The sequence below is a fragment of the Trachinotus anak genome, unplaced genomic scaffold (genome assembly GCF_046630095.1).
Source record: "Trachinotus anak isolate AG129_WGS33_773 ecotype Australia unplaced genomic scaffold, CSIRO_AGI_Tana_v1 ptg000024l, whole genome shotgun sequence".
NCBI classification, from domain to species: Eukaryota; Metazoa; Chordata; class Actinopteri; order Carangiformes; family Carangidae; genus Trachinotus; species Trachinotus anak.
The window spans coordinates 5,370,294-5,508,951 of NW_027273875.1; the positions used below are offsets into that span (position 1 = coordinate 5,370,294).

The 138,658-nt window shown below is 41.2% G+C and overlaps 11 protein-coding genes across 18 annotated transcripts; 5 read left to right on the forward strand and 6 right to left on the reverse strand.

The window, feature by feature from the left end:
• Positions 1 to 3,746: 3,746 nt before the first annotated feature.
• On the reverse strand, positions 3,747 to 16,540 carry ltn1 (listerin E3 ubiquitin protein ligase 1). Its single transcript, XM_071460852.1, has 32 exons — positions 16,390 to 16,540; positions 15,956 to 16,162; positions 15,620 to 15,718; positions 15,140 to 15,370; positions 14,986 to 15,038; positions 14,693 to 14,873; positions 13,924 to 14,097; positions 13,511 to 13,701; positions 12,910 to 13,057; positions 12,557 to 12,814; positions 12,059 to 12,370; positions 11,536 to 11,748; positions 11,395 to 11,436; positions 11,100 to 11,289; positions 10,733 to 10,972; positions 10,491 to 10,644; positions 10,185 to 10,335; positions 9,841 to 10,051; positions 9,552 to 9,708; positions 8,751 to 8,864; positions 8,519 to 8,646; positions 8,289 to 8,424; positions 8,032 to 8,176; positions 7,600 to 7,813; positions 7,094 to 7,331; positions 6,785 to 6,862; positions 6,511 to 6,697; positions 6,162 to 6,327; positions 5,855 to 6,066; positions 5,197 to 5,391; positions 4,861 to 5,028; positions 3,747 to 4,584 (listed from the first exon to the last, which is right to left on the reverse strand). The coding sequence occupies exons 1-32, from the start codon at positions 16,429 to 16,431 to the stop codon at positions 4,522 to 4,524; spliced, it is 5,298 nt and encodes a 1,765-aa protein (XP_071316953.1). The 5' UTR covers positions 16,432 to 16,540; the 3' UTR covers positions 3,747 to 4,521.
• Positions 16,541 to 19,669: 3,129 nt separating this feature from the next.
• Positions 19,670 to 25,183, reverse strand: tmem135 (transmembrane protein 135). The gene is made up of 15 exons (XM_071460209.1): positions 24,944 to 25,183; positions 24,352 to 24,479; positions 23,621 to 23,713; positions 23,357 to 23,390; positions 23,189 to 23,254; positions 22,653 to 22,699; positions 22,496 to 22,537; positions 22,226 to 22,402; positions 22,056 to 22,125; positions 21,743 to 21,910; positions 21,524 to 21,587; positions 21,336 to 21,412; positions 20,666 to 20,764; positions 20,484 to 20,551; positions 19,670 to 20,293 (listed from the first exon to the last, which is right to left on the reverse strand). The coding sequence occupies exons 1-15, from the start codon at positions 25,079 to 25,081 to the stop codon at positions 20,158 to 20,160; spliced, it is 1,407 nt and encodes a 468-aa protein (XP_071316310.1). The 5' UTR covers positions 25,082 to 25,183; the 3' UTR covers positions 19,670 to 20,157.
• A 3,330-nt stretch (positions 25,184 to 28,513) lies between these two features.
• Positions 28,514 to 43,229, forward strand: hephl1b (hephaestin-like 1b). The gene is made up of 20 exons (XM_071460207.1): positions 28,514 to 28,889; positions 30,060 to 30,304; positions 31,884 to 32,096; positions 32,344 to 32,550; positions 32,822 to 33,076; positions 33,550 to 33,718; positions 34,584 to 34,717; positions 34,874 to 35,005; positions 35,546 to 35,751; positions 36,095 to 36,239; positions 36,408 to 36,620; positions 38,624 to 38,840; positions 38,958 to 39,097; positions 39,174 to 39,299; positions 39,401 to 39,507; positions 39,655 to 39,889; positions 40,695 to 40,834; positions 41,095 to 41,248; positions 41,348 to 41,362; positions 42,822 to 43,229. Exons 1-20 carry the CDS (start codon positions 28,714 to 28,716, stop codon positions 42,899 to 42,901), a joined length of 3,309 nt encoding a protein of 1,102 aa, XP_071316308.1. The 5' UTR covers positions 28,514 to 28,713; the 3' UTR covers positions 42,902 to 43,229.
• A 2,613-nt stretch (positions 43,230 to 45,842) lies between these two features.
• On the forward strand, positions 45,843 to 59,416 carry slc43a2b (solute carrier family 43 member 2b). The gene is made up of 14 exons (XM_071460208.1): positions 45,843 to 45,930; positions 46,896 to 47,231; positions 50,046 to 50,337; positions 50,452 to 50,507; positions 50,607 to 50,683; positions 53,384 to 53,476; positions 54,322 to 54,455; positions 55,012 to 55,208; positions 55,326 to 55,469; positions 56,252 to 56,372; positions 56,561 to 56,693; positions 57,295 to 57,368; positions 57,482 to 57,605; positions 57,686 to 59,416. Exons 2-14 carry the CDS (start codon positions 47,072 to 47,074, stop codon positions 57,845 to 57,847), a joined length of 1,767 nt encoding a protein of 588 aa, XP_071316309.1. The 5' UTR covers positions 45,843 to 45,930; positions 46,896 to 47,071; the 3' UTR covers positions 57,848 to 59,416.
• Positions 59,417 to 61,949: 2,533 nt separating this feature from the next.
• On the forward strand, positions 61,950 to 79,997 carry pitpnab (phosphatidylinositol transfer protein, alpha b). Of its 2 annotated transcripts, XM_071461225.1 has the most exons (12): positions 61,953 to 62,220; positions 67,061 to 67,091; positions 70,417 to 70,562; positions 71,290 to 71,381; positions 72,485 to 72,492; positions 72,761 to 72,835; positions 73,412 to 73,495; positions 73,609 to 73,686; positions 74,224 to 74,334; positions 74,729 to 74,851; positions 75,029 to 75,111; positions 75,881 to 79,997. In XM_071461225.1, exons 1-11 carry the CDS (start codon positions 62,204 to 62,206, stop codon positions 75,074 to 75,076), a joined length of 813 nt encoding a protein of 270 aa, XP_071317326.1. In that variant the 5' UTR covers positions 61,953 to 62,203; the 3' UTR covers positions 75,077 to 75,111; positions 75,881 to 79,997. The 2 variants fall into 2 exon arrangements, with proteins under 2 accessions (XP_071317325.1, XP_071317326.1); XM_071461224.1 differs by lacking the exon at positions 72,485 to 72,492 and having other exon boundaries at positions 61,950 to 62,220.
• Positions 79,998 to 82,384: 2,387 nt separating this feature from the next.
• Positions 82,385 to 93,905, forward strand: inpp5kb (inositol polyphosphate-5-phosphatase Kb). 3 transcript variants are annotated; one of them, XM_071461423.1, is made up of 13 exons: positions 82,385 to 82,523; positions 85,860 to 85,911; positions 88,338 to 88,442; positions 88,552 to 88,660; positions 89,074 to 89,190; positions 89,711 to 89,886; positions 90,009 to 90,120; positions 90,210 to 90,319; positions 91,365 to 91,578; positions 91,683 to 91,820; positions 91,914 to 91,997; positions 92,103 to 92,207; positions 92,825 to 93,905. In XM_071461423.1, exons 2-13 carry the CDS (start codon positions 85,868 to 85,870, stop codon positions 92,891 to 92,893), a joined length of 1,383 nt encoding a protein of 460 aa, XP_071317524.1. In that variant the 5' UTR covers positions 82,385 to 82,523; positions 85,860 to 85,867; the 3' UTR covers positions 92,894 to 93,905. The 3 variants fall into 3 exon arrangements, with proteins under 3 accessions (XP_071317524.1, XP_071317523.1, XP_071317521.1); XM_071461420.1 differs by lacking the exons at positions 82,385 to 82,523; positions 85,860 to 85,911 and adding exons at positions 87,569 to 87,920; positions 90,412 to 90,438 and having other exon boundaries at positions 92,825 to 93,025; XM_071461422.1 differs by lacking the exons at positions 82,385 to 82,523; positions 85,860 to 85,911 and adding an exon at positions 87,343 to 87,920.
• A 1,423-nt stretch (positions 93,906 to 95,328) lies between these two features.
• On the forward strand, positions 95,329 to 101,572 carry nle1 (notchless homolog 1 (Drosophila)). 3 transcript variants are annotated; one of them, XM_071460923.1, is made up of 13 exons: positions 95,329 to 95,456; positions 96,146 to 96,307; positions 96,772 to 96,992; positions 97,172 to 97,251; positions 97,357 to 97,433; positions 97,535 to 97,632; positions 98,668 to 98,860; positions 99,030 to 99,165; positions 99,297 to 99,343; positions 99,429 to 99,631; positions 99,776 to 99,935; positions 100,026 to 100,096; positions 100,189 to 101,572. In XM_071460923.1, the coding sequence occupies exons 2-13, from the start codon at positions 96,167 to 96,169 to the stop codon at positions 100,199 to 100,201; spliced, it is 1,440 nt and encodes a 479-aa protein (XP_071317024.1). In that variant the 5' UTR covers positions 95,329 to 95,456; positions 96,146 to 96,166; the 3' UTR covers positions 100,202 to 101,572. The 3 variants fall into 3 exon arrangements, with proteins under 3 accessions (XP_071317024.1, XP_071317025.1, XP_071317026.1); XM_071460924.1 differs by having other exon boundaries at positions 95,356 to 95,456; positions 96,131 to 96,307; XM_071460925.1 differs by having other exon boundaries at positions 95,443 to 95,562.
• Positions 101,573 to 102,694: 1,122 nt separating this feature from the next.
• Positions 102,695 to 106,723, reverse strand: slc25a1a (solute carrier family 25 member 1a). The gene is made up of 9 exons (XM_071460926.1): positions 106,349 to 106,723; positions 105,628 to 105,735; positions 105,406 to 105,505; positions 104,255 to 104,393; positions 104,049 to 104,133; positions 103,813 to 103,917; positions 103,534 to 103,649; positions 103,385 to 103,458; positions 102,695 to 103,293 (listed from the first exon to the last, which is right to left on the reverse strand). The coding sequence occupies exons 1-9, from the start codon at positions 106,584 to 106,586 to the stop codon at positions 103,179 to 103,181; spliced, it is 1,080 nt and encodes a 359-aa protein (XP_071317027.1). The 5' UTR covers positions 106,587 to 106,723; the 3' UTR covers positions 102,695 to 103,178.
• A 988-nt stretch (positions 106,724 to 107,711) lies between these two features.
• On the reverse strand, positions 107,712 to 111,302 carry LOC139607854 (F-box only protein 39-like). Of its 2 annotated transcripts, none has more exons than XM_071461114.1 (7): positions 111,191 to 111,302; positions 110,526 to 110,988; positions 110,226 to 110,397; positions 109,582 to 109,890; positions 108,949 to 109,173; positions 107,992 to 108,168; positions 107,712 to 107,902 (listed from the first exon to the last, which is right to left on the reverse strand). In XM_071461114.1, the coding sequence occupies exons 1-7, from the start codon at positions 111,285 to 111,287 to the stop codon at positions 107,777 to 107,779; spliced, it is 1,569 nt and encodes a 522-aa protein (XP_071317215.1). In that variant the 5' UTR covers positions 111,288 to 111,302; the 3' UTR covers positions 107,712 to 107,776. The 2 variants fall into 2 exon arrangements, with proteins under 2 accessions (XP_071317215.1, XP_071317216.1); XM_071461115.1 differs by having other exon boundaries at positions 110,526 to 110,942; positions 111,191 to 111,238.
• Positions 111,303 to 111,909: 607 nt separating this feature from the next.
• On the reverse strand, positions 111,910 to 114,509 carry LOC139608081 (uncharacterized). Its single transcript, XM_071461548.1, has 6 exons — positions 114,364 to 114,509; positions 114,055 to 114,193; positions 113,787 to 113,904; positions 113,577 to 113,650; positions 112,435 to 112,665; positions 111,910 to 112,312 (listed from the first exon to the last, which is right to left on the reverse strand). The coding sequence occupies exons 1-6, from the start codon at positions 114,402 to 114,404 to the stop codon at positions 112,268 to 112,270; spliced, it is 648 nt and encodes a 215-aa protein (XP_071317649.1). The 5' UTR covers positions 114,405 to 114,509; the 3' UTR covers positions 111,910 to 112,267.
• A 9,656-nt stretch (positions 114,510 to 124,165) lies between these two features.
• On the reverse strand, positions 124,166 to 130,814 carry LOC139608019 (uncharacterized). Of its 2 annotated transcripts, none has more exons than XM_071461436.1 (2): positions 130,536 to 130,814; positions 124,166 to 128,335 (listed from the first exon to the last, which is right to left on the reverse strand). In XM_071461436.1, the coding sequence occupies exon 2, from the start codon at positions 128,304 to 128,306 to the stop codon at positions 126,288 to 126,290; it is 2,019 nt and encodes a 672-aa protein (XP_071317537.1). In that variant the 5' UTR covers positions 128,307 to 128,335; positions 130,536 to 130,814; the 3' UTR covers positions 124,166 to 126,287. The 2 variants fall into 2 exon arrangements, with proteins under 2 accessions (XP_071317537.1, XP_071317538.1); XM_071461437.1 differs by lacking the exon at positions 130,536 to 130,814 and adding an exon at positions 129,236 to 129,818.
• Between the last annotated feature and the right edge of the window lie 7,844 nt (positions 130,815 to 138,658).

The following is a 138,658-nucleotide window of genomic DNA, read 5'->3' on the forward strand; positions in this document are numbered from 1 at the left end:
CAGTGTGAAGCCTTACTGTCCCTATTCCCTGCCTCTATTGAGCTCACGTGCAGGAGTCAACACACAGAACCTAAAATATTCAGGCAGTAACACTTGTGTGTTTGTCCTAGCTGCATCTAAAAGGATTCGGTCATGCTCAGATTCCTTTTACAGTCCTTATGTTCTGTTATTTCCATGTTGACTCGGAGGGGGTTGGGGGGTAGGGGGGCACTTTGGTTGACTGAGGCTACATGCAGAGGGCTTTCTGGTAGAACAGAAAAGTGCACAGCCTGTGTTATTTGTAGGCAGACCTTGGCTGCTGGTGCATGACTGTGAACTTAAGCAGTGCTTCAGAATTCTTAAATAGTCCTCTGTCATGCATTGCCCTTGGACTGATAAGTTTCATCATGGGAAGGAGTTAGGTCAATTGGGCTCAAAATGCACTTTGAGAAAGTCTTTGACAGTGGTCGTATGATACTAGATTGGAAAATTCTTTGCTATGTTATTCTGATAAAATGTTATTCTTTCATAAATGTATATTTAATGTATAATAGTCACACAAATACAATGTGCTCACATTTGCAGCTAATAATGCCTATTGAAACCATTTTTTAAACAAATTCTTTCTTTTACAGTTACCACACATACTGTGACAAAATAATATTAGAAGCATGTTCTAATGTTTATTGACTTTCTCCTTTTGATTTCTTCAAATGTAGAATTTTCTCTTTAAATCCTCTTACCGAAGTTTTGAATCACAGCCAGAGTCATTTGAAAACAGCACACTCAGCCACCTGGTCTTTGGTGTCCTCCATTGCTGCTATAACATGGCAGCAGTAATAGAAAACCATAAAAGGCCTCTATGTGATGACAGAGTAATAACAGTAGATTTAGACTGTGGCAGAGCAGGCAGCCCTTCCCAGCCATAATGACTAATACAAATGCATGTCTAGGAGCCAATAGATTGAGGTCAATAATCATTGTTTATTACCCTTCATTATATGAATACAGCAAATGTTAATAAAATTTATCATTTTGCTTTTTGAGTTGAGTGCAGTTGCGGAAATAGCTTTAACAGAATTGAATTGTAAAGTTCCCTGCTTTGCATCAGGACAAATGAACCCGATAAATTCCCAGGATTACATTCAAATTCAGGTATTGATTGTATGCTGTGTGTAATTTTATACAGCGTTCTATATGATGGGAAACATGGGAGAGAGATGGAGGAGGTGAGGGAGACTGGTTACACAGAGGAAAATAAAATGACTGCAGGACTCATTTCAATAGAGCTAATATCAGCAGAGTCATACTGACAGGCATATGTACACACACACACACACACACACACACACACACACACGAATTTAAAGCCATTTCCAGAGCTGAGCAGTTGCCTGCAGTGTTGAGGAGTGGTGCAACTGGGATGGGACCAGACGCCTACAAATGGCTCAGAATGCTAATAGGCTCACAAATGGGTCAGGGAGAGCTAAATGAGAACTAACTAGGCTTGGCTAATTATGAAGTAACCAAGCCTCCACCAATCAGGTTGGAAGGCCAGAAAGGCCAGTCGACTGAGTGGCTGTAGACAGGTTGGCTTCTAATTAGCTCGTGCTAGTACAGCAGTTTCATGCAAGTGGGTCAGTGTTAAGAGGATGGCTAGTGGATGGATGGCATCGCAAGCACTTTGGAGTATAAAGTGTGTGATCTGGTCTGTGATCTTTGTGTTTTGTTTTTTTTTTAACTAAAATAAATCAAATCTTCATCTTCACCACCTGATCAACACCAATTCTGCAACACACATAAATCACTATTTGATGTCTGATCCTTTGGTTATAAAATAAATTGTTTAAAAAAATTGAATTTCTGTAGTAGCAAAGTAGGCAAGACTTTTTAAGAACTCTCAAAATCAGAGTATAACTTGACATTGGTAATATTAATGTCTGTTTCCAGCTATTTTCAGAATGGTTGAAGTTAGTGATTTCCATCTTGACTGGCACCCCTGCCCTGAAAACCATTTAACATCCTCCCAGTCAAGTCTGTTGGCAACATTTAACCTGGGTCTCCAACTGTCGTATCAGATAGGTTCCAGCATTGTGGCTGAATTTATTCATCAAATTCATCTGAGTAATTAAAGATGGCACATTAATAATCCCTGTGGGATCCCTTATTAATTCCTGTTAAAACTGCATATTAATTATTTGGATGAAATGAAAAACTATTTGTCTGAAAAGCCACGAGACAGCAAATTTTACAACAAAATTTTGATCTTTGGAGGTAATTTAGTCCCTCTAGAGAGTCGGAAACACTAATCCTTCTCTCCTTGCTGGTTAATATGTATATTTCCCCAAACAGTGGTTTTATTTCTCCAAGCGATGTCTTGTGATAATGCTGCCATCTTCTGGTGAGGATTGACCCAGATTAGTAAAAGAATAGGCTGCACACAACTGTACTGTAGTTCACAACATTTGCACCACTGCTTAATCAAGCAGATAATGAGCAGTACGATTTGAGGCCGTTGGCGGGAGTGTGTGAGTGCGTGTGTCTAAACTCGTGACAGACGGGAGTTTCAGTATAAATATTTATGCCTGGCAAACAGATCAATGGTTATTAAAAAGGTCAAGGGCAGATGATGATGGATGCTGGCTGTATGTATTGATAAATTATGACCACATTAATGAATTACAAATGCACACATGCTCGCACACACACACATAGAAGGTGGACAAAATGATGGGGATTAATTCATTGATCATGCTTAATCTGTCATAATTAATTCCATAGGAACAACAGTGATGAGAGCAAGCCTCCATTAAAGCAGATAAATTATTCAACAGGAGGAGGAGGTGGATCCAAGATAAATGAGCGTAGGAGACTGGTGCCAGCAGTCACAGGCGGAGGTTAATTACAGTCTTTTCTTGGAAACTAACACAGGTTAACTTACAGTAACAGTTATATGGAAATACCATATGACTCTAATTGGAGGCTCAGGTTAACATAACACTTCGTGGAAGCACTTGGGTTTCATTATAGTTGACTTCAAATAAAGTTATCTAAGATTCAGTGGCAGCATAACATAACATATCCACCTTTTTGTTGTTGGCAGAGGGGGGGCAGGTCCCAGTTCAATCAAATCTTTAACCATGTGTTAAGTCCCCAAGGGTTTATCCATTAAATTATGCATATATTTCTTTGGATTGTTTCTTTTGTGATCATGAAGATATTATACTAACAGAATTTAAAACCTGGAAACTGCAATAGCTTAGAGAATGATTGTCATTAACATATTAAAGAGGCTAGCTTTGGCAAAGGTATTACTTATTAAAGGTATTAGGTGTATAACAATACACCCAGGGCAAAATGTATAAAACTTTGTGGATCCAAGGGTAAAGGTCTGTGTATGCAAGTAAAAATATGCCTGAGCAGCCTGTGCTAGATTTATATGTCCCTGCATATGCATTGTTCTGTATTACACAACTCAGTCATTAGAAAGATGTGCGCACTGTACTTTGTTCTGTAACATCCTGCAAAGCTGCTAAGACATCACGGACTATTGGTGGGAATACACAACCCTATAAAGCTTTGACATTACTGTAGTCTATCACATTCAGATCAGCCCTCAAAAATATTTGTATTTGTTCGCAAGGCATGCATGAAGGTAAACGTTCAAGTACACATTCCAATTATTATTAGATAAATATCAGTTTCTGTGTGGAACGTGGCTTTCATTTTTTTCTGCATGTTCTTTGTTTGACCCGTGTTGCAAGTGCTGAATCCAAAGCAAACTGCATCCATTTATTATATCCATCCAGTTGTGTTTTATTTCCAGCATCATTTACAGCTATTTGTAGGCACAGGAGAAGACACATTTCTTTAGGTTTTTGATGTCTCTGAGCAATGTCACATTTTGAAATTAAAGAACCGACCTAAAGAAGTTCTCCTTCCTGCTTTTCATAGGTGATCTCATCATGTCATAACAGTATAAGGCATGTCACTGATCAGACATAATCTTTTTACACTCCTAAATATTAGGAAATATTTGTGAAGCCTGTCTTGGGCATTGCATTACTAAGACCATGCTCTTTTTTTTAGTTTGTAAAATGACTTTTTTCAACCAGGGTTAAAGCACCCAGCTAGCTTTGGTTTTCCTAACTTTGTGATTCTGCCTCTTTACACACCTGCACATTTCAAAAGATAAAAAATTAAGTCCACAAAAAAAGAACTCATTAATAACAGAAAAACATCAGCAGGGAGCTACTGATGCTGCGTATATACAGTACAGCAAAGCACTGGTAGCTGTTGACAGCTTTTTAACCCACAATACTGAATATGGACGTAGCTAGATTTTACTGTAGTTTGCATTCCACTGAGGACAAGAACCAAACAATGCCTGTCGTTTCAGACAGAGAAAGCCTCAGAGAGAGGACGTCAACCCATACTGTGATGTAATAAATTTCTTAACAACCTCCTGCATGTAATCACAATCGATCCAGTCCTGGTTGATAGAAGAAATGTCAACAGAATGAATGGTCAACAGACTGTGTGTTAGAAGAAGGTCTCTCTGCACAGTGGACAGGTGGACTTGTTGCTGGAAGTGAACCATTTGTACTGTGGGAAGATGAGAAAAACAACAATGACAGTGTCAAAAAAAAAAAAAAAAAGCAATGCTCACTTAAAATTACATGTTGTCATGTATATATATATATACATATATATATATATATATACACACATATATATATATACACATACATACATACACACATTTTTTTCCCTCCAAGTAAATAGTTCCTCTAACATCTCCACAAAAGGTACTGGAGATGTGGCAGATGTGGACAGCCCACCACTGGATGTAACATGCTGAAATATACATATATATCTCACCAAACACGCTGAGTGGAATTTCTTTTTGCAGGTGCGACAAGCTTTCTTGGGCAGGGAGTAGTTGGAGCCGTGGATAACAGAGAAGCAGATCATACAGTCCTCTATTCCCTCAAAACGTTTATCCACGTTGTTCTTCCACAGAGCCAGGCCCTCCATTATACTGCCGTTCTACAAACACAAACACACAATTACACTTTTTTGGAATGGTTTCATCCTCTTTTGTCTTTTTTGATTCCTCCCCCCTCCCCCCCCCCCCCTCACAGCTGCCTTGGCTGTGCTCATGATGAACCACACCAACTTCTTTCATTTATACCCATTGTGTGTTTGTGCGTCAACCTGATGTGTGAGGTAGGTACTCAGTTGCAGCATCCAGTTCCTCCACTGCTGCACGGCAACACCGACGCGCCTCCCACTCTCTACAGTGATAGAGCCTAGAGGGTAGTTCGGTGGCAGCTGAATCACCAACTCGATGAAGATGTCATCCACAGAATAGGTAGCAATCACCTCCCGTGCTGCTGAGCGGGCCTTCACCTGGGGCAGTAAGATAAATAAATAAATATACTTTATGCATCTGCCACAGGGAGCCTTTCACCATCACACACCTGCTTCGCAATCCAATGCCAGAATCACACTGGAGGATTACAAATTAACAGGATCTATTGCTGCTACATCACTATGCCGCAAATGTGATGCAGGTATTGCACCAAGGGATTTGTTCAATTTGAATGATTATCACGCCCATCAACTTCTGTGTCATTTCCTGGAGATCAGACATGCTGCGGTTTGGGCGAGTCAAACAATTTTAAGCCATTCACTGCAGATGAGATGAGAAACGGGAACAATTAAAAAACAAAAAGAACAGACCCACCGTCCTCTATTGCTGCATGCATAGTTTCTCTGCTTTCATTAAATCTGACATTTTAAGAAACCCACGACTGGAACAAGCTGCAGTTGCAGACACAGAGAGAGACAAGCGAGGCACGTGCTCACTTACGGTCATGCTGTCAAACATCTGAGTGCTGGAGTGGACAGACGAGATCTCCTGAGCCGAGAGAACAGGACTGACGTATTTGATAGTGAACTTCTCCACAGCTGCGCTCACTCTCTTCTCCTGGCTGTTCCACCACAGGCGCACCATGGCGGGCAGGTCCTGCACTGTGCTGTAGTATACGCTGCACGCCAGGTGAGGGAGCTCCCACTCGCTTTCTGCAGACAAGAGACACAGCAGGGGGAAATCTAAGACTGTTTGCTTTTCACAGTCACGTGCGGAGAGACTGTGTAGGTGCGTGTGATGTACTTACTGTCTACAGCCAGAGAGAGGCTCTCTGTGAAGAAGGTTTTGGTCTCCTTTGTCTCTGCCCCCTGGCCTGGGTAGATGGGGTTCTCAGGCATCAGTTTAAAGAGGTGAAGGAGGAGCTTGTTAAGGGAGCAGCTTCTCTTCAGATACTGGGCATAATGAGCACGCAGCTAGAGATACATCAGAAGAGCAGTCAATACTGTGACAATACTTTGATATAAACACAGCAGACATCAAAGCACCTATACTCAAGTAAAAATCAGTAGAAAAAAAAATAATAAATAAATAAATATATATATATATATATATATATCTGTGAGCATAGACTGAAGTTGCTCTGAAACAAGACTCACATGAGAGGGTGAGGATTTAAAAAAGGTGAGGAGCAGCTTCCAGGCCAGCAGGTACCCCAGGATGCAGGAGTACTCCACACTGAAAGGCTGGACCACTGCAAACTCTCCTACTTGAACCCCGGCCAGGATATTATCGCACAGCTCCTCGCAGGTTGACAGGATGGCCATCAGAGAAGCTGGAGGAGAACTGAACATAAAACCCAACTGTGAGAAAGAATCATTTCAAAATATAATCTGCACTAATAAATAAAGCGGTCTCCCCCTTTTGACTCACAGACATGGCTCATCTCCATCGTCATCGGATTTGCTGTTGTCTCCCTCTCCATCACACTCAGGCAGCTGAGGCATGACCCTGTGTTGACAATAAGCAAGTATGCTCATTTTCTCAGTTTTAAATATTGTGCTAAGCACAAAGTGATCATTCCCAACCTCCTGCAGGGCCTTACAGATCTCTGGATAGGTGTGACTTTAATTTCAACACAGTACTACGTTAGTCTGTAGCAGATTTTGGAGATTTCTTTCTGTTTATATAAGGAAAACCCACATTTGTGCACTGACACACACTCTTAAGCAAAATCCTTACTTTTCCAGAAGGTGGTAGACAGTGATCTGCAGAGGTCTGGCCTTAAATAGCAGCAGAGGGCAGAAAGTGTTGAGGAGCGTCTGGAGGGGCTCTGGCAGGTTCGTCTTCTGGTCTGCTATGAACTGTGGTGGCAGCTTGTTCTGATTTAGCTGCTGCACAGGCACATATGTCAGAGCCACGCCGGCTGACTCCAGTACCGCCAACGGGAACGTAGGATCATCCGGTTCAGTGAAGGTATCTACATTTAGACAGCAAACACACAAAGGGACTATGACCCATGAAATCAGGACTGTTGGAGACTGTACTTAAACAGACTCACTTACTCCATTTGCTTGCATACTACACTGTACAGGTTTGGAACCCGGTCAAATACATGTAAACACTGATCATTTAGCCTTATTACCAATGAAAAGCACATATTAGGCAAGTTTTGGTGCTTCCCTTCCAGAGCACACTTGTTTCCCAGAGACTGAGTCAAAGCCTCCTAAAATAAAATCCACACTCACCTGTTATATTGACGGGAAGAGGCAACAGCAGGTTGTAGATTCCCTCTACAAAGAACTCCGTCCATTCACCAGCCAGTTCTGACGGCAGCGCCTGCAGAACGTCGGGCGAGGACGATCCAAAGAACTGGTTCAGCTTCACAATCAGTGCAGCATTCTCACACACAAATAGCTGCACCCATGGGTTCCACAGACTGCTCACGTTCTCGCTGGCAGTCTGAGACAAGAAGCAAGCAAAGTCACACATAATGAGTGACTGCAAATAACACATTATTATCATTATTATCTGCTTCTAAGTTCAAGAAAAAAGGAGCACCCTGTGAAACTCCTGGAAACTCAATCTTTACCAGCTCTTGGAGGGAGTACCCTGTGGCTGACCCTGACCTCTGACCTCAAAGTCACAAAACAACACAATATGTGTGATCTCTGTCTCACCTCCAACCAGGCCAGCATCGAGCAGAGCACGAAGTCCCACTGGCTGCTGCCAAGGACCGTCGGACAATGAGCCACCAGCCAGGACAGGAAACGCATCATTTCCACAGTGAGGTTCAACTGATCTGCAGTCGCTTTAGACAGGTCACTGAAAGACAGAGGCAAACGTAGGTAAATCAGTGCCACAGTGTTTTAAGGGATGTGATGACAATAAAAACAGCAGTGTGTAAGTGTCTGCATGGTTTGTGTGATTACACTACCTGTTAAAGAGGAACCAGTCCTCCTTGCTGTTCCTCCACTCCATCACCGTGGCGAGGATAGCCTGCACAACCTCCTCCTCTATTTCTGTGTTGGCTTCTAGACAGCACAGCAGCACCACCAGACACCCATACACATCTGTGACACACACAGCCCAGAATTACTACTGGCTTGGCTCAAGTTCAAAAATGTCCAAGTATACATTTGTGTGTGTATGTGTATCTATTCTCACTGTCATCTTCTTGCCAGTTGATTATTCCAGCAGTAGCGAGGGCCACAAGAGTCTCTCTGTCTTTTACGGAGATGGTGGGACAGATCACCTGGAGCGTGCTCAGTTTGCTTTGAGTCACTGGGAACAAACTGATCAAACACAGACAATACAAACATATGACACAGTGGTGAGAGTGGCCACATAGCGGTTCTGAATGTGAGATCCAAGCTCTTCAGAATCAAAAATGACGGACCTGTCTACGCTGCCATAAAGCTTCCTCACGGTTGCATTGCCAGTGGCTGCCAAGTTGTTGGTGTGGATGTAGTTTTCCAGAGTCAGAGACCATAGACCTCCATCCTCCACTGACCTACAGGGTAACAGGACGATACACAGTATATTCAGTGCATTACGTTTCATATTAGTACCTGGGGAGCAAAAACGTACATAAAAATCAGTGCTGACGACTTCTTCCTTTACAAGTTAATACATTTATTAAATTTCTCTGAAGTTGTTTTTTTGTAGTCTGCATTCTTTATTGATTACCAGATAATGTATTTTCCACAGTGTTTCCCCAAGGATGGAGCTGTAGTTTGCTTTGTTGTTGCCATCTACTTGGTGTGTGTTGTTATAATCACTTTGCTGTCAGGCAAGTGCAAAGTTTCTTGTTTATGTGCTTTACTCACAGGTGTGTGAATTCACCTCGATATGAAGGGTCCATAGTGCAAAATGATATAACTGTATTATAACTATGATATAAGACGAAGCCCTCTCCTATCTTCCTCTCCTCTTATAAGAAAAAATTCTGCAGCGGTCACGTTGTAGCAGCCGTGTAACGCTCGGTGAATACAGGGGCTACCCTGGTCCAATAAAGTCATCATGTCCATGTCATCTGAAGAGGCTCCATGGATCCAGGTGACTGAAAGCTCTGTTTATGTAGCAAATCGTACCATATGTTGATGTAGTGTGGGTTTGTTTTTCGCTTATTCTGCCGGATCTCTCTCAATTTCAAATCTTCCAATCTACTCTTTGTCAAAACTCAACCGGTGAAGCCCACCTCGAGTACAGAGTCTCCAACAGGCTCTTCACTGGAACCTGGCTGTGGAGTCCTTCTGACAGCCCCCAGTCAGTCAGCAGGCTGTGGTAGGCAGACACTACAGCGGGGCTGTACTCCACCTCCTTACACCACTGCAGTGCATACAACAGTTCTGACCCTGTCAAACATAAACACAGACATACGAACACATTAAACAGCATCATAAATTAACATACACATAAAAAAGTTTAAAAAAAACAACGCTACAGAAATGTCCTGTGTATGTGTATGTGTGTGTGTGTATGTGTACCTGTGCACTTAAGGTCTGGCAGGTGTGAAGGACATTGGTCCTCCTTTTGGTCACGATGTATGGCTGCAACAGTCCTGGCCACCCTCCCTAACAGGGCACAGGCACATAGGTGGGCCGGCAGCCCGTTTGGCACCTTAAACTTCCAGATGTTCATGGAGGCTTTTTCACAAACTCCTCTGTGACGGCTGGACAATAAGGGCTTTTTGATCCACTGCACAAGACAGAAAAGAAAAAGGGGAAGAAGACCACATGAATGTCAAGTGTTTTGTGTGCAGGGTTTAGTAAACCCAGAATCTTCATAACCAGTGCAGGGTATTAGTTATTTTCCATGAGGAAGGACTCACCTGAGGAGGCAAGGCCTGTCTGATTCTTGTCCATTCTGTCTGGCTGGGTGTCAACAGGGTGAAGACCTGGACGGGCAGTGAGGAGCCTTGATCACAGACAGAGATGATTGTCTCCACCAGGCTCTGTACAGCCAGAGCTAGAACCTGTAAACTACAACATAACACCAAGAAGAGTTGGCACACATTCTTATGATATGATTGCACCAATTCACACACACAACGAGGAGGCCCAGATTCAGGGAAGGATAGCAGGAAAAACCAGCAGCAGTTTTTAAAAACTACACCAGAGGACGGTTTTGTTTTTACCTTTTAATGTCCAGGGAGACGGTGAGTAGTTGGTTTCTCACCCAAACGGCAGCGCTGTGCAGGAAACCACCTTCCTTGACTTCACATTCAGAGTGTTGGACCAATGACTGGACCCCAGCAACACACACTTTCCTCAGCTTCCCTAAAAGTGAGTCTTTGAAAGCAATACCAACACAAATTAGTTACTCAGCTTACCCGCACAAATACAGTAAATATGTTCTGAGCACAGTGCGAGTATCTACCAGACAGGCGACTGTGTGTTTGATCTTGGGCAGTGAGTTGGAAGACACTGAGCAAGAGCTCCTCGGCAGAGAGCAGCAGAAGACAGTCTTGCACAGAGGAGAAGAACGTGGAGGCTACGTCACAGATGAAGGAGATGAGCGGCTCCATGTTGCCTGCGTCCGACAGACTCTTGGTCTCGGACAGAGTGGCGTGGAGCTTCTCTAAGATCTTGTCCATGTACACCTCCCCTATCAGAGGCTCTGTGCAGGTACAAACAGATCAAAATGGTTATTATATAGTTTGATGACTGATATAAAAAAAATTCAGTTCAGCCAAAACTTTTCAAGACAAAAAAAATAATATTTGCTGGTGTGTGTTTCTGTTCACCATTGCCGTGGTGCTGAGAGAGGACCAGGCCGATGAGTGTCCAGCTGTGGCTGCTTGTAGACGAGGCAGGACTGGCAGAGCAGCGCTCCACCTTGCACAGCTCCTCAGTCAAACCCAGGAGCTGCTCGCCCAGAACGGAACCTTTCAGCCAATCACTGCAGCTCTTAAGAGTCTGAGGATCTGCACATGCCTGACAGGACAGACGGAAGAGAAGCACAGACATTTAAAACAGTGTAAATCTGATGTACAGGCAGGCAGTACAATCTGATTGAAGTCTAAACAGAATGACACGTACCCTCTGTATAATTTGCAGGATAACTCCCCACTGTAGATCCATCTAAACAGCAGAGTGGAGAGACAACAGCAAAATTAAAGTTGAGTCTACGACACAAGAGGCATCATCACAGCGCACATAAGAGATGTAATTTTGCGTTACCGTGGTGATGTGGTTGAGTATGCGGGTGGTCTCCTGCCAGCTGCAGCAGTAAAGTGAGCTAAAGACCATCTCCACCAGGTGCTCAGTGTCTCTGCGGCCCTTCTCAGACAGCCACACCACCACCCGCTCCAGCAGGAACTGCATAACTGGATTCTTCAGTTCATCTCTCTGCTCACTGTCCTTTGTTGTTTTATCATCCAGTTCAACCAATGTCTAAGACAAACACAGATCAGACAAGTTGCATCAAGGAAGTGCAAAAGCTGTTAAAACGGACTTTGAAAGGACTATACCAGTGTGTTTGCATATTTTTGTTGCATATTTGTTGCATTAACTGCAATTACTTTAAATTACTGCCAACTACTTTTCAAAGCATACAAGCTTTTATACTGAATTCATCCATTTCTATATATATATATATTTATTTCACAGATTTGGCCATTGCAAAGACAAATTAATGGGGTGTAACAATCCCTTAGATAACACTGAAATACACATATATCTGTGGTTGTCAAATATGACTTACACTGAAGACCCTCTGTGTGTGGAAGGACCGCAGGAGAAGGGAGAGGAAAACCAGATGTCTCTCTGCGTTTTTCTCATTCACATGCACCAGGCACAGTTGTGCCAACTGACACACTACATCCTCAAATCGCTGGGTCTTTACAGATCCAAGTGCCTTCTCGTTCACAGGCTCTGACGGCGTCTGCACAGGCTTCTCAACATCGTCCCCCTCAACTCCAGTTTTCTCATTGTCCTCTGGCTTAGAGAAACGGATCTTGACGGATTTCTTCTTCTGGATGTGCTTTGTGTTTACTCTCTCAGGGTAACGCATCACCTGGAGACATGAGGGAAAGTGAGAATATAGATTTATTTAGGGATTGTGTTTTTTGTTTCACTTTGGCCACTTTTTAAGACGTGAATGGTTCTGACAGCCATATTGATTTGCTGTATCCTTACTGTCAACGTGGAGATTTCAGTGGGGAACAGATCTGACACAGAAATCCTCCAAAACTAAACTCACCTGCAGCAAGGTGGCTACTCCTTCCAAAGCCTGCGGGTCTGCTTCCTCGACGTCAACATAACGCACAAAGAGAAGACCAAGCTCCTCCCAGAAGTCTGCCAGAAGCCCTTGAAAGACATCCATGGTCTCCTTTGTTTCACCTTCACCTTGCAAACCCGCCCTCTTCTCCCAGGAAATGAGCATTTCAGTGACCAAAAAGAAGAGAGGCCCATTCTGAAGGGAGGGATTCCCGAGAGCCTTTTCTAGTAGCGGCAAGAGCTACATAGAGACAAACAACAGAACAATGTGAGAAAGGTCGAGACTACAGCAGATCTGACAGGATGGGAAAAGTATGTGCAACTGTGTGATCCCACCTGCTGTGAAATGAGCATGGTCCTTATTTTTCTCTGATCCTCCACTTTTTCTGTGTTGCGCAGTATGCAGAACCTCAAGCACTCAACAACAGATGTCACTATAACTCCGCTCTCCGATGGACTTATTGCTGCACGCTCACTAGAGAGGCTACGACAGGCAGACAGACAGACAGTGTGATGCAGGAATTCTGATATGGTTGAAACCAATATCACAATATTAATGAAAGTATTAAGTTATAGGTATATATTTTTACATGTAAAATCATGTAATGCTCAATCTGCAAGGGAATTGACAGGAAATAGTGTCTTATATTTTATGACAATATGTCAAATAAATGCAAAATCAACTACAAAAAAAGAATAAATCGTTCCTTAATGCAATGAGATGTGGACCAATGTTCTGCATTAGATGAGGAAAAACTCATTTTCACGATGCAGTTCCCTTGAAAATTTGACAAAAAAGAATATTGAATTTTCTCTCAGCCCAAGTACACATGCATGCGCACACACACACACACACACGCACGCACACACACGCACGCACACACACGCACGCACGCACACACACACACACACACACACACGCACACACACAAATTACCCTTGTGTGAGGGAAGTGAAGAAGGTGGTGTAGAAGTCCAAGGTTGGATCAATGACCTGTTGGGGCAGTTTGCTGAGGAGCAGCATCAGATTGGGGTGGAGTGCTTTAGCCATGCCTTTGCCACCCTCTCTTAGTAGAGCCCAAAGTTTAGGTAGGAAGCCCTTCTTGGCATTCACATGTGTCCAGCAATCCTGGAACAGCAACGAAAATATCAAAGACATAACTTAACTATGAATTGGCTCAACAAAAAAATTGCACACATCTACTTTGGTATCTACACATTTATGACGCATTAGTGCTGGTTACGACAAATCCTTCTTCTTAATACCATAGACAACACCACAAAACACCTGATAATATAACAGCATGAGCATTACTGTATGTGTGAGGTCATCCTTTGAACACAAGCTTACAGGGATCGTAGACACAACATGAAGAACAGCTTCCCACACAGGAGGCAGCACTACGGGATCTGTGTCATCAATACTAAGGAGAACAGCCGGGCAGAGTCGCGCTGCTTCAGCCTGCGCCAGGGCTGGAGTGAACTCACACAGAGCGCACACCATCTCGAAAAACGCCCCACGCACCTGTGGAGCAACATATAGCAGTAATTAGGGAAACGTCCTCGTCACAACAGTTTATTGCATGTATATTAGGTGGCATGTGGCAGAACAGACAGACAGAATTTAACTCCTTACATAGTTTTATTATTGTGTGTTAGAGTCAACTCGAGTGTAGGTGTGGGATAGGGAGGGTAACAAAATAAACTACAAGGAATTTTTAACCAGAATAAAACATTTCTACATAATCTGGTTGTGCAAGAAGGTTTTCTCTTTTACATTTTGCCTTCATGTGTAAACACAGCCACAGTAACAACAGTACCAAAGATAAATTCAGACGCTTTAGAAAACCGCGCACAAAAAGTTGCTGAGGGTGTTTGGAATTACAGGAGAACCCGATGGCTTCTTCACAGTGAGGTTGTCACATATTATCCCTCACAATCTCTGCTAACTACAACCTTTCATTAAAATGAATGGTGAGTATATGAAGAATTTACATTGAGTGTTTGATTTTATTTGAGTAAAACTTCATTACGTGCACGCCAAGCGAACAAGTTCATGACTTAGGTATACGCATTCTACTGTCTGTTAGAAGCAGAGCAGTGCTGTTCAGTGCCAGTACCTGTGGTGTCTTGTGCTTGCTGTACTTCCAGAACTTTGCAGAGTTTACAAGATGTGCTAGTCTTTGCTCCAGAGCCTCCCTGTCATTCTGTAAGAGCAGGGAGAGCAGTCTCTTCACCCCCAGCAGAGAACTGGTCAGCATGCGCACATATTTGGTTTCTCTCTCCTGCTCTGTCACACTTCTGGAGAACAGGGAAAACAGTGCCTCAGCAAAGGCGCTGATCGAATACATTTCCGTTGTGCGTGCACAATGAGAGGACGCTGACGTTAAAATGAGCTGAACTGATAACTTACTGTGGATCGCTCAGTGTGTCCGCCGTCTCTTTTAACAAAATATCTTGAAGTACCTGCAGAATAAAGACAACAACCATTTAATTCAGTTAAATTTAGCTTGTGAGATTAAAGTGCAAATCCCCTCGTGTGCACTAAAGCCACCACTGCTACTCACACTAAGAATCTCATCCTTGCAGAAGCTGAGAGCCTCGGGCTGTTTAGTGGGGGAGAAGGCAGCCTGGAAGGCCTGGCATGCAGCAGAGGCTGCAGGTGTGTAGGTGTCACACTGGGACAGAATCCAGTGGCCCATCAAGCTCTTCAGAAAGGGGGCCAAGCTGCGACGCACTTTCAGCACCAGCTGCTCAAAAGCCTGCTGGGTGGCCTCCCTGATGCGGCGATCATGATCCTGACAGAAGACAATGATGAAGACAAAACTGTCCTAATGTACACCCAACAAACCTCATGCCCAGTTATGAATTTAATGCATGTTCTGTAAAACTGGGATACTTTCCTTTTATTTGATGGGATATTCAAGATCTACGATGGTGCTTATTTAACCATTAAAGCTGCACTATTTCCAGAACGTTAAGAGTAATGTGACGCTAATACAAAAGAGGAATTTCATGAATGTGTGGTGAATGTATTGTCAGCTCACCACTGATATCTTGCAGTAAATCCTTGGCCAGTATGGCAAGACCCCTTTAACCTCTTCAGCGTCCCGTTCCTGACACATGGACCCAAAGTCCTGCACAGCCTGAGAAGAGCACACATTATCAATACACACACCTGAACTGATGAGGTCAGCAAAAGAGACTGCTTTTCAGGTTTCATGTACACTGGCTGTGGCACACATGTTTTAAATAATTAAAATGTAATTGTGTATTAAAAGTGTCCGTATAGAGTTTATATACATTATGTTGATCTTTGTGTGCCTGGTGGCAAGTAGAACGTCCTTTAAAATACAGATAAGTCATTTAAAGTTTAATTTTACTTTCAGCCTGGTGACAACATCCCTCTTCGAGAGTTTCCTGAGCACCAGGCGGAAATCAGCATCCACCAGGTTGTCTATCTCCTCCGCGCCGTGGACAGCGGGGACATAACTCAGCTCCGAAGTGACCGACGAATCGAAGCCCACGAACCCCGGGATGACACCACCCTCTCGGGTCAGTACCTCCGCAGCTCGGCCGCTACTCGACGGCTAGCAGCAGGAGAGGAAAGTGTGGTTATAGAAAAGATCCAACGAAAGTATTAACGCCACAGAGACGGAAACGTTGTGGTTATGAAACAGCTGGGCAGCACTGCCACATGTAGTTAGCTATTAACGTGAAGTTTACATTAGCTTGCGCTAGGGGTTGGTTGCTAGGGGTTGGTTGCTAGCTATCCTACTTTACGATTGTACATTAACTTACAGAAACCTGCACTTACCCGAACATTTCCTTTAGTCCGCTGCTTATTCTTACCCCCCATGGGTGCGTCTTACTCTTAAAGGAGTCCGTTTCTTAGAGTAACTTAGGTGTTATTCGTGATGGCAGTGCTCAGTGACCGGACCACTCAGAGCGAAAGCCGTTGATCATGCGGAACTGACAACTTCCTGTCTATACCTTTCAAAATAAGTCAGCCATGGTGTGCAAAGGTGGTGGCATTTTTGTGACAAACCTTTTCAACATGTTGCACTGTTTTTTACCTTTCAGTTACCGATGGAAACTGTACACACACGTCTGTGGATTACTCAGAATTAACAGGATGAGACATGCACGACCAAAATGACCCCCCATTTAAATTCAATAAGTTTACAGACCCCAATTTTAAAAAAAAAACATAAATGAATAAACTTGATATATTATTTACCAAGTGTGTCCAGGGCCAGGTGTATGGATGAGTGGTCTTAACCTGAAACAAACTTAGGTAGGATGACAGGTGATTTGTCTCAGTCTATTAACAGCCAATAGGAAACTGATGGCAGCTTTCAAGAGTAGGCTATGCAGGACTTTAAGATTTTGTGGTGCACTATAAAACAACAGTCAATCACTAACAATATGCGTAAGCCAAATTGTTTGGAATTAGGTAATTTCTTCCAGTATAGTTTCTCCAACACAGTCTTCACAGACTTTTATTTTGAATGGGAAATCACAAAACAGAAGTGCTTACATGTTTGTATTTTACACATATCATACTTACTTCCGTTATGTAGCTCTTCTTCTTTTGCGTTTGGAGTAAACTCAAAGCGTTGCGTGCTCATCACTGCCCTCCATAAATATATTACATATTGCCTATTAGACTGCGTGTGTATAACTGGAAATGGCCTGATGGTGCCACTATAGGAAAGGAGTCTTTAAAAGAGCAGGATTGTAGCACACAGTTCAGTCTCTGTCATGTCTCTAGCCTCTGTCCCTGCATCTGTATTAAATCAATGAACTAAAAGATAAACTTCAAATTCAGTGACACAAATTGTGAAGTTTTTCCATTGTCAAATTTCATAATCAGGTTAAGCGCTAAAACTTTTGACATCTCACAAGCAAAGACAGAGAGACTGTTATCAGAATTTTTACTCCCTTTGCTGATTAATCATCAATCAGCCCTATAGGTTGATGACCTCATAAATAAACTTGCCCTTTGGTAATGATCTTCCCGGAAGAATTTTAATATTAAAATACATGAGATCAAGCTCATAAAAAACAAGTCAAGCACATGGAATCAAAAAAATATTTTAATATACTCTCCTTTTACATAGATCAAATACATGTACAGAGAGTTGTATTATAATTCTATACAATGGATTTAGTTAATATATCACTTCTTAAACATGTCTAAACATGAATTTTGCACTGTATGTTGTACAATCATGGCTTCTGGTATGGAGGTCAGATGTGTCTAAAGCTGGGTTGAACAACTTGGAAGTAAACAAACTGTCAGTTCACATAACTGCCAGAATATGCGATTTGTACAAGACGATGTAACATTTCACACTATATTTATATGTAGCTACTTAACGTCTGGAATGAATTTGTCATGAATGGTCCACTTGAAAAACTGAAAATGCCATGGTGAATTTTGCATTGAGTACTGAAATATTACATGAACCTCAGGCATACCTACTGTGACCATCTGTCTTTTCGTAAAAGGTGTAATTCGCAAAATGCAGAGAACATGAAAGGTTCAAAACTCAAATCCTCTTTTTGCCAGACATCATCAGAAAAATCAAAAACAAAAGCAGACTGAGCTGTGCGCTTTTTATTCACGTTAATATTTTTCTTATAACCTTCAGGCAAACGCTTCAATGTGGCATCAAATTCCAATCAAGTTTCAGTCTATGTAGACTTCAAGCAATATGGTTCACCGTGGAATTTCTGAAAGCATTAATTAAATTGCAAACAGCCAATATCATTTTCTTTGTTTTTAATGAGCTCATGTGAAACAACAATTCAACCAGTGTTTGGATTTGGCCTGTATTAGTGAATATTAAATATTACGGTAATTTCTAACCCATACAGCTCCAAAGACATAAAATGACAATTATGGCTGAGGCTGAATGAAGCTCTGACTTTTTATATATTTTGTATATATTTAATATATTTTGTGGTTCAGACCTTTGGTTGCAAATTTGCAAATGATATCGACTATGAATCATATGGCTCTACAAATTTTGTCTCCATTGCATTGTCATTTGACCTTTTTTTTTTTTTTTAATGTAATGTGTAATGTAATGTATTTGTAAACTTAGGGGCCTCTCTCTTATCAAATTCTTTCTTATGACATTCATTAGCGATGAAAGCGACATCAAGTATCCGATTTTAGCCTTGTGCCAAACTTTGACTAATGTAGTATCACTATTAACAGCAGAGCTGTGTGGGAGTAATAATTATTACTAGTGGCTGTGCGTCCTTGTAACCAAAATAATTCAGTCTCGGTCAAATTAAATCTGAAATGAAAATAAATTAGTCTCTCTCCAGGCTATATCCTAACATCTGACTATGTTTCTTATATAACATATTTATATGACATTTTTAAAATACATTTAAAATAAACCAGTGTCTTTTTGGAAATATGGTGTAGGAGAAATGTGATTACTGCAAACCTACAAACTGTAAATGCAGGTTCTGAAGAAATCAAATTAGTGCTATGTATGAACTGTAAATGCATTCTCTGATTTCCCACCTCAACATGATTTCATCCAATAACCTGGTCTCTAATATACAAGTTTACTACATGTTTTCTTTGCTGTGTTTACTGTCAAATTATGTGTCTTCAAGGTGAAATCATCAAATTAACTTCTAAATTTGGCACAGGCCCCTCATGCTTTCTTTAAGTATCTTTAAAGGTGACTCACTCAACTGAAATCACTACTGTTGAGTGCAGTTAAAAATCTCCAATGAATTAACTGGTTAAACATTGTGACTTTCCATCTGTGTCTAACATCATAGAACAATCTAAATTCATCTCCCATTGTCCATTACAGAGTAAAATATGTGATAAGGCTATATAATTAAATATCTCATCAGTTGCACCCATTGCCTTGAAAAAGTACACATTCAGAGATTCATCAAAATCAGGCCTCACTGTGCCTGTTCCAAAAAGATGATTGAGTTTCATCCCCTGATGTTGAGAGTAACCATCCAAATAACCAAACTGAGTTCAGTCAGATCTGTTACCAAATAACAGATAACTTGCAAAATGGAGAAATATTACAATTAAAGGGTAAAAGGAATGCTGTTGCATCCTAAGTGGAGTCATTTTTATTTTCCAATAAACCAATTTTTTGGGTTCACACCTTGTAGAGGGTTAATGTGATTGTGCCAAATGCAAACTGACAACTTGACAAAATATGAATGAAACATTTAGTTGTCTTTCTTATACTTGTTATTGTTTGTCTTGGCAATTAGGACTATTAATATGCTTCCCAATTTTAATTTCAATCTCAATTTCACAAAATTATGCATTTCATTTACTTCACCAGTTACCTGTATACATCCAGTCCCAGTCAGTAAATGCGCTCATGAAACACCACACTTCATTCTCATGAGACCCCTGCTTTAGACAGATGTTGGGCTTTTACATCCTTCAAAGCACATCCCATCTTTTAAAACAACTGTTTAAACAACTTTGAAAAATCCTGTGGTTACTCGGAAAGAACAGGCAAACTGTCCATTTCCTGTTCAGGTAACCCTAAGGCCCCTCCTACAGCCTGGTCCCAAGTCATCCGAGTTGGATGTCGGCGCCTGGTGGAAGCACTGTGGTGAAACGAGGGTCCAGTTTGGGCACAAAGCCTTTAAAGTCCCTGGAGGCCTGAGTCCCAAACACATCTAGCAACTGTCGGTTCATCAGGGCAAACCTGGGAGACAGGACAGAAAATGCAAAATGCAAAGAGGAAAGCAAAATGTGTTATCTCTACTAAATAAAGCAGCAATTTCCCTCTAAAGTACATATGCAAACTAAAAATAAAACTCTTAAGTAAGGTGCATTTGATGTTGCATTCTCAAACAAAACATGGTTTGACAACTGTCCACATCACACATTCATACCTGCCCTTGGTTAAACGCAGCAGGAATTTCCAGTATGTAGGCCTGAGGTTCTGCACTTCCATCACAGCCTGTGTAACAGTAATGACTCAGACATTATATCCTTACTCAGCAAAAAAAATAAAAAACGTTTGTGAAGCATACTGATGTGAGTAGGTATGCATGTTTTTGTACGTGTTACTTACAGCTTGGAAACAGATAGCAGTGGAGATGGCATATAGGACTGTGTCTGCATGAGGAAAGTAGGGGAACCTGCCAGCCTCAATCCCCTTGAAGTACATGGTCTAAAGACAGAGATTATTACACGTCCTGTTAATGATAAACAAACCAGTCGAGATAAGCAGACACGAGTAGCGACATGATCTGTCATTTGAGTCAATCCTCTGTTATAGCTCCCGAGGCAATTTGCTGACTTGGGAACTACCAGCATTTATGATAACACTTCTGCAAGGCTCCAGTGTGAATAAAAGCGGCCATGTTGCCAGATGAGTCATTCTCATTACAGACCTCCTGTGTGTATACACAGGTTTGCACATTAACACCTTTTTCAGATTTCTTGAGTAACCTGAATTAATGTGAGTACTAGTGCATGTAAACATACTAGTACATACCAGATGTTTCTAGATTATTATGAAAAGGCTGTATTTACCAGTATTAATAATTTGTATTTTAGATATTTATGTTAAGTTTATCTATTATTTAAGCAGATGAATTGTATTTTGTATATGTTAAGTAAATACTGGTTCTCTATGCTTGAGCTGAGAGATTCATTTTAATGTGTATATTTTCTTGACAATGTAATTTTCTTTCTCCTGTAATTATTATTGTTTCATGTGCAAAGAGATTTTCTTTTACCTCCACCAGCTTAGAGAAGAGATACATGGATATTGTTGTGCTTTTGTAGAAGAACATGGAGATTCCAGCCAGGAAGCCTTGAAAGAGAAAGGGAAAGTGAAAAGTGTCAAACAGAGTAAACCAGCTGAGACATGAGGAGGGTGACTCTACTGCGATTTTATTGGACAGATTACACATTCCTGTCTTACCAGCTATCAGTGCATGCAGCTCATCATCAATGTTACGCAACCAGCGCAGTAAGCAGCTTGTTCCCTGAGTGAAACAGACATGCATTTAAACAAATTGACACAATCATTTGTAAATAGTTTTGCAAACCTAAAAGCAGGACAGGAAACAAAAAAGAAAAAAATAAAGTAGTACGGCAACAAATGCAGACATGTCCTAAAAACAGCAAGTGTGATATGTACCTTGTAGATACTGACGAAGGATCCTAGAAAAGCCCCTAGCTGGAAGTTCTCTTTGTTGTAGAAGAGGGAGGGGAGCCGTGAGGGTTTGGAGAACATCTGCCTGAACGCTGAGGGCACTTTAAGACAACACTGAATCAGGTAGCCAACGCTGAACATCCTGACAAAACCCTGCACATTGGGAAAAAAAAAAGAAATGCAGTATTGGTATTTAGTACTAGCAATATTATCATTTAATAATATAGTGAGTTTGAATATTATAAATCCATCATCACACAAATGAGAACAATCACACCAAAGGTAGTTTGTATCTTACTTTAACACAGTAGGAAATGCAGTTGTCTTGGTGATGTTTACAACATCTGTGTCTTGGACCCCGTTTGCATCTGGATAATTTAAGAAAAAAAAAAAAAAAAAAGCAGTCAGCACTGGCCACCACTCTAAACAAAGCATTAAGTGTCTGTGTAAAGGTGTGTGTTCTCTCACATTGATTCTAGCAGTTCCCTGGTGTAGGCTACCAGAGTTTTCCTCCTGGAGCTGGGCCTTTCTGCTGATACCTGTGAAACCTCAGTCTCTATAGCAGCTGTTCTCTCAAGGGGCCTTGTGCAGACGTGCTCTGCCGTACCAGTGTGAGTTGGAATCTCTTCTTTCCCAATGATGAACCTGGGACAGAAATTCATGCCAGCTCTGTAAACATTACCCATAACCTGTCAGTGAAAGTAAATCAAGGCATCAGTGGGAACAGGGACAACTTACTTCAATGCAGAGAATGCAAAGCCTTTGAGACCATCTTTACTCCTGCAGTACAAAAGCACACTATTTCACTCAAACTTCAAACATTTGCCTTTTTTAATATTTATAATAAAGCAATGTTCCATATTTCACGGTAATGTGTCCACTGTGCTGCTCTGACCTGAAGAAGAACATGTAGAGTGATGCAGTTATGCAGAACAAGAGCACCTAATGGGAAACAGAGGCAGGAAGAGGAGGTCAGGACAACAAGGGAAACTTAAGCATCTCGCCAATGTGAAACTATCATGATACAATCTGGGGAAACTGGTGATTAAAGTGGTTACTTGATTTTTAAAAAAATATCAACTCTTAATAAAGACGGGAGCCCTGTTGAATGGGCAGTCAAAGCATATGTGAAAAAGATAACAATTAAGTTATTAGCTTGATGCTGAAGCTGTATATGATTATAAACAGAAGACTGAAGTTAGTTTGATAATCACCTGCTGGTCACATGTTTTATACAATAGAGTTCTTCTCATTTACATCAATGATTGTGAAGAGACAGATACAGATAACGCTCATACAGTATCAGAAGCACGGCTTCCTGGTAATAGCAGACAAGGGCCTCCTGTATTATGTGTTATATTGTTTAGCCCCCAGGCCCCATTATTTAGCTCCCTTCACTTTTAGCTCACCCAAACCTCCCTCTCATCTTACCTCGCCATGTCTGATGGGTTTGACGTAGCCCCGTGTCACAGCCATGCGGAACAACGTCTCAGTGGCCTGGCAACAAGAGTACACCATTACAAATACACTATATGGTGAAAGCAGATGTATCTCTGTATGTATAACAAATAATGTTTAAATGAACAGAGAGGCTCTTACAAGATTTGTCATGTATATTGTCAGCAGTCCTCTCCTGGGAGGGGGGGGGGGGGGGGCATAAAGTTTGTCAGTAAACACAGAATCAATATTTACAGAGCCATCTCTGATACTTCAGGTGTATCCAACAACAACTACCAGAAAGGAAGTGTCTCTTTTGTTCAGCATTGCAACTGGTAAATATGTTTTAGTTCAAAACACTAAAATACTTTCAGAGCAAAAGAGAAGCAAGCAAATATAGTGAAAATAAATAGGCAGAAATCTCACCGGCTCTTGCGCTCCAAGAGGATGGCAATATAAGAGGCAGGCAGTGCCGAGCCAAACCCGGCCGACCAGGAGTAGAACCCTCCAAACAGTTTCCTAAAGTTGGATATATATATATGTTATTTCACTTTTTTTCCACTTTTTTTCAACTGAAAAACGAGTTTTAGTCAAATCTCAGACCTTTCTTTTCCTTTTATAATCCAAATTGAGATATTATCTAAAATGAATGTTTAAAATATGTGTCATACATTTTTTGCGCGGGTCCCCTTCTTATCTCAAGAACATATTTGCAAATGCATTCACACACAGGTAGTGCGGGTGCTGTGTACATATTATATGCCAATGCATTCATGCTATTCCACTGAGGTATGCAATGTGCCAACAAGGGCGATGCAGGAGAAGACTGCTAGCTAGTGAACGCTGGTGTAAATAAGCATAGGTTAAATTTTTTTTTAATCAGCTTTGCAAATGTGGAACGAAATATATATTAGATCTTAAAGAGACACACAAGGCATTTCAGTAGGTAACACTGAAAACACTAAACAACTTTTGTTAGTTTAGAAAGATGTCTTTGTTGTTGTTTTGCAAAACATGACATCTTTAATTTCAGTGATAAACATTTACGCTGATCCACAGATGCACCACTTTAGCTTCTGAAACCTTGGCATCTTAATTTCAGCTGAGCTGTGTGACTGACAGTGTGTGTCTGTGTGACATTTGTTGGCTCTACTGACCTGAGGATGCAGAAGAAAACAATGTAGAGACCTCCATTGGCAGTGAGGAAAGAGCTAGACCACAGGATCTCAGGGAGAAGCCTTTTTAAATAGTAGTCCTTCTTCTTTCTCCTTAAAACTGCTGCTATCTGCAATGCATGAAGTTGTAGCTGGTGTTTATACTTTGTTGGCAAACAGTTGTTGAAATGCATTAAACTTTAAACTGATGACGGAGTGACAGTTTTAAAATACCATTACAGTGCATCGGCTGCAAAGTAAACATGACAAACTGGTGAGACGGGTTAACGCTAACTCATCGGTCTGTCTAACTTGTCAAGTGATGTTTTCAGCTGGCGACCGGCCACTGTTAATTACTAGTAAATCCTGAGTGTGCTATAGGCTGTGTTTTCCAGGGGCAAAGCTCCGTCTGCGATGTCTGTGCTGTGCTTGAACTTGAACTTGAACTTAGCCCCCGATTGACAGCTAGCGACATGTCAGCTAATCTTTACGCCGATTTCTCAGAACTGCTTTGGCTCTAGCGGCTAGCTAGCTAACTTTAGCTTCCGAGTCTACAAGTCCCGACACCGCAGGCAGGTCTAACGGCAAAACGTACCAGGTAAAGAGGGGCATATATTTTGAAGGACACTTCCAGAGCACTCCTGGTTACATCCACAGCAGCCTGCGCACACGACGGGCTCCAGGTATGACCGATCTCGTAGCAGTTGTGCGGTATTTTGCTCAGTGCAGCCATGTCTGTGCGGTGACCACCAACAGCGGCGACGCGCGCTCGCGTTCACTGCGAGAGAACCGCGGCCACGCCACGGAGCTGTGGACGCGCACGGCGCTGTGACCCGGGTCATCCCACTTCACTTCAGTAGCAGCGACCCCACCACGGCGAAGATGCGCGGCTGCAAAACAACGCTTCAGTACAGGTGCATGCCAGCAGGAGCTGGGTAGGGAGGGTAAAAGAGAGTTTGTTTTTATCTGCATTTTTTTTTTTTCTATGCGACTGGCATTGTAAGTAAAGGGAAGTTTGACAGACCCTTGTAATGTTCTATATTGTACTGAAACCAAGTATCCTACAGTTACATGTATGAAAAAAGGGAAGTGAATAATAGACATAATAATAGTAATAGTCAATAATAGTCTAATAACCACCACATATAAATGTGTTTATTTGTTGACTCAGATGTTTGTACAGGTGTGACAATGGATCTATTAAAAGGGGAGGGGTTCCCTGAGGCTACACATGTGCAGGACCCAGACCTTTGTGCTACACCACTGTATACCAGCAAAATGAACGTATAGTATCCAAAGTAAAAGCAGTCATTATGCAAAATGGCTTTTTCAGAGTTTTAAATAATGCCCCTCCCCCACATGATTTCTTTCAACCATGTGCACACATGAGATGAGCCTAGCTTGTGCCTGACTTGCAGAACTTGCTCTCTTGAATAACAAAATAAAAAAATGAGGACTTCAGGAGCTTCTGTTAGTTTTGTTGCAATAAAAGTTACAATTGTAACTCACTCACTCTTATGGGTGACCTCGTGTAAATGTGTGATTTTAACCTAATCGGCCAAACATCTGTGTGTAGAGCTTTAACCCCTAATAATGCATCATGTTTTGTAAGATGATCATGTGTTTTGAATGTAAGATCAAAGTAACTAGTGACTATAACTGTTTGATAAATGTAGAGAAATAAGCAGAATAATAGCAGAAAATGACTCAGGACTGTACTTAAGTACCGTACTTGAGTAATGGTACTTAGTTGTTTTCCACCACTGTCAATAAATGAATTATATGATGAGTTATTTGGTGTTAATCAACACTGATTTAAATACTAACTTACCTAATCATCTCATCATTATCACCAATATCACAAGTGTCAAAAAAAATAGGGAAAACTGAAATCTACAACTGGCACGGCTACAGTTTAAATGGATTTTACAAATGATGTGGATCATTTTGAAAACAGAATAATCAATAAACGTAGAATGCAGTATATGTATCCATGAATTCAATTACCACATAGCTTAAAATCTGCCTTTGATATTAGGTTTCAATGTAATCCTTAAACTTTTACTTGGAAACTAGATTCAGCCTTCATAATGCTGTTGCTCTGCCAGTATCAGCTCTTGAAATTTAAGATTAAGAGACAAGTGCTTAGGCAAAAAGCCAATTATTCATTAAAACCAGAATTAGCAAGATTAGTATGAAAGAGGTGGGTCACTGTGACAAGATGTAAGAGGTTTGTTCTTAATTCCATAATGCTACAAACATCTGTGGACAGAACTAAAGCTATTTTCATTAATCTGCCTGAATAATCAACCAAATGCCTAAATCTGAAATCAGATTAGTCTTAATCTGACACAAGATGTTAGCCATCACGGTAAAAATCCGTGCTAGGTCCTGTTGCTGCTCATGTGGAGGCAGGTGGATTGTGTGAATGTATTTTGCCAGTGTTTCTTTTACATTTTTGCACACTAAATTTTGCATATTTTGTCTGTAAGATAAAGGAAGCGCACAAACATTGCAGAGCCATATAACCACTTGAGAATGGCACGGGAATCTGACAGTTTAGATTCATCTGAGATGAGTATCATTAGTCTAATGTTCAATACTATAGAAAATCATCTAGCTGACATCAAGTTGAATTTCCAAAGGTTTCCATTCAGAGTCTAGTGCTGGACTGGTGCCTGACTGAGAATAAATGAGAGAACAGGTGCTCTTGTGGAACAGTGTGTTCTTTCTATGGGCCTGGACTTCAGGGGGCATGATGGTGCCACAAGACAAAAGAGAGCACAATCAACTCCCGAGCTGGGGGACTTGACCCAGTTGAGAACATAACAGAGTGAAACAATGCGAGACCACAGGACTGTATTTTCAGCCCAGATGTTGTAAGGCCTCATTTCTGGTAAAACCACTACCCAGTGCATTTGTGTTGGCACCATATTACTGCTGACCTTGGGGTGCAGATTGCACTGAGAGATTTGTGGGGATTATGAGAAATAGGAAGCTCAAGGATCACACTCACTGAACTGAATGAGGGGGACAACACCAGAGTGACTAAAACATGTGTGGTGTGTGTTACCGTGGTGTCCTGCGATTGCTCTGTTAAGGCAGAGCCATTAGTTCACTCGGCTTGGACTCTACAGTTGTGCTGCTCAGAGTTGGTCAGCAGGTGTCAGCTTCACTCCTTTGTTGTAGTGCATGAGGCGCCGCGTTGAGGAGAATGTCCACTTTCAGGATGAGTTGTTTTTGAATATTTCAGTGGCTGTACAGTATCTCTGCAACTAACAAAATACTCACATCACAACATAATTAAACGTGCTGCAAATATTACATAGGAATTTGCAAGGTGAATGTTTTTAATTTTGGCTCAAAGGGATGATTTCTCTAGTTCCCACTGCGATGTTTTTACAAGGAGATCCAGAAACTGATCAGACAAAAGTAGCATAGAGAAAAGACAGAGCCAAAATTTCATATTCGTCCAAATGATCAAAACTTCTGCTTGCTTTCTGTCTATATTTCTAATTTCTATATCATTGAGCAATACAATTCATTCAGTTTCAGTTTGATTTATAAACCGTGACTGATGATTTTATTCGTGATTAAATAAATCCAATAATAATGCCCACTTTTGGGTTGCCAGACTGTGTAAAATTCCTCTGGCAGCAGCTTTATCATTCAACAGGACACTTTCTGCCAACAGCTTTGAAAAACTGGCACAAAGTCCATTTGACTTATTAGAAACCTACAAATATTCAATTATCAATGGATTACCAACATTTACAACCCGCCAGACTGATGTTTCACAACCTGAAAAATGAGGCTATTAATGGCTTATAACTGATCTAACCCATTAGTATGTCACTTATTAACCACTATTAAAGCCACTAGTTATTTAGGGTGACTTATCAGAAAGTGATACCAAAGTCTCGAAAGCTCCAGAGCAAAGTAACTCTCACGATTCCCAAACCTGCACACGGCTCACAAACATGCTTTTTCATTACCTGTGGAAAACTGACAGCCATTAGAGACGACCCACGGAACTTGAGTCTGCATTTCAGAATAAGTACACCAATTACTTTAATTTCCCAGAAGGCGATTTCGGTAACAACCTATAACAATTACCGCGAGAGTAGTTGTGTCCCCCGTTCTGCGCCTGACACCGCAGGAGGCGGTCACTCCGCCGCCGCTCCCCGGCGGAACAGGGCAGCTGTTTGTGCTCTGCAGAGTTTCATAAGTACTTCTGCACCGGCGCAGAGTGTGTATACGTGCTCACACGCCAGAGCCGCTTTCCACTTGTTCTTCTTGAACCAAAAAAAAAAAAACCGCTAAAACTTTCTGCCCCTTGCGTCTGACGGAGCGATCCCCCTGAACATGGCCCGGACTCTGAGACTGTTTGCGGGGAGCTGTTTGCTGCTTCTCCTCCCCTCCCTTGCGGAGCAGAGGCGCAGCAAGGAGAGAGTTTACTATGTGGGGATCATTGAGGAAACGTGGGACTATGCGCCAAGTGGGAAAAATCTGATCAACGGCGAGAACGTCAAAGATGATGAGTGAGTTGTGATACAGTCGAGATATATGAAGACAGTGAAATCGGTGTTATCACTTATTGATTTGATTTCTCAGGTCGTATCAAATTCACACCTGGGGTGTGGACGTGACTCACAACTAAAGTGATTACAGGAAGTGTAATATGACTGGTCAGTGTTATCATTTTGAGTCCGTGTTGAGATAGCTGATGAGGGTGCCTGCCAGCTTTTGTTTGACTGTCATTGTGCTCATGGTGATATTTCAGCAGTTGATTCTCAAAACGTTATAGAAAACGGGCATCATATACCTCTTTAACCTACCTGTCATTAAAAGTACTAAACAGAGTCATTGTCATTTTTAAAGAACAGATGAAGCCTTGTGTTTTCTCACTCCTGATGTTTTGTGGAATATCAGGATAAACTAGTTATTAAAGGAAAGCCTAAGCCGAAATAAAAGCCCGCCATCATATGAAGGCATAGTGATGGATGTAATTATGATTTTCCAAAGCGGGCACAGTTTAGAGCTTCTTGCAAGATAACTTTGAAGTAACATCAACCATTGCATCCTTGCATAATGCTGGACTTTCCTGACTTGCTCTCTCAGGCAGCCAGATTACGTAATCACTTAAAAAAAAAGCTTGTGTAGAATCCAAGGTGTCATACATGGCAGCTCACGAGCAATAAATTACACAAATAACTTACTTTATTACTGTTATTTTATTAGACTGTCAGCAAAGTTGTCAGTACAACCCAAGTAATGCTTTTCATCCTCATTGTTGCTTGGTGTGAGTGGGATATACAGTAGCAAAACTGCATTTCTCACAGCTCCACTAAGTGGTTATTAGCCCACAGAAACATGTAATCACAGTAATGACAAGTCTAATTGTTACAGAGATGCAGCCAGATACAGTTTGCTCTGCAGCTTTACATCCAGAGTTACGGGCTTTACGACGAGCTCACGTACAGCTTGAAATGAAATTTAGTCAGTCATTGACAATGAGATTAAATCAGTGCAAAGACAAAACTGAGCATTTTGTGAAATCTACTTTGACGCTGACTTTAAAAAATGATAACAGGATTAGCAGCTGTCTCTTCCTTTTCTACCTCCTACATACCCTCCTCATTCTGTGCAGCCACTGCTCTGCTCTGTCTGTATCTCTCAATCTTTCTGTCTTCTTTCCACTTTTATCTCAGGCATGCTTCTATATTTCTGGAAAAAGGACCCCACCGTATTGGCAGTATGTACAAGAAAGCCATGTTCCGACAGTACACAGATGCTACATATAAGGTAAAGGCTCCCCGACCTGATTGGTTGGGATTCCTGGGACCTATACTGCGAGCTGAGGTTGATGAGGTTATCGTGGTCCACCTGAAGAACTTTGCGAGCAGGACCTATTCGATGCATCCCCATGGAGTTTTCTATGAGAAGGATGCAGAGGGTACAGTATTACATAATACACATATGTGCACATAGGAACACACATGTATTTACAGGCAGGAAGGTTTGAGAAATCCATATGATATCCCTCGGACAAAGGAACACAATATAATAATGAATACCATAATTCCTCAGATGGAAATGTGCTAAGTGGAAATATTGAAAGTAATTAATGCTGCATGATATACTTAATAGATTTTCTTCCAAAACAAATTTCAGTTTTGGCACTAATGTGTTATAGAAGCAACAAGATATGTAGAAAACTTATATTTAATTATTAATATTTCAGATTAGGTCTCACAAGTGATATCAAAGGTGATATCATTACCATTACCTGTAGCAATGAGTTTTCACAGAGATTGAGATTCATTCAACAAGTGACACTTTACTGTTAAAACAGATTATTTTCAGTGAGCATCTTATTCCGGCCATGGCTTATTTCTTCTGGAGAATTATATGGTTTTTAATATGATGCAGAACATGAACCATTACTGAGCAATTTGCCTCGATAGTCTTCAAAGTTTTGGCAATACTTCAGAACACTTACACTCCACAGGCTCAGTGATATGATATTGACATGGGATGCATATTCAGATACATTATTCAATCAAATAGATACACTGTCTTCCATCTGATTTTTCATACCAATGCTGTGACGTGTTTTTCTCCTCTGCTTAAGTGCTGGAACTGTCTCTGATAACAAGATACTGACAGGCTGAACAGAAAGTGGGCTACTGTTATATGAGCTGAAAACCCATTTAGGCGTGTTTACGAGTGCAAAAAGTGACTCAGCACAATTTCAGTAAGTGGGTGGCTTTTTTGGAAGATGTGGCCTTCTGTCAAACATGTCTCCTAAGTATTCTGAACTTTGCAGCCCTTTGTTGCAACAGGCCCCCATCCCCCACTCATCTGGGAAGACGTGTCCTGCCTCGGGAATTTTCAGAGCCTTACGGGAACTGAAAATGAAACCAAACCTTCGTTTTCCCTTTTCAAGCTGCAAATAACTGTCCTGCTTTATTATGGGATTTACAGTCCATCAATCTGTCTATAAGACAGATAACTAGTTACTAGCAGCTATTAACTCAACTTGTTTTTATAAACAGCACCTTTGGCAAGAAAGGAGAGAGATGTGAAAATGGAGGATTAGTAATAGAAAGGGGGAAGTGGTGTCAACACATCAAGACATAAAACTGATAAAATCAGCTCGTTATGTCCTAAACCATGTCTTGTGACAAGTACAAACTGGTCCAGAGGTCAGTGTACATCTGTGACTAAGACTGTGGTGATTAATGTGGTTAAAGAGCACACACCCCTACATGTGTGGAGGTTAAAGCTGAACCGAGACAACCAGGGAGTGTGACTGTGATTGAACAATATGATTGATGAACATATTTTTTTCATGAATAATATTTTTTTTTTTCATCATTCTACAGCACTCAGTTTACAGTTTTAAACAGTTCAGATCATATAGTTAAGACCATATTGTTGTTCTCCACATGACATAAAGTGAAATCACGCTCTCTAAACTTCAGCAGAAACAGAACGATCTCAGTATAAACATCTTGTATTTTGCCTACCAGGGGCACTCTATCCAGATGGGACGTCAGGCAGGTTTAAGATGGATGACTCTGTTCCCCCGGGAGGCAGCTACACCTACCGCTGGGAGGTCAGGCCAGAATTTGCCCCCACAGATGATGATGCGAACTGCCTGACCTGGGTCTATCACTCTCACTTGGATGCTCCCAAGGACATCGCCTCAGGACTTATTGGGGCTCTGCTCACCTGCAAGAAAGGTATGAGGATATGTCGTTTAACCTTTCTCATAATGTGGGTGTTATTTGTATGTCAAATCCAATTTAGTTGTGCACTCCTCAATGATAGTTACAGTCACTAAGGGCTTCTTCAAACTTTTTTTAAACAAAGATGATGGGAAGCCAGAGATCGGCAGAAATTAAACATGCCCCTACCTGTGTTTGATTGCATTTATCTGCATTTATTTATTATGCATTTATCTACATCTATATTTCTGTATGTACGCAGGAATCTTGAAGGAGACTAATGAAGCAGGTCAGACAAAGCCAGTCACAGACTCAGCCCGCAATGATGTGGACCAGGACGTCTTCTTGATGTTCAACGTGGTGGATGAGAACCTGAGTTGGTACCTGGAGGAGAACATTGAGAGCCTCTCTGACGCAGCCGGACTCAACTCAGAAGACCCAGACTTTGAAGAGTCAAACTTGATGCATGGTGCGAGATGAGTGTTTTTAAGTCTTTCGAGGACACTAAAATGACTGCACATGCATGAAGTAGGCTAACAAGAAGAATATAATTTAAAATAAAATGTTTGTTTTTCACAAAATATAAAAATAGTTGTTGCCCTTACTGTAATGTCTATGAAACTGAGCATATTAAAAATGTTTTCAAATGTTTTTGCAATGAAATCAAAAGATATAAAGGTTATATTTGCTCACTCTGTCCTTTCCTCTAATCTCTGCCTGTGTTTTCCTCTGTGTGACAGCTATTAATGGGTACATGTTTGGTAACCTGCCCGGGATCGAGTTGTGCCAGAACCGTGCAGTAGCCTGGCATTTGTTTGGCATGGGCAACGAGGTGGACATTCACTCTGCCTTTTTCCATGGGAATACACTGCTGGACCGTGGCCACCGCACCGACGTCCTCAGCCTGTTCCCAGCCACGTTTGCTACCGCTAAGATGGTCCCAAAAACAAGCGGGAAGTGGCTGCTGTCCTGCCAGGTTAATGACCACTTGCAGGGTAGGGCACCTGACCTTTAACCTATGTGTCACCTTTTTCCTCTTTGCTCTGAGACTTTCCTGGTTGTGCAGACTTGCCGACAGGGGAGAAAACATTTTTGTGAGCTACACCAGAGCTTGTATTTCTGTTCTAAACATGCCAGGTGCTGTATTTTAAGACTGTCTAAAGTCCATTGTTTATTGACCTGAATGAGTCATACTTGCTCAACATATTATGAATAATGCTGGCACACGTGAAATACCATTCTTTTGTATCATAATAAGCTTTCCATAATTCTTATTTCCGTGTCTTTCATGAGAAATGACATTAAGTTGTTTACCCTACCAATAACACCTTTGATCGTTTTACATTAACTGCCAGGTTGGTTTTCAGCTCTGGCTCTGAAGGTCCACTCTCACCACAAACTTTTACTTTGTGCATGGGAATTATGGTCTGTGTAATGTTTTTGTGCATGTCTTTTCACCTTATTCCAGCTGGGATGCAGGCCTTTTATGAAGTGAAGTCATGTGGCAGTGTGGGCAACACCACAGCGAAGGGTGGCGTTGAGAGGAACTACTACCTGGCAGCAGAGAAAGTCCTGTGGGACTATGCTCCCTCAGGAAAGGATCTGATTAACAATGTATCCCTCACTGAGGCTGAAAGGTAGGCAGACATGAGCAACCTATTGTAATCAATGGTAACAGAGAGGGTGACTGCAAAACAAAGGGGTTCATCATTATTTAGCCCATAGTGTGATCCATGAATTCTGCACCAAACACACAGTGAGCATCACATCATGGCTTAATGGCAGCTTTCTGGCAACTGTTTAGGTTATTGGGGGGCATTTATATTTATCTTGTATGTTGCCTCATCTGGTCAGTTCATCACAGTCAGTCTACCAAATACAAAACAAGTTATATGATGGAACTGGAACAGCTCTCTACAGCTGTAATAAAACTATAACAATATATCAGTCAAGTGTCTCCAAGTACCTAATACAGAATAATCCCTGTGCTTTATGTCCAGGCAGCTGCACAGTGAGACCAAAAGTCTAAAATCAATGAGATGGGCATTTTAGTGTTTAGAAAGTACAGCCTCAGCAGCTCTAGAGAAGGAAGTACAGGGGCGAACACACTCTGTAGATCATCACTATTTCTTTTAGTGGTGAACTATTGCTTTAAGGCTCGCAAAACCTCTGAACAAAGTTGCTGTTTGTCTGTGTGCACGGCCTCGGGACAGGGCTGATTATACGTGAGCTAGTCATTCCTGTGGCAAGGCAGTTTTGTGGTGTCTAGAGTAAACAGTGTAGATAGTGACACAGTTGTTATTGTGTCTTTGTTATTGTTCCCTGACCTGACACAGTGAAACCCCCGTGACAGGCCAGCTGTTTATTCTGTTCAGTTTCTCTGTAGTAAGAAATACCACGCCACTGCTTCATCCAGGCCACAAAGGAAATGCCATGCTACTTCCTCTCTGTCCCCCTCACAGTATCTTGTCTGCCCCATTCCCCACCCCTTTACTGTTATAGTGCATCAGAGGTGTTTTTTGGCAGAGGTGGTGGAAGGATCGGAGGCCAGTACATGAAAGCGATATACAAAGAGTACACAGACAATACCTTCAGCGTCACAAAATCACCAACACCCGGACATTTAGGAATCTTAGGTAAGGTGTCTCTTTTTCACCTGGTTCCAGATTTGGCAAAAATCACACTCTCTCTTTTGTATTTTATTCACTGCTTTCTTGTTGTCCTTTCTTTGACCTGAGTTGTCACTCTCAGGTCCTTATGTCTGGATACAATGATCTTGTGTATTTGTGCAGGTCCCGTTCTGAGGGCGGAGGAAGGAGACACTCTCAGAGTGACATTCATGAACAAGGCTGATAGAAATTACAGTATCCAGCCTCATGGCCTGCACTACGACAAACACTCCCAGGGAAGCAGCTATGAGGACGGTGAGGAAGCAGCCAGTTGCACACAGCCAAGGAAAAACTTCATGATATATTTTAATTGTTACACTTCAGTGATAACAAGGGGAGAGGATTGATTGACTATAAACAGAATGAGTAGCCAGTGGTTAACAATTCAGACTGATAGACATAAATTTGCATGGATATTGCTTCAAGACTGAAGAAAATATCACCATCTATGCCTCTAGTGTGGAGTAGACTAATTAGCTTTTTAAAATTTTGATTACCCAATAAGTAAAAAGTAATGCATGAGCTGCGTTGCAATATAATATTTTTTAATTTCAGAATACCTCAAATTTGAAAAGAAAACAAGTTATGTAAACACATACTTTGATTGCAGATCCCTATTTCGGAACACCAGTTGACTCATTAATTTAAACTTGTCAGAATAAAACCACTGCTGTAGTTTTTAGGCAAACAGAATACAGGCTTCATATCAGTTAATTACAAAGCAGTAGAACAAAGAAGAGTACACACAGGAAATATCAAATCTGATAAATGGACTTTGTGTGTGCAATACTCTAGGTGTTGACAAGCCCGGCTCCCACGTTGGTCCAGGTGAGCGCTTCGTCTACACCTGGCAGGTCCTGGAAGGTCCGTCTTCAACTGATCCGCCCTGTATCCCCTACCTATACTACTCTGCCACTGATCCTGCCTTAGACACCAACTCTGGTTTAGTGGGACCTCTGCTCGTGTGCAAGAAAGGAACGCTGGGAGAGGATGGTACCCAGGTGCTGTTTCATTATCCATGAACAAACACTTTCACTTAGGGAAATGCAAAAATCCTCTAGCAAACTAGTTCTCGTTCTTCAAATTATGATTTTCTTTTGTTTCAGCACTACTGATATTAAATAATATTCATTTGGAACTTTAATCTTCCTTGTCGGGAAATTGGGCAAGACAGATAAGTTAGCAGGGATAAGAACAAAATGCAAGAAGCTGATATAGCAAGTTGACTGCAAATGTCTCCATGTTGAAAGCGTACAACAATGTGATACATTTTTAGTTTTTATGACATTTGCAACCCCTGTGTGTCCTTACTATTACCTGGACTGTGTGTGCCTTGTTTAACAGAAAGGTGTGGATAAGGAGCTCTTCCTTCTTTTTTCTGTCATGGATGAAAACATGAGCTGGTATTTGGAGGAAAACATCGACAGATTTGGCGGCAAAGAGACAAATCCATTGAACGAGGACTTTCAGGAGAGCAATAACATGCATGGTAATCAGTGTGTTTGGTAAAGAGTGTGTACTTTTACTTCACTGTAATATTTGATGGTACTGACTGTAGCTTGCATACTATTAGTATGATATTTTGGGTACCATTTCTGATGTTAGTATTTTCTTCTTGCACTTTATTTTCCTGTTTAAATCTTCCCTTTCATTTCAGCTGTGAATGGACTTATGTATGGGAACCTTGGTGGACTGGAGATGTGTGCTGGGGACAAAGTGTGGTGGTACACCTTTGGGCTAGGTACAGAGGTGGACATCCATGGTGTTTATTTTGAAGGGAACACCTTCAAGAAGCAGAGCACAACACGCGACACAGTCAGCCTCTTCCCTCACACCACAGCTACTGTCGTCATGCAGCCAAACGCTCCCGGTTAGTCATTTAGTTCATTAGGTCATTTTACTGTTTAGGTTAAAACAAACTGTGCTGCCCCTTAAAAACATCCTGTTCACTGAGTTCATCTGCTGTATGTTAGAGGTTTTCTTTGACAGACAACTATATTCTCCATTTAAACATGCTTAGATAACCTTTGTGAATGTTTTCCTGTGACGTGCAGACTACTCCCAACTCTTAGCAACAGGAAACATCCATAACTACTAGACAAACAGGAAATGTCAAAATTATCTGCAGTGTTCATCTTATTCACAGTATCCTGAAATCAATACTGATGTTGACGTTGTTAACATTTAAATTTAGACTACTTTATGAGGTAGCACATTTCTGTCATCTTGTGAATGTGATATCTCAGTAACGCTTTGACAGAATCTTGTCAAATTTGGCCTCTTGGACCTAAGGATGAACTGATTTGATTTTGGTGGTTAAAAGTCAAAGGTTGAAGTCACTGTGACCTCACAAAAGTTTTTGGCCTCTTGAACGTGATATCTCAAGACCACCTTGAGAGAATTTCTTCAGATTTTGCACAAACATTCAATTGGACTCAGAGATGAACTGATGAGATTTTTGTGGGGCAAAGTTCAAAGTTCTTGGTCACAGTGACCCCATGCTTTTCTGAATGCGATATGTCAGGAATGCAGAGAGGGAATTTCATTACATCTGATACAAACATTCACTTGGGCTCAAGGATGAACTGATTAGAGTTTGGTGGTCAAAGGTCAAAGGTCAAAGGTCACTGTGACTTCACAAAACACATTTTTGGCCATAAATTACAAATTCATACACTAATTATGACACAGTTTAAGACAAATAGCTGACATGATCAAATGATGAAGTCACCTTTTGCCATTATTGAATGCTGTAACTCAGGAAGGGGAGACTCTGACCCTACTTCCTGCAACTTGCCTGGTTGTTGGAGGCTTACAACCAGTAATTCTAGTTGTTTGGTTGTTTGTTTTTATGTACTCAGGTATGGAGTCTTTAAATTTAAGGAAAATACTGTTACATAAAATCACTGAGACCAGATTTTACAGGCAGTCATGTTAGGCCTCAAGAGGAAACACTGTAAACGCAGTTCAGTATAACAGTGGATGTGGATACAGGATACAGCTGGCCTCAGGTTGAATTACTGGAAATTTGAATGACTTAAATGAATGATATCACAGCCTCAAATACAATTACAGGTAGCAAGTGATTCCCTCAGGACCATGGTAAGCCACGTTGAATGTTAAAGTAGTCCACTACGGACATGTATTATGTATTAGAATATATTTTGCTTTGAAAAATAGTTTGTGTATGATATGTTTTTCTGACAAAAATCAAGAGGTTAACATTTTTTTAAATTACATATACTTCTCCCGCAGTGACATCTCCAATGTTAAACTCACATGCACATACTATGCAGTACATCATTCTGCACACTTCAACTCCAAGTGACATAACAATAAGGAAAACACATTTTTGAGTAGAGGGGGACTTTGAAATTGCTCAGATAGCCCAGATCCAAATGCATAGAATAAGCTAGTCCAAGCTAACCCAACATGCAGGCATTTGGAACACACTGCAAACCACAAATCAACAAGATTTTTGTCTAACTCCCAGCAGCAATGCAGGCGAAAGCAACTGAGGTTTGCAAGAAAAAGGTGCAAAGGTTTTTTGTAAAAAAAAAAGTGTGTTTTTTGTTTAAAAAAAAAAACACTCCTGGGAGCTCACATTACATTCATTTGGCAGAAACTTTTGGCAAATGCAACTTACAGTCAAACTCAACAAGAAGAAGATTTAGATGTTATCAGGAACTGGAAGTGCACCCACCCCAAACCACTAATGGTCATTCATACTGGTACATTACTGGTGCTTGGGTTCTTTTGTGTTTTGTTTTACTGCTGTGTGTTTTAGCCGCAAATGTCTGTATGTAAGGTAGAGCCACAGACACATCCATGTGTGTGCCCAAATTCTTAACCCTCTTTTCATTCTCCTGACAGGTGTGTATGAGGTGAGCTGCAGAGTAACAGACCACTACTCAGCTGGCATGAGGCAGCAGTACAGAGTGAACCACTGCCCACAACGCAAAGTGAAGCCCAAACGCACACAGCCAACCAAGACTGTGCAGTATTATATCAGTGCTGAAGAAATAGAGTGGGACTACTCACCTGACAGAGCCTGGGAGCTGGAGAAACACCACAGCACATCAGAGGACAGGTGTGTGAGTAAGATAATTGTAGGATGATGTACTTCAGTGTTGAAGCCGGGGCCTGTGATTAGTGGCAAAACTTATTACTGTTTGTTAATGGAAGCAAATTGGTACATGTCTCCCAGTCCAGGCAGCATGTTTGTGGAGAGCGGGAATAACAGAATTGGCTCGCGCTATAAGAAGGCGGTGTACAGAGAATACACTGATGAGACGTTCACAGTTCAGAAAAAACGGCCGCCCAGCCAACAACACCTGGGAATTATGGGTAAGTTTAGCTGCTTTTAATGTTGTTTTTACCAAGAAACCACTGAAGACAACATGAGTTTTCTTGTCCCCTGTAGGCCCAATTATCAAAGCAGAGGTAGGGGAGCAGATTGAGATCACCTTCAAGAACAAAGCCAACCGCACATACTCGATCAGCGCACATGGAGTCAGGGCCAGTGGTTCGCATGTTCATGTCAAACCCGGTGAGAATCAAATTTGAAGAAATAAATGAAATACATGCCGTTGCTGGTGATTTCTAACAAAAGGACTGACTTGTGTTTGTCCTGTGTTCTCTTGCCTTCAGGTCACATACTCGAGTTGACGTGGGATGTTCTTGAAAGCTCTGGTCCAGGGGTCTCAGATCCTAACTGCATCTCTTACGCGTACTACTCCAAAGTTAATTTCATAAAGGTACATAATCTCTGTATACAGTAATAGTCACATAGAAGCATGTAATTCATAGTGCGCTGTTAAAAGGACGTGATTTTATTTTAACTTGCCTGTTTATTTAGTTGAGGTATTAGGTATTTGTGACAGGGTGGATCCGTTTCTGTTCAGGATCTGTACAGTGGCCTTCTGGGGCCTCTGGTGATATGCAGGCCCGGGACTCTGCAGCGCGGTGAGGGGCCCGACAGACAGAGGAGTGACGTGGAGAAAGAGTTCGCTCTGCTCTTTATGGTGCATGATGAAAACGAGTCCTGGTATTTGGATGACAACATCAGAACATACCTCGGTGTCGACCCTGATGCTTTCAAACGAGACGAGGACTTTGAAGAGAGTAACAAGATGCACGGTGAGAGATAAGAAGAGGAGGAGGGGGAGGAGCAAACAGTGAAGCTGTCTATCTAGGAAAGAATTTATGTCAAGATTTATTAAACCTTGTGAGAAAATTGGGGTCATCTCAGCAGGAAAAGTGTTAGGATGTCAGTGAACATATAAAAGGAAGATACAATAAAACTACTGATACAATTATTCTTAAACTTTACTTTCCAAGGGGGAAATTTCTCTTTGAGCCAGATAAAGTATAGAGCACACACAGACCCAAACAGAAGATATATAAAACATAAAACATATGATAAAAATATGTACACATACCGAGCACTTCATTAGGAACACCTGTGCACCTGCTTATTCATTCAGTTTTCCAGTCAGCCAATCATGTGGCAGCATGAAATCATGCAGACACAGATCAGGAGCTACAGCCTATCTGAGAGTTGTGGTTGACCACGTGCATCCCTTCATGGCCACAATTTTCCATCTTCTAATGGCTACTTCCAGCTTGTTAATAAATCATGTCACAAAGCAGAAGTGGTCAGTGAGTATGAAACAAATGGTTAAAACCACCACATAAGAAAACCTAACATCTAAATATGCAAACCAGGGCAGAACATACTACTCCTCCGTAGCACACTGAAAACAAACTAATTAGAATCCAATATTAGTCATTCATTGCTTTTGATAAGTGTTTCACAGATCCTTTTTTTAATGTGTCATAAGAGGAAGCCTAAATAGTAGTTTTCCAGTTAAGCTTGTGTGTGATTCTATGTGTGATGGTGTGAATGTGTGGTGAGCTCTGTATGTGATTGTGTATGTTGAAGGGATCAACGGAAAGGTGTACGGTAACCTCCATGGACTAGTGATGACACAGGGCCAGAAAGTTGACTGGTATCTACTGGGCATGGGCAATGAGGTGGACATGCACACCGTTCACTTCCACGCTGAGACGTTTACCTACAAGGTGACTGCCATCAACACAAATAAAGATTTTTTTTTTTTTTTTTTTTAAATGGAACAGCTTCCGGCAAAATGTTCATAAACAAATGCTACAAGTTTCATAGGGAATTGGAAGAAGAACCAGTGGGTGTTTCTAAGCTCAAAGTGTTTACTTCCTCTTCTTTGTTCCTCTCTGTTGCCGTACGTGCACTGTGTGTGTGTGTGTGTGTGTGTGTGTGTGTGTGTGTGTGTGTGTGTGTGTGTGTGTTTGTGTGTGTGTGTCAGACGGACCGTGTGCACCGCGCAGATGTTTTTGACCTCTTCCCGGGGACTTTCCAGACTGTAGAGATGGTAGCTGGGAACCCAGGTACTTGGTTGCTTCACTGTCATGTGACTGACCACATCCACGCCGGCATGGAGACCACTTTCACCATCAAAGGTTTGTATGCGTATTTACATATTTAGTATGCACATGGGTATGAAAAGCTATTGAACGGGATTCGTCTAACATGTCACCTTTTGTCTTTTTCACTTCCAGAAACTTCTTCACATGGTAAGTACCTAAACATTACATAATAATTAATTTACATTTATTAATTATTCATTTCAGAATAAATTTGATGTAACACTATACTCAACCCCCGACCAATCTGACACTTAAATCACCAGAGTGATTTTGAAACATGCATTATTACATAAAATTACGCTTTCATTCTTGATATAATTTACAATGATTTTCTTTTTAATTTTGATGCTGTTGGTTTCTGAAAGAAATCAATAGAAACCAATGGATGTCAGGAACTATGCACAAAATACAGCGTATATTAAGATTTTGATAAATGGTAAGTTGTAATGTAAAACTTGAGGGATTTGAAGTAAATAGGGTAAAACATACATAGCTGCTGGAGTGGTCCTTTAAGACCAGTGATAGCTTATCTTGGCCTGGCATTTCTCTTGCCTAGTTCAACACAGGTCAAAAGTAGGACAGCATTGGAATTTCTCTGTCTGTGGAATTTTTTGTTCAATGTTATCTGTCTTTGTTTAGTTAGTATTGGGTAAACAGCACATTTGGGTCAGGTGAAAGATGTAGTGCAGAAGATAAATTCTTAATGACATGAACTTCTCTAGAATGATGATAATATATTCATATCATGTGTTACAGAGATATACTGTAATAGTTCTGTTATATGACAGACAGCTGAATCCTGTCTTGAAAATATGTGCTACCCAGTTTGACGTAAGGCAGCTGATCAGATCAATAAATGTTTTTGATAAGGTGTAGGAAACAAAACACTGCACTAGAATAATCGTATTTGATGTGTGTGTTTTGTAATGAGCCTGTGAAGAACTGTTAGATAGACACATCCACTTGTAGCATCACCAACAATGTGAGATCACTTGATCATTCAGCGTCTGATTGGCTAAACTAGGACTGATAGATCAAATGCTCCATCAACATAAATGGTTTTATAGTAACCCAGATCAGAAGCTGAATTTCACACTTGGCTGTTTTTACCTTTAATCTAAGAAGCTGATCACAGTAACAGCACAAATTACCATATCAGTGTTTGTTTAGATAGGTTCACTGTTCACTCAGCGATTGATTTGCATATTGATTACAGTTTCTGTATAATGCACTGCAAATGCACAATCAGTAGTCTCTCAACTTAGAAAACAGGTTTTTCACTATAAAGCCCTAATTAGAAAAGGTGTGTGTGTGTGTGTGTGTAATTTACATATGATGATGCATTCAGTGTTACAGGTTTATAAACCCATAACACTGAATGCATCATCATAAGTAAAATCAAAGATGTAGCAAAGACACATAAGTTGGGTTTGGTTTTGACTCGGTTTAGGAAGTGTATTTAAAAACTAACAGATTTTGTTGTGAAAGAATAAATGTCACAGCAGGTCATGGTTGTGAAACATTTCACCATTTACTTTAACGTCTCTCCCCTCCCTTCTCTGACTTCCTTCTCCTCTCTCTTATCTTGTCATCTTTCCTGCCGCAGCACCAGGAAGTGAAGGCTCCATAAAGATGCTGCTACTCTCGCTGGCACTTGGTCTTATGGCTGTAGGTGGACTGCACTAATGAGAGGACTCTGACACTGGATTGTATGTGTGAAACCACAATAATGCACCTAAAAATTCTAGGGACAAAATCACTGTTGCATATTTGTTTTCTTGAGATTATGTATATAAACATCGACCAGTGATCCGATCAGACAACATGTATCAGCAACTGTATAATCGTGTAAAAAGATTTTATTTCTTAGGCATTCTATATTTGTGGATTGTTTTTACATTGTTCTGTTTTTTATAATGTTGCACTGTGTTTGATGTTAGTTTTGCGGGTCTTGCAAAGTACTGTTTTACCACATATTCGATGAATGTGCAATAAAATCATTGTGATATTTGTGTATCAGTGGTCAGTTTCGCTTTAATGCCATTTTTCTCTCATGTGTTAGCCTCATCTAACACCACAAGGTGGCGTTAATTCAATTTCAATGCAAGGCCAGTAACTAGAGGTGCACTCAGAGAGCACAAACACCGGACTTCTGAGAAGGATAATTCAAATCCACAGAAAGAGGAAAATTTTATGGATTCCTTTCTGGTCCACACACCATTGTTCAACCAAATTTGGTGCAAATCGCTTTCGTACTTTTTGCGTAATCCTGCTGAAAAATAAACAGACACTGCACTAGAATAATAATCATACTTGAAGGGTTTTGTAACGTAAACTGTAATGTACCCTAACCCTAATGTAATGTAAATAGCTGTAAATAACTTAGATGCATCCACTTGTAGCATCACCAACAATGTGAGATCACTTGATCATTCAGCGTCTGATTGGCTAAACTAGGACTGATAGATCAAATGCTCCATCAACATAAATGGTTTTATAGGAATCCAGATCAGAGGCAAAACTGAATTTCACACTTGGCTGTTTTTACCTTTAATCTGAGAATCTGATCACAGTAACAGCACAAATTACCATATCAGTGTTTGTTTAGATAGGTTCACTGTTCACTCAGCGATTGATTTGCATATTGATTACAGTTTCTGTATAATGCACTGCAAATGCACAATCAGTGGTCTCCAGTGTGGGAAACAGGTTTTCACTGTCAATATGCTGACAATATAACCTTAACTTTCAACAATAATAATAATAATAATAATGTAAACTTATTCTCAGACAGAAATAAAATGCTGGGGCACCACTCATAAAGGGTTGATAAGTGGTTATTTATAATTTTATTAATGGTTAATAATCATTTACCAATGCTTTAGAGATGGGTTATAAGCCATTAATAAGAACAACTTTTAGGTTGCCAGGTTGTGGAAAATCATCTTCCAGCACAACACTTTGCTAGTTAAATTCATCAGGGAGACACAGTGCTGCAGAACATCTGAATCAAAATCCACTCACAAACTTCTTATTAACATTTACAAGAAGCCTAACCATTTATTAGCCTTTACATAGCGTTTGTCTAAGTGTGTGCAAAACTTAAACAGTGACTGTTAAATGTTTTTGGTAAGAAAATTAAGGTAAGACTGGATGTTAGAGGAAGCAGCCTCTAACCTGAATCCTGACCAGTAGGAAGCTGCTTGCACTCCCTGTTTTCACATCTCTGTGTTTATGGCAACAATACAGTGTGCAGGTGGTGAAGACACAAATAATGGCCAAACACATTTAAAATTCACAACTTTTGGACCAGCCGGACTTCTTGTCAGCTTTCACAGCTACAGTAGAGACAGTAAAGAAGCACAACTAAACTTAAGCTCCATCTGCCAACTGCTTTAGTCCATGCAGGAGGTTTTATTTACAGAAACTGACTGTAAAAACAGACAGCAGTCGAAGAATAACTGTTGATCAGGCTTCTCCTGTATAATCTCAGAAGCGTGGAGAACACAAGATGTGTCTGAATTCACTCATCTGTTCACTCATTCTCTTCTCCCTATATAAAAGACAGCAAGTAGTGAACAGTAAATTATGATTTTGGAAACGTATCTTCAATTTGCACAATCGCAGACAGGTATAACATAGTATATAGTATAGGATAACATGATAGTTGGCATTGTGGGACACAGTGCACAATTCAACTTGCCGTTACTGATAACTTTAAGGATGGCTCTACATGTCAGAATGCAGAGTGTGGGGGGGGGGGGTCAGATCATACAGATTATTATATTTTGTTTTATATTGTCAAAATACATTCCCGTCTAAAGCTCCGTAGCTTTGTTGACGACACTTTGGTTCAGATGCTTAATTATAAACGGAAATGCCAATTGAAACCAGGTAAAGAGTAACCTATCCGATGCATGAATTTCCCCCTAAACCAAATGGGGCAGATTATTGATCATGCAAATTTGGCCTGACGTGAACGCAGCATTTGGGGATTAAACCCATTCATTAGGATTTATGAGCGACCAGAAATCCCCCGATTCAAGCATCTGGTTGAGTGAACTCTGCGGAGGCTCAGATCAGCCAACTGCTGCCCTCAGCCTGCGTGTAGCTCCAGCCTCAGCAGATCGCACTCCGGTAAACATTAAACGCAGCACAGTAAACATCAGTAAACATCTTACGCAACAGCTGAAACAGAGGAGTCACCAGTCGCTCCAGCCTGCCTCCTGCTCTCTATCAGCGCCTCTTATTGATCCCGACGGCTGTTGATAGCAACCTTATCTGCAAAAGTCCATTATGTTTTCAGCCAGACTTTGTTTGGCTTGATTAATCCTTTCCACTCACCCAGTTAAAGCGCTTCCCATTCCTATTCCCCACAGTGACCCTGACTGCATCACACTGTCATTCCTATTCACACAGATAAAGAAAAGTGTACAGTTGCTCTATGCAATTAAAGTACATCTTACAAAAAAATGTCGTCTATAGTCCTTTAAACTGACTGTGCCTGCATCATTATTGAAGTATCAAAGTGCTGGGCCTGCCTGTTGTTCAGTGTCGGTTGGCTGAGGTGCAGACAACAGACAGCCCTTGGTCAATAGGGGGCGCCATGTGAAGGCAGCCAAAGTATATAAACCTGGTTTTTCCACAGATAACTGGTCATTTGAAGCTGACTGGAGTACATCTGGAAGTGTGAAGCTGGATGGTGCTGCCTAAAGGTAAAGAAGTTTGGAATTCGCCTGTGCAGGTTGTGTATCTGTAATTTGTTTTACATGGTGGAAAACTGAGTGAATACTGGGAATAGGTTTGTTTTGTTTTATTTTTATTAAATGAAACAGCACATACACAGAAACGGGCTTGCCTTGATTTTAATATGTTCACTTGCTTGTTTATTTTCTGTGAGATCTGCAGCTAACTCGGCAACCACTTTCATCAAACTGGTTGAACAGATTGTGTGTGGGTGCATGTGCAGTACTGTGTGTGTGTGTGTGTGTGTGTGTGTGTGTGTGTGAGCTCTGATTTGTTAATTGTTTGCCTGGCAGCTCCTTTATGTTTTGGATGGACCACAGTAATTGCAGAGGAAAGTTGCGGTTGGATGAGCCTGAGAGGACATTTTAGGGGGTTCGTAGGAAAGAAGAGGGGAGTCCGTGGGGGGAGACAAGGGGCAACGGGGTGAGGGGGCAGTGAGAGAGCCCCACTTTTCTCTCTGAGTCCAGTTTGGACCAGTTTGCCTTTTTCCACCAAACAGCAGCAACTCTGTGACAGGATGCTTCTTCAGTTATTAGTGCCTATAATGTGATGTAAGATCTTTGTCTCAGCAGCAGAGTGATGTCATGATCTTTGTACTAGCAGGAGGGTTAATCATTCACCATCTCTTGTTACCATTAGGTAGATCACTTATTTCACACAAATGCCATTACCTCTCCTCTGTGTCTAATTAGACAGGAGATTTTCAGTCAATCAAAAAACAGAGCACGTGTTTAATTATTCACAGATATCAGACTTTTTTTTTATTTTTTTTTTTACTTTTTTCATACAGTACAACTTATCTTCACTTAGGTTCAAAGTTAAGTGATTTTATCTTGTGATCTTATAAAAAACTGGACCAAGCTGCCCTTCGGTGACTTCAGTGATAGGCTAACTATAAAACCTCCCCCTTCCTCTTGTGCCTTCCTCTTCACAGATAAGTAATCGGTGATCCTTCATCCTGAGTGTCAGTCAGGGAAGATCTCTCTCTGCGCTTCCAGCTTCTTCCCTCTCTGGTGCTCTCTCTCTCTCTCGCGCGCGCGCTTTCTTTCTCCCTCTCTTTCTCCATCTGCCTCTTCGCTCTCCTCTGCCTTCAGTTTCTTTCCCTCAACCATGGCTCCGACCCTGGCCACAGCGTTCGCCAGGCGCTGGTGGATGGCAGTGACCGCTATCATTGAGAATCTGCTCTTCTCCGCTGTGCTGCTGGGATGGGGGTCGCTCCTCATCATGCTCAAGTCAGAGGGCTTCTACTCTTATCTGTGCAACGAGGAGGGTGAGTCACAACTGTTGTGTTTCTGTTGACGAAGCAATTATGGATTAACAGTCTTCATTTTTCTGTCACCTGTTCCATTATATATATATCTCCACAACCTTTGCCTTGAGCATCTGTCTTCATAAGGGTTATGGTGCAGAACTTCATGTAAGGATTGAGGGAAATGGGTATCGTAACAGTCAGGAAGTGAGATTTAGGGTGAAGGAGGGAGCAAGCTTTTATTTAAGAGATGAAACTCAAAACTGCTCCCCTCTTCCCTCTTCTATTCTCTGGGAAGAATAAGTGTTTTCTGTGAGGAGGACAGGAGCTGTATTTTTTAGGGACCCAGGAGATTAAACCTGATAAGTTAAATTAAGGAGAGAGCAGGGTTTTGCAGTTAGGCAAAGTGGCCCAAAAGTGAAAGACTAAAAGGCTCCAGTGTCTTATAAACTTAACAGAGTATCTCATTCTACTTCTCCCCCTGGAGTTTTTTAATTTACAGTGACTCCAGCTAAAGTGGCAGCAGAGGCAGCTGATAAACCAATGACGGACTAGATCAGCTACTTCTCTTTTTCTCCTTGTGCAAAGTAAGGCAAGCGCTTTGTGTTTTTAAGTCCAAAGGTGGAACTGATGCACACAATAGCCCCAGTCAGGTCGTTTTAGAAGAGAGTGATCACAAGGGAAAGACAGAGAGGAATCAGGCCAGACTTATCCTTTGGACCTGAGGTGACACTGTGTCGTGCCCCATGTCCCTGACTGCGGTGAGCACTTCTGAGTCCAAAGACACTAGACTATTGGCTGGATTCAGTTTTTCTCCCTCGCTAGTAGCCACCCCGTCTAGTAGCCACCCTGAGTTTACATAATTGATTTATCTAGCTGGTGATTTGTAGGAAATATTTCCAGCTTGATATTTAGGGTCATTCAGCATCACTGGTAACATCTTCGAAAATTCAGCCATAAACCTTCTATCACGCAATGCATTTACTACCATTTTATAGGATATTAAATGATGATGATGCTGTGCACAGGAACACCCCCAGCACTGAAGTAACAGGTGAGCATCCACGACTGTAGGTGACTTCCTGGAGCACTGCCACAGTCGTCTTATCTTGTGCTGATGATATAAGAGGGAGAGGACAGCAGTACCAGCTCAGCTCTTTTCAAGCACGTGACATGTGATAGAGGGACTGAGAGATCCACAGTGGGATTATATTACTGGTAATATGGAAGCTTAAAGTCCACTGATAAAGGGCAGGGAGGACACTGATATGAAAGTGATGAACAGTAGAAATCAGACAAATGGGGGGGGTCAAGATAACAATGTCGCGGTGCGGTTTGGGATTTTGTGCTGATGCAGCAGAGATATGAGGGGAATGTTTAAAGCTGGGTTTTATATGGGCACTGCCTCACTGTAGATAAGTTGATCAAATGGCTTTTTTTTTTTAACACTTGTTGCACATTTTTTTTAACGCACATTTTCAGTTACTTTTAAACAGAGTTAAACAAAGCATACACTCCCTAGAATTTATACTGAGCATTACACATTTCAGGACACATGTGGCTGCACAGGATCGAATGAAATTTCATCGAATGGAAGTGTCAGCGCAAACAAGACTGGTGCACTTTTTCTGTTTTCCTCAGTCCTTCAAACACAGTAACTGTTCCTTCAATAACCACACTTCTCTATTCACCTTCACCATCTCACCAACTACATCTTTCAACACTCTATTGATCACCTTTGGCTGTTGCTACTACTTATCAGTTAGAGGTTACTGTAAGGCCAGTAAGAAGCACGTGCAAGGCTGAGCTTCTGATTCTTCTAGTCTGCTTTTGAAATCTTGGATTCATTCCTGCTTTTTTTATTTAATAGGTTCCCACACAGAGCCGCAGACACCCACACATTTCCCCGCTACTTAACAAGAGTGCATTTGCAGATAATGTGACCGCTAAGCTTGGTGCCAATCGCTTAATGCCATTCTTTATTGTGTCAGTGGATGAGAAAACATAATGTGTGTTTTCTTTGAACAGTCAAGCTATTCATTTTGCATCGTCCTGCCCAATCAACTCTTCCTGCAGCACTCACCAAACAACACCAAATATGTGCATGTGCAGACACCTTGCCAACCAGCTGTCCCCTTCAGCCTCGCTCCACAGTGTGTAACAAAGTGTATGATCTGGTTTGCTGAGGAAGCCTTTGGCACTTTGTTAAGAAGCATGCCACGGTGTTTCACACAAGGATGCCACACACATACTTGCCTCCTATGACTAGAAAGGCACCACAGAGGTCGCTGTGACGGAGTGTAATCCAGAAAACATCAGCACATGACCAATAGGTTTCCGTACTGCTGCTCCCCTCACTTCCTCACTGGACTTAACCTGAACTTTTGTACTTCTCACATTATCTCCTTGCAGGTGCTGATGATAATGAGAAGTTTATTGCCAGTCCCAGCTTATGACGTTACTAATAAAATCCAAACAGTGTCTCAGTAAAAGCAGGTCTCCACATATTAAATATCATATCACATTAAAGTCTTTTTTTTCCTCAGCCCCTGCCCCTGATTTGATGTTATATGGGTTTTTCCAGACACCTAATTCTACATGTGATCAGTGCAATAAAGTGAATAAGCAGAACCGCCAACTTCAAATTTCATCCGTATGACAAGAAGCCACAGCTCCCTATGGCAAACCATCTATAGGCGCACACAGCTGAACTCAACCTTCCACACTTTGTGGATGGAGTTTTTGTTTATCAGTATGATCACATGAGACTATTTTGTCAAACTCCAAAATGTTTCTCCCATCTAATCTCCTGCCTACTTTCTTAATGTTCCGTAGGTAACAGCTCCAGCTATAATCTTTCCCAAACTGAGGCGACACAGACACCCGATGAGTATGAATACTATGAAAGTGAGGGTGCCGTGGTTGGTCTGGGGGACGGAGTGGAGATGAGACCTCTTGTCCCTATGGATGGGCCCCTGAGGATGAACGGCTGGCTGGTCTGTAAAGAACAGGATGAGATGCTGAACCTGGCGTTCACAGTGGGCTCCTTCCTGCTCTCAGCCATCACGCTGCCGCTGGGGATCGTCATGGATAAATATGGGCCTCGCAAGCTGCGTCTGCTGGGCAGGTAAGCAAGGAAGAGAAGAAATTATCCAGACTAAGTATGATGTCGTTTATGGAAAGACCTGTTTAAGTAAATAATTAATTAGAAGTGTTTGACGCGATGCTCATCTGTTTTCAGCACATGCTTTGGATTGTCCTGTCTGCTCATTGCTTATGGAGCCTACCAACCAAATGGTAAGCGTGCCTGAAGGCTACACGTGTGCCTTTTTAAATGTTATTTGTATAGTAGTTTGGTTCTTGACAGACTTGTGACCTAATGTGTGTCATTTGCAGAACTCTCTGTCCTTATCTTCATTGCCCTGACTTTCAATGGCTTTGGGGGCATGTGCATGACCTTCACCTCTCTCACAGTAAGTGAATGCGCAATGATGTGTGCTTTGCATCCCACAACCCCACACCCCGACCTTTGCCTCCCCATATTATAATTTCTATCTTCATAGTATCTTTGTGCCAGTGCTGGTGCTGTTTGCAGGCTCCTTGTCTGCCCCCCCCCCCCCCCCCCCCCCCCCCCCCCCCCCTGGCATTCCATGCTGTCTCCTGTTGTTGTTTTTTTTGTGTTTTTTTTTTTTGGCTCCTTACGCTGGTCTCTGTGTTCCTGTGGACAAATTAGGCTCAGCTTAGCAGGGACTGATTAGAGAGAGAGGAAGAAAGGGAAAGTAACGCACTGGTTCATTATCACTTTCCACTGTGCTTATTGTTGTGCTTCAGCAGGAACATCATAGCCGGCACATGCACAAATAGTTACTAATCACATTAATTAATATTCGGAAACAAATGCACTCAGGATCTCAGAGGGGATCAGTGAGGGAGAAGAGTACGGCTACTGCTCTAATTTGCATTCATATTCACATTGTGTAGTAAGTTAAAAGAAAACGAAAGAATAACAATCATTAAGACCCCTCAGTTAGAATCAAATTCATGTTTTGCCCTTTGGTGTTCAAGTTGTGTTTACAGGAGAATTAAAAGAGGACATTCCTGTAACATTTTCAGACTCATGATGGACCGTATAAATATATATATATGTATATATACATATTCTGGCCTACATTACCCACAATGCAACTGACAGCTCAGTTGGACAGTCAGGTGTGTTCTACTTTACTATTAGCTATGCTAATTTCATTTTAACAACCCACCTTTGACTCATTTCATTACATGAATCAGGTACCAATCTAATACTTACTGCTTCCAACTTGTACTTAAATGAAGACTATGTTAAACAAGACAGTAATAAGTGGACATTCTAGAGGAAACTTCAGTTCTTTTTCCAGTACTGTGGCCTGTAGGTGCCCAACAGAAATACTTAGAGTTTACATTTTTTCTCCTTTTGTCTAAAATGCCCAAATCTTACTCCCCTGTTCTCTTGGTTTCATCCATTGTATCAGTTGGAACTAGTAAGTATTTTAATGGTTCATGACACATATAACATTGACACCGTAAAGTGCAGGCCCCCTCAGACCTGTCAACTTTGATAGAGCAGAACCACACATACACAGAGACAGAAAAACAAGTGGGAATTCATAGAGTTCACAGGGTCAATCCCTCGCCATTCCTTTGCATTTTTTCCCTGCTGTTCGTCATCCTCCTGTTTTTTTCCCTTGCCATCACTTCAGCCCACAGTGACACATACAGGAGTCCAGGGTTGTACCATGGTGATGCTTTTCACAAGAGAGGGGCTCTGCACCAGTAAATCTCCCAGTAAAACACTCTATTTCTATACCACCACAGGCTTTGTCTTTCGCCGCCTATAGTATTTGTTGCGTCCACCTAAATTCCTTATTAGTTGTTGCCACATGGCCTTAATGTCAGTGTGGTAGTAAAACCATGATTTAGGGCTTTGTTTTCTCCTTTCCTGCAGCCTGTAGCCCACAGGAAGCCGTCAGGGTCTGTGCATGAAGCTGTGTTTTCCCCTTTCATCCCCCATCACAACCTGACATACTGTACTTGAAAGCTTCAGTGTTGGGTTAATAATTAGACTCTGCATTGCTCCTTGACTCCTTGATCATGACTCCACCTCAGACCTACAGGCATTCATTCTCAGCTGAGGGGTGTTGGGTAACACTCAGCTGCCCTCAGCAGCCACCCCTGGCTCCCTGCCAATGTCAGCTGTGTGTTCACCTTTCCAGCAGCTCCTAATGTATCTGTAATGTTTAAAGATCCATTGGAGCAGTTCAATTCAGTTCAGTTCAAGAACTCCTGATAGAATTACTGGGAAATACTGTAACTGGGGTGCTTCAGTGTGCATACTTTCTCACTTTAGCAAACACAGACACAAACACATACCTCTTCCTCAGCTTCTTATGCAATTGAATGTGCTTGTTGTTGTTCAGTCTCTTGCAAACAGAGCAGCTTGTGAATGCCTTTGTATTTGGGTATTTTGTCACCCGCTGTCCCTGTTGTATCTCCCAGCTCTCTCTTCTCTTTCCACGAAGCATGTAAAAGACAGAGATAGTGCTCTCAGTGCTCAACTCCCAATCACCTTATATCTTCAGTGCATCTCTCCTGTCCTCGAATGTCACCTCACCTCAGTCGCCCTCTCTGATTGTTTCAGCTGTATAGAATTCATCAGCACTGCGTCTGTGTCCCGTGTTGGACAGCTGTGTGTGTTATGTGACGGTGTTTTATATCACACAGTGTTCCATGTCACTTTGTGGTGTTATTATTTTCTCTGATGTTCTTTCTGTACAGCCATGTCTGCATGCTAATTGGTTCCCACTGTCCCCTCTGACCCTTGTATCAGTAGGCACAGTCCTCACACTGTCCCAAATCTGTCCCTGGCCTCAAGCTTAGAGCAGCTACAGTGTAGCTGAGACCACTGTGATCTTGGCAGTGGATGCTTCAACCTTTATACTCATATTTACAATAAAAAAACACTTGTTAAAATGCATATTTACACAAAAGCCTATCTCTGGCTCAGAAAGGAATACCAAGGACAGGTCGTGATGATGTGATAATCTGAAGTCTTAATTTGTCTCTCTCTCTCTCTCTCTCTCTCTCTCTCTCTCTCTCTCTCTCTCTCTCTCCCTCTCTCTCTCTCTCTGTCTCTCTAGCTGCCTACCATGTTTGGGGACCTCCGCTCTACTTTCATCGCCCTGATGATCGGCTCATATGCTTCATCTGCTGTCACCTTTCCTGGTGTCAAGGTAACAATCACTGAATCACTGACTCAATGTATGTTAAGATATGTTTTTCACCCCTCCTATAAATGTCATCCAGTCTTGAATTTACAAAATAATGTAAAGAAATAATATATATATATATTTTTGTCATTCCAAACTGCAATCTAATTGAATTAACCTAAATAACAGTTAGAATTAGGACGATTATATCCTCTAAATGATCATAATAATAACACTACTAGTGAAATTGTTCATCTTTATATTTGTTTATTGTAAATATGGGTGCAGGGAGGTGGAGAGAGAATCTGCAACCATAAAAACCAATGCAACCATAGAAATGCGACAAAAAAAACAATTACACTTATTGGATGTGAAAAGGCAGCCGGATGAACTGATAAGAAAAACAAGTTCTAACATTTACCATCATGACCATCATGATATTAACATATGTGTTATTGTATTATTCATACAATATCAATATTTCATTTTCATTTGAATATCGCGGTTATCGTCAGTTTGGTATACTGCTAAAAAAGAGTGGTGTCAGCAGAACTGGTGAAGGAAAGATTTCCATTTTAACAGACTAATGCCCTGCTTCTATTTTAACTGTTAGTCTCTGTTTTACATAAATCTCTACTTAAATGCAGTTCAAGAAGTGACATAAAATGTTCATCCTTGTATAAAGCCTGAGTATTGTCAGACAGAACTTATTTATCTAGGTATTTTCCACACATTGTGTCTGCTGCTGTGTAATTTGATTGAGATATGGATCCGTAAGCAGATTTAAAAGATTGAAAGGCTTTCTGATTTCTTATATTAGTTGTCTCCTCTGTATTTTGCATTTATTGGTTATGCTTTGATGTGCGCAGGTGATCTATGACCTTGGCATATCTTTCATCACTATTCTGGTGGTGTGGGCTGCGTGTGCTGGACTGGTCTTCCTGAACTGCTTCTTCAACTGGCCACTGGAACCATTCCCAGGACCAGAGGACATGGACTACACGTAAGTACTGCAGATACACACTAATCATATGTAGCGGCCTATTTTGTCTATCCTGTCTATCTATTCTATCTTTGATTGTATCTGTTACTCCAAGCTAACATTTTCATTCTAAGGGAGCCTTTCCCACAGATGTAACAGTTTGCATTGCATGGATACAGTGATTATTGATAATACAGTGGATAATACAGTTTTATTTTGTTTTTTGTTTTTTTGACCTTAAAGTGTTTCTGAAACAAAATAAGCTGGACTAATCCAGTAATAGCTGTCCCATGCATGTTCTAAAGTGTACAATGTAGTCATCACCATTGTCACTATTTGACAAATAATTATGTAATATGTGCAAGAATGTGCAGAGTAATGTGGCCGGGTTAAAGTCTATTTGCTGATGATCACACTTAAAAATGCATTTTTGACCGGCTTGACCAGCAGAAAACCTTTCCAGTAGACTGATTCACCATTTTCTATTTATGATGATTCCAACTAACCCACCGTGACCCCCACCCTCCACCCCCGTCCACTTATCCATTTGTCCACTATTCGTCCACTTCTTTCTCAGTGTCAAGATCAAGTTCAGCTGGCTGGGCTTTGACCACAAAATCACAGGGAAGCAGTTCTACAGCCAAGTGACCACGGTGGGCCGTCGTCTCAGTGTGGGCAACAGCCTGAAGCAGAAGGAGCTGGCTACTAAGGACGGTCACAAGCTCTGCCTCTCCACCATGGACCTGGAAATGGAGTGCAGGCCACAAGAAGAGTGTAAGAGCGCAGAATTCAAAAGCTCCTGATGTGAATTTGCTGGGATTTAAGTAAAAGTTGATCCTGTGTTTTTGTGCCTCTCATTCTAATGCATTTACTCCTCTCTCTCGTCTGCAGCCCAGTCATTCTTGAAAACTATCACCACCCCAATCTTCCTGCTCAGCCTGGTCACCATGTGTGTCACCCAGCTTCGTCTTTTGTTCTACATGGGGGCCATGAACAGCGTCCTGGAGTCTCTCAGTGATGGAGACCTCAACACAGGTCGGTTTTTCTACATTTATGTGTGTGATTTTCTTTTTTTCTTTTTTTTTCATGATCTAGAATATGACACGTTATATGATTCATGACTGAAAAGCTGAACTTACTTGCTTTTATTGAATTTTCAGTGGAGAGAATGGAAGTTGGTAAGACTGAAAGCCTATAGTCGTATCAGTAGTTTACTGAACCATTAGACTGTTTAATGTCAAGCACATACAATCAGACTTTAACCTCTAGTGTCACAAAGGTCTGTCATCACAATCTAATAATGCACAACCACTACTTACTGTGAAACTGTCATAGCTAGTTGTGTTGTGTTATTATTTCACCTTGGCTGCTCTTGTCAATATCCCAGTCCTTCAGATGGTATTCAGCTTTAATCTGAAACCACCAGGTACCATTTGGTTGTACTCATTAACTAACTTTGCCCCTCAGCACCAGCCATGAATGCACTTCACATGAGCACTTCTCATTTATCATTAGTCCCAAGATCATAAATCCCCCTCACAATGGCATCATATTGACTTTTGAACAGCCGTTTTCTGTATCCAGTTGTTTCACTCTGTGCGGCTCTAGCAGCTAAGACTAATCATTAACTCTACCATCATAGTCATTAACCAGGTAGAAAACAGTCCCAAAGGCTCAACCTCTGTGTTCTTTTTATTCTTCTTTCTAATCCTTCCCCTTTCTTACCTTTTCCCAAATTTCTAAAATTCATTCAATAACACCCTCTATTTATTTTTTATTTTTTTTACAACCTTTTATCCTCATTCTCTCTTTCTCAGTGAGTCTGTACACCTCCATCTTTGGCGTGCTGCAGCTGCTTTGCCTGATGACCACTCCTGTGATTGGTCAGATCATGGACTGGAAGATGAAGGACGAGGTGGAAAAGGAACCCTGCAGCAAGTGAGTCAAGCCTGAGTAATCCCTTACAGTGAAGGGTAAACCCTCTGCCATAACCTCTTTCCATTTATACACCCAGGCATTAATATTTACTCTATTTGCCAGTGTGATGAATAGAGCCAAGAAATCAGTCTTTATTGTGAAACAGAGTTATGATGTGCCTGATAATTTGACCTCTCTTTTTTCATAAGTGGGGAGACAAAGAAAAAGCCCAGAGACAAAAAGGCTCAGAAGGTGACCAATGCCTTGCGGGCTTTCATCCTCACAAACGTCCTTTTAGTAGGATTTGGGATCACCTGCCTAGTGCCCAACCTCCCCCTGCAGGTGAGTGGTGCGCTTCGGCCCTCCGAGATGTGCACACAGGCCTTTAAAGGGCTTCAAGGATACAGCTGTCTAGCTAGAAAAGTTATCAGTGTCTCTTTGTGGCCTTTGGAGTTTTTCTTTAAAAAAGTTACTGATTAGCCTCTTTTTACAGGCTGTTGGCAGCAGAGACAGGCAGTTATGTAAAAGTCAACATGGTTCACATCATCACTACATGTAATTACATATAATCTGTGATAATGTGTAAACCTCATTTCACTCAAGTTTAATAAAGTATCTATCTATCTATGTATCAGAATAACTCATATCTGTCTGTTAAATACCAGGCTACATTCAGGAGCAGCTAACTTAGCTCAGCATGGAGTGGATACCGATTAAGCAAACAAATACAGCATGTTAATTGGTGCTGGGAGGCAGATTCTGTTACTTTTGGATAGAGCCAGGCTAGTAGCTGGACAAACATGGGAGCGATATTAGTGATCGTCTTCTCATCCGACTCTCTGCCATGACAGCCGAAAGTCCCAAAATGCTGAACAATTCTGTTAAGGCTCTCACCTGAATGATTATGAATATTGATTTCCTCAACTTTTATCTTTTATCTCAGATTGTGTCATTTGTCCTACACACTGTGGTGAGAGGATTCATTCACTCTGCTGTTGGTGGCCTCTATGCTGCTGTGTAAGTCTCAAAGTACCACTAAGCTCACACACACGCATTTATCACCCTCTTCTTCTTTATGTGCACGCATCTTAAAAAGTGACAGACTAAATTTACTTCTCCTTTCTCTCCAGGTATCCTTCCTCCCAGTTTGGCAGTCTAACAGGCATGCAGTCTCTGGTCAGTGCTGTGTTTGCTCTGCTGCAGCAACCCCTATTTCTGGCTATGATGGGACCCCTGGGGGGAGACCCATTCTGGGTATGCATACACACACACTCAAACACACTCTCGTGCAGATTAAACCCTCGGGCATTTCTAATTCTAGTGTTTTCCTCCAGGTCAATATTGGACTCTTTGGTCTCAGTATGCTTGGCTTCCTGCTGCCTCTCTACCTGATCTGCTACAGACGGACGCTCTACAAAGAGCAACAGCAAAAGATGGATGATGCTAAGATCTATATCAAAATTAACGGCTCCGACATCCCCGAGGCCTTCGTCTAGAGAAGAGTATAATGAAGAAAGACAAAGAACAGCAAGTTAAGAAGATTTCTTTCTGTGAAACATTGGCAGTCCACTGATACATGCACACATACACATCTAAAAGGACAACTGCAATCTTAAATATCACGTTTATCCACCGATTACGCACACGCACAAACAGCCACCTTCTTTTTCCAAAATCCCACAAAGATAAACTGATGCTGCGGTTGTCACGGAAACGAGTCCATTGGAGAGCGGCTGAGGAGAAAAGTGAAACGTGGAGAGGAAAAAAAAAAGAAGAACAAGAGAGAGGAAAGACTGTGAAAGGAAAGAGGCATCAGCCCTCTGCATCCCCCCAAATCCTCTGACTTCTCTTTTTATTCCCTCCTGTCTGAGCGGCACATTAGTGCAGCTCCATTCCACATAAGACTCTTTGAAAGTCCCTATATGAGCAGAAAAAAGGAAAAGGGAAAGCTTGTTTAGCCTACGAATTTCCACCTGTGAAACCAGCGAGACTGCAAAAACGTCTCACAAATACCAACCTTATTAGTGAGTGATTCCATTGTTTTCTTTTGTGTTTATTATGCTGACTTTAAATCATGCTGATTGTAAATCCCAGAACACGGTGCTACCTGTCTATTCATCTGCTGGACTTTCTGACAGAGGGTGTAAGGTAAGTGTGCACTAAATGGCATTAATGAGTGACACGGAGGAGAGACGAGCCTTATTGCTGATGATGAGCGAGAAGAAAAGACAGTCATGATGACTAATTATGAGGCTCTTTTCTGTTTTGTTTTTTTTTTTCATTTTTTTGGTTAGTTTTGTTTTTTTATAACGCTAACATCTTAATACAGTATAAAACTACTGTAGAATAAACTGTAGCAATGGATGAATGTCGGTGCTTTATATGGCTGTATTCTGTAAGGGGGGGCGTCAAACAAACTGCAGTATGTTTTGCTAAAAGCAAAACATTCACATATGTTTAGATTATTTATTTTATTTCGTGCTTTCTTTAGTTTCCTTTTGATACTTTAAGTTTGCCTGAGGTTCCCTTTGAATATACCTTCGTATAAAAGAGGTGATTTGTTCATTAGTCAGCATGTTCTACTGAACTTTATACACATAGCTATAGCTGATAATGCTCTCCCCTTTGAAATACATGCTAATACAACTTACATATGCATGTAGATGTACATCGGCATGTCTCCGTAAAACCATCATCATTCAGATGTCGTAGCTTAAAGTCAGTATTTCATTCAGTTTGTCTTCTTACTGTTGAGAGAAATGCAGCACTTTATTCCGCCTTTTAAATATCCCACACATCAGCTCATTTCAGCACTTCTCTCCTGATGCCTCTCTTTAAGTCCCATTTTAATTTTGAGCGCCCACTTCATTCACCTGTGTATTTATTTTCATTTTACACTCACTTTTCCATCATAAATTTCATGGTGTATTTAAATTTTGCTGCGCTGGCAACTACACACATGTTGTATCGTGTGTTGTTTGCATGGAGCTCTTTCCTCTATCGTTGAACGTAATGCAGAGATATTTGTTATACAGGTTAATAAAAATGTGTTGAATCTCTTTAAATGTTTTCCCGTGTTCACGTTGTTCTCACTGCTCGCCAGGCTGCAATACACGTAGGTCTCTGTATTATTTCAGAAAAGGTGTTCAGAAAATTGCACTTGAGGGAGTTTTAGGTTGTTCTGAAACCAAACAGCAGAGGTCAGTGTTAGCAGCATGTGTTTGAGAGGCCCTGCCACCTATGCCAGATGAAGAAGTGCAAGTCGTTTAGGCCTAATTGCAACTGCATTATAGTTATACTCTGCTGATTATTTGATAAACAAACATCAGGGTTTGAAATACACTGGCAAATAACAGAAACACACTCCCCAAGCAACTGCAAAATTACACATGCTTTCTGATGCTGATTGGCACTGATTTTTGTTTCCACGCGGTTCTGTATAACTGGCACAGCTTTCTTGCATAAAATGCGTTATATTTGTCCAGAAAAAACTCACATTCAAAAATGCTAATCCGCTTTAACAACAGTGTTTAAGAACTGATTGTCTCCTCGCTCCAGTCCCCCAGGAAGCTTGTTTGGAGGTGAGATTAGGACTAATTCTGAACAGTGTTTTAACACCAGATGTTCCCACCACACGTTCTCACTGAAGGCTTGGTTTTAGCAGGTCTGTCTGCACACTGCTCTGCCATCTGATACTACACTCCAGCAGATGGTTATCACTTGACACCTCAGCCTCTCTCTTCACCTGAGCAGAGCTCTGACCGAGAGAACGTCACTCACATCAGGGACAGCGGCTCCCGGTGCCGCTGGAGGAGCAACTGTTTGATGGCTGGCTGAGCTCCTGTGGTTTGTCCAGGGACACAGTTCAAAGCGGCAGCACGAGACCACTGCCTCTTTGAGGTGATTCTAAATTCAGTGTAAAGCAAGTACACAGTAGTTTGCTCTGTCTGGCTTTATCAGATCATGGAAATCATAACCATGCAAATTAAACTTAATATTGCACAAAATCTTTATTTATTTAATCATACCCAGCTAACCTCCTATTGACATATACAATCACTCTAAATGTTAACTTATCTTTAGTGGGAACTATAATGGATAACTGCTGGATGACATTAAATCTGTGACTTAAGTCACTGGCAACCTTTTATGTGTTGTTAACAATGCAGCTGCACACAGATAGATAGATAGATAGATAGATAGATAGATAGATAGATAGATAGATAGATAGATAGATAGATAGATAGATAGATAGATGGATAGATAGATACCCTGCACTTACTACACAGTACTACATTTATCAGAGGTGGTGGAAGCGGCCCTTCAGATGAGAAGGCAGAGGGATGATAAGCGGATGTTGGCAGACGGATACAGATGCGCTATAAATACAGCGGCAGTGCGCTGTTACATAATTTTAGACACACACGCACACGCAATCACATCCCGCGATCCTCGGGACGCGGGACTGGATTAGGGACCTGTGACGCCTTGTCATCGCATCACGCGTCAGCGCCATCCTATAGACTCCTGCGTGGCGCGGCCAGCGTGGACCTCCAGGGGGAATGACAGATCTGCCTGTGAGGGCGACTGCACAAGATTTCATATCACAATCCACATGCGATGCGATCGTTCACATGTGAGGACACGCGTTTGAAAAGTCGCTGTAATGCAAAACAAACGAGTCACCAGTGGCAGGTACCTGCAGGACAGTGGGTTTGGGGTTACTGATAATCACGTCAGCTGCGGGGACGTGGTTTGAGGGGCTTAAGAGAGCTGACGCACCGTGCGTCTGTGCCATCACTGGTGGTCCCCGTGCCATTCCCATATATACTCTGATGGTGAATAACCACGTTTCTACGTCACCGTGACTGCGATGACGCAGAGGGTGTAGCACACTCACAGGAAAAAGGGTTCAGTGAAGCTCATCTGGTCCGGATCACGACAGGAGCCTTGTTATTTCCTGTTATGCGTTTATGCTATATTTCTTTATTTTTGTGATTTGTCTGATGCTTTTGTAGGTTGTTTTTTTTTTTTTTAATATTTTTTTAAAACCAAAATTTAAATTATGGATGTTTAGATCAATCCCACATTATCCTGATCTGCGTGTTATGTGATCACTGACTATCTTTCAAGTTTTATCGAATTCATTGTAAGTCTGATGTTTTGTGATGTCAGGTTCTGGTGCTGCTGTTTTGGCAGCCTGGTTAAATAAAGTTAGCATATATAAAATAGGCCTACCCTATTCTTACAGACGCAAAATTCATTTCAGCTTCAGGGAGCATTTAAGCTACAGCTTAAACAAACTTGAACGTGGAGTGTATTTATTCATTTTATCTATTTAGGCTATTTCATTTTGGGAATTTTATTTTCATTTAACTCCTAATGTTTCAGTCGTATATGGTGAGGGAGTGTCAGTATGAGCTGCTCCAAAATAAGCAGAATTAAGCAGTTTGATATGTGCCGTAAACTGTTATCTTTATTTATTATGTAGGCCTATTAATACGACTGAATGGCTCCGTTTGGCCCTTCCAGTTATTGTGTCTAAGCTCTATAGACCCACCACAAACAGCCACCACTAACAGCTCCCTGTGAACCATCCTTTTCTGTGTGTGTGGTCTGCTCTGCACAGGCCTCGGTGCTCTGCGCGCAACAGCAACGCCGCGCCGCGGCCCCGATCAGGAAGTGAATTTGAAGAAAATAAGCGACTGTGGAGGTAGGATGACATAGAGGGGGAGAGGTGGGAGAGAAGCGAGCGGAGAAAGAAGAGACTAACGGAGGGAGGGATCGACCCTGTTTCTGGACCTGTATTGAGCTGCTCCCCTCTGAGATACACTGCACCGCCAAACAAAAAAATGCTCATAAAGGAATTGTAAGTAGCCGTGTGTGTATGTGTAAGTGTGAGCCTGTGTGTGTGTGTGTGTATGTGTGTGTGTGTGTGTGTGTGCGCGCGCGCGCGCGCGCGTGTGTGTGTGAGGGAGAGAGAGAGGGGGAGAATGTGTGCGCGTTTATCCGTCTGGTTTCGCAGCGCTGACATTGTGGCCAGCCGCCCGAGAGTGCGGCCAGGGGGGATGTCGACATCCCGTATCTGCCTGACTCCATGTCCGTCATCGCTTTTCATTGCATACGACTCTCCATCAGCCTAAAGCACTGACTGAATACACCGAGAGATAATAAAGCAGCTGTGGCGGCAGTTGCATCAGCAGCCGGCGCAGGCATGGCTGTGCCCTTCACATTCTGCATCACAAGCCTTCAAGGGAAATCGGGAGGCTTTCGCCGAGTCGAATCACGCAATTCCCTTTGCTCTGGTGCTAAAGTGACGGATGCTCGATAGGAGTGGTGGTGGTGCTGAGGCAGGAAAGGCTGGTGTAAGCGGCGCCGTGCCAGCGTCCATCCATGTAAGCCGCTGTGTGGCCATGTTATTGATTCGCTGTGAAGGTGAAACGACTGATGGAGCATTCCGGCATTTGGCTCTGGAGGAATGGGGATGTAGCGAGGTGTGCAGGGACCAAGGGTGGAGGGATGCTCAAGGGGAGAAGAGCTGGGAGCGAGCAGGTAGTGGAGGTGGGAGAAAAGCTTTGGCAAAAAAAAAAAAAAAAAAAAAAAAAAGGCAAATGGCGAGGTTTTGACGCACCAGTCAGGCATTTCAGAGAATTTGACAGCTGGAGCGAAGGGACGGGATGGCAGACAAACTGGGATCTTGCGTGCAAAGGGAGAGTTCTGGGGATTTTAACACATCGCTTTAACACACTGCTTCAACACACTGCTTTTGCAGGCCTCTGTGTGCTGTAAGGATAAGTGACTGAGGCCTACCCACAATCAGCTGCTGGGTAGAATAAGGCTAAGGCTGATGAATTGCAGATGACTTGGGTTGATATTGGCCTTCAAATGAAAAATCAGACATTAGACATGGTTGTGGAGTTCACACGGGACGGTGGGTCTTTCATTTTCATGCTCTTATCTGGTGTCAGTGTGTGGATCAGACCCATTTTGCCTCCAGGAGCTAGTGACCCACCTGTAGAAACAGTCATCTGTCTCATTCCCTTCACATTTTCAGTGTTGCGGTATAATTTCAGACAGTTTTCACTCTCTTTTTTATATTTTAAATATATCCATCCCCTCCCCCTATTTTTCCATTACGGATATATTTTCATCATTTATATTGCAGTGTGAGGTCAGAGCAAGGCTACTATAAATAAGCCACAAATCTCAGCTATTGGCAACTTGCACCTAAAAATAACACTATTGGATCTTGAAAAATCTATATTGATTAACGTCTGACTTAAATGGGCATACATTTATTAACATTGATTATCGTCTTGATTTCTCACCACGTGCATTTAATCAATAAATGGCCCTGCACAAAAAAAAAAAAAGCTCAGGATCAGAGCGATGGCATTGGCTAAAGATCTGAAGTGATTAGGGAGAGCCTGGGCCTCAGCAGTCTGCCTGGAAATTAATTAAATCGGTCACGATTAAATGCTGAATGCACTTACACACTGTCAACACACGGGCACACGAGGAGGCTTGTACATGCACACACACACACCAAGATACTATCATGGGGGTCAAGAGACAGTGAATTGATCCATGTCCTACTGTAGTGCAGACAGGTTTTTTTTTTTTTGACACACTAGTGTTCACCTGAACCACTGACCTAAATAACTCCTGATCCACTTTTTTTTTTTTTCATGCACTTTCATGAGCTTTGGCAGGTGTACAGCAATACACTGTGCAGTATATGACATGATGAAGAGAATGAATAGAAGTGAAAGAGGAAGACAGAGTGAAAAAAAAATGGAGAAGAGGAGGAGACAGAAAAGACGAGCGAGGCAGGAGAGAAGAGGGGTGTTTGTTTTCCGAAGCAACAGAAAGACACCTGATATTCCCGTCTAGACCTTTAGACCAAGGAGATTTACAGAGCGAGCGCATTAAGGTGACTTTACTTCAGCCCTAAATCAAAATTATTTGATATTTGTTTACATTTTTCTCAGGTTACCTCATGCTATGCTACAGAAAGGACTATATATTGAGAGACGTGAGCATTGTAAAAGGTGTGCAATAATATAATAGGCCTAGATAATATTTTATCTAGCTCACAAATAAATAGCTACATTTCACTGTAAAGAAAATCAGAAGTGCAATCATACTTTAACATTCACATCGAACAGCGCAGAGGTGCTTCTCACTTCCTCCCTGCTTTCCTTGCAGCATCTGGTTTCCCATCCAATGTCAGGCTGGGACTCAGACCCAGATTACATTCAGTGGAAAGTGGGATGCAGGGTTATGTCAGTCTGGGAAAACATCACACAATTACAATGAACACAGCTGCAGACTGTATGTGTGCATTATGTGGTAGAAAAGGAACAAAGAGTCTGAGATTTGTAAAGAGCTCTCTCCATACAGTAATAGTGTGTGTGGGGTAGTGTCTGTAAATCACAGTGGTGCTACATCACCAAGGAAAAGTTAACATAAACTTCAACCTTCCTACCTCCTTTTTTAATCCTGAGCTCTCTGTCACCATTAATAACTTGTACCCAACACTATTTTTTCCTAAATATAAAGTTTTATAGTAGCCTTATAATTTTACATTGAACCAAGTTGTTTCCTTTTGCTATTTTGTCATATTTTATTTACTTCTTACCATTTTTAATCCATATCATTCTGGAAAAAAAGGGATTTATTAGATGACATGTTACACATTAGATTGCAAAGGGATGTTAGTGGATTTCTAAATTTCATCGGTGAATGAGTGTACAACAAAAAGTGTTCATACATGTAAGTTACAGAGAATTAAACAACACAATGGCTTGTTTTATGTATCTTGATGTTCACAACAATAGACACTGATCACTGACTCACTAAGTGCAACATGCTGTACTGCCAACACCCAGTCAAAATATGAGCTAAAGCAAATTTGTTCTTGGCTCATTCAGAGAGACCTGCTGGCATGGATGTCACCATGTTGCTGGTGATTGTGTGACTTATGTGTCCATTTGTTTGCCAGTTTCATTTCCCAACACCCTTTTGTAAACACGGCGGTGAAATGTTTGAGACAAACAAAACAGCAGGAACACATGACCCATAACACGCTATTTGTACTTGAATAATATTATTGGTCAGCTTTATCTATTCACCAGAAATAGACTGTATACATGTACTTTTAGGTCCAGCACCTCAACTGTTGGCTACATGCGTAGTTAGTTTCTACCCACTAAGAGGTGCCAGTCTTAAACCACACCTGCAAAAACAGTCAAGCATTTTTTTTTTGTAGCTATATAAACTTTTAAAGAATTTAAGAAATTAAAAATATACCTTAAAAATATGACAACAAAATTACAGAACATATTGAGCACGAGGCTGCATCTAATGTCTGAAAAACACAGCGTAGATAATCCCAAAGATGGACACACCAGGATCATGAGGTTGAAGTGCAGTCAGGGAGCAAGTAGACAGTTGGTTAGCACAGGTCAGAGCAGCATTCATAATAAATACGTTATTAGATTAATAATTTTATTTATGGTAACAAAAAAATAACCTTTGTTGGTCATATACAAACATGTAGTTCAAAGTACTGCATTTCACACAGTACAGCAAATTACCAATAGTTGCATAGAGCTATAATAGATAACAAAAAAATGCTTATCCTGCACCTTATCCAGCCCTTGCCTTGATTATGTAAAAACATTTTAATAACCAGTTAAGAATCTATGTATATCTGAAACACAGATTTCTCCTCATGTGAAGTAACCTCTGTAATAAATTATTTTTGCATTTGATCTTTACTGTTTCCGGCTTCAGTAAAGCATATTCTCATCTTCTTCTCAGAATAGCAAAGAATAGATCAAGTGTTTCTCTCCTGATGACTCAGTGTCACAGTGTCAAAGTGAATTTCATACTCAATGGGCTGTTTTTTTTTTTTTTGTTCACACTGGAATCCATGTTAGATTGTATTGTTAATAAAAGGATAACGAGTCGTGCCAGAGAATACAAAAGTGGCCTTGTCATTTACTTTGCAGAGACACTGAACATCTACTCTTTGCTTTGCAGGTGAAATTCCTCTTTAAAAAACGTAACCTGTGAAGGGTTTAAGTGAGTCCCCTCAAAACAGCTTCATGGAAAAGACGCATGTTTGTCAGATAATCAGTGTCCAGATCTGTATGGATCTGAATGGTTAAAGATGTCACTTCATGTTGTCAGTGTGTCACTCACAGGATTTCTCCAGGCTGATCCAGTTGACAGACAAAAAGGAATTATTAAACTAACAAACTGAAGCATGATAAGTGTCATAATGCTAATGATGAATTCAGTGACATGATTTTTAGGGGTGTTTGGGGCAATCACCTAACATGTACTGTTAGACCGAACAGCAACTTAAGTCATCAGTTTGAAAATAAAAATGTAATATATCACAGACTTAAAGAAAAATCACATCACAGGATTGTTCACGGGGAAAATAGAAAAACAAACAAAAGACGTATCTTTCTTAAGATGAAGTAGTCTAAAAGAAACTGGCTCTGGACGTGTATTTGCTATGAATTACTGCATGTCTGCCTGTTGTTCAATGTACATTACGCCCACCAACATCACAGAAATGTAGTTTTACAAATTCCCTCATAACACAAACTATGTAGGGCTCAGGAGGATCAAAGTTTTAGTTTGACTGTTGCTCTATGATCGTTGAGTAACTTGCTTTTTTTCTTCTCTTCCAGTCGAGTGATTCTTCCTATCTCTGTGGAAGAGGTAAGTTTCATTTCTGTATATTTGTGTGTGTGTGTGTGTGTGTGTGTCAGCCAAGACAGCCATGATGGCTCCAGGCTTTTAACTTTTGTTATCTGAGTCCTTGGTTGACTTTATTCAGAGAGGTGAAAGCATAAGTGCCGGCCATCACGAAAGCTGGTCTTTTTTCTGGATAATGTTTGGACTTTTATGTGTTGATACTGAAATTGTGCACATGTTCACACACATACACATATTTTTTTTATATTTTGAAGAGTGATATATCAGATAATAATTGCATAGAAAAAATGCAGCAGTGATGACTTTGGGAAAAACTCTTGTTATCTTTGTATTTTATGATTGTAAAGTATGAAGGTTACCATCCAGACTGTTGAATCAACGCAGTTAGCCCATCTTTCACCGCCCTCGTCCTCTTTCTCTCCCTATGCCCCCTGTTATCCTCATTTCCATTGCAGTTTGCTTTTCTATTCAGGCTTGCATTGGAAATGAGTCACCTGAAACTACTTCCATGACATCGTGTGCCCCCCCCCCCCCCCCTCCCCCCCTCCTCTACTTTATGTTTATGGATTATTTGCACTTACATGAGAGTAATCTACTTCTGGTGGAGACATTTTTACTCATGCACATGTTTACTAATGACAAGATAAATATTTGAAGCACTGCTCATACACATGCTAAACAGTCTCAAGTATGAGTGTAAAAATCCAGTGAGTGCTCAAAGACGGGATAACCTGTTTGCAGCTGAGACTAGAATGACATATCCTCTATATCCTAAAGTATATTGTTTACATACACAAATACATGTGTACATTGGGAAATGTCAGAGCATCTTCCTAATATTGCAGCAAAATCTTGAAATCTGAGAGTTGAAAACATCTCCTGGTGTTCTATATTTATATTATTTTGTATATTTCTGGTGTTTGTATATATTTCGACCTGAAAACCACGAGGCCGTGGACAGAGCAATATATCTCAATGAGTTCTTCCGCAGGCATTTCCTCTGGCGTATGGAGGCTTCAGATCTATACATATTGCTTCTCATTAGCCACGGTTATCTTAGTCATATCTCTACATAATGAGACAGGTTTTCTCTCAGGCAGGGGGCCTGAAAGCTCTGCCCCCGTCAGCATGCTATGTCACGAATAGACGCTGGAAAAATACTAAAAGAGAATTATTTGACTAAAATGTGATCTACAAAGCCTGAGGACAGCTGAGTAACATCCCCTGTCTCCCCCCCTCTGCCCTTCACATCACATTCCTGCAGAGCCTCGTCTTCTCTGTCTCCCTCTCTAATGTCTGAAGCAGTAGTCCTCAGCTATTTGCCACCAAATACCAGATATAGAGGTTTGTTATCCGCCCAAACACTTAAAGGTTGGAATGATTCAATCCATCACCGATTTGATTCGATTTAAATCCTCTCTGTTCTTTTGCCTTTTGCCCACAATTCGATTTGATTCTTCCAAAAAGCTCAACAGTTGTATTTTCACAAGGGATGTCAGTAGATTAAATTCTTCGAACAATGGTTTTGTTTTGGGAGAGTAATTGTTGAATGTGATTTTTCTAGTTGTTGAAACCCCAACAGAATTTACTAAATTGGTTTTACAGTCTGTTAACTGGACATGGATTCACCCCACAAGGCAAAGCTGAATTGTATTTGTTCACTAGTGTTACCTGGAGGCTTCGCTGCCCCTGTATCCCATTTATTTAGTCAGCAGTGCAGGTATGTGCAGCCAATTTTAAGGCAATCAGTCTCCAGTTTACATCTGACTGTCTCTCTGCTGCTCACCAGCTGTCCAGTAATTAAATCCACCCCAGAGATTATCATGACCACACTTATTCCTTCTTTCCAAAACATCAATGTGCACATAATGTGAAGGTCATTTAAACCTGTTTGGCACAGTTCATCTGGGTCTTTGTCCTTTTTGTCTCTTACTGCTGTTGCTGCAGAGGAGTAACCTTTTAAATGCACACAAAAGGTCAAAAGGTCAAGGTTCGAAGGAGCAGTCTCTGTATTGAGACATTTATGTTCTGTTTTTTTTTTCTTGGTCACATTCCTAACATCTAAGGTAGCAAAAGAATAAATCCATGGAAGACATGAAGTTGTACTAATGTCACCACAGAAAGTAGAGTTGTTTCAATTTCAGTTTATTGGTACTTTTACGCACATATTTATTGTGCTTCTTAAAAACTAAAGAGTAAATGGACATTTTTTTGTGTGTTTGTTTTTTTTTTTTTACTTATCTAACACTTTATGATGTTATTTTATCTTTTTTTAATCACTGGATTTTTATATACTACCTATGCTCTATTTTTTCTGTGTTTCAGTTCCCATATTTAGTCAGTTTAAAACACTCCTTCAAAATGAGGAGGTTAAGTGTTCAGGGCTCACTTGAGTTTCATAATGTGTCGGGGGGCATTCGAAAAACATTCCATGAAAATCGCCATAAAGCAAATATTCAAAAACTTTTGCGTCAGTATCATCACACTGCCCGTATTTCTTCAACATGACTGATGATTTCTAAACTGATTCAAAGATTTCAGTGTCAAACCCACTCTAGCTCCTAGATTGTTGATGTTAAGTGCAAGATGACAACAGGGGATGCTGTTGTTTTACTATACATGTATGCAGACGTAACATACATTGCTCTCATGGTTTGATGTTACAGAATGATGTTTTACATTAATGGACAAATGGACAAGAAAGAATAAGTAAAGTCTTATCTGTGAAAATAATTGAGTAATTGTTACCACACCAACTCCTTCCATGCTTGTGATGTTGTAAGTGTGTCTGCGCTCCGGTCCAGCTTTGTGCAGAGGTTATATGGTGGATTAGAGGTGATTAAGAAATGAAAGGAGCCATTGTCCTATGTTTGAACACTCACATGCACACTCAGGATCAGGAAGATGGGGGATGAGAGGAACGGAGGGATGAGAGTGGGAGAAAGTGTACAGGATGTGAAAGAGGGTACAAATTGGGTGCAACATGAAAGTAGAAGGGACAAGAAGAGAAGAAAGGAGGACAAACAAGAGTGTATGCAAGAGATTATAAGGATTCAGGGAGAGGGGAAGGAGAAATAAGTGATCAGGGATCAGAAGAAAAAGTAATCCATCACTTCAGATTGAAATAGCTGATCTGATAACACACATGAAGAAAAGAAAAGCATATCTGTGTGAGAACGTGAAAGCTCACTCATCATCAGGATAATGCATGTTGAGTCCTACATGCAGCAATTAAGAGAGGCTTGAAGGAAACAGCTCCTTATGTCTCTCTTTAAACACAGGTTCTACCTCAGTCCAACCTCTCTCTCTCTCTCTCTCTCTCTTTCAGTACCAGGTTGGCCAGCTGTACTCTGTGGCTGAGGCCAGCAAGAATGAGACGGGTGGAGGAGAAGGAGTGGAGGTGCTAAAAAATGAGCCCTACGAGAAAGACGGAGAGAAGGGACAGTACACACACAAAATCTACCATTTGCAGAGGTAAGCAGTTTCCACACGAGCAAGAGGCTCACAGAAAATTCACTCTGGATGGCTGCCTCCGTCATCTCGCCATTAACAGCACATCTCTTTGCTTCTATTCGTTCACACATTTTTCTGCTTCAGTCTTCTTCCTCGTTCACTCCATGCGGTCTAGTGAGCTGAGAATGACCACTTCTTTTTAAGGAATACTTCAATATTTTGGGAAATATGCTTATTTGCATAGCAGAATAGCATTAGACAAAAAGATTGACACCACACTCGACTCATGTTTGTACAGTGATATAAAGCCATCACTTGAGATGGTTCATTTTAGGGGGGAAATTGAAATAGTTATGATTAATTTAGGATTAAGTTGATTTTAATTTAATTTACTGGGTCAGGTAAAGGTTTGGTGTGGTTAAGGTTATGGCAAGAATCTGGGCAGAACTTGCATCTCAGGCCGTTCCTGTGATGTGATAGATAAGAACATCAGCATCAAGAATCCACCTAGAATTAACAATGTTCTGTGGTGTTGTTTTACTGACCACACATGCAGACCTTATCCCTATAGCCACACAGTGATGCAGCACGCACCCAAATCTGCATTTTAAAATGCTATGCATTGAACCCATGTTCGTAGTCTCTCCTGCTTCATATGTAGTTAAATAAGTAAACATATATATATAAATTAAAATACTGTTAAACTTGCAATAGTTTGGTTTTTTTTTTTCGACTCCCTGTTCTGCAGTAAAGTGCCATCATTCGTCAGAATGTTGGCTCCAGCTTCAGCTCTCAACATCCACGAGAAAGCCTGGAACGCGTACCCATACTGTCGCACAGGTAGCTCTCTCTCTCTCTCTCACACACACACACACACACACACACACACACATACACACAAACCTTGTGCTAACACAAAAATGAACACAGCCTCATCCTTCAAAGCTCTGTGGAAAAGCAGTTATGATCTTTATGTTGTATGACATATATTTGAAGCTGCACACGTGTTTTTTTCCATTATTTTTTTTTAAATTAAAACCCAAGCCATGATTTTTTTTTTTTATAGATTGCTTTTATGACTCAGTTTTGTTGGCATTTAAGTGTTTTGATTGTTCTGTTACAAGACATGGTGTAGCTAACAAAAGGCAAAAAAATAATTCAAATTATTTCCTAAAAATGAGAGATTCTGTCCACAATAAAATGAACAGAAAACATGTCAGAGTCACAGGAAATCCTTGACTACGCTTGAAATCTAAACTCCATCGATCTGCAGATACAAAAGAGGTCCCTGATGGAAGTCCCAGCCTCCAAACTACCTTTTACTCTATTGACTCACAGGATGCAGTCTCTACCATAATATTTCACCACTATTTTGCAACGCTTTAAAATAATCCTGGAAGCAGCAATCACCTTGATAACTGAAAATGCACATATTGATATATTTGGTATCTTAGATCTGTGCTCTAATAAACATCAAACAGGAGTCAGAGGGGGTTGCTGAAACAAACCAACAACCCAGGACTGTTGACTGTTCTCAACACTGTTGTCAATCATGTGCATTTTAATCCTGAAATAGTGTGAATGCCTCAAATTACTTCGCAGTTGTCGTTCTCCGAGTATCTCTCTCTCTCTCTCTCTCTCTCTCTGTCACCTTGAAGGAGGAGTAGTTGAATAATTTACTGTATGTCCAGTGAGAAGAGCCGTGCAATCACTTGAGCCTTCCAGGCTGCTATCACACACACACAACCAGGTCCTGACAGCCATCTGTCGTACACACACAGGATAGTCAAAGGCACAATCTGAACTGACACAAACATAACTGACAAATACTTGCACGACAGAGTCTAACACTGTAGAAGTTATTACATTTCTCAAATGTTCCTTAACTGCATTTTTTCTTCCTCTTTGTGTGCTCCTGCGCATTCTTTCATCTGGCTCTGCAGTTATCACTGTAAGTATTGTTTTCTCCGGTGCTTATAAATATCATGTATGTGGACACAAAGGACACACCAGACTTTACTGGCAGTGGAGGCAACAAATTAACCTGAAAGTTGAGAAAGACATTTGATCTCTTTCAGGGACACAGCACCAGCAGGGATAGCCAGACACCATTACTGTGTGTGTGTGTGTGTGTGTGTGTGTGTGTGTGTGTGTGTGTGTGTGTGTTTAGCAGGTGTCAGTTGTATTTTATCTTTTCTCTCTCTCTCACTTCTCTGCAGAACGAGTATATGAAAGATAACTTCCTGATCAAGATTGAGACATGGCACAAACCTGACATGGGACATCTTGAAAATGTAATTATTAAAGACTAATTAACGGAGGAGGCGTATGTATGTGTGTATGTGATGATCACCAGGAATTTTGATAGGAGCATTTTTGTTCTTTTTGGGATGACTTTAAACAATGCATATGGCAGAGAAGTCCTCTTTTACACCACTAATGCTTGATTTTAAAATCACACTGAATTTCATTGGTAGGTTTTGTTCACTGCCCATTTTTTGTACTGCTACCTATGTAGTGTAATTATCTTCACTGCTCTATGAATTCATGTCCAGAAACAACCTCCTTGTTTAGGCTCCTATATTTACCTTTTGATAGTCCTCCTCTCTCTCTCTCTCTCTCTCTCTCGCTCTCTCTCTCTCTCTCTCTCTCTCTCTCTCTCTCTCTCTCTCTCTCTATATATATATATATATATATATATATATATATATATATATATATATATATATATATATATATATATTCAGTTGCGTCATTTGGGCTTGCAAAAACATTTCTAGCCTGAGCCTTGTGTTCTTGTCTCTGTTGTACATGTGCTGCCTGCAGAGACTCGTGTCTGTATCTAGCTGTGCTCTGTGGTTCTGCTTCAGGTACATGGTTTGGATGCAGAAACCTGGAAAAAGGTGGATGTAGTCTATATTGATATTGCGGACAGAAGCCAAGTGGAGCCGAAGGTGAATATTTTTAGCTAAAGATCCATGTTGAGATGATTACAGAAACTTGATGTCTTACTTGTTGTGTCATCTTTTCCATGTGGTTCATTCTGGTTTTTCTCCTGTCTCTCCAGGACTATAAGCCTGAGGAGGACCCTTGCAGGTTCAAGTCTGTGAAGACAGGACGAGGCCCTTTAGGACCAGACTGGAAGGTACAGTGAGACGTGTCTGAAGCCACTGAAATACATAATAAACAAAGACCTCCAACAACATTACTGTTCATTAGGGATTTGCAAAATTTAAAAAAAGAAAAAATTACTTGCACTAATTACTTGTTGCTTAGCAACTGTAGTGTTTAGTGAGTTTTGAAGTACTTAGTACAGGAGAAACATTTTATCATAATGTAACCAGGCCATAGCTACTTTGTATTTATTATTTTCAATTGACTATTTTATGCCAACAAACAAATAAATAAGTAGATAAATAAATAAAGGTTTAAATATGTCCCGACCAATGTAATGCCATCGTGTAGGGAAATTGAATTTACAGTCATATGAACATTTATCTGAACCTAGATATGGAAAAGTCAAATAATTCAAATATTTTAGAAACTTGTTGTCTATTCAAACCTGATTGGGGGATATGGGGAGGGCTCAAGACCTCAGACTATTGCACTGATCAAAAATATGAATGGAAAATTTTGAGCCTATATCAAAAATCCCTGTATATATATATCTGTGCCCTTGCAGAAGGACCTTCCCAACAGGAAAGAATGCCCACACATGTGTGCCTACAAACTGGTCACTGTCAAATTCAAGTGGTGGGGTCTGCAAAATAAAGTGGAGAACTTCATTCAAAAGGTTTGTTTCCAGATCAGACTGTGCTACATACCACTTTGTCACTTCATGAGCATTATGACATCCAGGTAACCACAGGTCAAAGTCAGCTACTGATAAGGGATTATTAACAACCAACAGTTCAACATGATGCTGGTGTAACAGCAAGTGCTTGTGTTCTTTCCCGTCCTGGACAGTATTTCAGCTGTGTGTTAAGACCCGTACATGCGCACAGTACATTGTCTCTCATCCTGTCAGCTTAAGCTTACAGTGGAAAAGTACCACTCACTCTCATGATGTACACATGTATGTGTTGTACCAGCCTCTAGTGGATAAACAGGGTAAAGCAGGATGGAATTAAACATCTCCGATGGCCAAACCACAGTTTGACTTTATCTTCCTTTCACTGTTTTTCCAGCAAGAGAAGCGTCTGTTCACTAATTTCCACCGTCAGCTGTTCTGCTGGATCGACAGGTGGATTGAATTGAACATGGAAGACATTCGTCGCATGGAGGAGGAGACGCGCAAGGAGCTAGATGAGGTAAGCCAGAAAACTGAGGAGGACAGACCCAGACACATTCTTGAAGATCTGATTTCTTCTAATAGGCACATATAAACATTATAAAACTAAGTAATCCAATCCTAATTGAAAAGAGTCCTGAAACAGGACAGGCTATAAGCACTGCAACATTTCTGTATGTTGTCCTCTGTGTGTCAGATGAGAGTCAAGGACCCAGTGAAAGGGATGGTGGCTCTAGAGGACTGAGGTTGTGTCAGACCGTGAATGCTGCTGTTCATCAGGTGAGTGCTTTGTGTTTTTCTTTGGTATTCATTTGTCTGTCTGTGTGTGGACAGGCTCTTTTAAATATCTATTGATTTTGTTTTTCTGGCCAATAGATTATTCAATCTGCAAAGTTCAAACAAAAAAGAAAAAATGCTCATTGCAAGTTCCCAGAGCCCAAGATAATATCGTTAACTGTTAACTGTCCGAAAAAACATATTCAATTTACAACGATATAAAACACAAAAAGCAGAAGATACTCACATTTGAGAAGCTTGAACCAGATTTGGTCATTTTACCTGATAAATTACTTATTACAAATAATCAGTAACCAGGATTTTTGTTCCATAATTTTCAGCGCAGCAAATAAATGACTCTTCAGCTGCCAAATGCTCTGACAGCTAGTCAATAACTGTGTCTGTTGTTGCTCAGCAGGAGGCTCACAGTCAGGCTTTCAAACTTTTTTTTTTTAAAAAACATCTGCCTGCAGCAGCTGGACACAATGCTGGTGAGAGCCATAAGGGGAAAAGTAAAGTTGTGACCAAAACAATGAGCTGAAAGAACAGCAGAGTCAGACACTAATTATCTGTGGGTTCGACAGTACGAGCGACACCTTTCACATTACAAACAATCATTTGATCCATCGTTTATGTAATAGTATTGATGACTGTAGCTTTAAGAGATGGCTACAGTCTGGCTCTAAATCTGACCGCGTTTTAGAAAAGCAGGCCAATAAATAAGCTTATCGGTGCCTTATGTTTATGCTTTTATGCTCTCTGTCTCTTTCAGACCGGAATACCCAGACACCAGCGGATTCACATCCTCCTTCTGTTCCAACTGATACAACACCTGACCGGCCGGTCCAAAGTCCTCCTCCCCCGGTACAATCTGAATCTGGTTTTCAGGGACCTGGACCCAGTAAACTCCCAGTTTTTCAGCTGATCTTCTCCACCCCATCCCACCTCCCTTGAGTCCCATCTGTCATCATTTGTTTTTCCATCCAGTGCCCCCGTCTTATTAACTGCTCTGAGGCCTCCAGTAGCAACACTATAGATCTTGTCAGTCAGTCCTCTCTTTCTCTCAGTCTCTAAACTGTTCTAAACTACAGAGAATAGCGTCATTTATCTCTGCAATTTAGGATTTATTTCTATTTAAGATATCCCAATGTGTATATATACAGTATACAGTATATCGGGGAGCTGAATAATTGTACTGAAATATATATATATATATATATATAAATATAAATATATATAAACAGGGTTTTTAAAATGATTTTGTCCGTAAGTTTGTCTGTGGATGTTTATTTTTTCAGACCAAGCTGTTTTTTTTTTGATGTGTATCCCCTTCTCTCTATTTGTGTCATGCTTTATGCAGTGTTTCCTTTTGCTGTTCAAATCAATTTGCAAATCTACAAACTGCAGCTGCAAGGTCGGGCTTGTGCTAAGAGTGTTATGTTGTCTCTGCTACTCTCCTGACCTACCAGATAGGATTTCTTTCCCAGTATCCCCCTTAATATGTTGAGGCATTCATTGGCTTCCTCTGCTGCTTCGTGAGTTTGTGTGTGCACGCTTTTGTTCGTGCATGTATGAGTGTTTTTGTGTGTGTGCGTGTGTGTGTGTGTGTGTTTGTGTGTATGTGTGTGTAGCATCTGTAGCCATATTTTTCAGGTCATTTCTAGCTCTTCAGTTTCATCAGGCTGTTCAAAAAGACTGCTTCAAAATTAAGTGAGTGAAGATCACCTCTGTATGCAAATATACAGTAATGTACACACACATACACAGAGAGAGATAGTCTACAAAGATAGAAGATAAAATGGAAACTTAGACAACTGGAACAGCCATAAGTGAGTGTAGGACTGTCTCGTCTTTCTTTTTGTCTGACAGTCTTTCTGTCTACAAGCAAAACTACTTATCATGGCGGCGATTTTAACATTAACAGCCATCAAGAATATACAGCCCCGCCCACTTGCTGTAGATAGATAAATTGCTCTTTGAAAGTAAAACTTAACACAATCTGCATAAAATTTAGCCCAGTCACCCATTGTGTCATTTCTCCAGTGGATAAATGGTATTATCCAGCGATAGCAATAACTACCATGACACGTTGGCCTTTCCTTCATCATCACAAATCTCTCTTACTCTTACAGTTTGTTCCTATCGTGACAACAACAGTTTTAGTGAAGCAGAGTCCAAACTGAAAGTCAAGGATGGTTAAGTTGTTAGTTTATTATTTATTAAATGCTGGTTTTATTGTGTGCGTGTCTTTGGATGAGGTGGGTTTTCTCCCGCTGGAATCTGAGGACTGTTATTTGTAACAGTGTGGTTTTTCAGTATATGCATGAGTGTAGATGAGTGATGTACAGTAGCGTGTCTTTAAAGAGATCTGATGCTGACTGGGTAAAGAAGGGAGGATGAAATGGAGCTGAAGGAGTGATAACAACTGGCACTATCCTTCCTTCTTTCATCAATGTGTGTTTGGCCTCCTTCATCCTCAGTTAATTTTTTTTTCTGTTATCCATCCTTTGTTTGCTTCACATCCTCCACATGTTTTAAACAGTGTGGAAACTTTAAAGAGCAAGCAACAGATAGCAAAAGGCCACTGTTATAATGCTGATGCAGGTCAGTCACAGTTAGTACATTTGGATTATGAAAAAACTGAACAGGTAGATGATTATAAGCACTTAAAGTACAAGAGTTTGAATAATTTTAGGGTCCATATCTAGATTTTTGCATTCGACATTTTGCATTAATGAATTAATATTAATAACTGTAAAATTGGATCATTTATATTGGAGTGATCAGTAAATGAAATATAACTTATTACTTTTGATTTTTTTAAAATATAATAATTTATGTGCAAAATTCATATTAATGGAAAAGTATAATCATACACACTTGTGTGGAATCTGACTCAGTGTTAAACAGTATTACTATCAGTTCCACTGAAGGGCTTTCCATTGGCAAGTATTTAACAAAAAACTGTTTTTAATAAAAACTCTGTACTGGCCTAATATTCAAGCTGTTTTACACACATCTGTTTTTGGAAATTTTAGGTCAGTTTAAGGAAGAATCTAATTGAAGAAACATCACATTACAAAAAAAGCAGTGACATTATCTCTTCCAGGGCCTCTTGAATTAAGCTTTGTCGCATGTAAACATCTTGTCATCAAATTCCTAAAATTGCAAGTGTATTCTAGCAGATTTCCAACAGTGACATTTATGTTCATTTGTAGAAGGTCTATTATACTGTATCAGTTCAGTTTGCCCAGTCTTTAGCATAACAAGTCTAGTTAGTTTTTGTTTTGTTTGTTTCGCGTATTAACATGGAAATTTAATTGACTACATCATTTGACAAGATAATATTTGAGCAGTGGCCCTGTGTGATCATTATCCTCTAGGCTAAATTAAGGTGGTATGTTTGAAGCCAATGCACACAAGGCCAATAAATCCAAAGTCAAATTCCTTATAAACAGCTCATTAAAAATTGCTCTGGCAGTTGTTGGCTCAAACAAAGCACTCAAGCATAACAGCTCAGCCTTGCCTTGGTGAAATTTACTTTGTAACTTTGAAAATCTACTCTTTTCATCCACCTTGTGACAGCTTATTCATGTCTTTGTATGTCTGTCAGATTAAGTTTCTAAACCCACAGAGCCATTTTCCGTTGCCTCCTCTTTAGAGAAAACACACTGGCCCCGGATGTCCAGCCCACCCACCCCCCTCCCTCCCACACTAACACCTCCACCTCTCTCTGTGTCCATTAAGCATCTCACTGTCTGTGATGGGGCTACCAACTGAATCATGGAGATCTGTGGATGTACTGTATGTATTGACTTTGTAAATAGCAAATAAATTAATGTAGATGAACACATATATATAGACCAGACTGTCCTGCCAGACCTACAGCACACCCTCTTGACACTTGTTCCTCTTATTCCATCGCTAAATCTTCAGCATTGTACAGACCACAGTGACCGAGTTGCTCTTACAGAGGTATTATGAGAATATGTAGAGTTATAGTTGCTGAAATGTAGTGCTGACATTTTGAGGAGGTTCGTCAGCTATAGACACAATAAATGCATTCTTACCTAATGTTAGAGATGATTTTGCTGCAGATTCTAGGATACGCTACAGAAAAGCAGCGGAGGGCAGAGTTGCTGTGTGGTTTGTATTTGGAGGGAAATAAAAAAAAAAAAAAAGAAAAGCGAAGAAAAACAATCCTGTTCACTACTTCCTCTTCCTCTCACGTTCTTCCCTCACAGGGACCACGTCTCATTGGCAGGACAGTGTATAAATATATATTTTTGTTCTGAATGTTGTTGTACCTCTGTTGTCAGTCTCTGAACTACAGTCGCCTCTCTCACTGAAAAGGAACACATAATGGCAGCTTGGGTCACTTCACTGATCCACATAATTAGCTGATGGTGTCGGCCCTCAGTGGGCCCGCTCGTGGTTGCCGATGGGCGGTCGAGAGGAAATTATTCTACATTTAGGAGCAGCTTCGACAGGGTGCTGGAGGGTTGGAGCTTGCAGCTACACAGAAAAAAAAAAAAGCTTGTCTGAAAACAGATACTGACAGTAGACCCATTGTAAGAGCCTGAAGACACCATACAAACTTGTGAGAGAACATGGTTTAACAGAGACAATCTCATAGATATCTGTTGTTAGATTCCTCGATTTATGATCAGAGTATGAAACCAAATGATTCCACAGTCCCAAACTGTTTTTAAATTGTTAAATCTCTCTCTCTCTCTCTCTCTCTCTTACTCTCTCACTCCTGTTAACTTGTCTCCTGTTTTTCTTTCTTTTATTGTGAATTTGTGCCTTTTTTGTCATCTTATCTTCCAATAACACTACTGTACATTGGAGACGTAAAGAAATGAATAAAAAGAAGCAAACCAACTGTACATACACTTTGATCTTAATGTTTATTTTTTAGCGCCGTGACACAAAAGCTATGATCTCCTCACATAATTACCATTGTGCTCCTGCCACGAGAGAAATGAAAGAGGTTTTTCAGGTGATCATAGGCGCAGTGGACTTGTAATAAAACCAATGTGGTAAGTTTCTTACAGTCACAGGAAATTTTGAAAATTGAACTGATAATCATGTTTCTAGAAAAGCTTTGTGGAGCTTAGAAATATCTGATACTGTTTAAAATGAATATATCAGTGTGCTAAATAATAAATAACTTTAAAGGTGGATTTAGGAAAACTAGAAGAAATAACTATGTACTTTCACAACTCGTCCCAACAGTTGGCTTTAGTTTCCCAAAGTTCACTAATTTGGACAAATAAATGACACTGCAACAGAAAAGGCTTTGACAGACACTGGACATTAAATATTACTACGCTACATTATGCTGCACTGTTACTATTTTCATTTTATGCTGTAGTTTCATGTGGATGAGCTGCACTGATGAGCCTTGCAAATGATGGAAAAGCAAATCATTAATTCACTGGATGTAATTGTAAAGATTTATTCAGCTATATACATCAATTTATAAAGTGATTGAACATAAATGAGATAGAGCAAAGATGGATTAATAAAATACATATAGCCTACATAAAATGAATGCATCAATACAGAGACCCAAATAAAAAGGATTTACAAACCAGAATTTACTAAAATTAGCAAAAGTTAATGAAAGTCATCAAATTTGAATATTTGTCTTTGGCGCCCTCTGTAGCAGAATCACACCAGAGATTGCAGCAGGCAGCAGCTGCACCACACTCATACACAAACTGTAGGCAGGGTAAAATTAATCAGGCTTTGGATGGCAAAGATTACTTTAAATCCTGATTATGAGGCAGAAGAGGAGCCAGGACAGAGAGCTGCTACACATTTTGTGAGATGCTGATGAGACTCTACGCAGTTTGTGAGTGTAAGAACAAAAACGATTTTAATGCTCAAATTAACTAGACATGTTATAAGCTTATAGGACTCAAAAACAGGAAGTGTAAGTGTGTATTCATTTATTTTTGGGGTCTTAACTGGATGAAAAATAATTCTGACAAATATGCCATTAAAATATATGGTGAAGGACAGGTAACTAATTTGGAGAATTATTTTGATTGCTGGCCAAACAACTGGTAGAGTCAAGTTCCCTCTCCCACCAACACAGACAGTCAAAGACAGTTTAGTCACCCATGTACCCCCAACATTAAAGCAGAATAAAACATGGAAGAACTGGATCATGAGTACACTGTAAAAAAAAACAAAAAAACAACATACATACATCAACTGAAATCAACTCATCTTTTCTCATTAACTTAACACCAATGTACACTATATCAAGTTTGCAAAAATTGGCATTTTTATGTTTAAACCACTTCAGAATTTATAAACATGACTTATTCTGACATGAAGTCTTTTCACTTGAAATGATGAGTTGAATGAATGAACTGCTGAGAGTTCACTCAACTCACTGAATTAAGAGACAAAACTAGCATATGATCCTACCATACTTCCCAGCATGCACTGTTAGATGGTAAAATCTCTCCACACACCCTTGTTATGTTAAGATAAATTATGTATGTATGTGCACATTTTGGGAAATGTGCTTATTTGCTTTCTCACTGAGAGTGAGATGAGAAGATCGATAAATATGAAGCTACAGCTAGCAGCTGGTTTAGCTTGGCATGGAGATTAGAAACTGAGGGAAACAGTCAACATGGCTCATGTCTAAATGTAGCAAAAACTGTCATCAATAACCTCTTAAGATCAATTCACACATCTTGCCATGTTATATCTTTAAAAATAAGCTATTGATTCTAATATGACTGTGTGGAGAATTAACAATGTGCTCTAACAATGAGCCTCTTATGGGAAAGAAAATATCTTTCAAAACTCTTTGCCGTTAAGTATTGAAACATTTTAATTCTTGACAAAAGAAAACATTTTTTTGGCTGCCATGTGTCACTTCATTACCACCGGAGCTTTTCACGAGAAATGATTTCAGTTATTGCTCTAAAGGAGAAATTATAAGTTTTAATGTATTTACATTGAAATGGCACAGAATAAAGCAGAGCACCTTACACATTCCATACTGTTAAGAAAGTGAGGGATTATTTACGAACGTACAAAGAGGGCTTTAATGCAACAAATGGCATGCGTCATGGTGACATTCAATAAACAGACATGTCCATTCATGATTAAGATAATACTCATTCCCTGGACTGTTAGCCAACCTGGGATAATAGCTTGATCCGATGTTACGCTTAAAGTTCAGAGCAGGTTGTGTGTGGGACCTTGCACCCAGAACAGCTGAGAACAAAGTACAGGAACCAAAAAGAGAAGAAACAGTCAAACAACGGGACTCACCATAGGAAAGCAGATCCAGTCTCTTGACTCCCCTTTGGAGATCTTCATCATCTCTGCACACGGGGTCTGCAGCTTTTTCCGGACACCACAAGAGAGACAAACAAAGAAAGGTACTGTACTTAATGGATGATGGTGTTTTTTTTTTGTTTGTTTGTTTGTTTTCAGCAAGTTCTTTACAAAGAACTCTAAGATATGGACTTTTAATTAATTATACCAAACTACAACTCTTTCTGAATTTGATTTCACACAAAAGGAGCAATATATGCAACAGATTTGAGTGCCAGTGTTAGTGTTCAAAGTAGTTTTCTTCTCTCCAGCTGTTTGGAGAAGTGATGGTTCTTAAAGGTCATAAGCAGGTAGAATGGGTTACATCATGGGTTACATTTGATTACTATGCCTGGAGCCTTACGTTATTTTGAAAACCATAAAATACTATAGTGAAGTGTTTTTAGGGAAAGTCTCTCAGGAATTATTTACAAGTTTGTCATTGCCAGTGTGGTATTAAGACAACAGCCTCTTAATTAGTTTGTGTGTAGCTGTGTGTGTGTGTGTGTGTGTGTGTGTGTGTGTGTGTGTGTGTGCGTGTTTATTTGTTTAATCATTTGTGGAGACAAAGACCCTTTCACACAGTCAAATTTTGGGAACTTGCTTTTACCTGATAGACCCCTAATAATTGGTCCCCATAAGGTCAAACGTTTATCTTAAGGTTAGGACTTTTAGTATTAAAATATTTTAGCACTAAAGTTCTGGTGTTTCAGGTTTAGGCAGACAAACAATTGGTGTGGTTACAGCATGGTTAAAACGCAACCAAACAATGTTTTTATAGTTACAGTGTTGTCTGTTGACTATGTTCCACTGCTCTATTGACATTTTAGTACGTTAAAGCGCATTGTTTTGGTTTACAATGCACAATTTTACTGTTTTGGTTCAGTCTAACCAGCAGCAGGCAGCTCTGTATGCTAGCCTACCTGCTCAGCACCAAACAAGACAAAATTAGCAAGTGGCTAGCTGGTAAACATAGCGGAGCATCTAGCTGCTAAAGAGCCACATATTTTCTTCAGGAGTTAGTGGAGACCAGACCAGAGCTTTGAGGTGAGTGACTTTTGGGCCTACATTTTTCTGGTGACCAGAAACACACAAGCAGAACCAAGCAACCTGTCTGCCTGGACACCTTCACCTTTCTCCTCCCTGTTTTAGGATTATTCCTCTGAACTGACAGTAAACATACCAAATGTGCAGTATGGAGGAAAAATAACTAAAAGTCCTGTATTTTCCAGCCTCAGGGTTGTTAAACCTTTCCTGGCTCATCGTCTGGACTGGAGTTGGGAAGCAACAACATGCGGGAACTTTGGTCTTGAGGGGTCGTCGCATTTATTTTCTGACAAACAGCCTATAGTGCACATACACTGCACTGCTACGTTTACACCTGTACTGCTGACTGCTGACTACCTAGTTAACTCTCTGCTCAGGTAGCCAGCCTCACCTCTCACCTCTCACCTCTCTCTCTCTCTCACCCGCTATGCACGAAACATAAGTACTGATCTATTCCTGAAAGAAGCTGCTCCATTCCTGTAACAATATTCTGTCTCAAACTCCTCAAAGTTACTGTAGATCTTACAAGAAATGATGAATTGGTGTAATTTGCTCGTTTTTGTTTTTTTCCTTGCGACTGCTGCCTCTTATCGGATAATGTGGTATAGGTTCCAAACACGTCTGCGCATGGGTTTAATGTGCGCAATATCATAGCTGATCTCAGAACAGTAGAAACTGTTTCAAGGACAGCTTGCCGAAAACACTTTCGCTGTAGGTAATAATCAGTCAAAAGGCCCAGGATTATCCTCAGTGCACACGCGCAAATCTCCAAATTAAGCTGCTTTCCTCTCACCTTGACAAACTCCAGCCTTTGTCAATGGGATGCGGTCATACCCATGAACAGTGTTGGGCAAGTTACTCAGAAAGAGTAATAAGTTACTTTTTTATTTATTACTCCTTTAAAAGTAATCATACTACTTTACTTCTTGCTTCATATCAAATTGCAGATTTAGGGTGATACCGTAGCTTAAGTTAAGCTTTTGTTATTTTGGCAGACATGACATATAAAATAAGGTCACGATGTTCAGAAGTTAAATAATGATCCCACAGCAGCTTCTCAAAGCTATTTCCAGACAGTCTGTTCCTTGTCGGGATGAGCATCAAACCTCCTAAACTAAAAAGCCGCTCCTCGGTTGTGCTAGACGGGGTCGGAGTTTTGTACTTCACGTAAATGTTTTTGACATTTGAGAACTGGTTCAGCCTCAGCCTCAGATCCCCTCGACCTCAAGCAGTCCATTACCTCTTTTTCTGCAGAGTAGCCGTCCTTGGACTCTGTCTCAAATGCATAAAAATCTCTTTCATCATGGCTGGTTGTGGAGGTGGACACAGAGGCCGGCTCCTCTGCAGGAGCTGTCAGAAGCTCTCAGCTCCCTCAAAATCTCTTTCCTGCCCTCATCTCTCAGCCATCAGAGTTTGAACTTCGGACAACTAGCAGCTGCAAGAAGCACATCTTTGCTTTCCAGGACCTCAACAGAAGAAAGTCATCATAAGCTAGCCTACCTAGGACAAAAAACTAATTGTGTCCTGGTAATGCAATCCTGATAGGGTTAGTAACGGTAACATGATTACTTATTTAGAAATTGTAACCCCTTACGCTACTCATTACTGGGGAAAGTAATAATATTACAGTGATTTGTTACTGAGAACGGCGCTCCTGCCCAGCACTCTCCATGAAAATGACAGAAACGAGCTGGGCAAGCACTGCTAGCCTTGCTCACCCTGACAGCGTCCCGCTGCTTCACTCATCTCTGCTGCGGCTGTTTGCTAATAGGACGTTAGCTAAACTTTTGCAGCTGGTTATGCTGCCCCCAGGTCTGTCACAACTGTATTTGGTGCAAAGGCCTCAAAATACGGCTTTTCTGCTTTGGGTTTCAGTGGTAGACAGGCCAACTACAGGCTCGTTTTGTACATACTTAAACAAATATTGATATTTATACTTTGTAGTGTTCCTAGTAGGCTGTTATTGGCCCATTTTCACCGCACCCTTATGTTTTTAGCCGATATAGGACCTCACAGCCAGATATTTACCTTTTAATAGTGTATAAAAATTAAATCACTTTTAGACATCAGGAACCTTTTCCTCGCCTTTTAATAAATCTGATTTTAAAATGGCTCTCTCGTAAAGTGTTTCTGTTTTTAAATATGACCTTCAGGGCACTGTCACTTTAACATGGGTGAAGCTAACCGTGATTAGACATGATTACAAAGCCATTTCAGAAATGACTTTCAGGCATCCCTGTCAGGTTTGTCTTTGTCTGTTGTATTGGGCTCCAGTCTATTATTGTGCTTGGTATGTGTGTTTCCTGTTTGTTTACATTTTGTTTAGGCATATGTGTGTTTGTGTTTGCCTACAGGGGAGAAAATGAGCACTGGAAGATTTCGAAGTGGTGGCAGAGACAAGTGCAGGTAAGATTAGTATCCTGTTACTTTTTTCTTCCATTCAGACTTCTTTTTCTTCTTCTTCTTCTTCTTTGTCCAGGAGCCAGAGGGACAAAATGGTGATGAAAGTAATTGTGAAAGAAAACATAGACTTCAGGCAGAAACGACAGTATGTAGGGTCAGAGAGAGTCCAGAAAACTCTCCTGTATAACTGTATAAATTGTATAACCTTCATAGGCTTCAGCCAAGCTTTGTGGCTTATGGTCCTGAGTCTTTGCAGGGCTCTATGATAAAACTTAAATAGTCTCCTATTCATCATTTCTCACTGGAACGGCAAACCCCCGTCGGTTATCCACTTAACACTTCTGCTTGCTAAAGAATGTGCCCTAAGTCTCTGCATGTGACACTGTTACATGACGTGGCAAGGAGAACTGGGAAGCCAAGATTAACATTTTTGATTTAAAGGGCAAATTTCTTCTGGTAGTTTCTTTGCTCCAAGGTTGATTCCATCCCTCTTTTTTCTCAAATGAAGCAATTTCTCCCCCAAAATAAAGAAATATGATTAATTTCAAATTATAATTAAATTTGCAAGTTTGCTGAGGAAAATTTATGAGAAATTTAATTTCAAAATACCATACAAATATTGTAGAAAATCATTTTATTGTAATGAATATAGGATCTTTAAATGAGTCAGAGCCTTGAGTTAACTTATAGTTTCTAATCCTAATCAATTTTTTTACAGAGCAACAAATTTTCCAATACTAGCTACTTAACTTTGAAACTAAACTTTTAATCTAGAGCTGAAGGTATTATCTCACCATGTTCATGGTTTTCAAATCTTTAAACCATTTACGTTTTGGACTTGCCAATTGCTTCATGTATTATAAGCCTCCAAGTCTATGGTGTAATTTGTCCACTATTAACTGTGGTGCAACAATAGAATTAAACAATAATTTACAGTTATTTGAGCTTTTGTTATGTAAAAAAAAAAAAAAAAAAGAAAGAAAAAAGGAAGCATCAGTATCAGAGCTTAAAAAACTCCATTTAACCCCCCCACCCTGCCCCTCTCTGGGTTTACAAAGATAACCTTTCACCTATATGAGGAGAGACTGGATTGAGGCCAAAAGAAGCTAATGCTATTGTGCGCTGATGTGTCCTCACTAATGCATGGCATTAATTGAGGGGTTACATGCATTGTTCAGTGTACTCAGCTGATGGAGAAAACGCTGGTAGTAAACCTCTTACAGATCTGACTGATTGCCCAAGTCTTGCAACAATACTTACAAAGATGGAGGATCAGCCTGTAGTCCTCCTCTTCCACTCCCTGTGACTACACACACACTCAAAGACAAACACACACACGTTCACATGCCAGCGATTATAGTCGGACTCATTATTGCCCACATTCCTGAGTCGACCCCACTGCTCTGTCAGTTGTCGCTCCATCGCTCCATGACCACACAGGACTCTGCTACGGAAAGGACTACACCAACACAGACGCACTTCACTCTGGGCTATTGAGTTTTTCATCCTGGCAAGTTTGGAGGACCTAAAGCAGAAGACGTCTGAAGCAAATGCAGAGAGATTTGACTAACGAGGAAACAACTCATGTTACTTCCAGTGGCCTGAACAGAGTGGAGGCCTCTCGCATCAAATGGCTGCAACCAAACCAACCGGAGAAGTCTGAGGAGAATCCAAGCATTTATTCCACTGGATTTTTTATTTGAGTAATCTTAAATAACCTCCCTGACCTGTAGAACAGGTAGGCAACAAAGCTAACACCAGGAAGACCTTTTTTTAGTCTAACATCCAAAGATGGACTACTTGACAGACAGTCCACGTGTGCGCTCAGACAGCATGAGCAGCTCAGCATCTCAGGGCTCGAGGTCCAAGATGCTCCTCCGCCAGCGTTTGTCCCAGCTGCTGACCTGCATCGAGGACATGAGCTCTGACGATGAAGCCAGCGAAGAAGTGTCCCGCACGCTGGATGAAGCGTTCCAGCTCTGCGGACGCTACATTCCCACAGATGCATTCAGGTTGACACATGTGCATTGTTACCCATGCATATATAAGTTTACATAGACACACACACCCATACAGGAAGTGTTCATCAAAAATCAAAAACTTATTTTACTTACTTGCCTTCAGCACCACATAAGAAAGAAGTCATGTCGTAAAAGCTAAACCATTAAGAACAAGAGGTGCAAAAACTGACTGGACGTCTGAATCTTAACAGTTCTTAAGTGGTTTCCAGTTAAGCACGTATGACTTTAAAAATGTGGATGTTAAAAAAGTAAATTACTAGTCATGGACATATGAATACAATAACTCTGAGTCTAGTGTGATTAAAACTTTAGGGAAAATGAGGAAATGTAACTGATATTTGTGAATATTTTCTGTTTTTCCATCACTTTGTTCAATTACTGTCATTAACACAAAACACACACTGACAGGCTGCACATGGTGACCTGGAATGTGGCGACAGCAGAGCCTCCTGAAGACGTCACCTCTCTGCTGCAACTGGATGTCCAGCCCCCGACAGATCTCTACGTGATTGGGTGAGCAACACACATATGGAAACTGGAATTTATGTTGTCAAACTGAGGCAAAGCAGCAGGATTACGGATGCGGCAGTATTTGTCAACCATTGGTGTTGGTGTGTGTCAGCCTGCAGGAGGTGAACGCCGCCCCTGTGAGGTTCATCTCAGACCTGTTAGCGGAGGACTCCTGGAGCCACGTCTTCATGGACACACTGGCACCCAGAGGATTCGTCAAGGTGAGAGACAGAGAGAGGAAAAGGGAAATAGCACTGAGTGCAGTGGTATAAATAACAGCGTGTAAAGAAACCTGTGTAGCTAAACAGCGGGTATAAATATCCTGAAGGCCCGTGTAAAAAAAAGTATGTACAACTTATATAACCACTGTGTTACACTACTTTTACACTGTGTCCATACTTTTTGAGATTCTTAGCATTTCATTGTATTTGGTTCTATCTTAATGCAATGTTTTGTGTTTTGCATTTACATATTCTCATAAATACAATTATAGAGTTTATGATGTTAGATTTATATGATTCAATCAAAAATCTATTGAGTAATAAAAACAAAAATAAAAAAAAAATAAGGATACAAAAAAAGAACAAATTCAAAAATGATTAATAGAAATCTCTGACTGTTTCTATCTGTGTAGGTCACATCAGTGAGGATGCAGGGTTTGCTGCTGCTGGTTTTTGCCAAACAAATCCACCTGCCCTACATCAGAAACATCCAGACCACCTACACTCGTACTGGCATCTTTGGATACTGGGTATGAACTCACATTGGGAGCAGTGGTCGGCCCTGAACCTTACAAACAACAACACTTTAAAACTGCCCACCAGGAATCCCACTGGCATCAGTTCCTGTGGAGCTGAAAGACACGATGAAAGGCCCATTGTGTTTGTTTAGTGGAATGTGCAACAGCTTCGACTGAATGTAATCAAAAACAATGGTAAATCTGGTGCACTGGGGTGAACACTTGCAAGACAAATGGTCTAATGTATAATCCAAGTTAAAGGGAAAACATCGTCTGAATGAATAAATACATTTTTTTTTATTTGTGGTAAAAAATGGAATTCAGAAGTGGTTTCCAAAATACTATATTTAATTTTCTTGTCAATACTGCAAGAAAATGAATCTATATTTCAAATTATGATTAGTCCACATTGATTATTCCTGAAAGATTAAAAAATATATATGATTTTAAACCTATTGTGAGAGTCTCAGGAAATCCTCTTCACCTTTCACTTCGCCCATTGTATTCTTCTTCCTCTGTTTATCTGTGTCAGGGTAATAAAGGAGGAGTGTCCACGCGTTTTTCCTTCTACGGCCACATGGTGTGCTTCCTCAACTGCCACCTAGCAGCTCACATGAACTACGCTCTGCAGCGCGTCGATGAGTTTGAGTACATCCTGGAGGCGCAAGACTTTGACATCACCGACACCCCACATGTCCTGGACCACAAGTCAGCACGCACACATTTGCACTGTGAAATATATGCACTGAGGGTTGTTGTGCGGCAGGTAAAAGGAGGCGCCGTCTCTCTCTCTCTCTCTCTCTCTCTCTCTCTCTCTCTCTCTCTCACAGGGTGGTGTTCTGGTTTGGCGACCTGAACTTCCGTATTGCAGACCATGGCTTGCATTTCCTCCGCTCGTCCATAAACAGTGGACGCCTTAACTTGCTGTGGGACAAAGACCAGGTGATGTGAGGACATGAGCACACACATGCACACACACACACACACACTCTACAATGCACACTTGCTAATTTATTTCATTTTTTTTGCAGCTCATCACGATGAAGAAGAAAGAACCATTCCTGCAGGAATTTGAGGAAGGGCCATTAAATTTTAAGCCCACCTACAAGTTTGACCGTAACTCTGACACCTATGATACCAGGTAACATGAGCTTCAAGCAAGTATATTACTCACCAACATGGACACACACTTCCCAAACATGCACCCAAACTTCATCTGTGCTCTTCTTTCAGCTCTCCAAAGACATGGTTTGGTTTTAAGTAAGACACACCACTTCTTTTGTGTTGCATGCCCCACATTTCTTTATTTCTTAGTCCCTGCACCATGTCTCCTTTTTCCTGAAGCTTTCGCCACCACATTGTCAATTGAAATTAAACCCCTGAGACACACTAAACAGGAAGCACAAAGCAGCCAAAGCAGTAAACCCTGATGTATTAATGAAACTGGGAGCCGCTCCTGCTGTGAGTCATATTCCTGACACTGGCACCATGTATGTGTCTCTCTCAGAAAGAGCACTGTGGCACTGCCCCTAACCATGTACAGACCCAGGCCCCTGCAGCGCTGCAGCACCACCCTCTTCTTCCTCCTCACCTCCCTCACCTGGGGGCTTCTCTCTGTCTGGTTGGGGGCCTGGTACAGGGAGCTAGACCCGCCAAGGTGGGTGTCTCCATAGATATGCCCTGTTAGGCTGTTAAATACATAAGTTAGGTTATGTACACATAACCTACAATCACCAAACAACTGGAGACACTGATGAAAATGACACGACACAAAGGGGTTTAATAAACATAATGACCTTGATGAATTTCAGACATAATCTGCAAATTCATGAGACAGCTCCCCCCTGCACCCAGCACCCCACTGTTTGTTCTTGCATAATGGATGTGTTGCTTTTTTTATAGTGAGTGTGTGCAGACATGAGCTGTAATACCAAGTTAGATGGTAATGTCCACTCCTGATATCCATCATTTCTCCACAGCATGCTACACTGTAGGAACTGTATAACTCTGCACTGCATCGGTGTGTGTGTGTGTGTCTGTGTTCTTTAACAGCATCATTTCCATTATTTCTGTCTAAGAATAAAAATTGCACAGACAGATATTTGATATATCAGGTAAGCATTGGAAACGGAGACTTCAACTCACTTTCAGTCTGCGGTATCAACACTCGCCTTTGCTTTGCTCAGTGGTAAGAAGAGGAAACCAGCCTGGACTGATCGGATCCTCTGGCGCATTAAACCCAAAACCCCACCATCAGAGGATGATGATGAGAAGGCTTCAACTTCTACTGATGATGGACAAGATGAGTATCCATTGCTGGTCACCCAGGATAAATACACCAGTGACATGAGTTACGGAGTCAGTGACCACAAGCCTGTCATTGCAACCTTCAGTCTGGAGGTGAGAGCAGACTTCGCTTTATGATCCTCAGTTCTGTTAATCAATACATGTAAACTTGCTCATTTTTTTCTACATTGTTAAAACCTCCTCTTTTTTCCCCACAGCTGAGGAAGTTCTTTGACACACCACTGGTGCACATCACTCCTGTTGGTGTATGGAGCGCCGACCAGGATGCACTTCTTAACTACACCGTCCAAGAGGACTTCATGTCCTCCACATGGGACTGGATTGGCCTGTACAAGGTACTGGGACTGACATAGAGTGGAAAACACAACACAACACAATAAACAAACAATAATATACAGCTCTGAACTAATGGGTTTGATGCCCTGCAGGTGGGATTCAAGAGTGCGACCGACTATGAAACCTTTGTTTGGGTTAGGGAGAAAGAGCTGCCAGAGACAAATGAAGTCATACAGGTAAAGTGAAAGTGGGGCTTTCGTATTATATTTAGAAACTGCTTACGATGAAAATAAAGTGTGAGTGCAGGCATTCAGTAAGAGACACATGTGTTTCGGTTGCAGATATCTGTGGATAAGGATGAGATCCCTCTGCTAAGTGGACAGTATATTTTGGGTTACTACAGTACAAACATGCAAAGCATCATCGGCCTCAGCGCGAACTTCCAGGTGAGTGTACTGCTACCGCATCATGATTTTACCTCATCATCTCCAAGTACCTTATTATCATTTCCTCACTTAGAAGAGGATTGTGTTATTTTTTTCTTTACAACACTTCAGTCTGTGCTAATTAACAGTCAGTATAATGCCAGAAATACAAGAAGGACGCTCGACTAGCACTGGAATCTGGTTAATAATACAAAGCACTGTTTCTGAGAGTAATTGTTTGCCTTTTTAATAGAGATGTTATAGTAATTAGCAGTCAGGTCATAGGCGCTGGTGGTGTTGTAGTGGACTGCATTATATTCAGAGGTGTTACAGGTGATATTCCACCCCCCATCATGTATGTAGGGGATGGACAGAAAATTAGAAACACCTCTCAGTATAATGTCACCACCATTAACAACCATGACCTCAGTGATAAACATATAATTGAATATTCACATTTCCAACAATTTCAACAAAAACTAAACATAAAATTTGTAAAGGTAGAATTTACGGCAGAGCAGTCGTATTGCAATAAGTTGTACAGGTGTACCTAATAAAGAGGACACTAAGTGTATCTAAACGTGTGTGTCAGTGGGCTGGTGAGTTTAAGGATCAAAATCTTTGTTTTGATCTTGCAGATCCTGGAGTCAAAACGTGCCGTTATGGAAGGCCTCGTTCCTGACAGCATCAACGGGCTCAACAAATAAGAACAAATTCACCGCAGCGCCACATCACGTTCCTCTCCCCTGCGAATTCACACTGACTGATTCAGACTTTCAAATGCCTCAAGATCAACTCCAGTATTTACTGGATAAGATGGATCAGTCATTAAATAATGGCCCACCACGCTGTCCTATCACATGGACTGGAAATTTTAATTTGTTGTTGCCGTCTTTTGCCTTTAAGGAATTCGCCTTAAGTCAGATTCACTCTTGGTGGAGCAGTTTCTCTGCAAAAAAAAGGTTTATCGCTGTAATGAGCAGCCGACCACCACAGGCCTTTTTTCGCCTGTTAGAGCAGAAAATAGAAGATTAAGCATGGCAAACTACACAGTAGCTTTAAAAAACAAAAGGCTTGCTTAAGTGTGGTCTTTGAAAGTAGTGCAGGTTCATAAGTCCTTGGTCAAATAGTATTTGAAGATACATTTTTATGTTTTGGTTTGGTCTACATAAGTGCAGAGAGCTGTACAATAAGTGTAAGAAAGCTCTGCCAATCATAGGGAACTGTAGTGTAGACAGCTCTATGATGATGCAGGCTGTTTTACTTTGTACTGTCTTAAATTCTTACGATCAGTTATTTGCACCAGCTACTGGACCTAAGTGTCTTAAGGTGGAATGATGAAGATGAAAGAACTATTTGAAATACAATGTGCACATGAATCCCTCGTAGAATGTTTAATGTCAGATGTGGGTGTTGATGTGGACTTCTGCACTGAGGTGCTCTGAGTCATCTGAGTTCTTTACAAAAAACATGTGTAACGCATATGCGGTAATATAAGTCTAATGTGTATTATGACAGCCTCAAAGGCTCTGAAGAGAATCATAATAGGATTATATTTTGAATTTACCTGGAATTTGAAGATTTGAATGAATTATTTATCTGTCTTGCTCTAAACTTCTTGACTGTAGTTTCTTACATTAGTGCAATACAGGATGACTTTCTATTCCAATGCAAAAAATAATGATTGTTGTCAAAGAAAAAAACAAGTGTCAAAATTTCCTTGTGTGTGTGCATGTGTGTTAAAGTGAACTTTTGTATATTTGGTTGACTAATTGACAGAGTGAATAATATCACAGCAACGGAACACAATCAGCAATTTAAGGCTGTTTGTTTCATTGTGGTTGTGAGATATATGTTGTTCGTAAGGAAAGTGCTGGAAATGCCTTTCAAGTTCATCTGTGATGGCAGTCACTTTTGTGTAAACGTGAAAGCAGGACTTTTGCTCCGTTTTCCTCTTGGTGCAAATGTTTTAACCCTTTTCAGGGAAACCAAAGTATTTTTGTTTTAATGGAGGTGGTCGGTATGTATGACCCAAAAGTCCCACTTTCCCAGTTCAAAATATCTTTAAATTAGGCTTAATTTAAATTTAAGGTATAGTAAGCTCTACTCATCTCCACAGCTGTTTTACATTTCTGTCACAGTTCAGGGATTTGCAGTGGCGCTTATTAGGAAAATGAGGGGTTTCATTAAATTTACAAAAGTATTTCTCTGGTTATGGAAGCACACAACAGAAAAACCTGATGAAGAAATTATCTAAAATTATGACTTTGGTATCTCATGACTCATGAGAACCTTAACCAAAGGGACGATTATTGGAACACTTCAGAACTTGCCCAAAAATCATCCAGTTCCTTCATTCTTCAGTATCAAAGTAATGAATTGATTAATTGTCAGCAAATCCAATGGTGCATAGCTAAAATGAACTGTTATAGGTAAGTTGGCGTGCTAGATTTTTCCAAAATGTCAACAAATACAGACAACATACAGTATGTTACGGTTTCCCAGCCAGGACAACCTAGAAAGACGGGGTAGTGTGTAACATACATATTTGTATATGCATGCAGAATTATTTGCTTTTGTCAACCGTAGAATTTCTTACGGTTGCTAAAATGTAAAACCCTAGGAACCTTTTGGGAACGTTCCCTTAAGGTTCTCTGGAGGTAAAATTTTTGCAACTTTCAGCTAAAAGCTGAGAAAATGTAACCTTTAACAAACGTCCCTAGAACATTCTTTATAGGTGTAACCCTTCAGGTGTAACTTTTGGAGAACCATCGAAGAACATACCCATAAGGTTACCTGTTTACTGGATCTTATAAAAACAAACAAACAAACAAATAAAAAAAACGTCTGTTCACGCAAGTAAAGATGTTAAATATTTAATGTTAAATTTTCCACAATACACTGTTGGAAAAAAACACATCTCATATTCATATAGATATATAGGATAGACAAAGAATGTGTTACTCTCAAATTGAATTGATAAACACCTTAACCTTTTCTCATAATAATAAATTACAAATCCTGAGCTCGTAAAAAAAAAAAAAAAAATGAAACGTGCAAATATCGCGCAGAAAACTTACCGAAATATAATAAAAATGGAGATGAGCAAGGCAATCCAGCAAGAAACTGTTGCCGCTCCACACTCCCATAGTTCATTGCGAGACTTCGTCCACTGACTTGACAACTTCAGCTTCCTGGCTCATCTTTCACTTAAAGGCTCTTCGGTGGTACACACGTGGGGGAGCCTAACACACCGCTGCCTCTCTGAAGGTAAAGTTTTAACACATGTGTGTCTCAGTCTAATGTCATATAAAACTGACCGCAGTTGCGCTAACAACTGGATGGTTGTTTTTCTGTCCTGCGGTCGCTGCTAAAGGTAACAGGGTGTCCGAGATGCTGGCTGAACAGCATGCTAGCGGAGTTAGCTTTATTGGTTTACGTCGTAGACTATGGTTGACATAGGCTAGCTAAAAGTAAACCGCCAAACGGTTCATTTCAGGTGATGCGATTTGGTCCAGATCATCGCAATAACAGTGTTAAACATGGCTCTGCAGTGTGTTGCTCTTTGTCCTGTTGTCTGAATAAACATTAGTGAGTTAGCGGATTTTCTGTCTGGTAGCCTAGTTTAGCTAGCTGTAATGTTGCCTTCATGACAACTGAGAAATGACAGCACCTCATAGAGAAGTGGATTCTGCAAAATCTATTTTGATGCAAATGCATCAAGATGTCAATACTTCAAGATTTGGGCTTTAAGTGACTCTTACATGGACCCAACATTTACAACATTATCTGTCCACTTTTACTGTATAACTATAATTTTGTTAAGTTATGTGTTACAGCAGGGAACTAGCATTATGAGATTTCCCCAACACTATAGGGCACTAAACATAATTTACAGTATGGAAACAAGTATACCCTGTGTTTATACCTCCATCTATATAAAGCTCTTTTGTTGTCAGATTTGGATCTAAACTAAACAGATGATGACGACTGAGGACGTGGAGCGGATCCTGATCCAGTTTCAGGATGAGGAAGGGGAGGTCCTGGGTTCACCTTTTGATGTGCCTCTAGACATCACCCCAGACAAACTACAGCTGGTCTGCAATGCACTGCTACAGAAGGTAACTGGCTGGCATTACGCAACACAAACATAGAATTCAAGCTGGGACGTACACATTTAAAATATCTACAACATAGCAGTCATATATGTTAAGCCAGTGTTTTCACACATCTACAATATTCACTTTTAAATGGAGTGTTTCACAGTGGAAAGTATTACTGTATACTGTATATGCTACTATGGCAATATTACTTACTGTAGTCATGAACACATTTCTCACAGTTGCCATGGTGAAACATGCATGGTAAATCCCAGATCTAAGTAACAGTATTCAAGTAATCAAATGCAGATTTTATGATTCCTGAATTTATAGAAAACGTAAATCCCACAAAGAGCTCATCTCTTAAAGGCCATAAACTGGTTTCTGTTTTAACCTCTCATAGACATGTCACATTATCAAAGTCATATAAAGCTGAACTTTAAAGTCCAGTGAATATATCTCATTTTTGCTCTCATTAACTGTAGGAAGAGCCAATACCACTGGCTTTTTTTGCGCGTGGAGAGGCTGAGGTGGTGTCCAGTCTGGGGTCTTGTGTGAAGGCTCTTGGGGTTGAGACGGAGCAGGTCCTGCCAGTTGTGTACCAGCCTCAGGCTGTGTTCAGGGTTCGAGCTGTGGCCCGCTGTACCAGCACACTACAGGGACATACAGAAGCTGTGATCTCAACTGCTTTCAGCCCCACCGGCAAGTGAGTAACGCTGGTACAGGATTTCTTTGTTCTGTTTACATGCTTCCTTGTGTTATGATTCATCAGAGAGCCCTTATGATAAAACAGCATTTAGAATAAACTAGAAATGATGTTCTAAAGACACATCCCATGGGTAAGACTAGACATACTGTTAATTAAGCTGTTCTTGTATGCTTTAGATATCTGGCCAGTGGTTCAGGTGATACCACAGTGCGTTTTTGGGACTTGACAACTGAGACGCCTCACCACACTGCCAGAGGTATGAAGACACTTCTGTAGGGCATCAAGATCTGCTGTACATCCAAATACAAATGATAGTTTAACGCTTTTAGACACCATTGAGCTGTATTCTGCTTTATTTAAGGACACACACACTGGGTACTGAGCATCGCCTGGTCACCCGATGGCAAGAAACTGGCTTCAGGGTGCAAGAACAGTCAGGTAGGCTTCTACCAACATACACATGTCTGATCTGTTTGTTAGGTGAATCCAATGAACATGGTGTTGTTGTTTTTTTTCTTTTTGTGGTGATGGTCCTGTAGATCTGTCTTTGGGATCCAGTGACAGGTTCTCAGATGGGGAAGACTTTGACAGGACACACTAAGTGGATCACTTGGCTCTGCTGGGAACCTCTACATCTGTGAGTAAATTGTTGCCTGTTATTTTAGCACTCACCTGAAATCCCATCAGTGCACAGCACAGCTTCTGCACTGATGTATTTAACCTTTGAAACTGTAAAATTAGAACCACTACAGGCTTTTTTTCCCTAGAAAACATCTTGACATGTCACAGATGTAAATAATAAAATAGATGAATTCCGTTGGGGTTTCCCTGAGTTTCAGGGTCTTGGTTTGCGTGTTGTGCATGCTGGCTCACTGTCATGGCTTTACTTGAACATTTGAATATAAAGGAGTCATTGCAGCCCTTCCATGAAGTCCTTTTAGTACAAAATGACAAAGTAATTCAGTTACTTGCACACTAACCACCAAAATAGTACATTAAAACATTGTTACATAGACAGGAAAATGAAACAAGAACTTCTTAGTTTTGTTCCAAAAATAAGAAAACAACATTTGAAATCACTTTGACCTTTGCAGCAACGTAAACAACTCAAATCCAGCCTTGGAAGATGGCCTTACTCAAAAAAGAATCTAATATGAGGTGCCCCTGCAGCCTAATGCTAACATTGGTTAGCGCACGTACCACATAGGCACAATGTCCACAATTCAACTTCCTCCTGGGAATGACCTGAGCCACAGCCTCCCTAAAGCCATGATTCCACACAAGTCCTAGAGCGTTGTGGGTAAACTTAACATGTTTGACAGAAGAGATGAGTCGAGGGGCTGTGGCTGCTTCAGACAAGTCTGTAATAACAGCAGGACAGAGAGTGAACAGCGTATATGACAGCAGAGATTACAGAAGTAAAAATGACTTTAGAAGACAGAGTTGGTGACTTTTATGGATGTGGACAATAATCAAATCCTGATGACTTTAAATACCTGCAGTGACATGCTGGCAGAGTTACACTGGAGTCGTGCTATTGTTGTGTGCTAATAAATTAATTGTTATTTGACAGACAAAAGAAATGCTAAATAAGAAGCATGTGCTCAGGTACAGAAGCTAGTGGAAGACTCAACTGCATTTTTGTGATCGGGCCCCTCTCTCTCCCTTTCAGTAACCCAGAGTGTCGGTACTTAGCCAGTAGCTCTAAGGACGGTTCAGTTCGCATCTGGGACACAGTGCTGGGACGCTGTGAGAAGATCCTGACTGGACATACTCAGTCAGTCACCTGTGTGAAGTGGGGAGGAGATGGACTTCTGTACACTTCCTCTCAGGACAGAACGGTCAAAGTCTGGAGAGCCAAAGATGTAAGTGTGTGTGTGTGTGTGTGTGTGTGTGTGTGTGTGGCTGACAAAATGTTGATTGTTACGGACACAATGAGCTGAATGAGAGGGAGAACACATATGTGTGGCAAAGCAAGTCTTTGATGTGTGTTGATGTCTGTCTGTCTGTCTGTCTGTCTGTCTGTGGATACAGGGTGTCCAGTGCAGGACTCTGCAGGGTCACGCCCACTGGGTGAACACCCTCGCTCTCAGCACAGATTACGTCCTGCGCACTGGCGCTTTTGAACCCGCAACTGCCACTGTCAACCTGCAGGACCTCACCGGATCATGTAAGACCCGCCACTGTCTTTTGATAAAATCCCATTGGGAGCTCATCTTGCCTGTTCTGGTCTGATAAAGACACCATCTGAGAAACACATTTGCTATTCTGTGTCATGTAACGAGCATTTTTCTCCCACAGTGGAAGAGCTCAAGGAGAAAGCCTTGCAGAGATATAATAAAGTCAGGGTGAGTACTGCTGTGATGCACTGACGTGTTCAAGTCTGTGTGCGCCTTGCATCAGTTCCTTACCCTTACTGTTCTGCTGCTGCAGGGTTCAGCTCCTGAGCGCCTGGTGTCTGGCTCAGATGATTTCACCTTGTTCCTGTGGAACCCTGCAGAAGACAAGAAGCCTCTGGCCAGGATGACCGGCCACAGCGCCCTGGTCAACGAAGTGCTCTTCTCCCCTGACACCAGGCTCCTCGCCTCTGCCTCATTTGATAAATCCATTAAGATCTGGGACGGACGCACTGGAAAGTGAGAAATTCCGTCAACCACAATTGTCTGGCATTTTAGAAGGTGTCATAAATATTCTGTGTGTAATACTGCTGTTGTCCAGGTGAGGGTGCTCTAAGGCCAAATTGCTTGCCTGTCAGTGTGTAATCATTCCTCTGTCCGCAGGTACTTAATGTCCCTGCGTGGCCATGTGGCATCTGTGTATCAAGTGGCGTGGTCAGCAGACAGCAGGCTGCTGGTGAGTGGCAGCAGTGACAGCACGCTGAAGGTTTGGGACATCAAGACTGGAAAGCTTAACATGGACCTACCTGGTCACGCTGATGAGGTGAGGGAAGGAAAGATGTCACAGGATTCACAACGTGACACAGTAGTCCTGTATTTTTTTCCCTAATTGCTTTGATTCTTGTGTCTTTAGGTTTATGCAGTGGACTGGAGTCCTGATGGACAAAGGGTGGCCAGTGGCGGGAAAGACAAATGTCTCAGAATGTGAGTTGAGAGAAGCCTCTTTATCTATTTATCAGTTAAATACCAGTGTTTCCTCACCCCTAACCACTTGGCCTTGTGTTGTACATTTCCAGATGGAGAAGATAGCCACACCTCTGTTCTCCTTCCTAACGTTGGCAAAGGATTCACATCTTCTGCTGTCAAGAAACATGACAGCTGGAGCAAGGGTGGCTAGACCGTTCCCAATCCCCCGTTTGGCTTCATTACACCGTCTGTCAAAAGTGGCATTGTGTCAAGGAAGTCTAGTCTGGTCATGATGCAAAAGCCCTGATTAACATTCGTGATTGTAAAGGTGTTTGGCGCAATGGAAATGTAAAAGTGGAGACTTTATATTCATGTCAACCTCCATCCATTGGGATCATTGCGAATAGAGTCTGTACTGTAATATGTGGAGTGTCTCAGATTTGAGCTATGACAGGGTTTCCATTCATGTACATACTGCTTTGTACACATCAGGGGTCCTGACATGTAAAGACCTCACCCCCAGATGCAGAAACCACAAACAAGGTTATGTATTTAAAAATGAACATGTAACCTAATTCCTTCATTTCTGAATACAGTGAATATTCTATATTCTGATGTGCCCTAGCTCTGTCCCCTCCTTCCCCCTTAAGCCTTCCTAGATGAGCTATATCCTGTAGGTGACAGGTGGACTGGGGAGACAACAGGTGGGAGCGCTAATACTTTCCTCTGTGATGTTAATGCCGATGGTGCTCGCCCCTGCTCCTTCAGCCTTTAATCTCCTCCCTCCTGTGGTCAGCAAAGCCTCAACCTGCTGATTTTTCTGCCGGTGCACCGAAGCCAAGTGTCACCAGCTCTGGACTGTGTGATTCACATCCCGGTGTGGAAAAACCAGCGTCAGCATTTTAGTAAAGATTTTATATTCCGCATTCAGCTGCCAGTTTTTTCTTTTACTCCACTTCCAAATAATTAACAGATTCTATGTAGAAATATCATTAAGGAAATTAAATCTACAGATAAATGTTTAGTTCAGTTATTATACATCACTGAATGCTTTATTCTAAAAGCTCATTTTAAGAAGCAACCTTTGTGCGTTACCGGATATTTGCTGAAGGTAGAATCTGCTCCAAACTGATTTTACTTTTACTTTTCACAAACACACATCTCATCACAGTATCTACATCTTACACTTCATACACACATTTCCCATTGTACAAATCAGGTTTAAATAAGCTCAAGTTTATTGAGACCAGTGAAACCATGTCATGTCTAATGATGTTTCCGAATCTGAGCATGTAAATCACACTTTGATATTCTTTTAACAAGATTTCTTCCTGATGCCATACCAGCAGCTTTCAGTTTTCCTTCAGCACAAATCAATCCTTCAATCTGCCCGAGAGGATCTTCTGAATGTGATTGATCATGCCAGATTGGATATGCTGTAGCAAAACGTACATATGCTGTTGGCCTTTTTATTAAAAGCAGAAACATATATTCTATGGGGTAAGAATGTGCTTTTGTTAATGAAACAAAAACAGTAGAGACATAAAGATGAATCATTATTCTGTTGCTCTTGGTTTAAAATGTAATATCAGGGATATTACATTGGAGACTCTACTGAAGTTGTTTGGCAAAGAGGAGCAAAAGGCCTCTGCAAGGCTGTGTGGTCCAACTAGGTCGATCAAAACCAAGCCCTGCTTAAGGACTTGTGTTGTTATCAAGCCTCTTACATATCTGCTTTCCCTTTGTTGGGGGTTCAACACATGTAAACACTATGTTAGACAACAATGAATGCCTTTAAAGATGGCTAATGAACAATTTTGTCAGCGTACAAAGAACTTACGATGCATGTCAGCTTGAGGTAAACAAAGAACATAAAAGTGACATAATATCAGAGCAGAGGAAAGGATGAGTGCATCAGTAAGTGCATATGGCTTACACAGATTGACATGTTTACGTCTTGTCACCTCATGTGGAGACATGAATTCACCTGTAAATTTCAGGCAGCACACCTGGCTTGAAATAGCATGGGTCTACTGAATAGCTTCGTAACTCAACTGATGAGCTCACCAACCCCTTCTGATAAACCGACTCTTATCTCCTACTCTTAAGACTGCGCGTGAAGATTGTGCTACATATGGATTTGTTTCCTACGATATGCGCTTAATGATAACTTGTGCCAGGTTCAAACTTTCTGCAGGAGAGGTACTGACTCCAGACCAGCTTGTGTGTCGGTGTGTAATAGCACAGATGCCACATCTCTGTTGTCAGCAGCGGCCATGAAATGCACAATGAACAGTATCTGAACTTCATCACCAGGACACGGAGAGGAAATGCTGTGAATACTTTAGTGTGATGATGCCACAAGCACAGTCAAGTAACCAATTACAACACCAAGATGTGTTGAAGTACTGTACAGACGTTTTGAAGTACTGCAGCGGGCTTGTTTGCGTCCGGCATCTCCATTTTTTCCCCTCAGTATAGTAAGTACTTAGTGAATCAGAAGACACGTTTATGGTTTCATTACAAAGTGTTCACTCTACAACATGTGCAGTAACAACAATCATAGAAATCTAAAACATTAGACATACACATTATCTCTTTTGTAACCTACACAAGTTTTTTTTTTTCCCTTTTCATTTGCCCTCTAATTTAGACCTTTGGTTAGTAATACCTGTCTGTGCTTCTTCTCTAAACACTGTATACTTGTGTTTCTGGTCATAAGACTCAAGAAAGTGAGTCTACAAATCTGGCCCGGTGCACAGAACAACACATCACCTTCATTTCACTTTGTCTTTTCCTGTCCTACAAAATAAAATGATCCCTCTTTATTCCTAAGTCTGGCCACGAGAGAGAAAGCAGAGAAATGCAAAACAGGGCTGTTTTACTGCAACTAGCCACTCTCCCTTCCTTATTATCAGTGTGTCTAGAGAAGTCCTGCGAATCAATCTATTTTATGAGTGGAAACTGGTCAAGATGAAGTGTCATCTGCTCTTGGCTGACGCAGAGAGCTAGAATGAGCTAGAATAGAGGTGTTGAGTTGTGCGTAGCATGAGGCACTGGTCTGTGCTTCCCTCTAGACGTCTGCCACTGTGTGGTCCCTCTACTGGGTCTTCCACACATTGTTGAGTAGTTTGACCACCTCCTCATAGATGACGAAGACTATGGCCACATCTAAGCACACACGGCCAAGCCTGGGAACTGTCCCTTTGTAGAACCTGCGGGGAGGACACGATGAGATGAGCTTAGGTGGTTCGTCTGCAGTAGAGGAAACTTAACCCGTGCAAACCAAGGATCAGGGTTACTCACGCCTGTGGCCCTTCGTGCTTTAAGATCTGGAAGGCACAGTCCATTGTGTTTTTGTAGCGGTGGGCCTCCAAACCCTAAAAAAACAACATAACTGTCTTTGAAGAGGAAAACCTGGGGACAGTAACAAAATCAGAGGATGGGTTTCCTACCTGCATCCTGGTCTTCACCACATCCAGAGGCGTATTTCCAAAAACACTGGCAGCTCCAGCCGTCGCCCCAAACATCGCTGTGACAATTGGGTGCATCTCTCGCCTGGGATCATCCCCTTTGAGGCCAAATCCAAAAGTTGGATTAATGGAGTGGAAAGAAGGAAGAGGAAAATACATCAGTCAATCAGACAGAGAAAGGACTTGGACTGGGTTTAAAAAAAAAAAAAAAAAAAGCACAGGGACACTGGATTTTGTTTTGCAGTAAGCAGGTTTTCTCACCTTTGTACCAATTGCGCAGCGAGTTCATCACATAGAATCGAATGGCCTGATTGGTTCCTTGTTTCAGCACAGTTGCTGTCAGACCTTGATACGTCCCCCTCACACCTAAAAAGTCAAACAGTGTTATTACAGAGCACAAACCACACACACACATACTGCTGGTTATGGATAGAGTTTGTAACCACTGCTTAAACATTTAGCCCCTCAGATCATATTAATCCATCCTGCTCTCTCACCCTGTTCTCTGATAATCTCACTGACTCCATGAAAGAAGCCTCTGTACCGTGGTCTGAGGGAACACTGGTCATGGATCATCTTGACCTGGAGGAAAAGGGAAGAATCCTTTTTATCAGATATATTCATTCAGACCAGCGTTGACGAAACAGACGTGGAAACAGCTTCCTATAGTAAAAGATGTGAAACAGCATCCAGCTCCACCGACCTTCAGCGTCTCCATGGGACAAACAACCACGATGGCCTCTGCTATCCCTGCTCCTAACCCGCACAAGAGGCTCCGTGTGTTATCTAGCCGACCTGTAGCGTCTCGCATGGGGTTGCTGAGCATCTCAAACGTGCCAAACCTGAGAGAAAGAAGGGAAGGTGATACATTCAAGATCTAGACAGCAAAATTAAACTTATGGCCCAACATATACCCTGGTCCGAGTCTGGCCCATATTCTTCCACATCTGGGCAGAGTCCAGCTGTTATCCTCCGTAACTGACTAACAGCCAGAAGATTTGTGTGTGTGCGCCAGAATTGGTCCAGATGTGGAAGTGGCATCTGACAATCATGCTGTATATGGGCCAGATTTGGGCCGTGGAACCAGGCGCATACTGTACCAGAAAAAAAGAAGCAGGTGGCCCAAGTACGGGCCAGATTTATTTTGCTATCTGGGAATAAGGGTCAGAATAAGAAAATGATAGGGGAACATTTGTTTGATGCATTCCACTGTAATCCATCCATCTGTTGTTGGAAATTTCTGGCTCCAAACAACTGACTCAGTGGCAGTATCAGTAACATTGTGAGTAGTAGTAAGGTTGATTAATTGGTTAGTTGACTTGACAGAAGATTAATCAGCACCTATCTATCGTTTCTAATTTTTTAAGCAACAATAGCAAACATTTGACGGTCCTAGTTTCTCAAATGTGAGTATTTGCAGCTTTTTCTTAACATTAAATTGAACATCTTTAGAGTTTGGACGGCTCTATGGACAAAATAATTTCATGAGATCAGTTTGAGCTATGGAAAATTGTGATGTCCATTCTCCACTGTTTTGAGACCTTTTATACACCAAATGATTATTCAATAATTACAGAAAATAATTAGCAGATGAATTGATACCAACAGTAATCATTAGCTGCAGCACTTCACATTTGGTTGGCTTCAACCTTAGCACGAAGAAATGCTGAGTCACTGCTTCGACATCAGTCAACTGTTAAATTCATTTCAACACAACCCTGGCGATCTCTGAATATATAAACCAAAAGGATGCAAGAGGCGAATGTGCTTTTCTACTCCATCCTGTCTTTTTAATGTGTTTTTACAAATAATCAGGAAGGTAAAAGCCACTGCATGTCATGTGTGCATCTTCACCTCACTGCAGACTTGGGTATCGATCCATAGAGCAGGGAGCTGAGGCCTCGATACAACCCTCTGAGCCCATGATCCTGCACGGTTAACTTCACACAGTCGCCTGCACACACACACACACACACACACACACACACACACAGCATTCAGGTGTGAATAACCCAGCAGAGGACAAGCTCACAAACCTGCAGTCAGTCAGCATTCATATATGTCCCAGTGACCTACCGATCCCTCTGTATCTCGGTGGGTTGGCTCGCTCATCTAGCTGCAGCTGGGTCTTGACATACTCTGTGGGGAAGGTGATACAGATCTCTATCCCTCCTGCAATACCACCTGGGTGAGATGGAGGAAAAGGAGAGAAACACCGGTGTCAGGATTTGTTGATTCACTGTGCAGAGTTGTTCTGGAACATTCTGCGAGCAGGAGGAGAACTTGCCAGCGTTTCTACTTCAGTGTAAAAAAAAAAAAAAAAAAAACGTAGATTGAACAATTGCATTGATGCTGATGCTGGATCGCTGCTGGCATACAGTGTCTTTATTTTAATCAAATTCTATTGTGATGTGATTATACAGCATTACCTTTGTTAAACTGGAAGGAATGGCTGAGGGCTGCTGAATGTACCAGCCTATATTCTTTACGCAGCATAAACCTTTCAGCATCTTTGTAGATATTTAAACAATGATTCAAAGGAAGAAAATGTCAGCGTAATAATAAAGAAATACAGAAAGGACACACAAATACATGCGACTCCATCATGCAAGTGCTGTAGCATCACTGCTGGCTGAGTGCGTTTTGACCCAGTTCTGCATGGGTAGCTTTAATGGGCGACAGGCTGAGATTAGGCTGTGCTGTGCAGAAAGCAATAGGCGACTATGATGGTACAAAAAAAAAAAAATTAAAAAATAAAAAATCTGCAGGCTGAATATCTGCGTTGCAAAAAATCAACCTGCAAGGATAGCCTTTCCGGGATGCGTCATTTTCCTCCCTCCGACTGCAGCAGCCGCCAGGTTCCTCCTCGCCGCGTACGACAGCCGGTGGGCCGGCAGAGAGCCCAGCCCCGCCGCGGCGGTCAGGCGCTGGGATGGAGGCTGCTGATGTGCTGCCGAGCTCGGGCATTCTCTCCTGGCGCCGCAGCTCTCGCACGGCCCCTCACGCACCGAGAACGGCTTCAGCAGTGAAGACATTTCGATCGCCGGGGCTGGTTACAGAAATCTCCCGCTGGGATGATGTTCCCACTCAAGACAATGTCAGACACAACAACACAGGAAGGCGCACCAATGTGGCGGCAGAGAGGGAGCATCAGTATTCAAATAGCGGTCAGGTGATGGGGCAGGCCATTGGCTCACCATGCTGCTTAATGGCATTATTCAGTCATGTGACTATGCACGACTTTTTGGCGACCAATGACGTGGAGGATGCTGGTGTATTGATGTGGCGAGGCTAATTCTGACTGACAACTAATATGACAGTCCACAGATCAGACCACAGATATTAAGCAATCCTAATATTAGAAATTACACAATTTCTTAAAAGATATAGATAGATAGATAGATAGATAGATAGATAGATAGATAGATAGATAGATAGATAGATAGATAGATAGATAGTGATGTTCTGAGTTATCAACTTTATATTATGAGGAACCTTTTCTATCATCAACACACCAAATGAGGGAATATCTTTTGAAAGAATAGTTTTCATCCCTCCAGTTGTAGAATCTATGCCAAGGAGCATTGAAGCTGCTCTGGTGGCACCTGGAGGCCCAATACCTTACTAAGACACTTTATGTTGGTTGGTTTTTTTGTCTTCTGTGTGTATATACAAGTATCCAGAGGTATGTGTTGTGTTTGTGAAAGTATATAATAAAAGAGGGATTTTGAGGTATTGTTATAAAAAGATTTATACCAGTGCTTATACTCTCAGAAACATGGGATGTTACAATAATAATTAGAAGAAATAAAAGGAACAAGACTAAATCATACAATAGACTTTGCTTGCTTAGTCATGTGTCAGGAGCCATGCGATCAAGAATTTGGTATATTGCTGTTGCCTCTTAATCCCTGTTCCTTTAAATAGTGCTCTCACCATGCCAGAGCATACACACACACACACACACACACACACTGCCTCCCCCAGTCACCCTTTCCAATGAAACTGGGTCAGTGTTTCCACACGCACATCCACAACCCCCAACCCCCTGAGTAAAACATAGACAACCACAGGGAGAGCTGGTCAGTCAAAACGCCAAACTGAAATGACCAGTTGTTGCTGATTTAGTCAACTGAATTGTAAAAACGAGCAAATTACATGCTTCATTCATTTTATTTGTTTGGTGTGCATCTCATCTACAAGCACCGATGCACGTGTTCAGTGATCATACAAAGGGGTAGACTATGGCCAAGAACTCCAGCTCAGGGGGCAGATGCAGGTAAGAAGACAATATTTCCTCCAGCTGGTCTTCCTGTTCTTCAGTGTTGTCATTTACTGAGTAGATTCTCACCTGGGAGATGATCGACAACAGCGTTATCATGTGTGCATATACACCAGTGTGTGTACTGTTTCAGGCGGTATTGATCCTTTTTTTCTCACTCTGATCTTGTTGAGTAAGCTCCTTTGTGTCAGTCTGATGTGCAGCAGCCGCTCCACAGTCCTGATTTCCAAGAAAGCCCAGACTCTCAGCTGCTCCAGACGCTCACACACCTTAACCAGATCCAGCAGCCCCTCATCCAGGGATTCACTGCAGTTGCTCAGGTCTAGGGTCAGATACTACAGACAGACAAGCTAAATGTTACCTACAACATATTCCTATTGTTTTAACATAAATAAAACTACCTCAAAATGTACAGTATAGAATTATACTTTTTCAAAATATACATAAAACTCTATATGTAAGATCTCTGTCATCTGTCCCTGTATTTACAGCAAAGCACAGCAGATAACAAACAGTGACAAAACACTGTTGTTGTTAATCTAATGCACACATAAGGCAAAAGTAAACATACAGTCCAGAGATCCATATTTGTGGCTATTGTAGCTGATTTATCTTTTCAGTCAGTCCCAACCAGATAGTTTGTGTGTGATTTTCCAAAGAGTTGTCTATAGATAACAAAAAAAATCACTTCAGACATCACTTCAAATCACAAGGTCCACTTAATAGCTTTGTCCAGAGCCAAACCACATTACAGCTTGTCAGCGGGACACAGTTGGAGTGCAATCAAACAGTGAATTTGTGTATTGAATTTCATAGAAATCCATTCAATACTTGTTGAGACATTTCACTCCAACACCAATGTGAATCTCATAGTGGCGCCAGAGAATTTTCACAAGGGAAAACAGTGACCCCTGAAAAAGTTGGGGAATCAACAAAGTCAGTAGGATTCATCCTCTGGGGACCATGAATGCCTGTACAAAATTTAATGAGAATTCATCCAATAGTTGCTGAGATATTTCAGCCTGAATTAAAGCGGTGGACTGACCGACCATCCAACAGACCAACAGTGCATGGTGAGCTTCTAACACCATCTCCCTACACCTTGCGACCCTGACCTGCAGGCTGCGTCTGTACTGGGGCAGCAGGTTACAGAGGAGGGGTTTGGCGCTCCAGTCTTCATCAGGGGAGTAGAAAGCTGTCATGCTATATTCTGTCAGGGGAATCTCACGCTGCAGTATCCTTGCAAGCCGGTCAGTGTTGATGACTTGGTCCACTGTAAGCTTGACTTTCAGGCCCGGAGAGCTTGATGCCAAGGCTGCCCATGACTCGCCACACACCACCTTAAGAGGGAAGATGAAGTAGAGACAGAAATGAACAAAGGGAACCTGAGGGGATATCATTTTCACGAGTGGTATTTTAGATTCTCTTGCTTCACGTTTTGCAAATTCAGCATGTGCTTAGTGCTCACATCCAGCACCTTTACACTAATTCCATAGCACCTACACTACTACCATGCTAGGAGGCATGTTTCACCTGGTGGATAAGTTAGCAGACCACCCACACCGTGCGGGTGTTTGTCCTTACACTAAGCTCCCCCAAAGCTGACAGCTATGATTTCTCAGGGCCTTCTGTGCCATCACACTTCACCCCTTACATCAGCAGTTAAGTGGTTTTCATTAGGGATAGTCCACTGTACCAAAGGTTGCTACATTCAGCAAGTAATGCTAATCTGTTTATTTCCTGCTTACCTGTCGATGGGATTCATTCAAAGTGCAGTATAGCGAAAATGTTTGCAAGGGGTTCCCATCTCTACTGGAGTTTCGCCTCCATCTTCTGTGTTTTTGCTGGAGAGCCATCAGCAGCTCGTCTGACAGACAGGAGTAACTCAGGCTCACGTGAGTGAGGTCTTGCAGGTGGCGCAGGGCAGAGGGCACGCTGGAGTCGTGGTAGACATGCAGGGCACTAGAAAAGAATCCCACCAGGTCCAAAGAAGAGACATAGCACCGGGGATAGATGCGCCTCTGAGAGTGTGACAGGGCAGAAAGCAGCTCCAGACCCTAAAGGTTAAAGGATCAGGAATCAGAGATAAAAACTGCAATCAGTGTAGTCGTTAGGGAATTATGTATCACTTGTCCTCCTACGGTTCAGTCACATTTGTACATCTGTATTCACCGACTAAGTAGTTTGTTCCTTTTATTTTTACGCCATCATTATACTTCAGAAAGCTGATTTGATCAGTGACACTGATTCATTCACATTCTGAGCACCTCTGTTCCCACCCTGCAGCTGATGTGCTCTGATTTATCTCTTTGATCACAACTGATACTTCGGTGAATCACCCGCGGCAGTGACATATCTGCTGAGACACTATATTAGCGTTCATGTTGCTCACCTGCTGCATGCTGTTTCTCATCCCGTTCAGAGAAACAGAGGTGAGCTTTGAGGCCCCTCTGCGGAGGAAGTCAACCAGGCAGTTGACCAAAGAGTTCCTGAGCACTAACGTCCAGGCTGGCCGGCTCAAATCCAGCCTTACAATGGAGAGGGACCGCAGTGGGGCCCTTACTCTGCGGAAACAAAATAATGTTCAATTCAGATAGTGGGTTGTCTAATTCTATTCTATCTAATTGGGCTGCTGAAATCTGTAAAACCAAGGTCTGGTTTACACAGGCTTTCATCAAACACACTCCTGTACCTTGTAAGCTCAGCAAACAGTCTGCAGATGGTTTGCTGCAGTCGCTGGGCGATCAGGAACTTGCGTGGAGGACACACACACACCTCCAGCCGCTCCAGGTAGACTCCCAGATGGCGGGCATAGGTCACAGCAGAGCAGTTTTCAGACTGCCTGAATTTGGACAGTCGACCACTGAAGTGGAAGAAGCGGGAGCGCCAGAGAGAGGGAGAGCGCATGACACTGTGCCAGTGACGACAAACCATGTCCGCACTCCTGCGGTCACAATCAGGAAGAAACCTGAACACATGCCGCAAGCAGACATCAGGAAGTGACCCCCAGCCGTTCACCTTCCTTGAGCAACTGGCGCAAGCTTCATCACTGAGATCTGAGTCGTCTTCACCCATCTCTTCCTTGGTTCCCTCTTCAGTGCTTTCCTCTCTGTGCATGGAGACAAACTCTTCACCCATTTTTGTTTGGATAATCCCTAAAAAGCATATGTTTCAGTGTCGGATTTCAAAAGGGATTTACACTGATTGCTGGAGCTTGTATTATGTATTGACAGTACAGTACATTATAGTTTTTCTAGGTTAGAAGAAAATGCCACTTTATGTGTAGGAGAAGTCACAAAAAATGGAAAACTGTCAAAAAACATTATTCAGTAAGAAATGGCAGAGAGATTACTGTACCTGAAGCTACAGGCAGCCCCACAGTGAAGTGGCTAATGTAGAAGAAGCTGCCACAGAATGTTAGGTAAGGTTCTATTGTGACGCCACAATGACTCATTTCTCAGCTGAGTTCTCCATTCAGTTCAATTCAAAACACTTCATTTGACCTTCAAAAGGCAACTCAAAGCATAAAACATAAAGATACACGTTAATTAAACATCATGTTCTCCCAATGGATTCTATTTTCTTTGTTTTTAATGGCATATTATAGTGTTTAATCATACCCTTATGGTTCTTTCTGTTATTTACCCAATTATATGTCTTCCTTTAGCTATATCTAAGTTAATTAGTAATTTCTGATTAATATAAATATGCACATATATGTATACATACATATGCACACACATACATACATATATACTGTACATATATGCGTTTGTTTGTTTTGTTTTTGTATGTTTAGTCTAAGTAAGGATGACAGCTTTTTGTCTGCTCCTGCCTGTTGTACATGTTTATTTTTATTTGTACTTGTTATCTTCAGTTTGTATGTGAGAATTAACTAAACTAAGCACCGACAGACGTACAGATGATGATTACTAAGTTTTTTACTGATACTTTATAGATCAGTTATAAGTCGATGATAAGAACAACTTTTGGGTTGCCAGGTTGTGAAAAATCACTTTGACTGATTGGATTATTTGACCATATACTTCTTTAAAGAAAAGGGCTGCTTTTTATATTCATTTATTTTGTTTATTTATTTTTCTTATATGACTCTTTTTAGTATTAATCTGTTCAGTTAAAACAATGTGAATAAAATCATTGATATTGTCAATATTCTTGAAGCAGTGTTCTCAGACTGATTTTGAACACATGCGGTTTATTTGTATTAAAAATACCACCAAAACTGAGCATTAACTCGAAATGTAATAAGGAATGAACATGGTTACACTTATGCGTAAACAGACAGTTGTTCACCAGCAGATACAGATATTGCACATAACATAATGGGTGAAAAATATTTCCTGAGAATCATTACAGAGATTAAAGATTTTTTCTTTTTTTTGTTAAAGCATTTTTCCCTGATGATGACTCCATTTATTTGTTTGAGTTCCTCAGCCCTTCAAACAGCAGACACTTAGCCTGTGCGGAGAGAAAGAAAACAGTCAGAGGCTCTTTGGTAAACAGAGTGACACAAGCTGTGGTATGTTTGGTGAGGACTGTGAGCTTGTGTGTCTCTATTTATGTCTGTGTGTGTTTATCACCTCATGCCACCGCAGTGTGTCAGGGGGCAAGCCCAGATGGCAGTGAGGGCAGGTGTGCATCTGATTGGGCGCTTCCTGGTTTCTTTGCCCCCAGCAAGGCCCCTCGCTGCCCCACAGAGGGCGACATGTGGAGTGGGAGGACCAAGCTACGCCAAAGTGAGGTCGAGGGTCTGTCTGGTAGCTGACTTTCTGAACACTAGAGGGCAGTGGCGACAAAGGATTTGAGTCTTCCTGCAACACAGCCGCGGGGGAGAGTTGTGTTACCAAAAAGAAGAGTTGCGCCATAATTTAGCCTCAGTGGACCAACTCCAAATAGTGTTACTCAATATTATCGTGATTTTAAGTCTTGATATTAGCGCCCCAGCTTATCAGAGTCAGTTTTATTTTTATGGACTTTTTAAATGATCAAACTGCTTAATGAACAAAAGAGGATGGTTTAGAAAACTATGTGATTTAGTGCTACCATCAAAAGCTATAACATTATCTTCTAATGGAAAAGAAATTGCCTTTGGTAGAAATTGCAAAAGACAATTATCATAATGAAATTTCATCGGGTCCTCTGTACAGTCATTCTCTCCAACACAAAGCTTTGACACCTGAAACACTTCTTGCTAAAATATTTTTTGTGCACCTGAGAATGTTCATTTCATGTTACTTTATACTTGTACTACATTATATTATACTGCCCTTTTTACTCCACTACATTTACCTGACGGCGGTAGTTACTTTCACATACAAAATGCAGAGTTATAAAATATCATCAAAAACTACCTTGTTTCAACCAGCTACAACACGAAATACTACAGCCACAGTAATGCATTCATAATAATACTTAAATTATATAATATCAGAGTGACAGGTCATTCTGCTGCCAACTGATCACTTTTACTTCAGCACGTTTACATCTTGCAGGGTCATAGGTAAAAAAAAAGCTTGAGGTTTATTACTATAAAGATGTGAATGACCCCGTCCTTAAAATGGAAACATTTCTTTGGTCTTTTTTTTTAACACAAATGGAAGTTGACTCTGTGTATGTGAAATGAAGAAAATTAGCTCACAAAGCTTTTTCTCATCTCAATGTGTATGATCAGCACTTCAGCATTGTCTGCGATGAAATAATGCATTTAGTCAGATGCTGAAACCTGTTTAGCAGTCTCAGGACGATACTCTGAGTCAAGAGACCTCAGGCAATACCAGCAGGGCTCAGATGGGCGATCTGTGAAGACACACCAGCATTTAGTGTAACACATTTCTCCTAGCCTGACTTGCTTAATAACTAGCCCTGGTTACAGACAAATTATAGTAACACCCTTACAAATCTCATATTAGTAAGAAGTGTGTATGTGACTTACTCTGTTTGTTGGAAGGATGAGATGACACTGAAGGGGGGGTGAACTCTTCCTCTCTCGGCAGGGGGGATGTTGGGAGGCAGTCAGCATCATCCAGTGTGTTTGTGGCTATCAGAGTCTCCTGTGGTAATGTCTCTGTGTCACTGATAGATAGATCCTCCCCAGCCATCCCCAATCATAGCAACTAAGGAACACATCAAAATCTTGAGCAGAAATGAGTGCTCAATCGAAGCTAAATTAAGGGTGTATATTATAAATGCTCAGCTCTGACCTGACTGGGCTCTACCACTCCATCACAGGCATCACTGTCAGCCCGGTTGTCCCCCTCTGGCTCCTGGGGGTCTTGGGGCTCGTTGTTTTCCTCGCTACAGTTCGGAGTTGGTGTGTCAACCTGGGTAGAAGTCGTCCCACTGAGGTTTGTGAGAGAAGAAGCAGAATTAACAAACGTGACCTCCTAACAGCCTGACTAGAAGGTTATCAGTCAATCAATCTGCAGCTGATTACACCACCTCAGCCTCTACTGTTACACTCAAGACGAGCACCGGACTAGTTAGAAACATTCAGACTCTCCTTGCCTTACCTTTCGGTGCTTTCCCCCCATTCCTCCATCTCTCCCTCCATCCCTGCTCATATGTCCCCCTCCCAGGGTGCCTGCTGTGTTATTTCCTCTTAATCCCACCGTTCTTTGACTTTTCCCTCTCTTCCTCAGGCCCTGTATGTCCTCCCCTCTGTCTGCCTCTCTGCTCTCTCCCCTCCCTCGCTGCCTGTGTGAAACGGAAACTCCAGGCTTTCAATATTTGATGTGTCTGAATAGCTCACAAGCAGGTTTCTGTAAAGAGTAATCAGGTGAGGGCTCTGATGTCTCTGGGGTGGACACAGAGACATAAACAAGCTTGCTAAGACCAACACTGAATACAAATTCAGCAAATTCAGAAGCCAGAAAGTGTCTGAGGAACATCCATAACCCTAGAATATTACATTCATTAGGACAATTACTTTATTCTGTACCAATAAACAGTGAAAGAGAGGTATCTATTCACAACAGTACATTAAAATATATTTTATGACACTGAAAATGCAGCTTCTAATTCAAGGTGTTCAGTTATTTTAGTTACTAGTTATTTATGGGGCATTTTTATGTCTTTATTTGACAGGACAGTGCCGACAGACAGAAAATAGAGGGACAGAGAGATTTGAGAGTTGCTTAAAACTACTTTATTCCCTTTGTTCAGGAATGGGCAGACCCCTGTTAATCCCAGCCATCCGATGAATCACGCTCCAGACTTGCTGAACAGTTGTTTCTCTACCCAGATTGCTACAGAACCTGCACCAGCTTCCTCTCGTAGCCCATTTTATAACCTTACTAGCCTGTGCTCACAATTTCTTATCTTCAATAACATGATTCTCAGCTGGACTCTTTTTAAGTTGTATATAGACTGTTACAAGCACAGACTGCCTCATTGTAAGCCTGACTCCATCATGGCATTTTCTCTCTTTCTTATTCCCCTTAATTGGAATTGACTTTTCAGCAGCTCTTCTCACTATAGAACAAAAAAAACTTACTCCATTCCTCTATACAACCCTCACTTATAACATCTCCCAAATTTGCTGAGAGTCGCTCTCTAAACATATCCCAATTTGCTTTGGGAAAATTAAACTCACACATTGCTTCTCTTCTTTACCTGCAAAACTCTACCAAACCAATTTAAAATGGGGAAGTGATCACTCCATAGTGTAACAATCCATGAGATCCACAGTCCCCACACCGAGCTAACTCAGCTGATGTAAAAGTTAAAACTAGGCATGACCGACTCCCATTACCAACCTGAAAACTCGTCGGCCTTCGATCATTCAGCGTCACTACTGAATATTTATCCAAAAGATCCACACACGCCCCACAAGGGATTCTGTGAATTAAAATCTACTGCCCACACCACTGAAGCCCACTCTTGTCCCATTATTCCATCTAACCTTCCCACATCCGACTGGAGACGCAGGCTGTAAAAATGATCACTGAAAACCTTACTGTTGAGCTCCATTCCCTCTCCCCTCGCCCAGAAGTATTTAAATCTCCCCGTATACACACATATACACACATGCCCCAGTATAACAAAATTCAGAATTGGTTTCAGCCATGTTTCCTAGATACATATTAAGTCCAGTTTTTCTTTAAATTCTTCCACAAAACTCTTTAACTCTTGTCCTTTTGCTGCCAAACTCTGAAGATCCCACGGGAGGATAAAAAACATTAAAAGGTTAAGAATCGTTGCCATCTCCCATTTGGTCCCTGTTATTTTTTGCCCTTCCGTCTCTTGAGAACACATAACTGTGGAGAACCGATTGCACAACCCCAAGAACCTTCTCAGCAGCCTGCACCACACATCAGAGTTATTTCTGGTCTGCTTGATGTCACACAGCACTTTAGCAATAAAAGTGAAAAAATTAAGCTTACTCAGTGTGACCCTCCATTTCTGTTCTCACTTCATCTGCTTCACCACATACCTTATGTATGTATGGAGGGGGGGGGGTCTCTTCATGGATGGTTAAAACTGTTCAATCACCTTCATTTCCATCCCGGAAAACTCTTATTCAAGTAGCACTGAGACCTTAGCCCCATCAATGCCTATGACCAGCATCTCCATTGAGATTTTAAGTCATCCTTTCTCCCTGGAAAAAAAAAATCCTTCCTATCATCTCCTCTGCAAAAGCTTTGGCCAACTGAGCAGCAGTCTTACGAAATACAATTAACTTCCAATCTGCCAGAATTCTTGCATTTTGAATTTCACCCAGCGCTTCTTTCAATGCCCCAGCGAGGTGAATAGGGTTGAGTGAGCTAAATCCCGACTGCCCTTCCTTCAATTTAAAAATCACTTTAAATTGTTCTGACTGGCCCCCTTCCAATCTCATCATCTTTGTCTTTCCCTGTTGATCTTTTCCCCCCTTCTGACTCCTGTGATGAATTAGTTGTGATGAATTTCTCTTTTTCCCCCTTTTCCACCTGTTATTTTCTCAACCCCCCCCCCACCCCCCCCACCCCCACCCCCACCCCCCTTCACCCTCAGTCTCCACAATAGGAGTATCAGCTTAATTTCTTTGTTTAATTTAGCAAGCCAACAATGCGACTTCACTGCACTTCCAGAGAGCAGCAAACACAACCATCAGCATCCCTCCCTCTCAGTTGAGAAAGAGCAGCTGTTTATATAGTCTCTGTCTCTACTGAACAATTAACCTGGGCAGAACCAAACTTCATTCAGGGAGAATAAGTCTATCTCATTTAAAACTATTAATTGACAAATGTAAGTTTTATCACTGAACATCAACAGTATGAACAAGATTTAAATTGTAATTTTCTAAATAAACCTATTGCTCCAAATCAGACAAATACTTATTAACACAGTATATTAAACCTTATGCCCACCCCCAAAGTCATGGTACATCCTATGACATCATTGATGACATCGGCAAGAGCATAAAAAAGGGATGTGTTTGGCTGCCGCCCCCTTTTCATCTATATGCTGGTTTGCCAACTGCCAACTCCTTTTTTAACTCTTGGAGTCCACGGTGAGTTTGGAAAATGCTCAGATTAAACCAATAATAGTAGAACTACATCCATTTAACAGAAAGCTAAGTGTGTCCTGTTCTAAATGTGCTCAACAAAGCATTAGATTTGTCTTCTCACAGTGGCTACACACACACACACACACACACACACACACACAGATGCAAGTGCAAGTGACATCAGCTGCTAACTTTTGGACATTACAATAACAAAGATAGCTTTAGCTCCTCCTAACTTCTACAACCTTCACAAGGCTAGCTAACTGCTGGACTAAGGGTAGCATTAAGCTACAATGCACAGTGCCACTCTATTAGCTGCTCACTTTGGTTTTCATAAAATTAATAGTAGGTTACAGTTCTTCCTCAGTCACTTTGATGCAATTCACACATCACAAACATCATTCTCACAACTTTAAATGCAGTTCTCAACAGTTTATCACCAGTTTATTCACTCTGATACTCATGTGCAGTTTTAAGGTGTTTCCACTGAGTATTTCCATTCTGTCACATAATATTTCTCTACATTTCAGAGGCAACTGTAACTTTTACTTAACTACTTTTATCTGATAGTAATAGTTACTTTGCAGATTTGACACACAAAATACACCGTATCCTAATATGATGCATCCTTGTGGATTAGTTTTTTTCGTTTTAGTCCGAACTCCACTTAAGACAAAACGTGATTTAGATTGTTACACTAGATAGTGGATGTGTCATTCTGAACATTGTGTTCATTCAGGACTGCCATCTTGTGCACACAACAGCGTCATGACTGCATTGTAGGTGACTCATTCTTCCAGCAGATGGAGGAAGAGCTTTTTTTTTTTTTCTTTTTTCTTTTTTTCTGTGCTTCATAAACTGCAGATGGCCAAGCAGGACCAAAGCCACATCACTAACCCTGGGAATTTCTGTCTTACTCTCTTCTCTCCTCTTTTGTCCATTTTGTCCTCCTGGCATTTCATCTCTTGCATGAGCAGCTCTGTATTTAGCTCTCTATCCCTGCGCGTTAACGTCCTCACTGGCATGAGTGTGCCTTTACAAACTGTGAATAATCCCGTCAGATATGATAGGCAACGCACATCAATGAATGCCGTTTTCAGCCACAATTATCAACTAAATTATGTGACTTGGGTTTTAATTTCGGGGTCGTTTCGAAGAGCTGTGGAATGTGTGCGTATGTTATTGCATGGCACTAAATGGTATCTGTTTGTCTGTGTGTGTGTGTGTGTGTGTGTTTTGTGTGTGTGTGTTGTGTGCCAGCGCACTCACTGACGTGTGTGTGTGTCTGTACGTGTCATCCTGTAAGTGCACGGCAGGTAGGGAGTAATTTGAGTGTTTTTCCTGTGTATGTGTGTTTTTTGTGGGAGGAGGGAGACAGGAACATAAGTGGCGATGACTCACCAGTCTTTTGTGACAGTGGCGCAGAGAGAGTGCTTTTCACCCATTTCTCTCCCTTGGGGCTTGCATACAAAACAAGAAATGGAGAGAGGATAAAGAAGAAAAGGAGAAGAAGATTGTGTGTTAGGGAGTATTAGGGAGGAGTGGGGGAGGTGGGGGGGGGGGGGCATGGATAATTGGAGGAAAAAAAGGGAGAAGATGGGAATGAGGGTAGAGAGTGGGATAAAGAAAGGGGAAGAAGAGATGAAAGGAGGGAGCGAAAAGACAAGGGTTGCAGAGATCATAAACAAAGGATGCAGTTTCAAGGGATAGGCCTTTGCAGCTCTGCCTCTGTTGTCCTAATGGCTGGTAAAAGCATGGCTGATGAGGCTTATTATGTGGCAAAGATTATGTTCAACAATGGTAGTTGACAAAATTAACAAACATGAGGAGGACAGGGCCGCGGTGACGAGGTTCAGATTTAATTTGAAAAGCTGTCGAAGGTCAGGAGCAACATCATGTGGGACAGTTCAAACATCTTGACTCTTTGAGCGGCTTTCGTACTGACAGACATATCTAAATAGGATATCTAACGGCCACGGAGAGTCTCAGCAACCTACTGGATAAACAACTCAGTGTTGTGTGCTGGATGCAAAGCATAAAATTCACTGCACATGCCTCAAATGTCCTCAGAGATATATCCAGGTTGACAGCATTTTAAGCCATCATGTGATGCAAACACTAAATCCTATACTTCTGCCCAGGGGTATTGTATGTTGTGTTGTATTTCAATGTATTGTATGTTTTTGTTCATTCATTTTAGATTAATTAGAAGACAAAAACATTTTACTAGTTAGCCACTGTACATATTTTCAGTAGGTTGATTATTTGTCAAATACAGGGAGCTGTAGAGTTCAGTGGTTAAGAAGGCATCCTGGCTTACCTTGGTGTTCCTTAAGTTATTTAATCACTGTTTAAACATGGCAATGAAGACGCGTCCTGTTTCAGGACAAATATCAATTAGCAGCAGTTATGACATAGGTGTGGAAATTAAAGCAACATGAGACAACGAACAATGATCAAACAAGACCATATTATCTTGGCCTCAGTCAAAAATATTGCAGAATTAGGCAAAATTACATCAACATATAGCAAACAAGAGGAAAACGGATTTGGAAAAAAAAGGCTTTGATGGTGATGCACAGTATGTTCAATGTAGACAGCTTTTTTAAATCTCAGTTTAATTTGAATTGACTCAAAATCTCTTTAATGAGAACGTCTTGGCCAAAATATCAGCATCATCATGCCACAGAACCCAATTCGCACAGAAAACGTGGGAATAAGAAAAAAGGAAAACCCAACAACTACCATTTACCAAACAAAAAAAAACATAAACAAGATGCTGCTAGTTGCCATGCAACCTGATATGACCCATTTTTGCATCAGTGTTTGCAATGGCGATTTGGTCTTATTTCATGTGCTGTTCATGTTACTTTTTCCAAGCCATGTGTAAACAAAGCTGCTGCAGCAACTCATGCAGAACCAGACCTTTTGCCAGTGGTGGTCATTTTGCATTTTGAGTACGGCAGCCTTTGTATATGCATAGGCTAGTAAAATCTGCTGAGCATGCTGACATTTTAAAGTTAAAGGTTAAACCAAAAATCCCACTGCTGTAGAAAGTCATGATCATTATTTAAGCAGATTTTGAAGGTCTTTTAGCTGCATTAAGTCAACATTCATACTAGTAATGGCTGTGTTTTTGCTTGTGTTTTTGCTTCTGTAAATGTATTGGCTTCTTGTGGCCTTTACTGATGAATTGCTGCGCTGTCAGGCTCTTTTGTACCAGGAGCTGGATGTATACCAGATTTTGTGCCTGTGAGAGTTGGAGGCTCTTTGAAAAATTCAAATTGCATTTTAATTATAGCACACCCACCAGGCAAAATATAAATGATTACTATAAGGACATAATGTGATCTAAAGCCTGACACACAATTATCCCATTGTGCTGGAAAATTTTTAAATCTCAATTGTGTAGTATGCCACAGAAATATGAATGTGGGAATGTAAATAGCAGCATCTCAACAATGCTCTTTTTGTCCACAGCTTGGCAAAAAGGTGTAAAAGGAGACTTTATGAAAGGCTTGTTTTCATTCATCTGGACCACGTGCTTTACCAGAGCGGAGCTGCTTAGCCACATTTTCAGGTCTCAAACCTGTTAAATCTACTGTATGAGAAATTCATGAAAGGCAGATCTAAATTCTCTGAGACTCAATACATTGTATCACAGGTTTTACACTAGTGTTTAAGAGTATGTTCAAAAGTCCTACATGTAGCATATCACCATCATTAAATCATCAAACCATTCATTTTGAGAAACCAGTAGGATAGAGGGGGTCGTATGCTGTGCAGATTGTGAAGCAAATTTGTGATATTGGACAATATAAAAAAACTGATTTGACTTGACTGTTGTGACGCACACTAGTCTCAGTTGTACAGAAACTGCAACAAAGTTCAACGTTTAATTTGATAATGTTATATTCATCTTTGGTTTTCATTTAGAGACAGAGTACACAAAAAACTCCCACTTGTGTTCAGTCGGTACAGCTCAGTCCGAACACGTCTCACTGATGTTTGCCAGATGACTGAAATCCTCCAGCGGGCAGCAGAGGTCTGGGGTGTGGCTGACCCCTGGAGGACATCATGTATTAGTTTAATTCACTCTCCACTGATGTCCACAGTGATGGGTTGACTGGTGATCAGTCTGCGTCGGTGTGTGTGAAATAAAATCTTCACTCATATATTCACATTTAGGTGCAGGCAGAGCAACTAGACTGGATTAAATGTTCAAAATAAGGTCAAATTTAATTACATTGAAAAATATTTTTTTATTAAATATTTATTAAAAGTATTAGATTAGTATAGTTGTTAGTATTGGTAGTATAGAAGTAGTATTTGACAATTTATTTTATCTCAATAAAATTTAATCATTCAATCGTCAATTTAAAAACAATAAATCAGACAAGTTATGGATAGATAGATTAATAGATTATAATTAGAACTGACACTAATTTTTTTGAAGTTTCAATTTGGAGCTTACTTTTAACATTAGGCTGTGTTACGAGTACAGCCCCAGAATTTCATTATCTTGCTGTTAGAAGGTGTGATCACCTCAGAAAGAGAGCAGCGGTGTCTCCAGAGTCAGGAAAGGCAGATGTTTGCCCAAAAGTCATAATAACTTGAAGTTAATAGCTGGTGCTGACACCTGAGTATGTGAATCCAAAGCAAGTAATGATGTGATATTACTGAAGGACACAGTATTTAGGGCAACTCAAAGTCCAAGCACCAGCAGCTTCTGAGCTGATTGGACCTTGTCAAGTCATCAGGTGGATCAAGTGGAGATCCAAACATTTGCAGACATACCAAATATGCCCAACACCATCTTGGGTTAATTCGGTGTAAACCTCAGACCTTAAAGCAGCTATAACCGATATCTTTTTTTCTAGCAAAGATCACATTACCATGTGTATGTGACAGGAATCACTTGTCGTGATGAACCCACAGAGAATTACCACGCAACTCTTACGCTTCCCTCAGCTCAACTGAGCTTTCGAGCCCCTGTTTTTGGAAGATGATACACAATACTGTATATATGATACAGGCTACCATAAATTAACATGGAGTAAGATGATTGCCCTATTTTAAAGCTGTTTAAAGAGCACGCCACCAGTTTAGCAAGGCACTCCAATTACACTTGAAGTGCCAGTAGTTCAGTTGTAGATTTGGGAGTGTGATGCTAGTAGCAGCTAATATAGTCTCCAGTCTCCTCCTGCCTCAAGCAGAGATGAAGAGCGGGCTACAGAGGACTGGTAAGCTCACTTCTTTCTAACTTCGTTTTTCATTTTCTAACCAGTAGTCCTCAGACCCAGCCAATGCTGACTGGAGTGAGATTACTTGAGACAAAAGGCTTTTCAAGATATTTTTTTCAAATATGCTGTGCTCCCTAGACTCTGACATTTAAAACTGACAGGCAAACTAGATGTAAAGGAATTAATTATTATTTATTAATTCTGATGCTAGGTTAAGGTTTAGTTAGAAGCCCCTCATACCAACACATTTTACAATTAGAACTTAAAAACCCCTTAAACCTCCCATAAAGACACAGTTTAGTGCACTGCTGTTGCCCTAGAACCCCCCTTGGTGGCCCCCTGATGATATGTGTGCAGCTGCCTATTGCCTGCAAGTGAGGCATTTAGGGAATATCTGTAAATTGTAGCATCTACTGACAGTCTGCACATGAGGCAATTAGGTAACATCTGTAAATTGTATGCATGTGTATGTGGGCTTCTTGGAGCCCTCCCTGTATAGATATGAGTGGTTTTGATCTTCTCATGTAACTCACTGGGGCAACACAACCACAGCATGTGTCATATTGTTAGATTGCTGGACATACTGTATATGAATGTTACAGATGAGGGTCACTTACTCAACTGCTACTCTAAGAGAGCTGTTGACAGTAGTTGCGTCTTCTTCTTTTTCCCATTACAGCTAGCTGATGGCCAGGGGCAGTTCTGGCCACAGTTCATCCTTACAGTCAATCAATGAATATCCAGCTTGAATATCTACAGAGGGTACAAGCTGTAATTAAAAATCATAACATGGTGTCCAAGAATCACTTAACAAGCCAAGATAAAGCCATGAATGATACTTTCCAATCAACTGATGAGCAAGCTGGCAAGATAACACGTGATTAGACCATATTGACAGCCTGCTAATCACTGTCAGTATTTGTACCACTGACAGCATACATAAGGTTTGTTCTGATGCCAAACAAGCAGCAGCCAGAAGCACTTCAAGGAAATTATAGCAGAAGGGCATATTGCCCGTGTGAAGTGAGAGAGTGAGGAGGAGGTGTGGAAACAAGATATGGCAAAATCTATCTACCAAACACCTTTCCACCGGCCGATTGGCTGGCTCGAGGCAGGAGCGAACATGACTCAATCTTTATCTTGAATGCCAGCAGCTAAATTACTATACAGCTCAAAGAGAGAGTGTGTGTGTGTGTGTGTGTGTGTGTGTGTGTGTGTGTGTGTGTGTGTTTGAGTGTGTGGTCCTGCGCAGTAAAGTGTACAGATGGATGACTCATCCACCAATCATGTGACTCATCAATCACTGCAGTTACCATTTCCCTCCCTCCTTCAGAATTTTTCCTTTCTTCAGTTATTCCTCCCCTTTTCAGTCCCATTCTTGCTGTTTTTCTCATGTTCATTTTAATTGTCTGGAAATATGATAAACTCCCCCTATAGTTTTGTTTTTAATTCATTTGTCTCTATATTGATGCAACTGTGACATATATGACCCTTCCTCTTTCGTATATTTTGATTTGTTTCATTACTCAAGAGTCAAGTGTTCTTGCTGCTAGACAAGTACAACATAGCACTCTCCAAAAAGCCATAAAAAAACTGAACTTTAATAAAATAATTGCTTTTATTTTTTATCATATAGCAAAACTAGTAATCATCATGCTGTTATTTACACATTGCACGGGCATATTTATTTCACACTGTACATCTTACAATGCTAAAGGTGACATCAACAACAACACTCTCCTTTTACAAGACAGATGGCTTCACTGTGGACACAGTGGCCCTCTTCCTTTGAGATTTATTTTTTTTTTTATGTTCACAGTTTATTCAGAGAAAACAACCATCTTGATTTCTCCATACTGTTTTATTTTTTCTCTTTTTTTTGTTCTTTTTTTTTGTTCATTTTTTAAGATGCAAGTAGAAAGACGTGCATTTAACGGTTTAAGCACAATCCCTGACTCCCCGGCCTGAAACTTTTCAATGAATTTCTTCTGAAAATGAATAAAATGTTTGTAGCCTTTTGGTGGAGATCTGTTTAAAAAGGCTGCAGAACAGATAGTGTGATTTCAAGTATTTTTTTGTTTGTTTTTTGTCTTTTGAAAGAAAAGGGAAATGAGATCATAGAAATGATACAAGAAAACGGCAAAAGAACAATGTGTAAAAACAAACAAGAAAATTGACTAAAGATGTGAAGTGTATATGACTAATGAGAGAAAATGGAAAAAATATATATATACATATATATATATATATACACACATATATATGTATATATATGAAAGACTCCTACAAGGTCAAGGAGTACAGTGTGGTGGTGGTAGTAGTGGTGGTGGTGGTGATTGTGGATCTGCTATAAATATGTTGACACAAAAACTTTTGGATCCCAAAATGATTGAAAACCCTTAGTCCACCAGGTTGGAAGTGTTTAGTGTTTAAGTTTGTGCTTTTGGAGTCCACAGGGTTTCTACATTGGGACCGGCAGTGATGATAATATTATGCATTATGATATTTCCCTTATAGAACCATGGTGCTTGTAAGGCAAAAATCTGAATCTTGAGTTTGAAAAACTGAAATGTGTGTATTTGGCACCTTTGCAAATTGCAGCTGTTTAAAGTTTATCCAATCAGGAATAAGAAAGGCAACTACGCTACCGGCCAATGGTTTTAGAACACCTGAATTTTTCCTGTTGTTACTGAAATTTACATAGTGTAAACACAATGTCTCAGTGTTCCTGAAAGTAAAGCAAAGAACAAATAAACTGAAGGAAAACACAGTAGCCTACTACTTCCTGCAGTACACTTTCACTTATAATGCACCAGAAGGTGTTTGTTCCAACACTGCCTTTGTACCGACTGACGGTTTATCAGTCAGCAACTTGCAGTAATTGTTTACATTAACTTTCAAGGCCTCTTTTACTTCCATTGTGACATTTAAGGTTTTTGGACTTGACCTGCTGGAATTTCAATAAAAACTGGAAAAAAAATGGGGGCTTTCTAAAACTTTTGACCGGTAGTCTACACACATCAAATACAACAAAAATATACTGTCAACATTTGACAATAGCAGTGTTCAGTTTTTTATATTTGTGTAAATAAGAAGTCATTGAAATACTTTAGTTTTGTAATATGGTATACAGAATATAAAACAAAAATACAAAGTGATGTTGTAAACATGGTTCTCTTACAATGGGCACATCTGCTTGTGAATGTGTCAAAAATTTGATCATACTGTATGTAATCGTGTTGATGTATGTGTGCGAGTGCATGTGTGTATGTGTGTGTCTGTGTGGGAGGTTGGTGTAGGTGTAGGGGGTTGTGTGTGCGCGTGTGTTTGTGTGTGTGTGTGTGTCCCCTAGAAATCTCTGAATAATGCATAAGCATCAGAGATTGACCTGAATGGAGGCAGACATACACCATGGTATGTTCTGTTTCAAAATGTAAACTGAGCAAGAGGCTGAACATGGTTACAGGGAGCTTGAACTGGGACCCCTCCATCCTCTCCCTGACCGAAAAAATCAACAAAAATACAGTGATTAAAACAACATAAATCTAACGTTTTCACTTCTTGACCCTTAAATTTCCATCAGGCTCAAAACACATATCTCCTCTGAGTTTTTTTTCACCTCTCTTTTAACTTTTCTCCAGCTACTGTATATCTAGCCCACCTCTGTCAGTTCCTCTGATCTAAAAAATGTCCAACAAGTCTCTCAATACATTCTGCGCTTCATGTAGATCCTCTCAATAAAGTTTTCCAGTTCCTCCTCACTGTCCAGCTGAGGTACCAGCCCATCTTCCTCATAGTCATCTCCCGGTGTGATTTGTGGATAGTAGTATGGGGGTCGCCTGCCTCTCCTGGGTGTGGTTATTGGTTTGGGGGGAGGTAGGGGTTGGTAGGTCCGTGGGTGAGGAAGGATATAGTTAGAGATATAAGGGGTGAGAGGCAGTCGTGGCGCTGGCTGCTGCCTCCAGCCCTGTCCACGGTTCTTACCCCCAGCCCTATGCCTGCGCCTTGGGGCCTGGAGGTCAAGTTCCTGGGGGCCAAATGGCTGGTCTCTGGAGGGGGAGGGCTTGCCATAATACTGTGGTTTGGGATATGGGAAATAAACAGGGTAGTATGCTCGATATGGCTTCTGGTAGTATGGATAGGAGGGGAAGGCTAAAAACTGTTTCTGGGGTTTGTACCAGTAGTCAAGCTGCTTTTGAGGCTTATACCAATATTCCTGCTTGTATGACTTGACTTTGTCCTTGTGCCATTTCTTGTTGGACTTGTTGTACTTATAAGGGGCTTTTTTGGGGTTTTTTGATGCTGTGTAGTGGTAGATAGGCGGAGCAGCCAGAGGAGGAGGTACCAGAGGCCTGAAACGTGGGGCAACAGGGTTGCTGTTGATTGGCTGCTGTTGCAGCTCTTTCCTTTTCTTCTTCTTCTCCTCCACATCACTAATAATCTCAATCACATCATCGGCAGGCAGGTGCAGCTTGCTGCTGATCTCAATGAGCCTGTCGATCATTTGCTGGTCCAGGTCGTCTTCATCGGGGAGGACCTCCTCGGAGCGCTTGTCCTCGGCGGTGTTGCCAGCGGCTCCCATGCTGCTTTTCTGCCGGGGCTTCATGTAGGACTGCTGTTTCCTCCCCATGTACTGCAGCAGCATGTCAGAGGCGATGTCTGCCAGCCTCTGCTCCTCCTCCCTGGCACGCTCCGCCTCCTCCTGCTGCCGGAGCACCTCCTGTTTCTCTGCACGCGCCCTCGCCTCCTCTTCCATGTGGGAGAGGCTCTCCTCTTCTTCCTCAACCTCCTCCTCCAGCTCCTCTCCTTCATCCTCAAAGTCATCCATAAAGTTGCCCCCCTTGATGGGTCGGTTGCGGGACTGGTTCTCCTGCCAGTGCAGTTTCTTTCCTGCTCGTGCTAGCTGAGTGTTATATGCCTTGTAGCCCTTCAGTGGAGGCAGGATCTCATTGTCTTGGAGACCCAAGTCAATGTTTTGAAAGTAGCCTCTTATTTTGCGCTGCAGAGATAGATCATCTCCCTGTGAGGTGGAACTTAGTTTGGCATTATCTAAAAAACTTTCTAAATCCTTTCCCTCCACCTGCCCTTCTTCCTCTTTTTTCCTTACCTCCTCACTTGCACTATCAGGTCCCACAGAACCTGGATTCTCCTCTGACCTTGTATTTTTATTCTCCTCCTCTCTTTCCTCTAAATCATCACCCTGAGCAGCTGTCAAATGGCCCACAATTAGCTGTTCAATAGCCTTATCAGCCCTTCGCCCCTCCTTCTCCTCCTCCACCCCCCTGTCTCCCTCTGTCTCCCCTGTTCTCCTTATCTCACCACCCTCCAACCTTTCGATGGAGGGCAGCTCCCGACTCTGATTCTCTTCCCAGTCTCTGTTTCTGCTCGCCTGGACTCCACTCTCCCCCGGGTGGTCCAGGGCCTCCAAAAGCACGGCGAGCACCTGCGCTGGATCCGTTGCTCTTTCTGATTGGTTATCTTGACCTGGGCCCCGGCCCCGGTCTAGGGACACGTTGTCAGGGCTGGAGAGACTCTGGGGTGGGGGAGAGAGAAAGGGGGCGAGGCTGTCCTCTTTATGGTCTGTCCGGGTGTGCCCCTCCACCCCTCCCTCCCCTCCCTCACCCCACACAGGGGCGGTGCCAGCCAGCTGTGGAGTGACAATGAGCAGGACCAATAGGATGAGGTGGGCTGTGGAAGGGGCGTGATGACAGGTCATGACCATGCAGAACTGGCAGGAGGGAGGTTAAGCACCTGAAGAAGAAGAAGAAGAAGAAGAAGAGGGAAAAAGGCAGAGGGAGAGGGACAAAAGACATGAGAAATGATTCACATATCATTTGTTGTAGTTTTTCCTGTGGAGTAATGATCATGTGGAATTTCAGTGACCATATATCCATACATCTGGATCATTAAATTGTACAGCTTTTACTGTGAAAGCCACAGTCTAAAATATAGAAGGATGACTGGTAAGACATACTTCACTGACTTTAGGATTAGAGCACACAGAGCCTGCCAAAAAAAATTTTAAATATCATTTGGATTACCAGACACCAATTTACAAACAATGTATTTTTTCACCTTGAAACCACCACACAAAAGCAGTTAACACTGCGAGCAGTTTAATGAACACACGTTTGAGGACAAAGCACGCACCCCAGCGCAGTCTAATGAGCCATGGCACATTCAACAAAGAAAGTAGCACGCTTCTCTTTCTCTTCTGACATAACTGATTTTTTTAAGATGAGTGTTTTTAACGGAAAATCAAATTCTATCGTATAATATTTCTAATAAGATCCTTTTTTTTTGCCATTGCTGGGGAACCTCGGCGCATAAGCTGTGATCTGACCGTGTACATCAGCCGTGATTCTTCAGATGTTTACTGCGTAAACTGTCCGTGTCTTTCAAGAGGAATATAATCATTTGCATACAGATATTGCACCCCGAACCCAAACACGAGTCCTTTTTTTTTTTGTCTGCAGTCGTGCGTTAACCTGCTCATTATCTTTCCAACGCGCGGATGAATCGATTCAGAATAATGCCCACAGATGTTTTTTGGGTAACGGAGCAAACTGTTAAATGGTCAAGAACTGCACCTTACAGAATTGAATTTTCTGTCTAAATGTCTGGTATATTTAAAAAAAAAAAAAGTCTCACCTCGTCCTCCAAGTCAACCCAACCAAAACGCGCGCACCTGCCATTTTAAGCGTCTCTTTCTTTAAAGAATCACACGGAAAACACAAATTGATCCGAGGTTCGTCCCTGTGTGAGCTGTGATTTTGGTATTCCACGCATCAAAGCGATGTGACCAGGATATTGGTCTCGAAACAGCACGCACCGGGAAGTCATGCGTAAAGCTGGTGGCTACGGTTGAGCTATTTAACCCTACGGTCCCTGAGTAGTCCATCCAAATTGTAAATGAGGTGGATGATCAGTTTTGGAGGATAAAGCCTTTTTGCACAAGGGACGGGGGGAGCAGTGAGTAAGAAACGCGGCTTTGTCCTTGTGTGGTGTGAGCATGTTTCTCCTCGGTTGGCAGTGGTGGAATGCAGACAAGCGCAAATTTGGGCAGCAAAGCGCAGCTTGCAGCGCAAAATTTTAACTATTTCCATTTTTATAAACTGGATCAGCAAGATGGGAAACGAAAGACATCCTCTTAACAAGGCAGCTGCTCGCCAGTATATGGTGAAGACTCTAATTTAAATTAGAAATTAATAACTGGAAATCGTCTGTTAAAATTTTGCTGTAGCTTTTAAATCCTAAGAATTTATTTATTAATTTATTTATTTATTTTGTTACAATCACGTCTGATGAATTTTAACCGAAATTTTGCAGGAGCCTCTGAGCAGCAGCTGCACACAGAAATATTTATTAAATAAACTGTCTGCGCATTGTAGTGGATTCATTCTTAAATCACCCCGCAAATAAAAAGAAAATAACACATATCTTTGTTTTTTTTTTTTGTTTGTTTGTTTGTTTGTTTTTACGCATATTCATTATCATGATCATTATACATATTATTTCATTAATAAAATAAAACTTGGTTTGCTCATAAATGTGTTCATTTTTCAATTTAGTAAAAAAAAAATATCTAAGTGAAAAAAAAAAAATCAGAAGACAGTAATAAGAATATTTCTCGATTACCTGAAGTTAGACAATGCATTCCGTTTTACTTCATTTTAAAAAGTCTCATAAAAACAGTCCCAGTTCACACCTACTTTACAGTTAGACAACAGTCTCCCAGCTGCAGCGAACTGATCAATTCTACTGATAAAGTTGGTATTTTAAAGGAAATTCTTCCACACTCCAAAAGCCTAAAACAAGCCTCACTCCTTTGTACAAGTACAAAAAAAAAAAAATCATAATCTAATAATAACTAAATAGATAACACTAAGAACATGTCCTAATCTATCTGATTAGTATGGCTAGTGAATGATAGAGATTTTGTTCCACTTACCTGGAGTCCCACTTGGGGGGTGGGGAAGTGGTGAAACTCACAACGCGGGTAAAGCCAAGATTATTTCATGAATAGTGGGTCACCTGAGAGAATTTCTTGTCTTTTTCCCCCTCTCTCTTCAGCCTGTGACCAACGTCAAGAAAAAAAAAAAAAAACAGACCGGCGGTTCTTTATTTAGTTGTGTGGTGTGTTTGTATGGCAGCAGCAACGGTGCTAATGTACAATTGAGTGAATGTTTTCAGCACCACGATCAGCGCAACTTTATTGTATATACCCTCAGTAGACCACGTGATTTCTCCCCCCCCTCACCCCCCCCCCCCCCCCCCCCCCCCCAGCTGCAGGCAGTGCTGACGTCACTTCCATTGATAAGAATGTTGGTGTGGAGATGGCACTGTGAGTCTAGGCTGGCCCCAGCTGATGAATGAACGGAAATGGCATGAATGAAATAGTACTTTTCCTCAATGAAAAGAGAAAATTGTAGAGATAGAGCTGGTGCGCAGCCATTTTCCTTCTCGCATATTAAAGGTTAGTGTGTTGCTTCTTCCTCCCTTGTTCCTTCCTTCCTCTGCTCGGAGCTTGTTTCAGATTCAGGAGCAGGAAAAATATAGACTGACCTCCTTCACAGGCTATCAATTAGGGTCATTTGGTGACGTGCTCCAAAGAATCAATGACTTGCATCTGCAGCTTCAGACAGAAAAGTGCTGTGCACTCCAGGGGCCGTTTTCTCTTGCAGCCTGGTTGTTGTCTGAGGTGGCCCTGATCCTCTGTGGCTTCATGGCTCACGGGCCACGAGAGCAGCCGTGCTTTGCTGCTCAATTTCTGCTCAATTTCCAGGGAGTGCACAATTTTCCACCCACTGTCTCACATCATTTCTTGCTGCTCTCCATCTGTCAGCAGTACATTGTCCTCTTAACATGGCCCTTCATCCCCATTCATTTTCACATCACGGAGACACAACACACAACACTTTATAATAAGCCTGTAAAACGTATGCTAAAGTAATGCATGATGACTTAGTGTATGCGTTAATAAACATGAGTACCTAAAATTGTCATGAGTTTATGTGATCAGTTAATGCTTAATGGATCATTCATTAATGAATATTAACTTTATACATATTATATATGGCAACAAATCTGCTGGAATATGAAGATACGGAGAGGAGGGCATTTCAGACCCATGCATTTGAAAGAGCACCTCATCTATTCTCATAAAAAATATGAGCCTTTGTTACAGTAGCCAAACACAATGGTCTTTGCTTATGTCACATTTGAAAGCTACAGTGGGGGGTTGTTTTCTTTTTTCTTGATGTCGAACTGGAGTGTAGCACAGGAGTGTTCTTAAATCAAAAATATTGAGCAAGCAGCAGATGAGTAATCAGGGCAGAGTGGACAGACATGTTTGAGGGTATGATGTAGTGAAGTGGTTGTTAAGTGAATGTCGTGTCAGGAATTGTGTCAGGATTGTGACTTGTCAACATTACTGGAGTTGTTGACTGTGGTGCGTGACGTTAACATGTTGCTGTGAATGATGTTTCTATGCGAATTGTCAGTGTCACATGATCAAATGCATGGTCTGAAATGGACTGGACTCCAGCTGATATGGTGGCATATGCACTGCATAAAGTGACTGTGACTTTATATCCATTGATTAATGATTGATTACACGTTAACTAACAAAGGCATGAAAGTGACCATCAGGAATTCATGATACAACGTGCATTAGTCATGCATGTGTTTTGTACGCTTATCATAAAGTGTTGCCCACATGTGCGCCCATACTATATATTATACTGTACCAGTAGCACAAAGCTTTTCTTAATAATTAGTTTCATGCTTACTGGTTCTAATTCTGATCATTATCAATACCAACTCGAGCAGAAAAATTCAGTAGCTTTGCGGTGTGAAATTGAAATAAGTCTGCCCAAAGGTTTTAACCCTCACTAGTCCTGCCTGAAACATGAGGATAAGAATCAAAGGCTTTTCTGTAGTAAACAACTCTGGGTTGCAGAGGGATGCTTTGATTACACAGCCCAGTCATGTGCATTCATCTCTGTTCTTTTTTCAACTTACTTTCCCCTCTATCTATTATAAAATAAAAACAACTCCCACTGTCAACCAGTCATTCCCAAGGTCTGCTGTAATGGAGCATTTTGAACATTATGGTCCAAGGGCAAATATATATATACATGCGGTTATGTCTGACAATCTGCTTTCTTGTTGTGCTGAAGTGAAAGGAAGACGCTGCGCTGTCATTACTGGCGTTCATGTGCTGGATAACGCAGAAACAAGTTGATTCACACTGTTAAAGCAAAGCTCATTTCCATACACTTCATTTGTCAGTGCCAGGCCTCCGCTCTGGCCTTGTGTGCCACTAAAGTCAGCTGTCGGTCCTCATACAGCTAGTTTCTTACTGCATCAAGGCTTATATTTCTAAGTGTGTGTGTGTGTGTGTGTGCATGTGTGCGCACAGGTTTATGGATGTGTTTTCATTATTTGCGTGTATTGTAACATGTTCATAATTGCAGCGTACGTTCAGACAGGGATTCTATATTATCAGTGATGTTCTAAGATTAATTGGATATTAGCTGCAGATGTCAGAGTCACGTGAGGCCAGCTTTATTAAGTGATTATTGTGCAGCCGATTCAAAATGTCATGCTCTACTAATGTGAATGTTAGATTCTTATGTTAGATTTCTTACCTGATCAGAGAAACATAATGAGCGGACAAACAGAAATAGCATCTAAAGTCTTTGATATCTAATTTTAAAGGGAGTTTCAAGCTGATCAAAGACATGAGAATAAACATGTGGTTCCCCTGTAGCAATGACACAGTACTGTGCTTCCCAGAAGCGGAAGACTCTGGCTAAGGAACATGCTCACTCTGTACCTGGAAACTAAAATGGCGCTTTGTGTCAGTGTTGAGGCAAGGTTTGGTCTCTGTGTGCAAATATGTGTTTTGTATTAGCAGACGAGATATGCACACATCAAATGAAGTTGTAATTTGTTACGATGGCTTGAGGCACCACATAACCTCCTGTTTGATTAGATTTTGTGCAAGGGACTGTCTGCTGCAGAATGCAGAGTGTTTGCAAGGCAGTCATGTTATTGTCTCTGTGTGTGTGTGTGTGTGTGTGTGTGTATCTGTGTTGAAATGCTTGATGGCGGCAGCAGCAGGCTCAGAGAGGTAAGCATGGAGCTGGAGGGCAGATGCTGATATAACGGTCTGGCATTATCATCTGCCACTCAGCATTAGTTGGCCCCTTACCCTCACTCCATGTCCGCACCCCCGCACTGACTCACTCTCTGCCGCCTGCTTGGCCACTCACATAGATTAACACTGCTTGCATTTAATGGAATACACACTCTGGAGAAGACACACACACCTCACTGTAATAGTTCCATTTCTCCCTCAGTTATACACTCCGTCTCTCTTTCTCTCTTTCTCTCTTTCTCTCTCTCTCTCTCTCTCTCTCTCTCTCTCTCTCTCTCTCTCTCTCTCACACTCTCTCACACACACATACACACACACACACACACACACACACACACACACATGCACGCCCAGAGACAAACACACTTCCCCACTCTTACTGTAATGTACACTGCAGACAAATGAACCTCTGGAGGAGGCTGGGGCGTGCTGCCACTGATGGTTCCCTGTACAAACTGCTAAGACAAGAGGCAGCGACTATATGTGGATGGCCTTTTGTTCCATTTAATTAACTTTCTCTTACTCACTGTTGGTATTTCACTGAGGAGGGCTGCAGTTTGGTCAGGCGGAGCTGAAAAATCGACATCCTTCAAACAAGAGGAGATAGTGAATGATGAATTCCCTGGTTTTTGCTGACATTTTGGCCACAATTATGGTAATGCAGGCTGATAGATCTTTCAGCAAGTGTGCTAATGCAGCTCCCTCACACAGGAAAGGGTTCCTACCTGCAAGTGATAAAATAGAGCTCATGATTAACATTAGCTTTTCCGCCCACGCCACTTTGTCAAGGGAGGGAAGGACAAGTAATTGCACCGTAAGGTTCCTACAACACAATGCATAGCTGGGACTTGATGATGTGTGCAGGACCCTGGCACCCACACTATAATCTACAGTTTCATCTGGGTTTTTTTTTTTTTTTTTTTTATTTCTCACTTACATGCTTTTTAAAAGTTTGCTGCAAGCCACATTAACCTACAGAAATTTCTCATATGCACGTTTGGTGTTTGTGTCAGAGAAGACATGAAAATTCGTTTTTATGGCGTAAAGATTAAAGCCTAATATGACTGGGATTATTAGGATCTTTTACATCCATCCATCAAGCCTATTTGTCAGTGTTCAATGTATATTTATATTTTCAACACCAGAGCTCAATCACTCTCTCTCACCCTCTCTCTCTCTCTCTCTCAAGTCAAACGTTTGTTCATGTCAGAAGGTGCAACACAGTGTTGCACGACAACATCTGCTCCACTTGGTGAGACTTGTTCGCTGGTGTTATGTTGCGCTGTTATTGTGTGTTTTTATAGTTAAGCAGCTGTGCTTACATCTGGGAAGTGATGTGTTGGAACAGGGTGACAGCAATGAGGATTTTTATTATCAGTATCTCATTAGTAGCCCTCAAAAGCCTACAGATCTCTGTCTCGCTGATAAATGATAATAATGCAGCCTAAGCTGACTTTTTACAGGGGAAATGATCATTAAATCACACCTATATCTGCACACCGATACACTGCAGGTGTAATGTCACCATGTTAAAATGAAGGATATAACACTTCTCTTTCAAAGGGTTTCTCCATCTATAACACTGATGTTGAAATGCCCGTCCTCAGTATGGTAGTTAATCAAGGTGGCATTGGAAACCTACCACAATATTAAAGTGGGAAAACAGAGGATGTGATGTTGGCTGGGACTGTAGTAACTACAAGGAGCTTTGATATTTCAGTGTCTTGATTATGTGTGTGTTGACTATGCAGTATTACTTGTTACTTAGGTTACCTTTCCTAAAAGGACACAGCAGCCAGTATAAGATATGTTTGGTCTCCTTGTAAAGCGCTGCTTGTGAAGTATTACTGCAAGTTAATGCATGCTGGAAAAGATACAGTTTGATAGTTAAAAATGGATTTAATGAAAACAGAATGCAGAATATTTGTAGGAGGCTGCATATACACTCTATACTGTGATATTAAAGTAGAGGAGGCACCAGGCAGAAAACTATAAATCAATAAAATTCAAAGATGTTTGTGGCTTACAGGAAAAGAAAGAAATCTCAAAAATGACAAAGACCAAAGTGCTCCAAATTTTTGTGCTGCCTCCATCCTCTCGGCCACCTTAAATCCTTTACCAGCGCTGCAAATAAAAGTCTTTCTGTTCACGTTGTGCAGTGCTGTGAATGAACACCATTCCCTTCATAAGTAATCTGTGATAGGTTAACATCTCCACCTCGATGAATATGGTGTTAAAAGTAATATTTGGATCTATGAGCCAATATAAATGATGTGAGAGAATAAGCTCTGAACGTCCACTGAACGCCAAAAGTCTATTGCATAAATTAGGCCTATAAGAAGAGTTATGGTGGGAGCCAATGGACCTCTTGGGAAGTGGATCCTGTGTGAATAATGTGTGCGCATTGTGGTGATTGTTGTCCTACTCCCTCATTGTCTGCTGCTCAGAAATTATTTACCCCCTTGAATATTAGCTGTAAAATGCGTATTGCAACCTTTGAGAAACTGGTGGCATCAGTGACGGATGGTGGCTAGAAGCAGGCAATGAATTTGAGGTTGATGAGGCGACTCATATCAGAGCGTGCGACATCAGCGCTCACCATCAATCTCTTCCCCTCTCCCCCGTAGACATCTGGCACATGCATCAGCAAACACACTATTGAAAATGAATGGAACCCAACCCTGACAATACATGCACACACACACACACACACACACACACACACACACACAGTTTCAGAGGCAATGCTGCACATTCAAGGCGTCATGACAAGACATTCTGCCTGCAGCCAGCTGCCTCTAATGTACTACAGTAGAACCTAGCATGAGACTTTATTAGAATAATAGCTTGCATCCACACCATTTGTAGTCACTGCACCAGAGAGCACAGATGGCAAAGCCACAGACTGCAGATGTATTGGCAGGGAAACCTCGCTTTTGCAGACCTTCACTATAATGTGCCAAATTTCAAAACCCATGCATCCCTACGCGTGGATGTGGTGTCGTCATGTTCATTACCTCATGATTGTACTTGCGTAATGCTGTTGCAATGACAGCTTTTATTTTGGATTGGATAGCAGCTGTGTAGAGTGTATGAGCTACAGTGTTTTTGGCAATTTGTATTTATTTATTTATTGCCTTTATTATTGAGTAGATACATTACTTCTTTATTCTCTTTCATTTTCATAGCTCTGGTTTTGATGAACGTACGGTGATGACTAAAGGTATGTAAAGGATTAGATAAATGCTATTAATATGTAAGTGAATCGCTGTAATGTACAAAACAGCCCACATTCATTAGAAAAGGTCTGTGTTTGTCCCCTGTTCTGGTAGAGTTCGGTGAGGTCATAGTGGTCATATCTAGCCCCAGATATATGTACTCCTTCAAAAAGACGATTTAAATTAAGATAACGTGAGCAAAAGCAGAAACTCTTCTCCACGTTATTAGCGCATGTTTTTTTCAAAAATGCTGCAAATAAATAAGTAAAAATAAAAGTATTTGTTTAATTATTAATTCTACAGGAGGGTGCACAATACATTCATTGCATCACAGATACCTAAAACCTAATTCCGTCTGTTCTCCCTGGGTGCAGGCCACCTGTGACGTAAAAGATGACTGTCAGCTGGGAGGAATGGCAACATTACACTTTGAGCATATAGTAATTTGTAAAAGCCTAATACTAAGAGTCTGGGCAGTATTTTCAGTAATATCGGAATTGCAGAGTCAGAACATTGAACCTAAAATAAACACTGTTAGCTTAGTTTTAACTCATTTTATTGATGAGTGGTCGACATATTCATTAGCTTTGGGGGTGTCCCTTGTTACATATTGTTATTTTTTGTATCATCTGCAGTACTTTTGTGTTGGAGTTTTCTGTATATGCAGCATATTTCTTTGACTTGTATGAGCTGTCAAATTGCTGCACGTTTCTTAATTTCCTTGTTTTTTCCTTATGCTGCCTCCTTTTTTACGTGATATTTCAGTTGTCAAAGAGGTGAAAATGTTTTTTATTTGCATGTTTTTTTTTTACTGATTGTGTGGGTATAAGGTGCAGTGTGTGGAGTTATCAAGACCACTCACTAGACCAGGCGTCTGTGATGTTACTGTAATGAAATTAACATTCTGCACTCTAGGTAGGTGACTGGGACGCCATATATGGCTTCGATACTCATTTGTCAGCTTAAACGAGCCTTTTTATGAACGAAGACTTGTTACACCATAAAGTAGTGGTGGATTCAAAGATAGTTTTGGTTTCAGCAGCTCCAGCAGTGACTGTTCTACCATTGGATGATTTTCTATCAACTCTAAGCCTGTCTCTCTGCGTTGCCAATCTCCATGCTGTATGCACAGTACTGTAAACCTGATGCAAACAGGCACAGGCTACACACGGGCTACACCTTGAGTCAGACAAACAGATGGAAAGATGAGTCCTCCAAAACTCCTTGTTGAAATGAAAACTGTTATCGGTTATCAGCACACCACCCGACTGGAAGGGAAGTAATTTGAAAGCCGTTTGAAACGCGGTAATTTGCGGGTGTGAGTCATCACCAACACCTAGAATGACAAAACCTCTGATCCTCTAAAAGAAGAATAGGGTCACACAACTCTGTGTGTGCATCTGTGTGTTTGTGTGTGCGATAGACCAACAAACTGGTGTTTGAGGTTTTACTGATAAGGATGCTATAGGATATGTAGCTCCAATTATACAATTAGGGATCACACAAACTAAATGGGACAATATTTTTTATAACATGCTCCAAATTTCATCTTCTAATCATTAATTTTTATAATTAAAACATTTTAAGTCTTTTTTTCAATTGATTACACACACATGAACTACAGTGTCCGTGACAGTGAAGTGGAACACAGCCTCTTTCATTGTTCAGGCAGTCGACAGATGTTTCTATTGA

Coding starts and splice junctions, on each gene's coding strand:
- ltn1 (XM_071460852.1), bottom strand. CDS start 16,431: ATGGGGGGTAAGAATAAGCAGCGGACTAAAGGAAATGTTCGG. Junction 11,437..11,535: donor TACTCAACCACATCACCACG/GTAACGCAAAAT, acceptor TCTGCTGTTTAG/ATGGATCTACAGTGGGGAGT. Junction 4,585..4,860: donor AATTCCACTCAGCGTGTTTG/GTGAGATATATA, acceptor ATCTTCCCACAG/TACAAATGGTTCACTTCCAG.
- tmem135 (XM_071460209.1), bottom strand. CDS start 25,081: ATGGCTGCACTGAGCAAAATACCGCACAACTGCTACGAGATCGGTCAT. Junction 23,391..23,620: donor CTCTTGGAGCGCAAGAGCCG/GTGAGATTTCTG, acceptor CCCCCCTCCCAG/GAGAGGACTGCTGACAATAT. Junction 21,588..21,742: donor CCTTCGTCAGTATCTACAAG/GTACATATCACA, acceptor TGTTTCACTCAG/GGAACAAGCTGCTTACTGCG.
- hephl1b (XM_071460207.1), top strand. CDS start 28,714: ATGGCCCGGACTCTGAGACTGTTTGCGGGGAGCTGTTTGCTGCTTCTC. Junction 39,508..39,654: donor CCAAAGTTAATTTCATAAAG/GTACATAATCTC, acceptor GTTTCTGTTCAG/GATCTGTACAGTGGCCTTCT. Junction 39,890..40,694: donor AGAGAGTAACAAGATGCACG/GTGAGAGATAAG, acceptor TGTATGTTGAAG/GGATCAACGGAAAGGTGTAC.
- slc43a2b (XM_071460208.1), top strand. CDS start 47,072: ATGGCTCCGACCCTGGCCACAGCGTTCGCCAGGCGCTGGTGGATGGCA. Junction 47,232..50,045: donor TTATCTGTGCAACGAGGAGG/GTGAGTCACAAC, acceptor AATGTTCCGTAG/GTAACAGCTCCAGCTATAAT. Junction 55,470..56,251: donor TGATGGAGACCTCAACACAG/GTCGGTTTTTCT, acceptor TCTCTTTCTCAG/TGAGTCTGTACACCTCCATC.
- pitpnab (XM_071461225.1), top strand. Junction 67,092..70,416: donor TTCCTATCTCTGTGGAAGAG/GTAAGTTTCATT, acceptor TCTCTCTTTCAG/TACCAGGTTGGCCAGCTGTA. Junction 73,496..73,608: donor GAAGCCAAGTGGAGCCGAAG/GTGAATATTTTT, acceptor CTGTCTCTCCAG/GACTATAAGCCTGAGGAGGA.
- inpp5kb (XM_071461420.1), top strand. CDS start 87,700: ATGGACTACTTGACAGACAGTCCACGTGTGCGCTCAGACAGCATGAGC. Junction 90,121..90,209: donor TGCTGTGGGACAAAGACCAG/GTGATGTGAGGA, acceptor TTTTTTTTGCAG/CTCATCACGATGAAGAAGAA. Junction 91,821..91,913: donor ACTGGATTGGCCTGTACAAG/GTACTGGGACTG, acceptor GATGCCCTGCAG/GTGGGATTCAAGAGTGCGAC.
- nle1 (XM_071460923.1), top strand. CDS start 96,167: ATGATGACGACTGAGGACGTGGAGCGGATCCTGATCCAGTTTCAGGAT. Junction 97,434..97,534: donor CAGGGTGCAAGAACAGTCAG/GTAGGCTTCTAC, acceptor ATGGTCCTGTAG/ATCTGTCTTTGGGATCCAGT. Junction 99,936..100,025: donor TACCTGGTCACGCTGATGAG/GTGAGGGAAGGA, acceptor TTGTGTCTTTAG/GTTTATGCAGTGGACTGGAG.
- slc25a1a (XM_071460926.1), bottom strand. CDS start 106,586: ATGTCTTCACTGCTGAAGCCGTTCTCGGTGCGTGAGGGGCCGTGCGAG. Junction 105,736..106,348: donor CGGAAAGGCTATCCTTGCAG/GTTGATTTTTTG, acceptor CATCTCACCCAG/GTGGTATTGCAGGAGGGATA. Junction 103,650..103,812: donor GCTGCGCAATTGGTACAAAG/GTGAGAAAACCT, acceptor TTGGCCTCAAAG/GGGATGATCCCAGGCGAGAG.
- LOC139607854 (XM_071461114.1), bottom strand. CDS start 111,287: ATGAGTCATTGTGGCGTCACAATAGAACCTTACCTAACATTCTGTGGC. Junction 109,174..109,581: donor TGAATGAATCCCATCGACAG/GTAAGCAGGAAA, acceptor TTCCCTCTTAAG/GTGGTGTGTGGCGAGTCATG. Junction 108,169..108,948: donor AGTACAGACGCAGCCTGCAG/GTCAGGGTCGCA, acceptor GTCTGTCTGTAG/TATCTGACCCTAGACCTGAG.
- LOC139608081 (XM_071461548.1), bottom strand. CDS start 114,404: ATGGAGGGAGAGATGGAGGAATGGGGGGAAAGCACCGAAAG. Junction 114,194..114,363: donor TGGGGGGAAAGCACCGAAAG/GTAAGGCAAGGA, acceptor CACAAACCTCAG/TGGGACGACTTCTACCCAGG. Junction 113,905..114,054: donor GAGTGGTAGAGCCCAGTCAG/GTCAGAGCTGAG, acceptor ACATTACCACAG/GAGACTCTGATAGCCACAAA.
- LOC139608019 (XM_071461436.1), bottom strand. CDS start 128,306: ATGGTCATGACCTGTCATCACGCCCCTTCCACAGCCCACCTCATCCTA.